This window comes from Microcaecilia unicolor, chromosome 1 (assembly GCF_901765095.1).
Source record: "Microcaecilia unicolor chromosome 1, aMicUni1.1, whole genome shotgun sequence".
NCBI lineage: Eukaryota > Metazoa > Chordata > Amphibia > Gymnophiona > Siphonopidae > Microcaecilia > Microcaecilia unicolor.
In genome coordinates, this window is record NC_044031.1 from 542,729,569 (window position 1) to 542,872,051 (window position 142,483).

The window sequence follows — 142,483 nt, forward strand, 5'->3', positions numbered from 1 at the left end:
AGCATCAGTATATGTACACACCATTTCTTTTTTAAGGCAACATCATCCCTTCCCATGGACAACTTTTGTAATTCCCGGTGAATTGCAGCTATTGAGAGATCATCCTCTGAAAATTTGCCAAAATCATTCAGACGATCTCCCAAATAATATTCCAAATCTCCAGGATGTAAGGACCTTATATAGTGACATAATCTATTGGAAAAGGTGGAGTACAAATATTGAACTAAAATAAAAAAAATAAATAATTGGTAATAAGTAACACAGTCTCCTGGAAACAGAGAGTATTGAGTCTGGAAGTCTGTCCAAGTTAGCATGGATATGATGACAACAGTTTTTATGTATACTTGATTTTTGTTATTAATGTTAGATGCTTTTATTGTAAATGTTTTATTGTACCCCGCCTAGAATAGTAGATAGTGTGAGATATACATTTTTTAAAATCCTTTCATCTCCAGAAACTTGCTCATTAGAGCAAACATACACATTTCTCTTAGTAGAATCCGGGGGGTCTCTGCATGGGAGAGCAATTGAGGTGGCTGATCCTGGCTGAAATCTGCAGACGAGTCAAGATGCAAAGTTGTGCCTGCTAACTATTTATGAGGTGAGGAGGCTTCAACATATCCCTGGAGTTTTATTTTAATGGCTATAGTACTTTGGACTTCTGTCCCAAATGACATCTACCATGAACTTAAAAATGAGGTGTTTCCAAAGACTAAGATGTGGCAGCTTCATCGAGATGGTGGAGGTGGTAAGTGTGAGGTGTGTTTTTTCCTGAGGTGTTGGGGTATGTTCCTTGGGAGATGGAAGAGTTCCAAATGGTGGGGGGGGGGGGGGGGGGGGGGGGGTCAGGAAATTGAATAATTTACAGAATTAATTCAAAGATAGGCTATGGGGTTTTCCTTTGCTAGAGTTTTATTTCTGACAATGTTCATTTTTCTATGTGTTGTATAGAGTTCGGGAGTTTTATGGTACATGTCTGTTAATCTGATCGTGAGCCCTTGTGCCTTGGCCGAGGCTTAGGAAGGACCTTGGCCAAGGCCTAGGGTAGACCAAACTGGCGCTAAGAAATACCACGGGCCACAAAGCCCCGCACACTAAGGACAATCAACAAGCACCACCAGAAAAGGGTGGTAGACCACTCAGGCAGGCCACAAGGCCGATCCGGAACCCACTCTTACAGAGTCCAAGCGTACAGGTTTCACGGCTGAACTGGAGCCGAATCATACATTAGGGAAGGGAAAAGAACAACGAGGGGTCCCCAAAGGGACTGAAGCTCAAGCAGCACACACAGTGCCAGCCAGTGACACAAAGGAAAGGGCAACAGACAAAACTGGCGGATACAGCCTACAACCAGGGAGAAACGAGGCAGAAGACAGAGCCAGCTGCACTGTAGAGAGGCAATCAAGGACACGCTGGTTACAGCCAGCACACACACACACACACACACCCCACAAACAAAAAGGAGAGCAAGCGAACCTTCTCAAAATACACACTATGCCACAAGCACAGAAAGAGTAAGAGAACCAGAGCTCAGCTGACCGGAATTAATGCTAGAGTGTCGACAGTAGGGAGAGGTAAGTTTAAATAAGGTCTGACTTCTGATTCAGATGTCAGCTCAATCCCTAACAGGCCAATCAGAAACGAGTCCCAGTCATTCCCCTGCCTGTCTCAGTAGAATCATAACAATGTCTTAATTCTGTTGGCATTATATAGTGCAGAGAAAAAAGTTTGTGAACTTTAATATAATAAAAAGAATTACACGTTCTTGCCAGGATACCCTTGTTTAATTGAAATCCATTTTTTTCTTATACACGAAAAAGGATATAAATGTCCCCATTTCTCAATCCCAAGTTTCCTTAGCACAATTAGTTGGTTCATTAGAATCAGGTGTTCAAATAATTGGGCAACAGGTAAACTACCCTGTGGAGTAAATATGCATATATTATCCTATACAGTATACTGGTTGAAAAGGCTTGGGTTTGAGCTTTACAACAAAAGCTAATGAGTAATCAGGAGAGAAACAATACAGCTCCCATTGGAGGAGGAGAGGCAATTGTCCACCAGCAGCCAGCCCAGAAAAATCCCTAGGGATTCAACTGGCTCCAAAGCCCCCTTCCCTTTCCCCTCTCTCTCAATAATCCTTGATGGCCCATGTTGTCCCCTCTCCCATACATAACCCATATAGTCAAGTGGAAGGAGCAAAGCCCATGGCACTCACTTCTGCCTCTGGTGTCTTGGAAAATGGTGGTACCAGAGCCCATGTAGTATGTCAAAATGTATTGCTAAGGTTCAGCCTATGAAATTAGGGAGTGTTATGTTATTTAGCAGGCAGTCAGAGGCATAGCTAGATGGCCTGCAAGGGGAGCAGTTGCTTCCCCGAATAGATTTTGAATGAAATGGCAACTATGCAAATTGGGCTTGCAGTCTCACACTGGTACCTATTTTATAAAAGGGTCTGCTCCCCCTGACATCAAAACCTGGCTACCCTTCTGCAGGTAGTCCCAGGGCCAGCCCTACCACTATGTGGACTAGGCCTACACCTGGGGCTGCACCATTTGGGAAGAGGCAGCACAGCAGGAGAGCATCTCCCCCCACCACTGCTTTCCTACCTCTTTCTGGATCCAGGCCAAAGGTGCAATAAGACTCACCAGTGTGGGGGCCATAAAAACAGGCTCATGCTTAAATGCTGCAATGTCCAGTCCTCCTTCCCCCTCAACTCTGTCGGGGGGGGGGGGGGGACATGGCAGTGCTTCAGCATGTGCACTTGCAGTGATTTGAATTACAACTTCAGCTAGAGAGACTAAGAACAGGTAGAGAAGTGATAGTTTGAGCAGGGAAGGCGGGGGGAGGGGAGGGAGAGGAAGGGGGAGAGTGGCCATCTGGTGTGGAGCATAGGAAGGGGAAATGGGATGCTGGCCACCTGGGACCAGAGCAAGGAGGAGAAGCGAGGATGCTGGACTATGGGGATAAGGGGTGATGCTAGATTATAGGGAAGTAGAGGCTTGAGCCATGACTGAAGGTCCCTAAGGATTAGGCATCAGATACCTTTGGAACTGCCTTGGGCTAGGTGCGTGACTTTGGAGGCCGGCTGTTTAGAGCAGTGAAGGGGGTAAATCCAGGGCAGGCTGCCTACTCTATGCAATCTTCGAAAAGAAACTGCGCGGCTTAGTGAATTTAGAGCTTGCAACACTGCAGCCACCCACCTGAGGCAGTACCCTGCAAGTCCTTCGTGAGCGTTATGTGTTTTTTCAGCACACAGAGCTTTTTCTCCAAGGAAGTTTAATAGACAGGAGATGAAGTGAAGTCAGAACACTGAAACCAATTAGGTCAGTCTAAGTTTTCCCTTCCCAGAGCAGCTGTCATCCCCATTCACTCAAAACAAAGCAAGCAAACCTATGAGCTGCTGCAACCACCTAGTCGTTCTTTATTGTTGGTAGCATTTTTATTTAATCTCACATTTTCAAACATGCCAGCTTGTGCAGCATACTACTGTGCACAGAGAAAGTATAATAACAGAATAACTTTTCATAGGTAGAGTAGTAATTTGCTATAAATCTTAATCAGTGGTCAGTCAGTTGGAGGGGCTGGTTACAGGGACACACTAGCACGTGTTATATTTGTGCAGAGATTTTTTTTCTTCTGGTAATGGGCCACTAAAACAGACATCATGTTTTGAGAATCAGGTGCTCAACATTTAAGTGTTTCTATCTATTTATTTACTTATGACACTCATATCCCACTCTTAAAATGGTTGAAACCAGGGAGTATTTGAAAACCTTTTTTTTCCTGTGCCTAGATCAAAAGAGAAAGATGGTTTGTGGGAACCTGCTCCTTCTAAGAATACAGTGATATATTATAAAAATGCACTTAATATTGTTTATTACAATTATTTACTACTGGTTGATATACAGCAGAAGTTAACCAAGCGGGGTATAATCGAATGGGGCCGCCCATCTATAAGGGTGGCCATCTATAATGACGGCCCTGTAAAGCGGCATACCCGACCGTATTATCGAAACAAGATGGCCGGCCATCTTTCGTTTCGATAATACGGTCGGGGTCGGCCAAATCTCAACATTTGGGCCGCCCTTAGAGATAGCTGACATTGGTTTTCGCCGATAATGGAAACTAATGGCAGCCATCTGAAACATGGCCAAATCAAAGCCATTTGGTCGTGGGAGGAGCCAGCATTTGTAGTGCACTGGTCCCCCTCACATGCCAGGACACCAACCGGGCACCCTAGGGGGTACTGCAGTGGACTTCACAAATTGATCCCAGGTGCATAGCTCCCCAACACCCACTCCCCACAACTGTACACCACTACCATAGCCCTTAGGGATGAAGAAGGCACCTAGATGTGGGTACAGTGGGTTTTGGGAGGGTTTTGGAGGGCTTGCATTTACCACCACAAGTGTAACAGGTGGGGGGGGATGGTACCACAAGAGTGGAGGAGTGGCCTAGTGGTTAGAGCACTGGTTTTGCAATCCAGAGGTGGCCAGTTCAAATCCCACTGCTGCTCCTTGTGATCTTGGGCAAGTCCATTGGCTCAGGTACAAATTTAGATTGTGAGTCTTCCTGGGACAAAGAAATATCCAGTGTACCTGAATGTAACTCACCTTGAGCTACTACTGAAAAAGGTGTGAGCAAAATATAAATAAATAAACACTGGCTAAGGAAGCTTTAACATTCATGATTGTTGCAATAAATGATACATATAAGCTTTCAGTAGGGTATTTCCTGATAACCTGCCTCGGTGGAATGGAGAGGGCAAATTTGATGAACAAACGTTTGCAGAAGGTGCATACCACAGGTGTATCTGTTGTGTCTTTAACCTTTGATGGGGCTGCTTCAAACCTTGCTATGGCAAAATGCCTAGGAGCTTGTTTAGATGTAGAAAGTCCTGATCATAAGCCATATTTTAAGCACCCTGTAACACATGAGAATGTTTTTATATATTTGGATCCTTGTCATTTGCTCAAGCTTATTAGGAATACACTAGAAGAGAAGAAGTCATTGGTTGATGGGGAGGGGGGATTAGTACAGTGGGAATACATTGAAAAGCTTCACAAATTGCAAGAACATGCACTTAGGTAATAAATTGAGAGCTTGGCATGTGTTGTGGTCAAAAAATAAAATGAATGTCAGATTAGCAGCACAACTTCTCAGTGAATCTGTTGCTTCTTCTCTTGAGTTTTGCAATAATGAGAAGCTATTGGATTTTGTTGCCTGTGAAGCAACTGTTAAATTTATTCATATGTTTAATTGCCTTTTTGATGAACTGATATCTCGAAATATGAACTGTCGAGGTTCAAAGGCTCCATTGCAATATGCAAACACAGCTGAAAGTAAGTCAATTTTGCACACTGCATGGTCTTATATAGTCCAGACACGACAAGTCTATGCTAGATTCAGTTAGGAAAACTGGATTCCAGGGGTTTATAGTTTGCATTGACAGTTTTGCTGATGCTCTATGACTTCCTGATTGGTAAACCTGCATCATAAGTGCCGACTCCGTGGGTGCTGTGGATGGAGAGGAAGGGGAGAGGAGGTGGGAGGGGGAAATGCATCGCCTCAAAGGCGAAACCAAAGTGTGGTTAAACAATTTGGTATAAACTGTGTTGTTTATGACTTGACTTGTTATGAAATGCTTTGACTCCTACTGATCCGAACATCTGTTGTGTTATTTTGGCATGTGGAAATACTCAGGTGGGCTTATAGGGAGGGAGGGAGGGGAGTATGGGAGGGGAAGGGTTCTTTGGGTATGTTCTCTGTAAAAGTTTTTATTGTGCCATGTTGGATGGTTTACTGTTTCTTCTTGTTTTGTATGAAGCTTATCAACCAACATGTTTTGCTTTTAATAAAGATGATTAAAACATGAAAAATAAGTTTTGAATGTTAATGAATTCTATTATTCTATCTCACTGTATTTCCAGTTTTGGCACAGTATGAGCCATCACAAGAACAAAATATAAGAAAACCAATGGGCTGCATTAGGGGCTTAAAGCCCAATTAGTTATGTTTCAACAAATGAGAAATCTGTTTGACAGAAAATATTTTTATTATTTTGACTTATAAACCACTTGTCCCTGAAACATTCTCAAACAACAGAATAATCCATTTGTGTATCTAAAAGGTAAACTTCTACAAAACAGATGAAGATGTGATTCCATGTGCCACAATGAAAGCAGAGTTTAATTCTACTTCCATTTAATTTCAAGATATTCCATCATCTTTATAATACCAGGCTTCCCAAGGCAGATTACAACATTTAGGATGAACCCATCAGGAAACAGGATATCCTCACTGAAATTTGGCCATCTGTATTGTATACAGTATATTTATTTAGTTTTTAGTGTAGAAAAATGAGCACAAAATACAAAGTTTAAAATTGCTGTTTCTACCAGCTATAATAATTTTTTAAGCTGTTTTAGTGATATTCAATTGTTATTTCATGATATTTATATCTACATATGGGAAGCTTTCAAATAAATTATAAAGCTGTCCAATAAATAAAAACAACTTTTGTTCTCCACCTTTTAAGGCACTGCCTATCCAACTGAAACAGCTTTTACACTTGTTACAGATGGACCAACAATAAAAAAAACCCACCAAACAATGTGGATGCAGCAGCTCATAGGTTTGCTTGCTTTCTTTTGAGTGAACGGGGATGACGGCTGCGCTAGGAAGAGAAAACAGACGGCCCTAATTGGCTTCCTTGCTCACAGTGGACTCACTTCCACTCCTGTCTATTAAACCTCCTTGTCTCTCTTCTATTTTTCGCCTACCGGCGCCACCAGCCTTTGCTCTTCCCTAATCCCTTCCCCCAGGGCGGCGGGCGGAGCTGGTGACAGGAAGGAGGAGGAGAGTGAACTCACTTCCTGCTTCATTATTACCAGTGGGACATGGAAAGATCGAGCTCCGCTGGAGGATAGAGGGGACAAAACACGAGCAAGCCCAGCCAGGGGGAAGGGACAGGATGGACGAACAGCAGCAGCAAGGTGAGGGGAGGCAGATCTCCATCCAGCCCCAGGATTGCCACCTATTCCTCCCGGTCAATGGCTAGTAAGATATGCAAGCTATATATATATATATATATATACCTGCACGAGCACTGTAGGTTAAAGTGGAAGAAGCACTGTAGTAATACTTCTGGCTGAAGCGATCTTGGTTCATGTGAGGCGCATATAATATGGACCCAATGACACAGATGAGAAAGAGTTTAATGTACTAAACTACTACTACTACTAAAGGAGTTTGGAGGCATTCTGGTAGTTCCTAGAACAGCTTTGGCCTGTTTTTAGATTAAAGCATAATTTCTGGATGTAGGCGAATGTTTAGCCTTGCAACTCACGCCATTGACTTTTCGGGTCGCTGGGCCCCGCCCCTTTCATGAGATGCTGGAAATATTTTGCTCACACCTTTTTCAGTAGTAGCTCAAGGTGAGTTACATTCAGGTACACTGGATATTTCTCTGTCCCAGGAGGGCTCGCAGTCAAAGTTTGTACCTGAGGCAATGGAGGGTTAACGTAACAATCTCGATAAACTTATCCCTCTCAAGTCAAAACAGTTTTGTACACAATTCATAATTGATCATTATACCTTAAAAATTAAATATCCACATAGAAGACAATTTGCAAAGCTATTTATGTGGGTAAAGGGGTTATCTGAAAACTACCCACTTTGCCTGTGACTAAAAGGGAGGTGGCTGCCTTCTCTGCCTAATGGCTAAGCTGGCCCTGGCATTATGATTAAGACTTGCCATCACTCTGAGATTGTGAACCTCTGTGATATAGAGGGTCATTTTCACAGCACTGATGTAACGCTACAAGCTGCCTCACTATGTAACTTTGTAAGTCTCTGTGCTTTGAAAATGAGTTCAGAAGAATCCGCAATGCAACGGAGAACTCGAACGCCCCACGGGAAAACACAAGTGCAGGTGAAAGTGGGATGTTTGATCACGGAAATGCTTAAGCATTTTAAAGATCACTGTCTCCAGGATTTGTTTTTCCGTGGTCAAACATCCCACTTTTACCTGCACTTTGAAAATGAGTACCATGATGGATTAACACTTTGCTGCCTCACATTGCAGACTTGAAACAGTTTGGACCCGGCAAAACTTTTAACTTTATGAAGAGGAATAGAAAGAAGCTCTGTTTAGTCTTTTGAGGCTAGAGCAGTTCCAGGCCCTAAAAAAAACTCTGGTACTATTGATGAGCAGGACACATAAAGAGGAAGCTGTCAGTAAGTCTGAAAATCTGCTGATGAGACTTATCGTTATTAGTAGCAAGCAGAAGCTGAGAAAATATCACAGAGGAGGTGGTTTCAGTGGGTTTAGCTGGGGCTGCTACACAGTGAACTATCAGGTTAGAGTGTAGCGTACCTGACAATGTGGCTCAGCTTTTGCCTCCTTTTTCTTACTGTAGCTGTGCTCTTTAACATTCTCTTACAGGGGCCTGCTTTCTTTTCCTATGAGGAGTCTCTTTTTTTCAAAAGGACATATCTGCATAATTTCTCCTTTGACTAGAACTGTGTTTGCTGAGTTCTGAATGAACTCCAGTTTCAGTTGAAGTACATGCCTGGAAATTTGAGTAAAAAAAAAAAGTTGCAAACCACAGGAGAATGGTCTATCCAGTCTCTTGTACTGACTGCCACATATATGGATTTTCAGCTTTTTCGTAAAAGATGTAAAACATTTTTGTTCACTTGAGGTTATTTTTAGCTTGAATTTACCTTGTAATTTTAATATTTTACTGATGTAATTGTACTGTACATATAATAACATAAGAATAGCTATACTGGGTCAGACCAATGGTCCATCTAGCCCAGTATCCTGTTTCCAACAATGACCAATCCAGGTCACAAGTACCTGGTGGAAACCCAAATAGTAGCAACATTCCATGCTACCAATCCGAGGGCCAGCAGTGGCTTTCCCATGTCTGTCTCAATAGCAGACTCTGGACTTTTCCTCCAGGAACTTGTCCAAACCTTTTGTAAACCCAAACATGCTAACCTCTATTACATCCGCTGGCAAAGAGTTCCAGAGCTCAACTGTTCGTTGAGTGAATAATATTTGCTCCTATTTGTTATAAGTGTTTCCATGTAACTTCGAGCGTTCCCTAGACTTTGTACTTATTCACTTCTACTCAAATCATATCTCCCCTCAGCAGTCTCTTTTCTAAGCTGAAGAGCGCTGACCTCTTTATCCTTTCCTCATATGAGAGGAGTTCCACCCTCTTTACAATTTTAGTCACTCTTCTTTGAACCTGTCTTAATTCTGCTATTAGAGACCTGCATGGGAATGGGGTTTGTGGGAATCCTGTGGGATTCCGGCGGGACAGAAACAGTTCTCTGAGGATCCCGTGGGGACGGAAGCAGTTCCAGCGGAGTTCCCGTGGGAATGAAAGCAATTCTTACAGGGTTCCCATAGAAGTTTATTCTGCACTTGCGCCAGCCTCTCACCTACCAAGTTCTTTGAGTGCTGTCTCCTCCTCCTTGCTTTGACAACACAGATGTGGAAAGTCTCCATTAAGGAGGTGGTAGAGACACAAATTCTGATAAAAAGGCGTGGGATGAACACAGAGGATCTCTAATTAGAAAATAGAAGTTATAAAAAAAACCTAACCTTAAATGGCTGCATGCGTGTGGATGTGTCAAGTGACGCTTAGATGGCGACTCCGGCTGTGATGAACTAGGGCCGCTACCAGGCAGACTTGTATGGTCTGTGTCTCATATATGACAATCTGGTTTAGGATGGGCTGGAAAGGGCTTAGACAGCAACTTTAGTGGCTGGAACATGAGGACAGTGCTGGACAGACTTTTACGGTTTGTGTCCCGCAAATGAGAAGATGAATGGGCTTTGATGGCAACTCCAGCAGTTGGAACATAAGGATAGGGCCAGGCGGACTTCTGTGTCCCAGAAATGCCATAGAAAGACAATAATCAAGTATATAATATCACATTCATTGTTGATTTAATCATGAATTGATGAGTGCGACTATTAGGCAGACTGGATGAACCGTTCTGGTTTTTATCTGCTGTCATGTACTATGTTACTGTTAATCCTCTCTGCTTCCGGGCTGATGTGCAGACCTCAGCTCTGACATAGTCACGAGCATCAGATGTCACCTGACCTACTGATGCGTGTATGTGGCGACCTCTTAACACACAGTGCCAGTGAATTAGAGAAGTCTTGCATGTGTGCACCAGAGTGTTCCAAGTTCTGTTCCTTCCTTCTCTGTAGTGCTGTGGCTCGAACCCAGAGAGAGACTGAGAAAGCTGATCGGATTTTTTTTCTAATGTACCATTAAATTCTTGCGGGGATAGGTGGGGATGGGTAGGGACAGGTAAGATTTTTGCAGGGCTTTTTTTGAGGGGGTACTTGGGGGTACTGAGTACCGGCACCTTTTCCGTTGTCTGCTAAAATTGACCCATTGAACCCAAGTTTTAATGAAAGAGCTCAGGCTCTACACACCAATTCTGTCTTGTCATAGATTCTATGACTGGTTGCAGGTGGCCTGGCTATTATGGGGTGGGTCCCTCCATGATTACCCCACTCCTGAAGGGTGGCCTAGCATTTGAGTACCGGCACCTTTTTTGCTAGAAAAACAACACTGGATTTTTGTCTCTGTGTAACTCTCTATCTACTGTATCTTTTTTTTGAGATACGGCGACCAAAACTAAACGTAGTACTCGAGGTGAGGTCACACCATGGAGTGATACAGAGGCATTTTATTATTCTTAGTCTTATTTGCCATCCCTTTCCTAATAATTCCTAGCATCCAGTTTGCTTTTTTGGCTGCCACTGCACACTGGGCAGATGATTTCGGTGTCTACAACAACACCTAAATCTTTTTCTTGGATGTTGACCCCCCAAACTGGACCCTAGCATTAGGTAACTGATTTGGATTCTTCCCAATGTGCATCACTTTGCATTTGTCCACATTAAATTTCATCTGCCATTTGGATGCCCAGTCTTACAATTTCCTAAGCAGTCTGCACGTGTTTTAACAACCTTGAATAGTTTGTGTCATCTGCAAATTTAATCACCTTGCTCATCGTTCTGATTTCCAGGTCATTTATAAATATGTTCCGGTCCCAGTACAGAACCCTGCGGTACTCCACTATTCACCCGCCTCCATTGAGAGAAATGGCCATTTAACCCTGTCCTCTGTTTTCTGTCCAATAACCAATTCCTAATCCACAACAGAACATTGTCTCCTATCCCATGACTTTTTAATTTTCTCAGGAGTCTCTCATGAGGAACTTTGTCAGATCTTTCTGAAAATCTAGATACACTACATCAACTGGCTCACCTTTATCCACATGTTTATTCACGTCTTCAAAGAAGAAAACAGAGCTCTTTGCATTGGGCACACACATATAACCTCTCACCAACTGGGAGATAATCGTATGTGTGACACTCAGTGCAAGAGTTGATAGCACCTCTCTCGCTGCTGTCTGTGTCTTAGCATTATTGCATTGTTTAGTAATTTAAAACTTGCTAAGGTAGTAAGGATATTAGACTAATATAAAAGAGTCTTTAGATTATATGGTATTTTGTGTGATTTATTTAGTGTGTACTTCTTAGAAAGTAGTGAAATGTAATTAAACCCTGTAAGAGGACTCCTCCTTTGTTATCCTAATTAGAATAACTGACTATAAATTAAGACTATAAATGAAAAGTTGTGCTAGGAGTGGGAAGGAGGACTGAACTGGTTGTAAATGTTTTTTTCCCTGTTTGTAAACTGCCCTGGACCCCTTTGGGAGAATATAGTGGTATATAAGTAATATATTGATATTGGTATAGATCTTGATCTGTCTGTGGGAGTGAGATAATGTGTTTGCTCAATGCAAAGAGCTCTTAGTATTCATAAAACAAGTATGGTGTCTGGAAGCTTGAGTGGCAGCCCTGGAGAACTGAGACCAAAAGAGAAGTTTATACACAGTAATTAGGGGGGGGGGGGGAAGGGTACCCACACATTTTGAAGCTCACTTTCAAAGCACATAGACTTACAAAGGTTACTATGTAACTTCGTAAGGCTAAATGCTTTGAAAATATGCCTCTATGTAACTTTGTAAGTCTATGTGCTTTGAAAATGAGCACCTTTTACCTCATAACATGAATTACTATTCACCTATTGAAGTCAAATTTTCAGTAAACGTGCAGAAATGAATTCAAAACAAGGTAATAACAATACACCTTAATATTATTGTCATACTTTGTAAAATACAAAACTCAAAAATTGGAGCAAAACATATCAGTTAAGCATACATTTATCAAAACCCTTTTATTTTTTATTTATTGGCATTTATTAACTGCCTTTTTTAACAGATTCACTCACCAAGGCGGTGTATAGCAGGTCCAATTTAACATAAAGCTTACAATTTTGTTAACAACAATAGTAAAATGATCAAATGTAAACAGAAATACAATAAGGGGGGTCTTTTGCGTTTTTAGTTCACGGTAGAAATTGGGTGGCGATAAACGCCGAGACACCCATTATATTCCTATGGGTGTCTCGGCGTTTGCAACCAGCTGATTTCTACCACGAGCTAAAAACGCTACCACGGCTTAATAAAAGACCCCCTAAATGAGGTAAACTTGGAAATACGTCGGTGCAATACAAATAATACCATAATAGCACGGAAGAATATTTAAATAACATAGATATAATACAATGTCAGCATAATACCAATGAAACACCTAATAAGCAATGCAATAGAACATTCAAATAGCATAGATATGATTCTAATGGTTTTCTATGTAGCTGAGGGGCCAAGTGCAGATATATTGATGGAGACAAGATGAGTAGTACAGAGTCGTATAATTTATTGGGTATACTTACAGCCCCTATCACACACAAGATACACTTTACTGGGAGGTTGCATGTGGGGTCTGTGGTATGTTTATATATTTGTGACAGTGTATAGGGGGTTGCGTTTGTATGTACCAGGTAGCATGTGTCTAATTGTTGGTGTATAGTAACAAACACAGAGCTATTCCTGTAAAGTTAATCATAAGGTTAATTTCTGTCAGAGAACTTGTTGAAAGTGTCCTCCCCAAGCAGACGCATAAGTGCAAAAATGTGAACGCCACTGTCTTACTGCAGTGTCAGTCATTTGACGGCCACAGTCTTTTATTGCAGGGTTGGTCATGTGTTGTTCGAGTTCTTCTGGTGCAGTCACTATCTTTCCAATGTTCTGTTGTATCAGTTTGATCAATCTTCTTCAGAAGCCCCTCCTCCCCCCTGCCCAATTTCCATTTCTTTGTCAGAAGTTCAGCAGTAAGTCATTTCGCACCATAATGTTTGTCACAAAATCTTGAAACAACTCTTATCTTTGGGGAAAGAACCTTTTTCACAGTTGGTGTAGACAATGACATTGCACGGTAGGAAAGTAAGCAGTGAGTTCCGGCAGTCAATTATGCAAAGTGTTGTTTGATGTTTATCTTGGTATGATTTACCCAAAATTGCTTAAACAACTAAGGAGTCCTTTTACTAAGCAGCGGCAAAACCTTAGTGTGCCCTTACATGGATTTTTTACACAAACTAGACCACTTTTACTGCAGCTGTAAAATGGCTGTTTTTTTTTCCTGTTTTTTGTATTAATGGCCATACGCTAAAATTGCAAGTTCTATATAACAAAATACATTCCTCAGGAATTTCTTAAAGACTCGGTAACACTTGTATAAGATGGAGGGGAAGCCTCAAAAAGCTCTGAGTTCAAATACCTTCAGAGCTAAAAGCTCTTCATTGGCAAAAAATCACTCCACCAAAGTTTCAGAATATTCAAGTGCAATCAGAATTATTGTGAACTTCTAAATGTTTAACTTTTTAGATAAAGTGCGCTTATCTAGCCTCCAGTGGCAATCTCAAATAGTCCCCAAACAGGTGATGGCCAGCGTTTCGCACTGCTGTCTCAAGGTCAGGGCATTCTTTAAATTGCACTACAAAACTTAGCTGGCATATTCATATTAGAAAAGTAAACTATTCCTATAACAGAAATATGATAAATATCAGTAGAATACAAATCCATATACCATAATAGGCTACGTGAAAGAACATTCATCTAACATAAATATGATACCATGACAGCACAAAAAATAATAATAATAAACTGTGTTTCATATACCATCCTTACCAATAGCTCCAGACAGTTTAGAATAAGAAGAGATAAGTTAACATAATTCAGAAAGTCAAGATATGATTTGGCTACAACAATCAAGTGTACTGAACTGTAGTACTTGATAAACAACCAAGTTGAATAATTTTATGAAATTTTCGTATAAGCCTGCTCATCTAATTCTTGTAGCGGTGCTGTAATTCTGGATCTTTTATACTTCTGGTTTTCATTTAAGAACTGTTATTGCATGCTCAGCAAATGTTACTGTTGGGGATTATCATGTCTCTGATTTTTGAAGTGTTAGCACATCTTCTGGTGTTTCTTTGAGCATATTTGGAGTGGAGGAGTGGCCTAGTGGTTAGAGCACAAGTCGGCACATCCAGAGGTGGTTGGTTCAAATCCCACTGCTGCTCCTTGTGATCTTGGGCAAGTCACTTAACCCTCCATTGCCTCAGGTACAAAACTTAGATTGTGAAACCTCCAGGGACAGGGAAATATCTAGTGTACCTGAATGTAACTCACCTTGAGCTACTACTGAAAAAGGTGTGAGCAAAAGCCAAATGTCCTAATTTTTATTTTCCATTCCTTTCCTGACATTATAATGCCTTTGTATCGTTCCATTTCAAAAAAGATATAGTGGAATTAGAAAAGGTACAGAGAAGGTTGACAAAAATGATAAAGGGGATGGGTCGACTTCCCTATGAGGAAAGGCTGAAGCAGCTAGGGCTCTTCAGCTTGGAGAAAAGATAGCTGAGAGGAGATATGATAGAGATCTATAAAATGTTGAGTGGAACGGTATATGTAAATCTCTTATTTGCTCATTCTAAAAATACTATGACTAGGGGGCACACAAGCTAAAAACTTTTAAATTTAAATCAAATTGTACAAAATGTTTGACTTTATTGGTTTTATTTGACGTGGTACATCATCAATAAAAAACGTTGAAATATAAATTTAAATCAAATTGGAGAAAATATTTCGTCACTCAGCGTGTAATTAAACTCTGGAATTTGTTGCCAGAGAATGTGGTATAAGCAGTTAGCTTAGTGGGGTTTAAAAAAAGGTTTAAATATCTTCCTAAAAGAACCGTCCATAAGCCATTATTAAAATGGACTTGGGGAAAATCCACTGATTATTTCTAGGATAAGCAGCATAAAATGTATTGTACTGTTTTGGGATCTTGCCAGGTACTTATTACCTGGATTGTCTACTGTTGGAAACAGGGTACTAGGCTTGATGGACCTTCGGTCTGTCCCGGTATGGCAACACTTAACGCTCTTATCCTGAGAGAAGAAATTCAATGTGACAAGGGGCATGGAGGTAGTGAGATGGCAGGGGAAGGTTTGCTTTTGGAGGAGAGGTGGTGTTGGATAAGTAAAGAAACTGCTGTGTGTGGGGGAGGGGAGGAGGGGTGGTCAGATGGGAAGAAGTTTTTGGTGAACAGTAGGTCAGGAGAGTGTATTGTATGTAGGAAGTGGACCATGGATGAAATACTAAGAAGGTTGAGAGGCAAAAGAGTTGTCACCTTGATTGTTGATGTCTTGTGGGGTAAGCATGAGTGCAGAGACCAGAAGGGTTAAAGCCTGAAAGCCAAACAGATGTGAAGGCCGCCTAGTCCAGTAAGAACTCTCATGTTGATATTATTTTATCATCTGAGGCTCCAGTAAAGACAATGCTTAAGAATTCTCCCTGAGGAATTACTGGATGCTCTCTTATGTACTGATAACTATATATTTCTTTTTTTTTTTTCTTCTTTTCTTGTTTTCTTTTTTTATAACTTTTTAAATACATGAAGGTGCCACAGGGGAACTCAGAGAAAGAAAGAAGAAAGACTGCAAAGAGAATGAGGAGCCACTCACAGAGGAGAAATCCAAAACAGCTCTGAGTGCAGAAAGATCTTCAAAGTGTATGTTTCTATGTGTGTAAGCTAAGAGCACTGCGGGTACTTTTTACTTTATGAAGCGCTGTCTGCCCATGTGTGATGTGATCTAAATTGTGTAATAGCTTTGGTAAACAATAGCATTCTTCTCATAAGTTTTACACACATACATATATATTTTCCTACAAAAAAAAGCATGATGGTGGCAGCGTTATGTTATGGAGATGTTTTGCAACACAGGGCTAGGGAGGCTTGTGAAGACCAAGGGAAAGATGATGATGATGCAAAGCTTTTAGGCAGATCCTAGAGGAAAATCTGTTCCAGTCTGCCATAGACCTGGGACTGGGGAGAAAATTCACCTTTCAGTAAACAATGATCCTAAGCACAAAGGAAAAGCAACAATGGAGTGGCTCAGCAAGAAGTGTGTGTGTATTTTTTATAGGCTGCTGTCTGAAAGTTACAATTTAAAATGCATTAAATTAGAAAGTAGTTTCACTTATTTAAATATTTTTATTCTGCTTTATGTAATACTAGTAGAGGAGTGTGGTAGCCGTGTTAGTCCACTCTTAAGGTTATCAATAGAAATCAAACAAAATAAAACATGGAAAAGAAAATAAGATGATACCTTTTTTATTGGACATAACTTAATACATTTCTTGATTAGCTTTCGAAGGTTGCCCTTCTTCCTCAGATCGGAAATAAGCAAATGTGCTAGCTGATCATGTATATAAGTGAAGGCATTCAAGCATTACTATGACAGTCTGACAGGGTGGGAGGAGGGGGGTGGGTAGGAAGTATGCATGGGGACATCAAAGCATATCATTGATATTCTAACAGGGTGGGTGTGGATAGGTGAGGGGAGGGTGATCAACAGAGACATACAGCTTTATGGTTTATAATGGGCTAGGAACCCCAGATCCTTGTTAAGTCCTTTCTGTTGGGTGTTAAAATATTCAATCATTCTGACTTCAAAGGTCTTACGTTCTTGTATGGTTTTAAAGTTACCTTTGAGGATTCTCACTGTGAAGTCACTGGTGCAGTGTCCTGGTCCTGTAAAATGTTCCCCAACAGGCGTGGGAACCCTGCTGGCACCAGTATTGTTCATATGATGTCTATGTAAATTGAATCTTGTCTTAAGCATCTGGCCTGTTTCTCCAATATAGCATCCTTCATTACATTTTTTACACTGAATGATATATACCACATTGGAAGATGAGCAAGTGAAAGATCCCTTTATACTAGTAAAAGAGGCCCGTTTCTGTGTGAAAGGAAATGGGTGCTAGCAAGGGCTCCCTCCCCCACCCCGGGAGTTCCCTGCACCCCTGTCTTTGGAGTTCCACGCCCCCTTCCCCTCTGAGTTCCATGCCGTCTACCTGCCTCCCTCCCTCCTGTCCTCCGTGTTCCAGGCACCCCTCCCATTCGAGTATCAGGACCCCACCTCCCGTTGGAGTTACAGGCCCCCACCTCCCGTTGGAGCTACAGGACCGCCCCTTCCCCCTCTCTTGTCCCATGCCGTCTGAGTTCCACGCCCCCCTCCCCTCTGATTTCCACCACCCAGTGCCTCCCTCCCTCTCTCTCTGTGGCCTCCGAGTGCAAGCAGGACGTGTGCTGCTGCCCCTGCCCTTCGTAAGTGCCGACTGTTCTGTAAAACATTTTACCTCCTGCTCGGCCGGCAACAGTGAAGTCCAGCACACACGGACGCCGCTTCAGACTGCCTTTGCTCTCGCTTCTGTTTCAGCTGTGCCTCTGGTCCCGCCCTTCCGCAAACAGGAAATGAGGGTGGGACCAGAGGCACATTCTTGTACCTGCTCTTTTATTTGGCATCACTTTATTTCAGTTATCTGCTAAGGGCTTAATTTATCAAGGAGTTTTATCATAAGTACAGCATAGGAGAAGAGTCTAAATTAGAGGCCTATGTGAAGAATCTCTGAAGAAGCACTTGCTGAGTTTCTTGTTTAAGGTATCAGGTGAGTTCCCGCCGGACAGATTCTCTCCCTCCACCCACCTCCTGAACCGAGACAATTCCCACTTAAGGGGGACAATTCTCACCAAGGACTTTTCCCTCCAGTCATTTCCTACCCTCCCTAGCCTTTAATAAAAATTTTTTTTTAAACAACCATAACTTCTTTCTTTTATCAGGTCCAATAAGTCCTGGTAATTTGTTATAAATTGTAATCAATGTCATTTTGAGAGGTTGATTTAGGTTGAAACCTAGTTTGGGGGGGTGTGGGGGCGCCCCCATGAACTGCAGTATGTATGAATTAATTACATTACATTTAGATCCCAGATTAAACATGAATTAGGTTGAAACCTAGTTTGAGGGATGTGGAGGACATTCTCTGACTCCCCCCCACCATGAACTGCATGTCTGGAAGAGGAAAGGGATATGTAAAAGATAATGTGGGGGGGGGTGAGGAGGTACTGTTCCCCCCCCCCCCCCCCCCCCCCCCCCCCCACCACCACCACCACCAAATGATCTGGAAGAGGAAAGGGATGGCGATTACTTGTCCTAATGTGTTTTGTATTTGGGGGGGTTATAGGTGGGAATTGTCCTCCCTGGTGTGGGAATTGTCCAGATGGGAATTGGTGAGTGGGAGCTGTCCAGGTGGGAGCTGACCTAGAACCCTTGTTTAATACTTTGGTTACATGTTAATCTGCTTGAATATGTAGAAACTAGTAAAAAAGGCCCGTTTCTCACACAAATGAAACGGGCGCTAGCAAGGTTCCAGCTTGCCCCCCTCCCTCTCCTCTGAGTTCCAGTCTCCCCTCCCTCCCTCCCTCTCCTCTGAGTTCCAGACTCCCCCTCTCCCTCCCGCCCTGCACTGCCCACCCTCTTCTCCCAGTCCTTTGCCTGCTCCTTGCCTTCCTGCGTGCCGCCCAGAATTTAAAAGTTCTTACCTCTGGGTCTGGCGGCAGCAGTGAAAGGCGAGCAGGCACAGCGCTTCAGCCTGCCTTCCCTTCTCCCTCAGCTCTGCCTGTGGTCCCGCCCTTGTGGAAACAGAAAATGAGGGTGGGACCATTAGGTTACTCCTCCACTCTACTCCACTTAAATTGTAGTAACAACATAATAATAAAATGATCAAATATTAGTGTAAAACAGTTATACTAGTGAAAGGCTACCATCTGTAACAAACTGCCAATTACAACAGGCAGGGCACTATCATGATCACGACCTCGGGGAGGGGGGGGCCTTAGCAAACTGTCACAGATTCAGGGAAAACGTGAGCTCTTGGGCCACTGCTGATGAGCAGCAGCAGCAGGCGACCTGACCAGGACTGGACTGAGCAGGCAGGACTGATACAGACTAGAAGTGCAATAAGCACAGAGGAACCGGGAACGCAGGAACTGAGCTTGTCTAGGCAAGGTCAGAGTACATAGGAGCAGAGCTTGGCTAGGCAGGAACAGGGTACACGAGCAGAGCTTGGCTAGGCAGGAACAGGGTACACGAGCAGAGCTTGGCTAGACAGGAACAGGGTACACAGGAGCAGAGCCAAGTAAAGCTAGAAGAAAGGCACTCAAACGGGCCGCAAGGCCAAACTAGAACCCGTGTACACCAGAGCCCACTCTTATGGGCCACAACGCTGAACTGGAACCCAAGCACAACAGCAGAAGGCAAAAGAGAAGGCATGTGCACACAGGTAGAAGCAGACTAGACAGAACACTAGGCTGGACCACACGGCCACTCAAAGGAAAAAGGGAGGCCACACAGAGAAGCAACTCAAGGTTGGGCGACACGGGACAACAACAGAAGTGTCGATCAGGCACACAGGCAGCAAGCAAAAACCAAGACAGAAGTGCTAACCCTATCACACAGGCAAACAAATAAGAACCAAGGCAGAAGTGCCCACACAGGCTAGGAAACAAGGCAGAAGTGCTACACAAGCACACTGACAAACCTGGAGACCTTTGGCTAAGCAAAAGCCCTTAATGAGTGTCCTCACCTTCCTTATGAAGGCCTTCACTGATGATGTCATGACTACAGGAAAGAGGTTTGAAACACACTGAACACCAGAGTGAGGCTTAAAACACAAGTGGTAGCAGAGGCAACAATGCAGGGAAAAAACAGACTGGAGCCATCTCTGAAGCTAACCACCGGAAGTCAAGGTGAGTCTGAAAATGGGGTCACAACCACAGTTGTGCCAGGCACTCATTGACGTAGTGGAATACATTCTGAAAGTTAGTGGACTAGGCATTAAAGAGTGTGTAGGGAATTCAGCTGATGGTTTTGCCAACATACAAGACCAGCAGAATGGGTTTAGACTATCTGAGCAAAGACTTGCTTAGACAGGTGCATATTTACTGCTATTGTGGGAACTCTGGTGTCATCCTAGCCTGTAACACTCTTTGGACTTTTGTATTCCTCTGTCGTGTTTCTGAAAGACTCTTAGAAGAGCATGGATACTTAGCATGAACAGTCAGCTAGTTATGGCCTGATTATGCCTCTCATTGGTGACTTATTCATGTTTCTCCTCTGCTCCAAAAATTTCATTTGCTCCCAATAGAACGAGTTGTGTTCAACCTTCTCACACTTGTTTTTAAGGAATATAGAACTGGTTACCCAGATTACCTTTCTGTTTTCACAAGACCATATTCACCGCCATGTCATTCTCCGCTATTTAAATGATCATCAATTGGTGTTTCCCCATCCAAAACACACGCAATTTGAAAGTACTCAATACCATGTATTTTTCTTTGTGGTACCAGCTCAATGGAATTCGCTTTCTTTAAGCCTTAAGTCCAAAACATCTTTCAAGAACTTTAAAAAAATCTTCTGAAAGCAGGCTGTTTGAACAGGCTTTTCAACAATAAACAGAAGAGACTCCTGGACTATCATTAGCACTGGCTAGTTTGTTTGTTTTTCCTTTTCCTGTTCCTTCACCTCTTCCCTGTTGGTTTTTTTTTTTTTTTTTGCATGTTACTTTTCTCTGCTCGCTCCTATATCATTTAACAACCTGTTGTTTAACCTCGCTGAGTGCTTGCTACTATTTGAGTTATGCTACCTTTCCTGTAGTTCTTTTCCTACAGTTTTTCACTTTGTTTTTTTTTAGTTTTTGTACACTGCCCAGATCTGTTAGCTTGGTCAGTATAGAAAGTGTGAATAAACTATAAACTAAATAGTGGGTCAAAGATGTAGCTTTAAGATAGGACCTCTCTGAATTGTTAAAGCTGTCTTCCAGTTGTAGTTACTGTCATGCAGCCCTGATTCTCCTGTAAGCCTTTTGCAAACTGGAGTCAACACTTTCAGCCCATGTTTGCCTTAAAATATTCAGATCTCCTACAGCGCTTTCTACATAACAGCTCAGGGAAGGGACAGTATTGACAAAAGGCGATGATAGGATAAATATAACCATTTTGAGAAGCCTTCTACCTGATAAGGGAGAGATAGCTAATGTACTCTCAGAATCATTTTCGTGATTCAGAGTGTTTGATCCTCTTAAATTCAAAAGTGCTTGGGTTCTTGTGTATACATAAAATTGGTCCTGTAAACTGGGAGGTGGTGGAAATGAAAACGGTAACGGAATTCAAACATGCGTGGGATAAGCATAAAGGAATCCTGTGCCGAAGGAATGGATCCTCAGGAGCTTAGTCAAGATCGGGAGGCGGGGCTGGTGGTTGGGAGGCGGGGATAGTGCTGGGCAGACTTATACGGTCTGTGCCGGAGCCGGTGGTGGGAAGCAGGACTGGTGGTTGGGAGGCGGGGATAGTGCTGGGCAGACTTGTACTGTCTGTGCCGGAGCCGGTGGTTGGGAGGCAGGGCTGGTGGTGGGGAGGCGGGGATAGTGCTGGGCAGACTTATACGGTCTGTGCCGGAGCCGGTGGTGGGAAGCAGGACTGGTGGTTGGGAGGCGGGGATAGTGCTGGGCAGACTTGTACGGTCTGTGCCAGAGCCGGTGGTTGGGAGGCAGGGCTGGTGGTGGGGAGGTGAGGATAGTGCTGGGCAGACTTATACGGTCTGTGCCTGTGCCAGAGCCGGTGGTTGGGAGGTGGGGCTGGTGATTGGGAGGCGGGGATAGTGCGGGGCAGACTTATACGGTCTGTGCCCTGAAGAGCACAGGTGCAAATCAAAGTAGGGTATACACAAAAAGCAGCAAATATGAGTTATCTTGTTGGGCAGACTGGATGGACCGTGCAGGTCTTTTTCTGCCGTTATCTACTATGTTACTATGTGACTGCAAAAGGTCCTGTATTTGAGTGAAAAATATTTTTTCATTTTTCTTCTCAGATGTAGCATGTCAGCGTTTTACCAAGCTATTCTGTGGCTGCTTTGCCGCCATCACCAGTGGCATGATGTACACTGTCTACCTCTCAACTTACCACGAACGCAAGTTCTGGTTTTCTACCAGACCGGTAAGATATTTGCTAAATAACTATTGAGAGAAAGAGGCCAGTGTTCAAAAGATGTAGGTCCTTAATTTTGTAGGAATGTTCTCTAAAATACAGTAACCCTTGCTGACGTTTACAAGTGTTAATTGCATGGTCTGTGTTATTTATTTATTTCCATATCATCAAGCTGATCAATCCATAGACTGGTAGGTTGTGTCCATCTACCAGCAGGTGGAGATAGAGAGCAAACTTTTGCCTCCCTATATGTGGTCATGTGCTGCCGGAAACTCCTCAGTATGTTCTCTATCTCAGCAGGTGGTGGTCACACACAGCAGCAGCTCTGGCTAGGCCTCCAAGCCTAATCCTTAGGTTTTGTTGAGGCCTGGGGTTGAGGGCTCTTTTGAGCAAGGGCAAACCTGGTGGTGCCAGGTCCCTCCTTTTCTCCCCCCTCCCGCTGGCTCCGTTTAAAAAAAAAAAAAAAAAAAAAATTTTTAAACGTCTTTAAAGGCGTTTAATTCGACGTTTCTTTAAACGTTCATTGCAGCTACTCACTGGGACACCAGTTCGTTACAGCTCGGAGTGGCAAGCAGGTAATTTTACCTTTTTATAGCGGGCAGGGGGTTCCCCGATTCTTCTCCTCGTGGCAATGGCGTCGGAGGGCGAGGGCGCAAAGGGTCGCTCCCCGGATCGCTGGAGCGCTTCTAGAGGGGATGCGGGGGTTTTACAACCTGATTCGCCCTTGATGGGTGACAGTTTAGTGACCGATGAATGTCCCGGTCGTTCCTCCGGCGTGGCGGTTTTTTCCCGCCATAAACGCCCATCCCCCGCTCCTCGCCTCCGCCATCTTGGCCGGCCACGCGGCTCGGACGGCTTCTTCGGGGCCGCCCTTGAGGTGGGAGACATTAATGCCATGAACGCCCTTAATTTGGGCGACGGCACAAAAGCGGCTAAAGTTAAGCGCCGTTCTTCCCGCGCGGCTCCTTCACGGAGTTTCGCGCCGGACGCCATTTTGGATGCGCAGCATGTCTCTCCCCCGCTATTGCGAGCGCCGGTTGAGAGTGCGTCTAGGGCTGTTGCCCAGGCTGCGGAAGTGCACAGTCTGGGGGGTTTCTCCCCCGAGTTTGTTTTGCTGCTGCATCAGGCTTTCCTCATGCAAAACGCTGCCCCTGCTCCCTCTTCGGATAAAGAGGTTGAGGTTCCCAGAGGTAAACGCCCTCGGGTTGATTTCCAGGCCTTGGAGGACTTTTGTCTCCTCCGATGTAGATGAGGGCAGCGTGTCTGAGGTCTTCCAACGATCCTTTGCGGATTCCTTGGAGGAGATAGATCCCCGCTCGGATGGAGCGGATGACCCCTCTGCAGCGCGGCTTTTTAGCCCAGAGGATTTGCCCAACCTGTTGTTACAGGCCATGGACACTTTGAAGATTTCCTCTCCGGAGGACGTCTCTCCCTCGGCCCCTGTTGGCTCTGCCATTATGCTGGGGACGAAGCGCCCGCCTAGAACCTTCCACGTGCATGATGCCATGCACACCTTAATTGCGGCTCAATGGGATGTCCCGGAAACGAGCCTTAAAGTGGCTAGGGCTATGTCCTGCCTCTATCCTTTGGCTGTGAGTGAACGTGAGGCCTATCTGTGGCCTACCGTGGATTCTTTAATCACTGCGGTGACTAAGAAAACGGCGTTGCCGGTGGAAGGTGGCACGGCCCTAAAGGACGCCCAAGACAGAAGATTGGAGGCGGCCTTAAGGTCGTCCTTTGAGGCAGCTGCTTTAAGTTTGCAGGCCTCAGTTTGCGGCTCCTATGTGGCCAGGGCGTGCCGGACTATGGTGCAGCGGGCTTCCCCCTCGGATCATTCCTTGAGGGCTGATTGGCCGGCCCTGGAATCGGGCTTAGCCTATTTGGCAGACTTGCTGTATGATGTCTGGAGAGCCTCAGCTAAAGGCATGGCTCAGACAGTCTCTGCGCGGCGGTGGCTTTGGCTGAAACATTGGTCTGCTGACCACGCCTCTAAATCCCGCCTGGCTAGATTGCCTTTTAAAGGCAAGCTGCTCTTTGGGGTCGAGCTGGACAAAATCGTGACCGATCTCGGCACGTCTAAGGGCAAGAAATTACCAGAGGTCAGGGCTCGGGTTAGTACTCGTCCCGATACCTCCAGAGGACGGTTGCAGGAAGCCCATCGGTACCGCCCGGGCAAGTCGGGTTCCTCTGCCCCCTCTTCCTTCAAGAGGAATTTCTCCCCCAAGCAGCATTCCTTTCGCAGAGACGGCCGTCCCGGAGGTGCTCCCTCCGGTCCTCCCCCAGGGTCTCGTACCCAATGCCGGGGCCTTGGTCCACGCCCCAGTGCAGATTGGAGGACGGCTGTCCTCGTTTCTGGGCGAGTGGACCACTATAACTTCAGACGCGTGGGTGCTGGAAGTCATCAGAGACGGCTACAAGCTAGAGTTCTGCCAACCCTTAAGAGACGGGTTTGTACTCTCTCCCTGCAAGTCTCCGGTCAAGCTGTGGTAGTGCAGCAGACCTTGGACAACCTGATCCGCCTGGGTGCGGTCGTTCCGGTGCCAAAAAAATCAGATTGGCAAGGGACGTTACTCCATTTACTTTGTGTCCTCGACCTCAAAGGGGTCAATCGGGCCTGGAAAGTGAGGCACTTTCGCATGGAGACTCTCCGCTCTGTTATAGCGGCAGTGAAGGCAGGAGAGTTCTTGGCTTCCTTGGACATCAAGGAAGCGTACCAGCATATTCCCATCTGGCCTCCTCTCCAACGCTTTCTGCGTTTTACAGTCCTGAGACGACACTTCCAGTTCAGAGCCCTCCCTTTCGGGTTGGCTACTGCTCCGCGGACCTTTTCCAAAGTAATGGGGGTCATAGCGGCCTTCCTGCTAAAGGAAGGAGTACAAGTCCATCCTTATCTGGACGACTGGTTGATCCGAGCCCCCTCTTATGCAGAGTGCGGCAAAGCTATGGACCGGGTAGTTGCTCTTTTGAGCTCCCTGGGATGGATCATCAACTGGAAGAAGAGCCAGCTGCGCCCGACTCAGTCCCTGGTGTATCTGGGAGTTCGATTCGACACCCAAGTGGGCAGAGTGTTCCTGCTAGACAATCGGATTGTCAAGCTTCAGGCTCAGGTGGACTAGTTCCTAGTAGCCTCTCCTATTCGGGCTTGGGACTACGTGCAGCTGTTGGGCTCTATGACGGCCACGATGGAAGTAGTGCCCTGGGCCAGGGCTCATATGAGACCACTACAGCTATCTCTGCTGCTGCGCTGGACTCCGATGTCGGAGGATTATGCTGTGCGCCTTCCCGTGGACCCAGCAGTGCGCAAGGCGCTGAGCTGGTGGACGCAGACAGACAAGTTGTCTGCAGGATTGCCTCTGGTGACCCCGGAGTGGATTGTAGTCACGACAGACGCCTCTTTGATGGGCTGGGGAGCCCACTGCTTGGGAAGGACAGCGCAGGGGCTCTAGTCTCCTGCAGAGGCAAGTGGTCTATCAACCTCCTGGAACTCAGAGCCATTCGGTTGGTGTTATTGGAGTTCATCCCGGTACTGGTGTTGAAGCCTGTACGGGTCCTGTCGGACAATGCCACGGCTGTGGCCTATATCAACCGCCAGGGAGGTACCAAGAGCGCCCCTCTAGCCAGGAGGCTATGAGTCTTTGCCAGTGGGCGGAAGCGAACCTGGAGCAGCTTTCAGCGGCCCACATTGCCGGAGTCATGAATGTCAAGGCGGACTTTCTCAGTCGCCATACCTTGGAGCCCGGAGAGTGGCAACTATCTGCTCAGGCGTTCTTGGACATCACGAAGCGCTGGGGCCAGCCGAGCCTAGATCTGATGGCGTCATCGGCCAATGGCCAAGTGCCGCGCTTTTTCAGCAGAGGACGGGACCCTCGATCCCTGGGAGTAGATGCTCTTCTCCAACAGTGGCCGACACAAGAGCTCCTCTATGTGTTCCCGCCCTGGCCCATGTTGGGCAGGGTGCTAGACCGGGTGGCAAAGCATCCCGGCAGGGTAATCCTGGTGGGTCCGGATTGGCCCAGACGTCCCTGGTATGCGGACTTGTTCAGGCTCTCAGTCGACGATCCTCTGCGGCTGTCAGTGGAGCAGGGCCTGTTACATCAGGGTCCCGTGGTGATGGAGTATCCCTCTCCCTTTGGTCTTACGGCCTGGCTATTGAGCGGCAGCGTCTGAGGAAGAAGGGCTTCTCAGACAAGGTCATCGCCACTATGCTGAGAGCGAGGAAGCGCTCTACTTCTACTGCTTACGCCAGGGTTTGGCGTATCTTTGCAGCATGGTGTGAAGCAGGCTCACTTTCTCCCTTCACTGCTCCAATTTCTTCAGTGTTGGCGTTCCTGCAAGAAGGTCTGGAGAAAGGCCTGTCGCTCAGTTCCCTTAAAGTCCAGGTAGTGGCTCTGGCTTGCTTCAGGGGCCGCCTGAAGGGTGCTTCCCTGGCTTCGCAGCCAGATGTGGTGCGCTTTCTCAAGGGAGTTAATCACCTGCGCCCTCCTCTGCACTCAGTGGTGCCTGCGTGGAATCTCAACCTGGTGCTAAGAGCATTGCAGAAGCCGCCTTTGGAACCCTTGTCGAGGGCATCTCTGAAAGACCTGACGTTGAAAGCAGTCTTTTTGGTGGCTATCACTTCAGCCAGAAGAGTTTCCGAGCTCCAGGCGCTCTCATGTCGAGAGCCTTTTCTGCAGTTCACTGAGGCAGGAGTGACTATTCGCACAGTGCCTGCCTTCCTGCCCAAGATTGGTTCTCGCTTCCATGTGTATCAGCAGCTCTGTCTCCCTTCCTTTCGTAGGGAGGACTACCCAGAGGAGTACTCCGCTCTTGAATATCTGGATGTGAGACGAGTCATCATCAGATACTTGGAAGTGACCAATGATTTCCGGAAATCGGATCATCTGTTTGTCCTGTTTGCAGGTCCTCGTAAGGGTCTGCAGGCTGCTAAGCCTACAGTGGCAAGATGGGTCAAGGAAGCCATTGCAGCGGCTTATGTGGCCGCGGGGAAGGTGCCGCCTATCCAGCTGAAGGCTCACTCCACGAGAGCTCAGGCGGCCTCGATGGCAGAGGCCGGATCCGTCTCCTTGGTAGAGATATGCAAGGCGGCAACGTGGGCTTCGGCTCATACATTCTCCAAGCATTACCGTTTGACTGTGGCTGCACGGGCGGAGGCCCGGTTTGGAGCTTCAGTGTTGAGGTCAGGGATTTCTTTGTCCCGCCCTGGGTGAGTACTGCTTCGGTACATCCCACCAGTCTATGGATTGATCAGCTTGATGATATGGAAGGTAAAATTATGTATAATCATACCTGATAATTTTCTTTCCATTAATCATAGCTGATCAATCCATAGCCCCTCCCAGATATCTGTACTGTTTATATTCTGGTTGAATTTTAGGTTCAAGTTTAGCCTTCAGTTACTTCAGGAGGACTTCGTGTTCAAGTTCTTCTTTCACTTGGATTCTTCAAGAGTTGAGACGAGTTTGTGTTACAGTGAGCTGCTGCATTCCTCTCCCCTCCGTTTTACGGGGCTGGATTGAGACATAAATTCTGCCGGCACTCCCTCCCGCTTCGTGCGGCTGTAGGGCAGCTTTGTACCCCTCCCGCTTCGGCGGTGTTAGGGTCAGTCAGCTCCTCCCGCGGTTGCGGTTGCAGGATAAGCCAGATCCCCCCGCATCGGCGGGTGTGGTGTCCCTCCCCCGCTCCGCGGGGATGAGCTGGACGGATTCCCCTCCCCCACTTGTGTGGGGATGAGCTGGGTTAATTCCCCTCCCCCGTTTCGGCGGTGGTGAGCTGGGCAGAGTGTCCCTTCGTGGGTGTAATTCTCTAAGTGCTGAGTCCTGCGGATGGAGCTTTGATATCGACATACTGAGGAGTTTCCGGCAGCACATGACCACATATAGGGAGGCAAAAGTTTGCTCTCTATCTCCACCTGCTGGTAGATGGACACAACCCACCAGTCTATGGATTGATCAGCTATGATTAATGGAAAGAAAATTATCAGGTATGATTATACATAATTTTACCTTTAATAGGGCTGATTCACCAACCTGCACATGTTAACTCCTGTTAAAGTTAGAGTAGGTTATTGCACTCAATTACACTAAGTGTCTGCCTTTTTTCTACCCTTTGGGTAGGTTGGGGGAATGAAGTTAGGTGCTCGGCACTGATTCCATTGCAAGGCTTCTAAATTAAGCCCTTAAACATAGGAGAGTAAAAAGTGGGCTTATATTAACTAGGTATCTAATTTCATACTCACTTTTCCCCTATCTGATTCTATGGGGAAATATGGCGCCTTAAAAATTGGTGTTGTAAAGCCACGCGGTTAGCATGATTCTATAAACTATGCCTAAAATTAGCCATAGTTTATAGAATACGCTTGCGTGCTGCTGTTCCTAAAACATATCCATTTAGGCCACCTAAAACCAGGCCTAAATACCACTGCCTAGATTAGGCGCAGATCGTGTGTATTCTATAATAGTGCACATAAGTTTTTTGAAATGTCCACAACCTGCCCATTCCACACCCTTGTCCATGATCCCTTTTCAACTGTGCACATTAGAATTTACGCACACTGCGTTATAGAGTATGCCTAGAAAGTTGTGTGGTAAATTCTAATTAAAGCCAACTAGTACCGTTAATTGCTTGTTAACATCTAGCTATTGACGCTGACTGGCTTGTTAATTAAGTTGTACGAGCAATTTGTGTGGCTAAATTAATGTGCACAACCTGAGGTGCCATATGTTGAATTTGGGGGAAGTGCTTTGGAGATGTCTAGGCCAGTGCAGTGATACGTACATACCTCATGGCTTGAACTGTGCTTGTTCCTGTCTTGGCTGTGCACTGCATGTTTTAGTATAATCTTGTCTGCCGGTTTCAGGCCATGAGACATTTTCATCAGTAAAAAGTAAAGTATGATAAAGATAGAGAACCTGTTGATCCTCAGTCTGTGCACAAATTGCTGTGTAATTTTGTTTAATTCTGGGGGGAAACTGGTATGTAACAAAATAACTAGTTTATTGTTCATGAAATGTTCAGAGCTCTGCTACTGAGGCACGTGCATTGTATTCTAGAAATAGCATCGTGGACTTATCTTCCTCTCTTTGAATTGTTTAATTTTTTTTTCTTGTTTGTGAGCAACTGCTTTAGCCTTGTTGGTGTCTTTGGTTGTGCACGAACTCCCTTTGGGTGGGGGCAGGATTCCTACCTTCAAAGAAATTCTCCACCAGGATAAATATGTTACACTCGCTAGCGGGAGGGTCACTGGACAAAATTGGGCCAATAGAGAAGGGTTGCTTATAGTGTCCCCTCTCAGGAGGCAGGGTATGCAGATTAATGGGTGAGGTTTTTTTTTTAGAGTCTGAGGATAGTTGGATGTGGCTTGTTTTGTTTTTATATATATTTATCTTGTGTATCTGCTTCATAACTTTCTATTAAAATGAAAAGGTGAAACGTAAGTTTTAAATTAAGTTGCTACAGGCCAGAAGGATGTCCAGCTGAGTTATAATAAAGGTCATTAGGGATCCCATCCCGTTCTGGCAGCTTCAAAAGAGCTCTTTAGACCTGTTTGTGAAATGACAGCAAATTCTCCCTCCCCCTTTTTACAATAATGCGTTTCCTTTTCTGACCACCCTCCCCAATCTTGCCTTTTAAGATCTAGCTTTCAGCTTTCTAACACGACCCATCCTTCCTCTACCCTCCCTCACCCCGCCCCCAATAAGAAGACTTAACACCACTCTGAACAGTACTGGACAATGCATTTCATTCTTCAGAATCTTCATTAAGGGAATGAGGAGGTAGGTGCAGTACAGTGCATTAGGCTTTGTGTATAATTTTATTTATTTATTTAGATTTTGCTCACACCTTTTTCAGTAGTAGGTCAAGGTGAGTTACATTCAGGTACTGTGGATATTTCTCTGTCCCAGGAAGGCTCACAATCTGTTTGTACCTGAGGCAATGGAGGGTTAAGTGACTTGCCTAAGATCACAAGGAGCAGCAGTGGGATTTGAACCAGCCACCTCTGGATTGCAAGACCCGTGCTCTAACCACTAGGCCACTCCTCCACTCCACATAAGTTAGCTTGGCTTTAGTGTACAATTTTGTGAGTGCCCTACATAAAAATGGGTTCCCTTTTCATCCTAACAAGACCAGTCTGGAATGCATGGGTTGTGTCACCAGTCAGCAGATGCTTATGTACCTGAAGTATAATCCCCCTAGTTCTATTTTACCACCTAAATGTAGACCTCATTTGCATGCTAAGATTATTTATTTATTTATTGCATTTGTATCCCACATTTTCCAGCCTATTTGCAGCCTCAATGTGGCTTACATTGATCCGTCATGGCAATTGCCACTCCAGAAAAAAGATACAGGTGGTATTACATAAAGAACATAAGTGATAAAGTAGAATTAAGCAAACAGGTATAGAGAGATCAAATTTGGAATAATAGATACAATGGTATAGAATATTAGCACTTATTCGCTTAGCAGTATTCTACAAGCTTAGTGTGCAACTGCAAGGGGCGTACATATGGGCGGGATATGGGCAAGTTCCACACTTAAGGGCGTAACTTATAGTATTTTATAAAAGTGCAATATTTATGCCTGTCCTTTTCATACCAACTTATGCTGTATTCTATAACGGAACAAAGATGAAAGAAGAGTCATCAGGCTAAAGCCTAGTTGATTCAGTTTCTGCAGTCTCTGGATTAGATAGTCGGTTACAACAATAGCAAGTTGGAACCAGCACAATCCATAGAGTATCTAGGAGCCCAATTCAACATACATTTGGGAAGAGTGTTCTTGCCAACTCAAAGAATTCTAATGCTTCAATCTCAGATTCAAACTATTGTGAGTCGGAAGGCTGCTAGAGCGTGGGATTACATACAGGGTCTGTGGCTGCAACTCTAGTTCTGGTACTGTGAGCTTGAGCAGATATGTGGCCTTTTCAGTCCCCTCTTTCATTCGAGGTGGTCAGTTCAGCATTAGTCTTACAACATCCGGCTGCCCTGGTTGCCAAAATCAAGATCCAGTTTTTGCTGGTGGATGTCCTCTTTTAAAAATTGTCAAAAGGATCTCCCTTGGAAATGCCCTATTGGATAGTCCTGACAACAGATGCCAGGCTTCTGTGCTGGAGGCTTCACTTTGGATCAGGTTGCTTGGAGACTCAAGCTATTCATAGGGCCTCTGTTGCCTTCCAGCATCTGTTACAGGGCAAGACATTGGGGTCTTTACAGACAATTCCACGACCATAGCTTAGGTCAATTGTCAGGAAGGAATGAAGAGTTCACTAGTAGCATAGGAGGCCCCTGTACTCTTTCATTGGACACAGACCTATCAACAGACATTGTTCGCAATGTATATAGCAGGAACCAAGAATATTCAAGCAGACTTCCTCAGCAGGTACACATTGGACCCGGGAGAATGAGAATTGTCTATCAAAGCATTCACAATGGTGCTGGGGACAACCAACAATGGACTTGATGGCGTCTGGACAGAATGCTAAAGTGCCATGTTTCCTCAATTGCAGGAGAAAGCCAAAAGTGGTATGGTTGAATGCCCTTCTTCAGATCTAGTCTTCATAGGAACTTTGGTATATTTTTCCTCTTTTGCCTTGTGTAGGTTATTGTTGAAAATGCTGTGAATCATCCTGGAGTAGTGATTCTAGTAACGCTAAATTGGTCCAGGTATCCATGGTATGCCAATTTGGTTCATCTACATATGCAAGAAAGTCTGATGCCCCTGCAGAGCAGGGGACTTTATGTCAAAGCTTGATAACAGTGGGCGACCTGTCTCTTTTGTCGTAGGGCCTGGCCTTTGTGAGGTCGTGTCTCGGGTGGAACGATTATGCAAGCATGATAATTACCACTCTTCTGCAGGTCAGAAAGTGCTTGGCTTCAGCAGCTTATGCTAGTCTGGAAAATTTTCAAAATTTGCTGTCATCAAAGAGGGATTCTTCAGATTTTACTACTACTACTAATTAGCATTTCTATAGCGCTACAAGGGTTACGCAGCGCTGTACCAGTTAAAACATGGGGAAGGACAGTCCCTGCTCAAGAGAGCTTACAATCTAAAAATTTTAAGCAACACTGTCCCAAATTTTCTCTTTCTTGCAAGATGGTCTTCAAAAGGAAATAGCTTTAGCTTCCCTAAAGATTCAGGTAGCAGCATTAGCCACTTGGAGGGGGTTTTTATCCTGGTGTGCTTAAATTTCTTGAGAGTTTTCCGTTTATGGCTGGCATTCATTGAATAGTCACTTTGTAGAATCTGGTCCTTCAAGAGTTAACATCTACACCTTTCCAGCTATTGAAAAAGGTTCTTGATTTAGATCTTACCATAAAGACAGTTCTGCAAGAAGGCTTTCTGAGTTATAAGCACTTTCTTGTCTGGAGCCTTTTTATGTTTTTTTCAGAAGCAAGCTTTTACATTAGAACAGTTCCTTTTCTTCCAAAAGTTGTTTCAGTTTTTTATGCTAAATTAGAGTTTCCAGCTTTTCGATGTGAAGATTGGGAAGAAGTTTAATGTATTGAGGTTTTTGGATGTTTGTAGAGTTTTTTTGCTTCAGTATCTAGAAGTAACAAATAAATTTCAAAAGTCGGACCACCTTTTTATGCTGTTGAGCAGGCCTACAAAATGTGAGGCTGATACAAAAACAATAATTTCAAGATGGCTAAAAGAGGCAATCAGTTTGGTTTATTTGCTTAAAGATCAAGAACCACCTCTCTGTCTTAAGACTCATTCAACCAGAGACATGTCTGCTTCATAGGTGGAAACTTGTGCCATGGTTTTACTGGAGGTACATAATGTCAGGCGTACCTCATTACTTTCTTTGACTGAGTAACCAGACTGTTGGATTGACGGAGACTGCTAGATGTGGTGTACTTAAATTTTAGCAGAGCTTTTGACACAGTTCTGCATAGATGACTTAAAATGAGTGCCCTCAGTATGGGCCCTAAAGTGACTGACTGGGTTAAAAATTGGTTGAGAGGAAAGTGACAAAGTGTAGTGCTAAATGGAGTTCATGCTACGTAAAGGGACGTTAGCAATGGTGTGCCCAATGGCTCTGTTCTTGTTCTTTTTAACATTTCTGTAAGTAATATTGCAGAAGGTCTTTCTGGTAAGGTTTGCTCTTTATGAATGATAATTTGTAATAGTGTAAACACCCCTGATGGTGTGGATTACCTGAGGAGGGATCTGGTGAAGCTTGAAGAAGGTTCAGAATTTGTCAGCAAATACTTAATGCTAAATAATGTAAGGTCATGCATTTGGCTGCAAAAACCTGAGGGAGCAGTACAGTATAGGGGAGTGCAGTACTGTGCACAAAGAACAGTGGGACGGGGTGATTGTATCTGATGATCTTAAGGTAGAAAAGATGATGACAAAAGCCATAAGGATGCTTGGGCTCATAGGGAGAGGAATGGCCAGCAGGAAAAATGAGGTGTGCCTCTGTGTAAGTTTCTAGTGAGACCTCATTGAGAGTATTGTGTACTGTTCTAGAGACTGCACCTTCAAAAGGATATAAACAAGATGGAGTCGGTCCAGAGGACAGCCACAAAAATAGTCAGTGCCCTTTGTCATAAAGCATATGGAGACAGACTTAGAGATCTCAATATGTATACTTTGGAAGAAAGTTGGGAGAGGGGAGATATGATAGAAACATTTAAATACCTCTTTGGCGTAAATGCACAGGAGGCAAATGTCTTTCAATTGAAAGGGGGCATGGGATGAAGGTGAAAGGGAATAGGCTCAGGGGTAATCTTAAGGAAATACTTCTTTGTGGAAAGGGTGGTAGATCAAGGGGACAGTCTCCCAGTGGAGGTAGTGGTGGCAAAGACTGTATCAGAATTCAAGAAAGCTGGGGCAAGTGCATAGGATCTCTAAGGGAGAGGAAGGGATAGTAGATGTTGTGGCCTATCCAGTCTGCCCATCCATATCTGTCGTCATTTTTTATGTTTGTGTTTTTGTTTCCTAAGAGATTTTGTAAAATCCTTACTTGATCATCCTTCCATTTGTTTACGAAGTTTTGCAGATTGGATATTCATGCTAAATAGAATTGGATTGGATTTATTAATTTGATATATGGCTACATACTGCTCTGACTAATTATTTTACAACAAAATAATTATACATCATACAGTGTGTATAAACTATACAAAGAACTATATCAATAATTTTTTTTCAGGAATCAACTAAAATATTGCTGAAACAGTAAGGTCTTCAAAGCTTTTCAAAAGCCATAATATCAAGACCATTCAGAAAAACACTGCAACCATGAATTCCATAAGGATGGTCCGGTATAAGAAAATGTTCGCTTCTGAGTTGACGTTAACCTGACAATGTCCAAATCAGGCATACTGCCCTTGGTGTAGCAGTACTGTCAGCAGGGGTGTCTTCATCTTATTTAATGTGAAGATTGCTTTGCAACATCCTGTATATTCTGGACTGGTCTGGTTAAGAGGAAAAAGAAGGAAAATTTTGGCCTTATGTGCTAGTTTTCTTTTGAGTCCAACCAGACCAGTATAGAGACTCGCCCTCTGGCTTGATCTACATCTTCTTTCTATTTTTTTTCCCCTCATGTGAGCATTTGTTTCGGTTTTTCTTTGAGGAGGGACCAGAACCTCTGAAGAGTTTCAAATTTTTTTTTTTTTTTTTTACTTTGTGTGCTTGGTAGTATTCAATGTTTGTTCTAGAGATATTTGTGGGCTGTGCCTGTGTGGAACTTTTTTCACAACACAGAACTTGCAGCTTTTCTATCTTTCTCCATCTGCTGAGTGACAGACACAAACCATGCATTCTGGACTGGTGTGGTTGGACTCGAGGAAAGAAAATTAGCAGGTAAGACCAAATTTTTCCTTTGCAAATGAGCAAACCCTGCGCAAAGCCTTGTGTGAACATTCACTCAAGAGCATGTGATGAGGCTATTGGCTATTCAGTGCAGATACAGAGAAGTGCAACTCTGACAGCAATTCTGGGGCTTTAATGCGATATCTGAGGAGGCATAAAAGATCATTAGCTTGATCATTTGTGGCCATCATTACTGGGGACTTCATACCTGTTCCTTCTCTTTACTACATGCATATAAGATCTGCAACTTTTTTCTGAGTTCCATAAAGAGCACGGGCTAAAAAGAAAAAAAAAATAGAGCTGAGGGAAAGGTGTGCTGGATCAAAGAGCAAAGTACGGACTGTTGAAAGTTGCATACAGGTACAGGTCTGTACATTAACAAAAAATTGTATTGGCACCTAGAGTTGCATGAGCATACATCTATACGTGTGCTGGGTGCTATTCTACATATAAATATTGGTATTGCAGAACTTTTGTGCCCAATGTGTACAGATTTGTGTGCACATAGCTCCAGATGCCAAAAGTCTTATTGTGCTCGGACCTGTGTGCAGGTGGAGCTCCTGCTAGCGCAGGCTCGTATTCGCATACATCCAGTGTGCTGTCCCATGTTAGTGCATATTTTTTTACACTCGGCCTATTTGTATACTATTTAGTTACTGCATTGAGGAGCAAAATTTTTGTGTTAGCACATAGCTGTAATATAACCTGACTACTTCAGTCCCTTAATGGAAGACACGGAGCCTAAACAACTACGGCCACAAATTCCAAGACTAACTAACTTTACCTAAATCCGGCACAAAAATGAATCCACAGAATGAGGGAGAGAACAGTTGGGTAGGCCATAAATAAGTATGAAAGCAGAATTGCCCTTGCTGGTTGTGGAAGTAAGAATTTTTGTTTTTGTTTTAGGAGCTTGAACGTGAAATCACATTCCAAGGTGATGGTGCCATTTATTATTCCTTCTTCAAAGAGCTGCTGAGAGCCCCTTCATTTGAGCAAGGTATGGCAAGGTGTATCTTATTATTTTTATGTTTTTGCATTTTAATTGTTACTTTATGATATGGATGTTAATTTTTGTGAACTGTGTATTTATAATTATCTTTGTGTTTTTATGTCAGACCCCTGAGGCAGGCACTTGTGCGCTGAAACACGGCCCGTGTCGGGTCTTTTTCACAATAAAGGACTGCCATTGTCTCTTTCTTGAAGGCCCAGTGTTGCTTTTTCTTGTTTATATTGTATACTTATATGCTGTATTACCCTCTCTTTTGTGATTACGAATAAGGTGTATCTACCACACATCATTAAAGTACTGCTGTTGGAAAAGTTGGCTGACATTCTCTCTACTCTGCCTTGCAAGAATTAAATGTTGAGGGCTATTGGTTTTCTCCCAGCTGGCTCTGGCTACTTTCTGTATTGCAAGGCACTTTTGACTCCTCATTTCTCTCATTCTCATTAACCGAGAAACTTTATGAGAGCTGGATCAGTTTTTGCAGACGAGACACTTTAATTTCAGTTCTCAACAGGCTCTTCTAGATCTGGAAGTGTCTTTTTCAGTCTGTATGGGTTAATGGGACAAGGTGCAAGAGGGTGCTGATGAAAGCACTGTTGTAATGTGGACACCATGTCAGATGCTGTGGAAGTTCTAGATACAACCACTTCTTGGCCACAGAATCTTTCTAAAGTGAAATGGCGTTTAGTTTGTGTGAGAATGTGTACCAGGAGGTGAGAAGAGGGATATACCATCTTATAGAGGTGTACACAGAATGGTAGAAATTCTTTCAAGCATGGCTATTTGGTTACCTGCTGTTAAGTTAGTGGCCAGATCAGGTTTAATGGATGCCACTGGATAGCTTACCAGTGGATTTCTTCCACCTTGGTCTTTATAATTTTTGAAAGTTGGTGTTCAGAGTGAGCTGTTCTTCTGGACTGGGTGTCTGTGCCTCAAATGGTGGGTTTTCTGCAGGATAGTCTTGCAAAGGGTCTCAGCCTGGGTTCCTTGAAGGTCTTGGTTAGAATGAAACAGTATCCAAACATTCCATTGATTTGGAAATAATAATAAAAGGAAACAAAAGTGTAATAATATACCTAACCATTAGTTGGTCTCTAAGCTAACAGCCTCGCCCTCCCCTTTCCTTTTAGATAAGGAAGTACTGATACTGCATTCAGTGCTGTTTAATTGTAACGAGCCATTTAGCATCTCCTACTTACATGGCCTTATAGTTCGGGGGGAGGGGTCATCTAGCCTTTCACCCTCCTGTGGCTCAGTTGTCCATCCTCCCTTCCCTTTGGCTCAGACCACTTTTATAAACTGTGTCCATACATTAAGCTCTGTGTCAAGTCATGCCTGGACATTTTAGATAAGGTGCCATCATAAATATGTTAGGTTGTCATGTCCCAGGCTTCTCAGGCCACTGGGGTTATGTCCTGAAATTTCTTCCTGAACCATCGTGGTTTGCTTCCTGGCCTTTTTTTCCCCCTTTCCGGCACATCATATCTTTGTCTTGCATCACTACACTGTAATTCTCAGAATTTTGGCTTCTGTGTGTGTGTGTTTTCCCTCTTCTCCTGCTCTGAGTAAACAAGCAGGTTGGTAATCTCATCTAAGTAAGTTAACCCTTTTCACTTTTACCTCCACTATTCTTATTATACCAATTAATTGAAATTCACATTTAATCCATTAAGGGCTGGGGGTAATAGAGACAGACTGGAGAAGGAGAGAGTCTGTACTAGGGCAAGAGTGTGGGAAGGAGTGCAGAGTAGAGGTGGTGGTTGAGAGGAGTTGAACTTGGCAGGGCAGAATGTACTTGCTCTGGACGTTTGTTCTGGAAAGCTTATGGTTTAGTAAATTGGTTTGTCTATAAGGTGCCACCAGTCTCTATTCATTGTTTGCCATTCCATACTAACTTGGCTACCCCTCTGGAATTTTTCCTATATTGAGAGAGAGCATTTTTTTTTTGTGGTATTTGGAGAATACTTAGGCATTTGGAGAACTTACCTTTTAAAGAACCTGCGATTTTAATGTTTTCCTTGTGTCAGGTGCACTGTGCCCAGGGCTTGTGCAGATTCTTGCTCGACAATCTTAAAATGCCACTTGTTACTATAGCTCACCTTTATTCTAGCTATAAATGTTCAGCCAGAGTGCTGGAAGGCATTTAGATGTGGTGACTCCGGTTAATACTATGAATGTTACACAACATTAGAAAGTTGTCTGCAAATGGTGATTTCTCTCTCTCTCTTCAGATATGGAAGAGATTTGGTACTTTATTTCAGGTTGAAAGACACAAGGGATAAAGATGTTTCCAAATATATCTAATGAAATTGTATCAGCAACAGGTTTCAGCTGGGACAAATGTCTTTTCTTGTAAATATATTGTAATACATTAAAGGAATACATTTTTTTAAAAACAGATCAATGAAACAAATTTCTAATAGGTAAATGTACTGACTTTTCTCTTGAGCCTTTAGGCAAATATGTGTTTATACCTTTAGTATGCATTGTAATTGGGCAGTTTGATAGCTGAGAGTTTCAAATACTGAATACTGTAATGTCATCTGTCATATATTCTTTCTCTGAGGGTCTCCTCCAGTTGTGGAATGTATGCAGATTACTTTTTCCTTCATTCATTTGTTCACCTATTTAGACTTATCACACAATGTGTTTACCTTCTTGGACTTTGTATTCTTGTTAAATGTTCCTTGCGAGGGCCCGATGTTCAACGCAAACTGAGCTTGCAACATTTCATTTAGATTGGTTTTAACCAGTCTAAATGAAACGTTATTGTGCGGCCAGTGCATAGAGGGTTTTGGCCACTGCTTTACCATGCATGGAAGCGGTGACCGAAAGGCCTGTGCTATTGAGCTCACTTGTGTTAAAACGGGCTTATTAGCAATTCTGTGCAATATACAGGAAACCCCTGCTCTTGCAGCTAAAAACTAACGACATCTCCGGAGCTGTCATCGGGGTCCCATGCTAACTTTCCTGTCAGTACCTGAGTGCTGCTTTGGCTCAGGCACTGTCTCTTCATGTCCTATGAACAGCGCTGCCTACGTCTAGTGACGCTATAGAAAAGATAAGTACTAGTAGTAGGCACTGACAGGAAAGTCTGCTGCCACAGCCCCTTGCAACCTCCCCCCCCCCAACCTTGAAAAAACCCCGGTGGTCCAGTGGACCCCTCCAAAGAAAAAATACCCTTATGGACCAGTGGGCCCACTTACACCCCCCCCCCCCCCGTAAATTTAACACTGGTCCTGATGGTCTAGTGTAATCCCATCCCCCTTCACATACCTTGCATCGTTGGAGGCAGGAGGAAGGCCTACTCTCTCTTGGCCCGCCTCCTGCAAAGTGGCACTGTGCCACCCCTGCCTGGTGCTTCCTGGGATGCACTGGAAAAGGCTAAGTACCATATAAGGAAAAAACTCCTCCTTATATGGTGCTTTGGCCTCTCCCAGTTCACCCCAGAATGCACAGGATGGGGTGGGATGCTGCCATTTTGCAGCAGGCAGGCCCAGAGGCAGAAAGGAGTAGGTCTCCCTCTGGCCTCCGACAACACAAGGTATGTGGAGGTGGAGATGGGATTACAGTAGACCACTAGGGCCAGTGTTAAATTGGAGGGGGGGTTCGGCCTGCTGGACCACCAGGGTATTTATTTTGTTTTTTTTGGTGGGAGGGGAGGTCGGGGAGGTCCAGTCATTACTGGGCATACACACAGCTGTTGTGGGCATGTACCAGGAACGTTTGGAGCCCTTTACTGACCATGCCCAAAATTAACATTGTACATATAATTTGCATGCTTTAATGCTGAGCACTGGTCAGTAATTCCAACTTGCTATGAGCTGGTGTTTTTCTGGTCTTGTTCCCTACAGCGGTAGAGTTTTGTGCATCGAGCCCTCAGTTTACAACAAACTAGGCAGTGAGCATTTATCAGTTTTGGTCCTACAGTAAATTATGGAACTCTTTGCTATTGCATATTGTGTTGGAAACCAATTATTTGAGATTCCAGAATCTCGTTAAGTCCTGGCTTTTTGACCAATGAAGGCTGAGGTCACAAAGGGTTTAATTGCATTCCTGATTTTAAAAATTAGTGTGATTGGTATTTATTTAATGTGAATTTGTTGACTTTGCAGTAGAATCTGGATTTTATTTTCTTGATTTTTATTGTGCCAGACCTAAAGTTGTGTGTTTTGTTTTTGTGGGTTTTATTTTTAAGTTAGGACATGTGGCATTCTGACACTACTTTACTTTTTTATTTTACAACAGGCTCTGCCAAACAGAGTCTCTTGTAAAATAGGAGCAGTGGTGCACATCCAAGCCCCTCCACGTCCAGAGGGAGCAGCGATTTCTTTTCCTCATGTGTAGCTTTGGGGGAAAAAATGTAGATACCCCCTTTTCTAAAATAACTGCTCCCTCCAGAAACTAAGATCACTGCTCCCTCAGGAAACTCTCCCCTGCAGCATCAGGACACCCCCCACCCTGTGGGACTCCACCTAATCCCTACGTGGTAGGCAAGCACCACCATGTGGTACCCATCCTCTCCCAAGAGCAGAAGGGCTGAAGATGCTACCCCTCATCAAGCTCAACACCCCCAACTCCCTATGCTTTCTTGGGGAGGGGTAGTATTGTCACTAGGAGTACCTCAATATTACCCTTTATGGTCTCGATGGCCATTTTGAGGGCTGGCATTGTCCAGGTGGGAGCAAGTAGGCATTGCTTCCATCCTACAAGACCCCAGAAGGTGATAGATGTTGGGGCTGCAGGATGGCCTCTTCAGTCTTCCTGCCTTTGAGGAGGGACTTTTGGCTTAGGGGGGACCACATGGTGAATGTTAGGGGGATCAAGTGGTTTGTGTGGGCATTGCTGCTGCAGGAAGGATGCTGTGGGACTGGGGGATCAGCTGTTAGGGGGTGCTTTTGTCTGTTTCCCTCTCGTGAATGTCAAAGGGGTGCTTAGGAGCCCAAACATTCGTATTTACAGCTGCCCCTTACAGCAGGTACTTAGATGTACCTCAGGACAGGTGTAAATATATAAAGCATGGCTGTATTGTAGGCCTGCTCAGGATTCCACCCCCCCCCCCCCCCCCCACAACCTACCCTTGCTGCCTTGATATCTAGACACTGAAACCATCCCCATGTGTGAACAGCCCCTGATTTACAATGTCTTTTCAACCTCTAGGCCTCTCTAGATGTTTGAATACTGCCATTTACATGTGGGGATGCTTCTAAAACACAGCCTTGAGGTATTTTGAGTGTTTTTCAATAAAAAAGATAATTTAAAAAAGGGCTTCTGAGGATAATTGTTTCTGTCCATAGGTTTGTTTGAGCTAACTTACAACAACAAAACTGTGTCGATGAAAACTCTCAATGCTGTACGACAAATGAGTCTGTACCCTGAATTAATGGCCAGTGCTTTATATCGGATATCTGCCAGTCACGTATGTATTCCTATACCATCTCATGTCTGTGTCCTGTATGGGTCCCTTCATAATCTCTACATACTTCCCTTTCTTGTTGTCCTCCTTTCCATCTTTGTTGTGCTTAAACATCTTGGATATGATTCTCACCATTAATTTCCACTGTGTTCCCTCTTGACGCTCTACTAATTTTTGTTCTTTTTAAAGTATTTGCATTTTTTTGCCCTCTTCACTCAATGGCATTTCAATGTTCTCCCATTTTCTTAGTCATTTTTAAATGAACATGACGTAAGCTTCCCTTGAACCATGTTCTAAGAGATATTCCTTTCTTTTGAAAGTCCGGGCATGGGCAGTCGGTGACTAGCTTCTGTCAATTCAGTTTCCGTTTTACTGAAACCTTCTGATTAAACTTTTGGGCTGACTTCTCTTCATGCCACTGAATTATCCTAACAGTCCTTGACCTCTGTGCTGCCTTTGTGGTGATTTGAGTACCAGATTCTCTCCATGGTGGCTTCTGTAAGCATTGGGGCCTCTGCCCACATCTCTCTTTCACATTGGACCTTTAGAGTCCTGATAGATAAATATCTCCTCCCTTTCTATATCTCCTCCATTTGTGGTTGTCTCCCGGGATTCTGTCTTTGGGCCATGATGGGACAGTTTTGAAAACTCTGCAGGCAGGTGTAAAGTTCATAGGTACTTTTTACATATTGATTTTGCAAAGGTTTTCAAAAGGAAATTTAGCAAATCCGAAGTCCTATTAGAAAATGGATTTGAGTACACTTTGTGGGTCATTTTCCAACTAGCTCGTTAAGGGGTTAAGTAGCACAAATACTTCTGGAAATCTCATGTCTGCACAGTGTTTTCCTCCCCAAACTAAACATATCCACAAAACACTTTTTTCAAACCAGACTAAAAGTGTGCATACCAGATGGGGCTCATTTACCTAGGTATATACCTGTAAATATTGCCCAGTGCATTCATTCTGTTGTTGTTCCTCTCTGTGCTGTCACAGTGCATTTGTGTTTTAATTGTAGGAAGTTATGGAGCCGATGCATTTCTACATTAGCATGGTTTTCGGATTGCAAGGCATTTATGTGACGGCGTTGTTTGTTACCAGCTGGATCATGAGTGGGACCTGGTTAGCAGGAATGCTGGCAGCAGCGTGGTTTATAATTAACAGGTAAGAAAATGCTAAACAAGTAACCCTTTCATTGGTTGTGTAATGCATCATTTTGCATTTCCTTTCATACAAAATGCTAAAATAATGAAAAAACAAAGCGATTTTACATGCACTCCAAGCTTTTGGAAAATTATTTTGAGAGGGTCTCATAAAAATTCAGATCCCACCACTCCCAAATTGGAACTAGCGCTCAAATCTTTTCCTCTGCTTTTTTAAAAATGAGGTAAGTGTGCAGGTTCCAAAATCTGCTAATTCAGATTGGTTGCTTGTTCTTAAAAATGCTTGAAGATCAGCATGTTTTGATGTTTTTATTCCCTTTAGCTTGATGGTTGTAGATATAGCAGAATTAGAAAAGGCTCAAAGAAGAGCGAGTAAAATGATAAAGGAGAGGAAACTCCTTTCATATGAGGAAAGGCTAAAGAGGTTAGGGCTCTTCAACTTGGAAAAGAGATGACTGGAGAGGGATATGATTGAGGTCTATAAAATCCTGAGTGGTGTAGAATGGGTAGAAGTAAATCAATTTTTTACTGGTTCAAAAGGTACAAAGACTAGGGGACGCTCAATGAAATTACATGGAAATACTTTTAAAACAAATAGGAGGAAATGTTTTTTTCATTCGAAGAATAGGAAACGCTGGACCTTCTTGCAGAGGATGTGGTAACAGTGTTTAGCAAATCTGGATTTTAAAAAGGTTTGGACAAGTTCCTGGAGGAAAAGTCCATAGTATGTTATTGACATGGGGGAAGCCACTGCTTGACCTGGAATTGGTAGCATGAATCTCGCTACTATTTGGGTTTCTGACAGTTACTTGTGACTTGGATTGGCCACTGTTGGAATCAGGATACTGGACTAGATGGACCATTGGTCTGACCCAGTATGGCTTATGTTCTTTTCTCCTTTTTCATCCATCTTAAGCTAGGACTGGGAACCCGGCTTCATGGTGGCATTTTATAAGTGAGAAGTTCATTGTAGGCGGATGGTGGTGCGTGCCTATTCTGTAACGGTGTCTGGTCACCCAGTTGATGTTACAGAATACTAGCATAACCCAATACTGGCGCATTTTATGTTTAAACATCCACAGTTACAACAGCCTGTTGTTCATAACTATCTGCGGATTTTCCCTCTATATCAACGCCTCTCGAACTTTTTATGCCGTGACCCCATAATCACAGCCACAGAAAGCACACAACTTCCTAGAGGCATGAGCTGATGGTGTCTCCTGAAGATTGCCACCTGAGGCCCCCTAGTCCTCTATTGAATGATTTACACTGGTTAAGATGGGAATCTCTGATTCGATTTAAGATTATATGTCAAATTTGTAAGTGCATTCATGATACGAACTCTGTATGGTAGGATATCTAATCTTATTTCCAGGATCAAGAGACTATTTGAGGAGTTAAAAGAATTTGACTCTTGATATTCCATCTGTGAAGAAGTTGTTGAAAGCTCTTTGGAAACGCTTTTTTCATTTCAGGGTCCGAGAATTTGGAATAGTTTGCCTGTGTCTATGCGATTAATACCTGCGTATAGTCTTTTTCATAAATCTTTTCTGTTTTCATTGTAATGTTTATGTATTGAATAGGAATATTGAATATTTATTTGTATGTTATATCTGAATGAGATATTCTTCTTGTTGTGAACCTCTTTGAAATTTTGTTAAAAGCGGTATACAAGATGCGGAATAGAATAATAGACCCTCCCTCCCACTGTTTCTAGTCTGGTCTTTGCAACAGCTTAAGTCCTGAACCAGGAACCACATGCAGCAGGTGCCTGGGGTCTAAATGTGATCATCAGGTGTCGCTCTTAACAATGACCACAAGTTGATTTCTGTTCTGTAACCCCTTCCTTTCCCCTCTTCCTCCATATCGACTCCAGCTGATCCAGGAACTGCATCGGTGACTTTCTGCATAGCAATGCACACTGCTGCTGGTGAACCACTGGGTCAGCTCTTCATTCATCTTCAGTGATGCCCTTTCACCATAATTTTCCAAAAAAGTTTGGGTTAATGCAGAAGTTGATTAAAAAATATATATTTTTTATTTATACTAGTTACTGCATTATATTGTGCAAATGCCCTTTTTCATTTTTATTTCCATTTAGTTCCTTGTTTCTGTTGGTTTCATGCTAAAATAAAGACCTTACTTACCTATGGCCTCTGTTCCATTGCTCTCTTGTCATGGCTAATGCCATATTAATATTGGATGAGTAAAGTGTGAAAGGAACAGTCAGCTGGAAAAAAAATCATTCTGTTTGAATTCTGGCAGCGATTTGTCATATACGCAAATACAATCAGTTTTTGATGAAAAAAACTTATCATGCCTTGATTATATTATGGAGTATAGCTTGTCGCTAGTAATCATTTCCCTAATTCTATATATATGGCACTAAAAATTATGTGTGTAAATTTGGGTTTGTGCCCAATTTGTGTGCACAATTTAATTGACAAATGAAACAATCAGCACTGATAATTGGGTGCTAATCAATTTTGCGCTAATTTAAATTTGCACGTGCATCTTTAGGCACTGGGATCCATGGGTAGGTTTAGCCATAGATCTGAAAAGGGGGTGTAAGCCAGTGGCGTAGCCACATGGGGCCAACGACCCTCTCAACCCCCCCTCCCGCCGCCAAGCCTTCCCCGCCATCGCCTACCTTTGCTGGCGGGGGACCCCAACCCCCGCCAGCTGAGGTTCTCCTCTTCCGGCGCAAGGCTTCGTTCTGTTTCTGTGAGTCTGACGTCCTGCACGTAGAACATTGTACATGCAGGACGTCAGACTCGCAGAAACAGAACGAAGCCTTGCGCCGGAAGAAGAGGAGCTCGGCTGGCGGGGGTTGGGGTCCCCCGCCATCAAAGGTAGGCGATGGCGGGGAAGGCTTGGCGGCGGGAGGGGGGGTTGAGAGGGTCGTTGGCGGGGGGGGGTCAAAGTTGTTGGTGGCGGTGGCAGCGGGGGGGGTCGGCTGTGCCATGGGGGGCTAAAATGTGCCCCCTCACCTCGGGCTCTGGACACCCCTCCTGCCAAAGTCTGGCTACGCCCCTGGCAGGAGCATGGGTGGATCGGGGGTGTTCTTGGAATTTACGCACAGTTTTATAGAATAAAGGAGATCAGCACCTAATCTAGGCACAAGAATTTATACCAGGTTTTACTTGGTGTAAATTGGACATGGATCTCACCACCAAACACTATTTTATAAATGATGCCCAACTCTGAGTGTCATTTATAGAAGAGAGTTTATCGCTAATTTTTATCAGTGTGAATAATTAAGCTCTGGAACTCGTTGCCAGAGGATGTGGTAACAGCAGTTAGTGTATCTGGATTTATAAAAGGTTTGGACAAGTTCCTGGAGGAAGAGTGTATAGTTTGTTGTTGAGATGGACATGGGGGAAGCCACTGCTTTTCCTGGGATTGGTAGCATAGAATGTTGCTCTTTGAGTTTCTGCCAGGTACTGGGCTAGATGGACTATTGGCCTGATCCAGTATAGTTATTTGTATGTTCTTATGTAATTTTCAGTGCCATATACAGAATTCATTCTTATATGGTTCTTATAAAGGTGTATAAATAACTTAAGTGATTTATTGCATTGTCTTTTTCTTCTGCACTTTTGTTTCAGGACAGATACCACAAGAATGGATTATTCCATTCCTCTAAGAGAAAATTGGGCCTTGCCATATTTTGCTGTTCAAGTTGCAGCACTTACAGGTTATTTAAAAAACATTGCAAATTCATCAGCAGAGGTAACATTAATTCCAGTGTTTACAGTACTAATCAGTTGTAACAAGTCATATGTTATGCATTGTGTTTCTGTTTCTTAGTGGTTAGATGACAACAAGAGGGGCCTTTTGATTGAATGCATGTTTCAGGAAACTCCATTTGTTTTATTTCCCAAATCGAGTGTGTCTCGCTAAATGGGAGTGTTCGGGCCTGAACCACCAAAGTGCACATCCATTGCAAAACGTTCAGAGGGAAGCACTCTGTGGCTGTGAAGGTGGAGGCGGCTATATGTGTAGTGTGATGATGCATGTACAGACCACCAGGAGACCAAATATTACTTAGATTTATTGATCTTCATCCAGACATGAGGAGGAATAATTTTATAAGGCATGTTTTATATGCAAGAAGTGACTGTTATGAAATTGTGTGGATTTATATGTGTGAACAAGAGTACTTTTACATGAACCATTAGTAGGTGTTGCTGGAGGCATAGTTTGGGCAGAGTTGCAAGGTAGAAGCATCCTTTGTAAAACATGCACACAGCACATACAGAAAGTTGTAATAACCTCGAAGCAGGTATAACTTTGTGTTTGAGCTTTTGTCCCCTATTTATTTCCGGGAACTGATTTGTTAAGACATAATATACAGGTTTATGTTGCCTTTACAAAGTAATCTTAAAATGAATAAATTTTTTCTATAGGTGCCCATTAATTAAATTACCCTCATGGTTAGTAACTGGCAATTATATCTCTCACTTTTTCATAAATTGATTTTCCCTTCCTTGGACTTGGAATATGCCCCTAATTTTATCCACTCAGGATGCATTATTTTCTTTCTTATTCCATTTCCTCCTTTTCTATAGGCATTTCTTGTTGTTGACGCACTAGAATTTACTGCAGTTTAATCTTATCGTGTCCTTTTCTCACAGATCACGTTCCACACTATTTCTCACGTTGTTTGCTTTCAGAGCTTTCTGTGTTTTCAGTAAACTTCCAAGGCCATTGCCCCTGATAAAGGTTCATTTACAGACACAACTTTTCTCTGAGGGGCTGATGCTCAAGAGCTACCACTGGCGCTTGAGGCGATTTAGTGCTGGACTAGTGCCAGCGTTGGGATGTTCAGAGGGCACCAGTGCTGGAGACAACATGCTTGCCAAAGATTACTACAAATTTAGATATAAATGTAGGCAAGCCTATGTTACAGGTCATTAGGTATTACCTCCCAATGCCCAGAAAACCAGCGTACAACAAACCCCTGTCCTAACGCTGAAAACTTACCGCCAGCCGGAACTGGCGTTTGGGTGTTTGACGAGAGTGTGTCTAGTCTTTCATGGCTGTGGGCTTTCTTTTCTGTCTTGCAAGCTAATAATCAGCTAGTTTTGCAGCAGTAAGGAGCATGCTGTGGTGCCCTTTCATATTCCTCTTGTGTAACTCGGAAGGAAGCAGCTGGTCGAAAAGAAAGGATCTGGCAAAGTTTACTTTTAAATGAAGTAGATCGGTCGTGGGGTGAGTCCAGAAACAAAGGAAAAACACAGGGTATCTCTTCAGGGCGGGCTCCCTGCTCCCCAGTTTGATTGGGCTTACTGCACAGCTCCTGTGCACATGTGCAAGGCATGGTCCTCCCCCTTACACAGCGCACATATGGTTTGCATAGTATTAGAGCTGTACATTGGGGCGCTGTTTGGGGGCTGTTTTACAGCACAGGAGCTCTGAAAATCAGCCCCTGAGCAAGTAGAAAATTGGGAATGCCAGCTGTGCTTAGAAAACCTATTTTCCCCTAAAGAAGAATATTGCTTAAGCAGGCCTTATTCTTTGTGACTGACCTGGAACTTTAACGATGTGAAAGGTGACAATTCTCCCAGGACAAGCAGGATGTGTCAGCCACGTGTAGGTGATCTTGTATAGATTAGAACTGGGGTAGAATTAAATATAATGTAATTCATTACAAAGGTATTTATTTATGACATTTGTGTCCCACATTATCCAAAGCAAGTTCAGGTTCAATGTGGCTCACAGTAAAGTAGCAATATCAAAAACTTCAATGAAGAAAAAGATCACTAAAAATAGTTTGCACTCAAAATATAAGCACAGTGATCAAAACAACTTGCTAGCATGTTCAGGAAATAAAACACAACATTATAAATCCTTTAGGGCGGAGGTAAAAGAGCCTCAGTTAATGCCGAAACCGGGACAATGTTCCATCCACTGCGAACTAACTTAGATCGTCTGAGTTCAATCATCGGCTGACCCCAAAAAACCCTCCAAACCCCAATTATTTAGTTGTAATTCTTCTTTTATTATCTGTCTCTCTTTATTGTTACTTTTGATTTTTTTTTTTTTTGTCTTGTTCAGTTTTTCACGTATCAACCTGAGCAAAACTAGCAGGTGCAGTTAACATCTGCCTTTGTACCCACGGAGAGCAGTGTCACTGAGTATGAGACTGATCCAGGACTTCCCCTGAAGAAGCGGGTTCCCAGTTGCGATGGTCCGAAAATAAGATAAGTCTTAAGTCTCTCTTATGCTCACTTCATACAATTAAAATGATGGGTACAGAGGCAGATGTTAACTGCACCTGCTAGTTTTGCTCAGGTTGGTACGTGAAAAAGTGAACAAGATAAAAATATAAAAAAAATAAAGAACAACTAAATAATTGGGATTTGGAGTTTTTTTTCTGGGTGAGCCGATGATCGAACTCAAACGATCCAAGTTAGTTCGCAGTGCATGGAACATTGTCCTGGTTTTGGCATTAACTGAGGCTCTTTTTCCTCTGCCCTAAAGAATTTATAATGTTGTGTTTTATTTCCTAAACACGCTAGCAGTTTGGTTTTGATCACTGTGCTTATATTCACAGTAAAGTAGAACATTTGACAACATGTCCAAGTTATTAGATATACAGACAAAATTTGTGAGAGTATAATGTAATTAACAGGAATGATAAATAGTATAGGGCGTTGGGCCAAGATAGGAGTGGGTTTTTGGTTTTTTTTTCCGGTAGAGTGGAAATTGCCAGATATTCACATGTTTACTTCAAGCAAGCAAAACAAGCTGTTTTTCAGAGAACTTCTGAGAACACAGACATTTGTTCAGTAGTAAGATAAGGCTGTTCCCAAAGAAATTGACAAAACAGAAAGGCTGTAAGTAAGCCACTATGGGCTGAGAAGAACCATTTGATTTAGAATGGTCAATAGCAATTTAGACTGGTGTCCTGAAGAGTATGGGGCATGACAGCCTAATATTTTTTGTTACATTTGTATCCCACATTTTCCCACCTATTTGCAGGCTCAATGTGGCTTACATAGTACTGTAAAGGCATTCGCCAATTCTGGTATGAACAAATACAAAGTGATGTGGTAGAATAAGGTTCATGTGTGACAAACGCGTTAGGGAATCGTAGTGAGGAAGAGTTATTTTATGTCCATTATGAACTTTGGTTTTGTTGTGTTGCAGGGTTCAGGCATTTAAGTTGGGTCGGTAGGGTATGCCTTTTTGAACAGGTTAGTTTTTAGTGATTTCCAGAAGTTTAGGTGCTCATACATTGTTTTCACGGCTGTTGGTAATGCGTTCCATAGTTGTGTGCTTATGTAGGAAAAGCTGGATGCATAAGTTGATTTGTATTTGAGTCCTTTGCAGCTAGGGTAGTAGAGATTTAGGTATGTTTGTGTTGACCCTGTTGTGTTCCTGGTTGGTAGGTCTATGAGGTCTGTCATGATAATTTTATGAACTAGGATGTAGATTTTGAAAGCAATGCGTTCTTTGATTGGGAGCCTGTGCAGTTTTTCTCGGAAGGGTTTGGTGCTTTCAAATCGCGTTTTTCCAAATATAAGTCTGACTACCGTGTTTTGAGCGGTCTGAAGTTTCTTTGATTTGTTCTTTGCATCCCGCATAAATTCCATTGCGGTAATCTGCGTGACTTAGTACCATTGATTGTATCAGGTTGCGAAATGTTTCCTTCAGGAAGAATGGTTTCACGCATTTGAGCTTCCACATTGAGTGGAACATTTTCTTTGTTGTAGATTTCACTTGGTTCTCCAGTGAGAGGTTACTGTCAATTGTAACGCCGAGAATTTTCAGGCTGTCTGTAATTGGAAGGGTGCAACCTGGGATGTTTGTTTGTGGGTTTGTACGTATTGTATTGGGATGAGATGATGAGACAGTGTGTTTTTTCTGTGTTGAGTTTTAGTTGGAATGCATTTGCCCATGAGTCCGTGATGTACAAGCTGAGCTTGATTTCGTTGGTGATTTTTGCCAGATCATGTTTGTAAGGGATGTATATTGTGAAAGGGTTAAGGCCTTGGTTGGATAGGGACTTGGCTAGTGGGGTCATCATTAGGTTGAAAAGGGTCTGTGATAGTGGTGATCCTTGAGGTACTCCGCAGTCTACTTTCCACGGTGATGATATGTTTGAACTTGATTTCACTTGATATGTTTTGGTGGTTAGGAAGCCCTTGATCCATTAAAGTATGTTTCTGCCAATCTCAAAGTAATCTAGGAGTTGATGACATGACAAATCCTGGAACCATGCCTCTTTCAGTCCAGAAACATGCATGACTTTGGGAATCACTATCTTATGCATTTAGCAACCTTTTTTCCGTGGTGGAACCCCCCTAAAATATTTTCATACACAAAAGAACCCCCACTCCTCCCCCCCCCCCCCCCAAACACAAGAAGCCCCCTCTCCCAGAATCACACATAAGCTCCCTTCCCACCCTCCTCCGGGTCTACCATATTGTTGGTGGTCTAGGGGAAACAAGATTGATACTCAGTCACTCCTGTCCATGCTGGCTCTGCTGACAAAATGGCTGCCAGGACCCCCTGCCAGCATGGGCAGGAGCAGCTGAGGATCCTGCCTGCCTTAACTAGCTAGAACTTACACTGATGGGGAACCCCAGAGTTTCACGGAACCCAGTTTGGGAATCACTGAAATAGGGCCTAATTTAGTAAAAATTGGATAAAAGAACTGTTGCAGCGAAGAGAAGAGTTGCTGGTGCAAGCAAACTCCAAGGTTGACAGAGACCACGTGAGCATAAAATACACAGATGCTTGGCAGTGTGCTAAGTCATGATAGCAAGAAGCACAGAAAATTGAATCAATTGAAGTAGCTGGCATTTCTTCAGTCCAGAGTAGGAGGGTGAGCTTAGGTAGAGGGGAAATTAGTTCTTACCTGGTCAAAGATCTTTTTACAGACTGAGAAAATGCTGTGGATATAAGCAGGGAAAAGCTGTGCTCTGTAAAGCTATTTGTGATTTGTGTATACATAATTCTGAATAATTGCTGTGAACATTAAGTTGCTAATATCTTGTGAGAATAAATAAAGTGCATTTTGTTGCAAATGTAAATGTGTGATTTGTAGATTTGAAGTGCTCACATAGACACACCGTTATTCCTTGAAAAAAGGGGACATGGGGTACGAAACTTGTTCTGTGGGAAACCTTCCACTCCCCCTCCCTTATTTCCCATAACTTGATCATCTGATGCCTCCTTTGACCAGGCTCACTCTCCCATAGCTCAGAAAAGACCTTTTTAAACGTCCCTTTCAATATACACTTGCAGCTCCTCACAAGTCCTATCCCACTTTCTTCCTCAAGTTTGTTTCCATCCACTCTTCCTATAGGATTGGTTTTCTACTCTCCTTGTTTTCAGTGTGTTATTGCAGTGACCATCTTCCTCTTATTTTCCTCTAAGGCTTTAAAGAACTATAGAAATGGACAAGCTTGGCTTCAAGAAGTACTCCACCTGTGGTTAAAAAAAAAAAAAAAAGAGTACATTGGACAGAGCTCTGTGCCCATTGCCTCAGGCCAACACACCTCACTGAGATCTGCCCTCACTGCTCCCGCATGTCCCTGTAGGTGAGAATGCATTGGCGGCATGCCCTTAAGCATTTCCTTGCTGCCTAGCTGAGGACCATGGATATCTCCCTGTCTGCTGACTCCCCTGATAGCTTCAGTCCTCCATAGCCTTGATCCCAGCCTGGCCAATGCTTGTATGGTTCTGCTTAGACATTTGCCCTGCCCTGCCCTGCCCCCAAGGCACTGAACCTGATGGAAAGACAAGGTGTCCAATGATGGCACAGTCCTCCACTTAGCCCCCTGGAGCTAGGGAATGCTTTCATGAGGCTCCCTCTACATCAGCGCAAACATAATTACTTTGGACATACCCATTGGCACCAGGGACTCCCTTCTGCTCAGCACAGCACCAGACAGGAGAAATAATGGGTCTGTCTCCCCACATGCTAACTGCATGGGAGTTTGGGCAAAATTGTGCTTCTCTCACCATAGGCACAGAAGCTACAAGTAGAAGAGATATTCAAATAAAGAACAGGAGGTGCAGCAGGACTGCACATCATTCCTCCTCTTCCAGATTACGCTACGTCAGTGCTTTGCCAAACCAGCTCTATCGAGACACTGGGACAGAGCATTCCCTGCCTGCTCCAACCCCCACAGACCTTGGTGTGGATGTAGACATCAAGTCAGCAGCTCATGGACTTCATTAAGTTAGTCAATCAAAACCTTGCTCCTCTAGTTCTTAACACCCCTTCGGAGCCCTGAAAGGAAAAGTGGGACTCATCTGGCCCCTTCACTGCTTCATACCACCACACTACCACCTCTTACTGTTGCCCCAGGATCACGTGAGGAAGGTGAGTTTGGTAAATCCAGCACTGTCTTGGGTCACAGCTGCTCAGACCTCTCGCTAAATCTGCCCTCACCAGACTCCCCAGGCATCCCCTCTGATACCCTGCCTCCATCTTCACTTCCTGCCTCACCACTAGGGGACCTAACCTATCTAGAGTTTCTCCAGAAGCTCTCACCCAGGATACAGCCGACCTGTGCAATTAAGTTCTTGGCAACTTGAAATACTTAGACACCCCTAAGCCCATGGTGGTGATTCCAGTGCATAGGGTTCTTCTTGATTGCAGGAACAATATATGACAAACACTGTCCTAAGGTGTGCCTGTCTGAGTAGCTGAATGTTAATTACTAGGTCCATTCAGTACCCTGATTTAGCAAAACTCAACTCCCACACCAATCCATTATTTTCAGATATATCATAAAGAGGTCTAGGAGCTCTTGTTTCTCACTCCAACACATCTAGGAAGGATCAGAACATGACTGGTGAAAAGGTCTTTCAAGAAGCTATGTTAAGCTCCTGCATTGCTGCTCACCAGTTCCAACTCATTTCTCCCCCATGATTCTCTTCTAGAGGAGTTCTCTCCTTTCTGTACCCAGACACCAAGAATCTCCTTTCTCCCCTTACATAACCTGGATGATCCTGGAAAACATGAACAGAAATAGAAGAAAAATCAATCTCTGTACAAAAAAACAGGAGCGATGACCAGGAAAGTCAACGGTGTACAGCTGGTTTTTATTAAATGTCTTCCAACATGACTCAACATGGGCATGTTTCGGCTGTGAGGCCTGCATCAGGAGTCTGTCAGCTATATAACAAACAACACATGACAAACATCTATAACTAATTGAATCAATTAAAAATTAAAAACTTGAGCCTTCAGCACCTTTGAGATCTCTTCTTGCACCTCTGGAGTGTCCTCTGGCTCAGGTCAACTGGACCCCATGAAGTTATCCACAAACACCTCACTGATCCCCCTTTCTCTAGAGAAAAATCTCTTCAGAGATGAGGTCAAGGAAATAGTCAGTGACATCAAGGATCTCTGTACCATGCTCCATACCCTCTCCTCCGATGGCCTGGACTGGATGCTGTCATCCAGGAGACAGCAGGGCTCCCATCTCTGGAAGATTACACCTCAATTCATGGTACCAACCTTATATCCAAGATGTCTGCCCCTTCACTAGTGACCCCAGCATTATCACAGCACCTAGGAGCAGAGGGCTTGCATGAGGAAATAGAGGAAACAAAAGCAATCCACTGCCCTCACCATGAAGCTCATGTCTAGTTTTTGACTACCTGATTGGGAAGCCCCTACTGGTCAGAAGCAGAATTGGGCACATTGCAAACCTGGTAGAACACAAGGAAAATAGCACCAAAAAAGATGAAGACAATTTGAAGTTTGTTACATTTTTTTGGTGCCGTTTTTGTGTTTGCATGCTCAATCACCACTGACAATTGGGTGCTCGCCTCCTCAGTTTCGCAGCTGCAAGCAGTGCTTAATATGACTTCACTTCCAATGTGTAGTATGCACTGGAAAAGAAAACCAAATAAGTGCTACATGGAGCTGTAATGCACACAGCTTCTAATAAATCAAGGCAGACTGCTAGTGTGCGTGCAGTAGTATCTTCTACCCTTATGCTTCCTGCTGCCTTCCTGCCACACACAACTGCTGGGGCTTGTGTGGCCACTTCTAAACTCCAGGGGGGGTGGGGGAGAGAGGGGAGATGCTGCGCTGTAAGCTGAGGAGGGGAGAGGGTAAATGCACAGCTTCTGAGGTTAATTTACGGTACTTATAAGTGTGGAGTGTGTTTGTGTGGGGGTTCTTTTTAAAGTTGGGCCAATATTCATATACAGAAAGTTCTGCATTGAACAGAGTATTTTGTAAAATACAAGGGAAAATTGAAACTGGATGCCCAGGTTGGGATGTTCCACATTCAGCCACTCTGCTAAACGGGGCATCACTTATGACTGGTTCCAAAAAAGTAAACCGTTTAGAAAAGATTGACTATAGACTGTTCTACTATTACTGTTGGTCATATATACCAATAAACCATGTCTTCTAGAAACAGGAAAGATCTGACAACAGATGGACATGTCAGCACACCATTAGTTGCTGTTATATTTCCTTTAAGCATTGCTGCCTGTGATGATTGCAGAAAAGTAGCTGAGATGGCTGGATCATTATTCTGACACAATTTTGCCATTTTATGTTCCCACCCATCATCTCAAATCATTTAAAGAAGGAATAGCTTGTTACTGAACCATTGATTTTCTGTACTGGTGTGATATATGTAAGATTTTTAGGTCATTTCCACTGTGCTTTCTCTCTAGAGGCTGTGCTTCTTCTTAGTGACTGCTTCAACGTACACTTTTATGGTAATATGGGAATACAGTCACTATCTACTCTTTCTCCAGTCTCTGTCTCTCCTCATGATGGATTACCTGCTCCTCGTTCAAAAAGACAAGGTATTGTGGAGACATACAAACTTCACATTTATAGTTGTATGTTACTCTGTATTTGTAGTGGCTAAAAATAGAAGTCACGCTTCTTTTATTTAGATCTGAACATGCTTACCACTTGGGTCTTAACTTTGACATGTCCTACTCCTGTGGTTGCAGGCGCAGAGTAATTTCTGGGTATTTGTGCTGTCATCATGTGAGAGTGATCTAGTTACTCTGATGGTTGCAGTTTCTTCATTGTTGGAGTGATAAAGTAGGAAGCATCAGTTTGTAAACATTTTAATTTTATTTTTATTGCAATTTCACAAAACATGCCAAAGAACAGTCACTTGTACAGAAACATGGAAATAAGATTTCTTTAAAAGAAATAAGACAAGACTAAAGACATTGAAATTATTAATTTCAAGTTCATGACAATGTAAGAAAATGACAATGTAAGAAAAAAACAAAAGAAAATTGCAAGAAATTTCGATAATCAGTATCTAATAATGCAAAATAAACTGGTTAACATAATAGGCACACACCAATAGCTACTACTGTACTGAGGATTAATTGTCTGTTCTAACTGGCGAATTAGAGTCCATCTTCTTATTACCCAGGAATGCAGACAGCTAGGAAGGTTTAAAAAAATATACATATTTAACATCCAATACATTTACAAGGATATTTCAAAAAGAAAAGGGCACCCATTTGAAGGACTACAGTTCTAAACAACAAGAAACTTTCTTCTCAGAGTCTCATTTTAGTCAAATCTGGAAGACTCTGAGAAGAAAGTTTCTTGTTGTTTAGAACTGTAGTCCTTCAAATGTTTCCAACTTTCTGACCTGAAGGCCCGAAAAGGGTACCTTTTTTTTTTTTTCTTTAAAGAAAACTCATAGAAGCCATTTCTGATTCGATGCCAAAAACACAACTAAAAGTTGTTTAACCTCCGAGACTGTTATCTTAAGTCTCCAGAATATCAAAAATGTTCAAAGCGTCCATCTCTAAATCTGGAGCTGTATTTGCAGTTTTCAAACATTTAACATGCTTAGCTTATGTTTGTAATTTATAAAGAAATTAAAAAGAAAATATTGGATGTTGAAGATGTTCATAAGATACCTATTAATAGTAAGAGCAAAACTGTCACTTATAACAGCCATGTTGTTTGAGAAATAAGAATATAACATAAGAGTTGCCATACTGGGCCAGACCAAAGGTCCATCAAGCCCAGTATCCTGTTTCACCTATAATCCAATCCAAGTCACGAGTACCTGGTAGGATCCCAAAAAGTACATAGGGGCCCTTTTACAAAGCAGCGGTAAGCCCAACGCAGGCTTATTGCATGCTAAAACTGAACTATCGCTAGGGCAACATGGCTGTCAGTGGTAGTTCCAGGTTGAGCGCGTGCCATTTCCAGCACTCCCTGGAATTTTATTTTTGTCTAATTCGGTTTTAATAATGATCTATGGACTTTTCCTTTAGAAAGCCATCCAAACCCTTTTTTTTAAAACCCTTCTAAGCTAACCGTCTTTAACACATTCTTTGGCAATGAATTCCAGAATTTAATTACACTGAGTGAAGAAAAATGTTCTCTGATTTTGTTTTAAATTTACTAGCTTCATTGAATGCCCCCTAGTCCTAGTATTTTGGGAAAGAGTAAACAGACACTTCACATCTACCCTTTCCACTCCACTCATTATTTTATAGGCCTCTATCATATCTCCCCTCCTCCAATTTGAAGAGCCCTAGCCGCTTTAGCCTTTCCTCATAGGGAAGTTGTCCCATCCCCTTTATCATTTTTGTTGCCCTTCTCTGCACCTTTTCTAATTCCACTATATCTTTTTTGAGATGCGGTGACCAGAATTGAACGCAATGTTCGAAGTGCGGTCACACCATGGAGCCGATACAAAGGTATCATAACGTCATCATTTTTGTTTTCCATTCCTTTCCTAACAATCCCTAACATTCTACCAGATGCACTAAACTTAACGAGCCAGCAACGTGGTGTTTAAACTGGTTCTAGCCAGTTTAGCTTGCAAGTAGTAAACCGGGACATGCACAAAAGGGTTCTCCGAGCCATTTTCCTGTCACGGTAGCAGCTAACGAAATCAGAATGCAAATGAGCTAATTACTATTATTATGTGAATCGATGCGATGCACTATCGTTTCCGACCCTATGCACCGTGGAAAACCTAACGGGAGGTCTGCACCTCTCGTTGGGGCTGCTGTGAGTGGGACCCATGCAGAGGAGGATGCCCATCGCAAAAATCGGAAGAGAAAAAACGTCCAAGTGCTCGTCAGGGACGTCCTTTCAAGTGCTAAAACTTGGACGTCCTTCACTCAAAAAAAAAAAAAAAGGACATCCCTGACGAACACTTTGGATGTTTTTTTTCTAAAGATTTTGTGATGGGCGGCCTTTTTGGACGTGTTTTTCTTACGTGTCCGAAATGACCACCACCGGAGAGAATCGGGGATCGGGACGTGCGAGGACGTCCATATCAAAACTATTTGGACCTCCCTTTCAGCTAAACGCGCTATGATTGGCTGAGAGAGACCTGGAGGGGCATAATCTTGTAACTTTTCACAATCCTCTCGCGATTTAACAACTGTGAATAACTTTGTGCCGTCAGCAAATTTAATTACCTCACTAGTTACTCCTATCTCTAGGTCATTTATAAATATGTTAAAAAGCAGCGGTCCCATCAAAGACCCCTGGGGAACCCTACTAACTACCCTTCTCCATTGAGAATACTGACCATTTAAACCTACTCTCTGTTTTCTATCTTTTAACCAGTTTTTAATCCACAATAGATAACTACCTCCTATTCCATGACTCTCCAATTTCCTCTGGAGTCCTTCATGAATTACTTTGTCAAACGCCTTCTGAAAATCCAGATGCACAATATCAACCGGCTCACCTTTATCCACATGTTTGTTTACCCTTTCAAAGAAATGTAATAGATTGGTAAGGCATAATTTCCCTTCATTAAATCCATGTTGGCTTTGTCTCATTAATCCATGCTTTTGAATATGCTCTGTAATTTTGTTCTTTTTAATAGTCTGTACCATTTTGCCCGGCAACGGATCGGCATTACATTGGCCACCCTCCAATCTTCAGGTACCACACTTAATTTTAAAGGTAAATTGCATATTACTAACAATAGTTCCGCAAGTTCATTTTTCAGTTCTATCAGTACTGTGGGATGAATGCCATCCAGTCTAGGAGATTTGCTACTTTTCAGTTTATCAAATTGCCCCATTACATCCTCCAGGTTTATAGAGATTTTATTCAGTTTCTCCGACTCGTCAGCTTGGAATACCATTTCTGGCACCGGTATCTCTCCCAAATCTTCCTCGGTGAAGACCGAAGCAAAGAATTCATTTAATCTCTCCACTATGGCTTTATCTTCCCTGATTGCCCCTTTTACTCGTCAGTCATCTAGTAGTCCAACCAATTCTTTTGCTCTCTTCCTGCTTTTAATATACTGTACCTAAAAAAAAAAAAAAAAAATTTTTACTATGTGTTTTTGCCTCCAATGCAATCTTTTTTTCAAAGTCCCTCTTTGCCTTCCTTATCAGCGCTTTGCATTTGACTTATCATTCCTTATGCTGTTTCTTATTATTTTCAGTCGGTTCCTTCCATTTTTTGAAGGATTTTCTTTTATCTGTAATAGCTTCCTTCACCTCACTTTTTATTCATTCAGGCTGTCGTTTGGTCTTCCTTTCTCCTTTTTTAATATGCGGAATATATTTGGCCTGGGCCTCCAGGATGGTGTTTTGAACAGCATCCACGCCTGATGTAAATGTTTGACCCTAGCAGCTGCTCCTCTAAGTTTTTTGGTTTTTTTTTCTATCGTTCTTCTCATTTTATCATAGTCTCCTTTTTGAAAGTTAAATGGTAACGTATTGGATTTCCTGCATATACTTACTCCAAAGCTAATATCAAATCTGATCATATTATGATCACTGTTATCAAGCGGCCCCAGCACTATTACCTCCCACACCAGATCATGCTCTCCACTAAGGACTAGGTCTAGACCCTAGTTCAGTGGGTGGAGGTAAGTGCTCCCTGCCGCATGGTCATGTGGTAAGAGTTGTCTTATTGCGTGGCCAATTGGGGGGTGGGGTGGGGCTTTTTTTTTTTTTTTTTTTTTTTTATTATTATTATTATATAACACTGTAGTGAAAAGGGCTCTGGCGCGCGTGAAAAATGGCTCCTGCGGATCCCTTTTTCCAGCAGCTTAGTAAAGGACCCCATAGCTTCCATGTTACTTATCCTCAAGGATCAGCAGTGGCTTTCCCCGGGTCTACCTTAATGGTTTTTGGATTTTTCTTCCAGAATTTGTCCAATCCCGTTTTCAAAAGACAGCTGTTCTAATTGCTTTTATCTCATCCTCTGACAGTGAATTCCAGAGCATAACTACGTGCTGAGTGAAAAAGTATTTTGGAGATTGGAGTGTGAGCAATGTAACCCTGACTTAAAAATGGCTCAGGGGGGTGAGTGGAAAATTAGACGTGTGAGCCTGATGTCAGTGCTAGGCAGAGTGATAGAAGCTATTTTAAACACAAAACCCCTTGATATTCTTTTGATATTTAAACACCATGATTAATGTTGAATTCAAATGACAAAATCCAGCATGTAAATGTATGTTCAGTATTCAGCAGCCACTGCAAGTTATCTGGGTACAGCTGAGATTCAGCGCAGGTACCGAATATGAGCTGTACATGGATAAAATTTTGGCCCTGCCTCAGCCCCTGGATTGCCCTTGCACTACTGAGATAGTGCTGTGGTGGTCAGATTATTTCCAGCAACATTGTCCAAATAATATCACTAAAGATCTGGGTATGGCCCTAGTGAGCTGCATTGCTCTGGGTAGAATCCACTCCTACCTATTTATTTATTTAGATTTTGCTCACACCTTTTTCAATAGTAGCTCAAGGTGAGTTACATTCAGGTACTCTGGATATATCTCTGTCCCATGAGGGCTCACAATCTAAGTTTGTACCTGAGGCAATGGAGGGTTAAGTGACTTGCCCAAGATCATGACGAGCAGCAGCAGGATTTGAACCGGCCACCTCTGGATTGTAGGACCGGTGCTCTAACCACTAGGCCACTCCTAAATAAGCGACACTGAATATCAGGCCCAAATTACTGACCTTTATAGATACACGTAGTTTAATGAAAATGAGTCAGCATGAGTTCGTTCATTCATTCATTCGAGTATTTATATAGTGAAGGTGACCCTTGTTTTACCAGTTTTAGATTTTTTGAAGGTGTAAAATATATGTGGATAAAGGTAATTCAATTGAGATAGTATATTTGATTTTCACAAATCATTAGGGAAAGTACCTCATAAGAGATTAATGAAATACCTTCCAGGATTCCTCACCTACCAGAAATATCAACCAAATAATGAACGTGATCCAAGAGGAGAGTAAGGATTCTAATACTGATATTGTAATCCACCTGGGGACAAATGACCTGGCCAAAAATACAAGTTTAGAGTGCAGAGAGTATTCCAGAAGCTTGGAAGGGACTGAAGTTTTTGGTTCAGAGTGCAGCTTTTTCTGAAGTAATTCCTACTGGGAAATTTTAACTTGCCTGATGTAGATTAGAGTATCCTGTCAGCAGAATCAGAAAGATGTAGATCGTGGATGCCTGCCAAAGTGCCTTACTCGACAAATGGTGACAGAACCCATGAGGGAAGGGAAGGGACAATTCTGGATCTAGTGCTCACAAATGGAGGAAGTGTTTCCAAAAATAAAACATGATTGGTAGAGAGGTTCTAACAGCAAAGTTGCATTATATTACTCATTGAATAACTATGTGTACCATATCAGCATGAATTTGGTTTGTTATCCCTTCACTAAAGGACCTTAATTTGTAGAAAGGTTTGCATAAATGAAAGTATGAGTAACAAATAGTGAGTACTCTTAACATTTATACCTGTGACTTGGAATAGTTAAACTTTAATGCCAAGAAGTGCAGAGTGATGCACTAGGGGTGCAGAAATCCAAAAGAGATGTACCAGATAGGAGGACTGAGATTTGTAAGCTCAGCTCAGGCGAGGGACCTTGGGGTGATGCTGTCCGAGGATCTCAAGGTGGCAAAACAGTGTGACAAGGCAGTGACCGTGGCAAGAAGGATGCTAGGCTGCGTAGAGAGAGGTATAACTAGCAGAAGACAGGAGATGTTGATGCTCCTGTACAAGTCATTGGTGAGTCCCCACTTGGAGTATTGTCTTCAGTTTTAGAGGCCATATTTTGCTAAGGATGTAAAATGACTTGAGGCAGTTCAGAGAAAGTGATGAAAATGGTATGGGTTTTGCAGAGCAAGACACATGAAGAGAGACTTGATGACCTGAACATATATATACCCTGGAAGAAAGGAGAAACTGGGGTGATATGATACAGATGGTTCAAATGTTTGAAATCTATTAAGCGACAAACATACCTTTTCCAGAGACGGGAAGGTGGTAGAACTAGAGGACATAAATTGAGGTTAAAGGGGGAGGAACTCAGGAATAATGTCAGGAAGTATTTTTCACTGAGAGGGTGGTAGATACTTGGAATGCCCTTCTATGGGAGATGGTGGAGATCAAAACAGTAACAGAATTCAAAAACGTGTGGGATAAACACAAAGGAATCTTGTATAGAAGGAATGAATCCAAAGAAGCTTAGCGGAGATTAGGTGGCAACACTGGGATTTGGGAAGCAAAACCGGTGCTGGGCAAACTTCAGTGGTCAGTCTCTAATCGTGGCTAGACAAGTTCAGCTTCAGAATTTGGAGAAGAAGGCCAGCGCTGGGCAGACTTCTGTGGTCTGATTGTGGCTGAATAGATTTGAATGGACTAGAATGGAGCTTTTCAGGGCTTAAATGACAACTTTAGATGTTTTAGAACAAAGTCTGTGCCCTGAAAATGGCAGGGAGAAATCCAAGATCGGATGTTCATATAGAGTATCATGTCGTACCTTAATGTAATGGGTTTGTCTTGTTGGTCAGATTGAATGGATCTTACAGTTGTTTATCTGCCGTCATCTATTATGTTACTATATGTAAATTACAATGACATGGGAAAGTAGAGAATGTCCTATTATGGATAGGAAACTGGCTAAAAGACAGGAAATGGAGTAAGGAAAGTGGTTAATTTTCCAAATAGAAAAGGTTCAATAGTGGACTGCCCAAGAGTGTGTACTGGGACCTCTGCTGTTTTAACATTTTCATAAGTGATCTGGAGAAAGGAGCAATGAGTGAGATGATCAGATTTGCAGATAACAGTTATTAAAAGCCATTAAAATAGCACAGGGCTGTGAAGGATTACAGAAGGATCTTGTGAGACTGAGACTAGGCATCTAAATGGAAGATAAAATTTAATGTGGACAAATGCAAAGTGATTCAAGTAGGGAAAAATAATTCCAACTACAGATATAAAATGCTGGGTTCTGAACTTAGGAGTCACCACAAAGAAAAAGATCTTGGAGTCATTGTGGATAGTACTTTGAAATGTTCAGCCCAGTGTGCCATAGCTGCTTAAAAAAATGAAATAGAAGGTTAGGGATTATTTGAAATGGACTGAGAACAAAATTAAATTAAGAATCTCTCTCTCTCTCTCTCTCTCTCTCTCTCTCTCTCTCTCTCTCTCTCTCTCTCTCTCTCTCTCTCTCTCTCTCTCTCTCTCTCTCAGAGAAGGGTGACAAAATGATAAGGGGATAGATTACCTCCTTTTTGAAGAGAAGCTAAACAGGTTAGGGCAGAGACTGTCTCTTCATGTTCAAGTGTACAGTGCTGCGTACATCTAGTAGTACTATAGATATGGTAAGTAGTAGTAGTCTTCAGCTTGGAGAAAAGAGATATATGATCAGGATCGAATAATTCAAGAAGGAACAGCTATTTAACCTCTTAAACAACACAAAACCATTAGGACACTCCATGAAACAACCAGCAGATGGAAAACAAGTCATAGCAAGGACTTTTTTTTCACTCCATGCACTATATTAAGCTGTGGGTCTTGCCAGAGGATTTAGTCAAGACAACTAATAAAGTGGGGCTTAAAAGAGGTTTGGAATTATTAGCCAGGTAGACTTGGAAGAGCCATTGGAGCCAGCATTGTGGGTGCTTGAGCGAGCACCCACAGTTGAGCAAAATCCTCTACTGTATCCAGGAAGGGATCATTTCTGTTGGGTTTAGCACCCCCAATCATTTTGAAAAGTTGGCTCCTATGAGAAGAGCCGTCACTTATCCCTGGAATGAGCTATGAGAAATAGATCTACTTTTGGCGATCTGAGTAATTTTGAGCCTTTCTGGTCACTATTGGAGACAGATGCTGGGCTCTGTAGGGGTATGTCCCTGTGTCTCCCTTGCTGGTCTTGGCCTATACAAGCCTATGACATCTTGTTACTAGAAAATGGCTGCTGCAAACCTCTGACCTGCATATCTCTGTGTCAGAGTCCACTTCAGTTTGTGGAAAATCACTGACAGGCTTGCTGAAGCCAAGGACACTCTGTGCTCCAATTATTCCCCTTCTATCTCGGAGATGATGAGAAGGGAGGCAGGCATGGCACCAGAAGTTACCATTTCCAAGGTCACAAAGAAAAAACAAGAACTCTTCTTGCCCATGCACGGGATGGTACAAGAGGATAATTGGTATCACCTGACCGAGAGGCGCTGGAAGAGTTGGGGAGTTAGTTAGTCGGAATCCTTGGAAGAAGGTGGAGGTGGAAAGAAGACCAGTGACCTAAGAAGGTCCACCAACTGATGAACTGTGTATCTGGAAGAGTACCGTGTGGTTCAGCTACCTACAAGGTGTGACCTGTGCCTTTGCTGACTGCTGCAGAGTGCCTGTCGTGGCTCTGACGAAGACTCGCTGATATCTCAGCTTGAGTCTGGGAAGGAACCTGTGCTACTCCTGAGAGGCGTCCCCAGAGGTCAGCCTGCCTGGTGAGAGACAGTGATCTATCTCCTATTAGTCTGGGTTAGCGAGTGGCGATTACCTGAGCATAAGGCTGGTGTTAGTCATAACCTTGGTCGGGAAAGAAGCTGCTAATTACCATACTACCTCGTAACATAGTTATTGCATTCTAATCAGTTGTGCAAGTTTACCTAGCAACCAGTAAGAAATGTGTGTAGTGTGAGAATATAGTTGTAAGAATTACTGCCAGTATTTTTGTTCAGCCAAAGCTTTGCCAAATCTCTATTTTGTATATCGTTTTTTATATTATCCCTACCTAATAAAGCTAATATATATCTCAGCCTGATTTCTCAGCTCTCTCTCTGACCGAAATAGTGGCATGTAGGGCCATAGCCAAGGTTTTCCCCCTTCCCCTAGACAGAGAACAGAGTATTTTGCTTGCGGATAGTTCTGTTGGGAAACCATGTTTCAGGTAATTTATTATCTGGGAAATCTGCCTACAGCTCAATGGACCTGGGTCCTGACTTAACTACCTTCACTTCTGTTCATACTGCATTGGTGGAATGAACTCGTCTTTTTTTTTTTTGGGGGGGGGGGGGGGTTAAATCTCCTTCTTTACAAATTTTTGAAGAAAATCACTTGAGTGGGTCTCATCCTATAGATGGGAGCCCAATAAACTTATTGCACAGTTGTGCCCCAGTAGAAAACCAGAGATCAACTGTAAATATGCTGAACGTTCAGCTGGAGTTTATCTACTGTTAATTAAACGTGATACAAATGGCTGTACTCCTGTCTCCAGATGACTATCTAGCAGCCCATTTTGGACTAAGGGGCCACCTATTACATATGCCTCTCTGCTTTCTCTTCCCCCCCCCCCCCCCCCCCCTTCCCATTAAACATTTTACCTTTGCTGGAAGGGATTCCCACAAACCACCAGCTGAAGAGCTCTGTGGTCTGAACCTCCCCCAGTGCAAGGAAGTCATCAGCTTATTTTCTAGCTGCCAGCGATGGCACTCCTCGCAAATGCCAAGTTACTTTTAAAAGCTTATTTTCTGCATTTGAGAAGGTACCAGTCTGCTAGTCATTCTTTTATTGGCAAGGCTTACTTCGATAGAAACGAGCAGTTCTGCTCACATCTCTGTTGTTAACTCTTGTTAGTTTTGTGCTAGTGCATGTCATGCACTTGTTCATAACTAAAATGATGACCAAACCCTTTTTGTAGATTACACTGTGAATTTTTCTTCCCCAGGTGCACGAGGTCCAGAAGATCTATTTGTTGTCTCTGCTGTTGGGATACCTGGTGCAATTTGAGAATTCGGCTCTGTTGTTGTCTCCATTGCTAAGCCTCGTGGCAGGCTCTATACTTGCTAACTGTATACAGGTAATCATTCCAGTTTCCCAGTTCCTTACTGGCTTTTTAGGTTTTATTTATTGCATCTTCTACATTCTTTTTGACTTGTTTCCACAGATGAACATGAAAAGGGGAACATTTATTGCAAAGGTGATGGACTTCGTATATTATTATTTGGTGTTCACAATAGCAGTGACGCTGCATTTTGTAATAAAGGTGAGCTGCTTTAAGTATAATAATAATAACTGACAAATGACAACTGATGCCCTAAATTCCTTTGGGAAGACTAAAAAAAGACAACTACGGAAAGGGGGTAATGGCATTTTTGCTATAGTGTTTACTGGTGAAAAGTCATCTTGAGGAAAATAACTCTGTGATTCCACAAAATCCAAACATAGCCACACTGAGGTGTGCATACCCCAGATGTGGGTAAAGTAATTGTCCATATAAAAATGAATAGGGCCCCAGGACCAGCTGTATTTCAGCCACTGAAAGGAACAAGTGAGGGTGGGCAACATACTTCAGAATTGTCATGCAGTTCCCTGCTCACCTTTAAATTAAAACAAAAAACAGGTAGATATAGTTCAGGAAAGACACTGAAAACCATTATTAAAGTAGAGGTGGTAAAACAGAAAGGAAATGAAAAATAAAAGTCTGAACCAGCCTCCTTCTCATATTTGCTGTCATCGAATAACACTCATACCCTTCTGAAAGAGGCATTGTTTTTGTTCAAAGTTGTAAGAAGGGACTATGTTGATTTTTATTAGTCTTTCATAAGGTAATCCATAAATGGCAAGTACTAGATGCAAATGTGCATGGGAGAAACCATTTCTGAATGTGTAAAGAATAGATAAGGAGAGATGGCTAGAGGCACATTTTCAAAGTGCAATTAGGTGGCAAGAGGGGGCTCCAGTCTTTCAGTGTCTTGGGGGAAGCTGTACACTGTTAGATAGATAATACCACATGGTATCTGAGTGTAAATGCACTGCTCTTATAGATCTCTTAGAGGAAAGTGAGATCCATTATGAACAAGTGAAGGGTGAAGTACTCAGGGCATCAGAATAGACGGGCAACATTTTATAACTAGAGCAAGATTTGCTAAAATTATATTATAAAATAAACTAATATATTAACTAATGTAAGTAAGGTAAATTATTCAGTATACTATTTCATAAACTGGGAGTGAATGAGCAAATCAAGGCAGAAGCAGCCAAAGGTGGGCATCTGTTGGCGAACATTAAGAAGGTAATTTTATAATGGGGTATTTGTGTTAAGAGGCCAGCTAGGGGCTTTTATGTTTTTATGCATTTACGTAGGCATGGATGTGAACATCTGCTCGAGACAGGTGTAAGCATTTGTGTGTAAAGTGCCCAAGTTCTCACTGCATGTAGTAGATTAGTGTATTTCATGTACTTAAAAACTCCATCTGTGTTCTGCCCAGACCATTTCCCCCGGCAATACCTACGTTAAAAATTCATGTATTTATGCCATTGCTTGTACTTTGTTGCCTGGCACTATTTTGTGAGAGAAACAGTTGTTCAAATAATCTATAATTGAGTGTCTAAATTAACAGCCAAAGCACAACTCCCACAAAATCCAAGACTTTGAAAATGGACAAAATAGTTTTCAACTTTAACTGAAACTCTCTCACCTAAAATTACTAATCGAAAACATGGATCTCAGAAGTGCGAGTCATAATTAATAATCTTTTTTTGCCATACAGGCTTCAGCTTATCACTGATAGCCAAGTGGCAAGAAAAGACTTCTAAGCCATTATTGATCCATCCCCATGCTCTAGTTCAAATAGTACCCAATCGTGTGATTATGTGGAGGGGCATTTTTGATATGGCAGAAATAAACATTTATAGGAAAACATCTAAAAGCGCAAGTCCATAATGGAAGAAAGAACTAAATGTTTTCTGATATTCAAAAAAATACAGAAAAAAAAAACGTTTAGAAAGAGGATGTATTGCAAACATCATAGACGTTCAGAGATAAACACTTCTGCCAGTCAAAAATACACGATTCAAAATGTGCAACGGTGGTACTGGTTCCTGCATTGAGAAAATGTCCACAGCAATGGCAGGAAGTTCCCTCCATGTGCAAAATACGCATATATACCTCTGCACTTGGAAGAATATTCCTCAGTGTGCATAACTATGACACTGCGCAGGGAGCCCAGTTTTTCCATGCAGGAGTCAGATCTTCTGGTCCTCCTGTGCCAGAGAAATCTTCAAGCACCACCTCCACTTGCCTCCACACATTGTCTCCATGAGGGCATGGATATCCTAAGTAGCAGCTTGGAAAGGTGAGTGTGAAGCATTCCCCCCCCAGGATCACAGCACCACTCATGGACAAGCACCATACATAGGGTCACATACAGTGAGGTCCCTTTGTTGTTGCAATACATGTTGTTGATGTTTTATAAGAAAGAATAGCAAAACATAGCTGAAATCAGAATGTACAGAATATCCAATGACAAGTAATTATGGGGCCCCCTCAACTAACCATTCAGTGCAAAAATGAGGGGCTGCACAAATCAGGACACCCACCCACCTCCTTTAGCATCCTACACACACCTACATACTGATGGGAATGTTGGCAGCTCACTAAAGTACATTGAGCCACCCAAAGGCACACCTGCTTTATCCCACTGCCCATCCCCACCTCCCAGCAACAGTGCACATGCTCCACAGAACTGCCACCATGCCATCCTCAGCTCACACAGCACCTGTGCCTGTATAATGCAAAACCACCCCCTCCGCCCCCTTCCCCCCCAAAAATCTTGCTGTAGTCATCTGTTGCAGGCTATGCGAGGAACATTGCACAACATGTTGTAAAAAATAATAATGTATGTGACGCCAAGAATGCCCATTACCTGAACCCTGTCTCCACCAACTTGTGTTTTGCAGACGCATTGGTATCCACCATTTGAGTTGCTCCAACTCCGGCACAGGTGCATCCGGAGAGAAGACCCTGCCCTAATCTGGTGCATGAGGGAGCTCCTCAGGGCCCAACATAAGTACCACAAACATAGCAACCCATAACAGCTCTGTCCCTGATCAAAACCTGAATATGTAGTTACCGTCATTACAGTGTGCCCACAACCCCTCATATCTACCAGAATGTGTTGCAGCCAATCCCCAAGTTATGAGATGACATGGAAAGGGAGGAGAAGAAGCTCTGTGGACAACATCCTCCAGAGACCAATACAAAAGTGCCCAGTGTGTCAGCACATTTGCAGCAGCTGTGGCAGGGGAAATAAAACAGTAACCCCCAAACACCCACAGTGGGAATCAAACCCACGTTCCCTGCATTCAGCACACACAGCCTTAACCCCTAAGCCAAACATGTATCTGACAAAGGAGTGTTCAAGGATAATAGTACACTGACTAGAGAATGACACGGGGACAAAGTTTGTTCCCTTGGGTTCTGTCTCTGTCCCCACAGGTTCTGTCTCCGTCTCTGCCCCATCCCCGCAGGCCCTACCCCCGCCCTGTGGGCTCTGTCCTAATCTACAGAAGCCTCGACACTTATGATTTTATATTTTTAATCTTTTTATTAAAAAAAGTATAAAAAGGAACAATATGCTGTGCAACTGTTGTGCATAAATTACAAATAGAAAACAATAATAACAATGAGCAACTATAATAACCCTCCTTCCCACCACCACTCTCTACCCTTCCAACTAGAAAATGACATGAGGACAATGTTTGTCCCCATCCCCGCGGTTACTGCGGTTTCCCGTCCCTGTGTCATTCTCTAACACTGACTTCAGAGGGCCATCACAGCATCAGTCGTCCTCCCCCCCCCCCCCCCCCCCCAAATGGACTGTCATGCCCCATAACCCACACTCATTGGATATACCACCTCCAAAGTTCTGTATGCTGCCTGTGAGATATCCCTCATGGCTCAAGCTGGGGGCCTTTGAAATCTCCACATTATAGTGGATCCCCCAGCCCCTGTTTATGGAATTTCCTACTTGTGTACACTTCCCCTCCCTCCAGGCACCCGCAAAGCATGGGCATGAGTCATAGTGATGTGCAGCCACTGCCATCAGTTAGAGCCCTAAAACAGCATGAGTACCCCACAGATAGATGCTCCCAAACTTGGGTTTCCCACTTTAATGCCTGAAAACTGCTTTTCTCCTGGAGGTTCCAGCAGATGTGGCCAGAAGGATAGGTCCCTTGGCATCTCTCAGCCAGCTGTTGGACACATAGGCATTGGGTGCACACACCCACATCCTTGACAAAAATGGTAACAATGGCCCCATCCATGCAACAGTGCAGTACTATACCACCTTCCAGTCAGTGCCTGCTCACCCAGGGCCCTCCAACAGGGCCAGAACCCATCCTGTATGCCCAAAGCCAGACAAGGGGCAAAAAGCTCTGATATTGTTGCCTCCATGGTTCCCTGTTATGTCATCACGTTGGTGCCACATCTCAGACATATCCTCCAGGTAACAACTGCCCCCCCTAGATGGGGGAGGGGGAAAAAGGGATGACACCGGGGAGAAAATTGTCCAAATGGCCCTCAGTGTACTCACTTGGAGCAGCCTCTCTCCCCCCCAAATATCAAGTGCTCTACGAGAGAGCTCTACTACCAGAGAGGGATCTAGTGAGCCCTACAGCAGAAGGCAGCCCAGTAGGACTCAAACCTCACCCCCCCCCCCCCCAATGATGCCAGACCACACCTCAAATCATCATGCTGTGCCTCTAATAGGCAAAAAATTAGGTGATAGCAAATGTCTTGGGACCTGCCACAGGCTGTGATAACAGTAGGCAGGTTATGCAGTTAGCCCATAGTCACCTGTTAGGAGGTCACCTGAGGGAAGAGAAGACCTGGGAGTGAATACTGGCCCAGTTTTTCTGGCCAGGGATATTCAAGCAAGTTGAGCTCTTTTGTTAGTGCTGCCCAACCTGCCAGCTGAGTAGTCCTGCGAGAGTTCCACCTGCCTCTCTCATACCCATGCCCCTTGTCAACACCCAGTTTAAAAGAGTAGCCATGGACTTCAGGGGACCCCCTAGAACACAACACGCGTGGCAACAAATATATCCTTGCTATTTTGGACTATGCCACTCGCTACCTAGAGGCCATTGCCCTGTGTAATATGAAAATTACCAAGGTGACTAATTCACTGTGAGAAGTCTTTTCCTGAATGGAGATCCCTGCTGAAATACTGACCTGCCAAGGCACCACCTTTATGTCTAGAATCATAAAGCAAGCATGTGCCTGTTGAAAGTAAAGACCTTGTGGATATCCTTTTATCGTCCACAGACAGATGGTCTAGTGGAATGCTTCAACAAAACTCTCAAGTAGATGCTTGATTAGATTGTAAGCTCTGTCTAGCAGGGACTGTCTCTTACATGTTCAGTATACAACGCTGTGTATGTCTGGTAGTGCTATAGAAATGATAAATAGTAGTAGTAGTAGTAAAAACTAGGACTCTCTACTCCCATATGTACTATTTACCATCTGAGAGGTAAAGTTGTACAGGATTCTCTCCATTTGAGCTGCTATATGGGAGAAGACGTAGAGGAATCCTGGATGTGGTTCTGGAAGCTTGGGAAGAGGAACTCAACCCAGGAAGGAACCTGGCTTGAATACAGAAGAGCCTGAAGAAAGCTGGTGAGGCAGCCAAGCTCTGCTTGGAGAAGGTTCAAGCTGGTCAAGCTTAAGCTTACAATCAGAAAACAGTACAGAGAACCTTCCAGCCAAGGGATAGTCCTCTTACCTTCCTCAGAGAATAAACTATTATGCAAGTGGTAAGGTTCTTATGAAGCTGTGGAAAAGTCAGGATCTGTCAATTATAGCCCATCCAGACAAGAGGTACAAGGTGAAAATCTTCCACATTAATTTGTTGAAGAAATGGTCCCCGTGACTGCAGAACTGGTCTAAAGAGACAACTTTGTGCCAGAGGTCCCGACGGAGGCCAAGCCCATGCAAGTTCCATTTGGCAATGAGCTCACCATCTTGCAGAAAGCCAACCTAGAGCAGTTGTTACGCCAGAATCATAACGTGTTCTCCAGACTGCCAGGTTGGACCCAACTTGCAATTCATGACATGACATTCTCAGTGAGCTGGGAGTGGTAGTCCAGCAACTCACCTATTGGGTTTCAGAAGCACGGCAGCAGGCCTTTTCAAAGAAGGTCACTGGAACTGGGTGTCATCGAGAAGCCGACCAGTACTTGGCCAGCTCCCATTATGCTGGTGCCAATGCTGGACGAGAGTATCTGGTTTTGTATTGATTTCAGGAAGGTGAACGCCGTCTCCAAACTAGAGGCCTATTCAATGCTGAGGGTAAATGAACTCATCAAGTGACTGGGAGGAGCCAAATTCATCTGACCTTGGACCTGATCAAGGGATATTGGCATGTACCCCTCAACTCAGCTGCCAAGGAGAAGACAGCCTTTTCCATGCCCCAGGGTTTGTTCCAGGTCAGGGTGTTGCCATTTGGCCTTCATGGGGCTCCAGCTACCTTTTCAGCACCTTGTGGACTGCCTACTTAAACCACATGGAGACTTACACGTCTGCTTACTTAGATAACATTTGGGCTCATTTTCAAAACAGAAAAACATCTAAAAAGTGGCATAAACAGCATTTGGACGTTTTTCTCACAAAAACATCCAAATCAGTATTTTCGAAACCTATTTTTAGACGTTTTTCTATGAAGTCTGTCAGAAGTATGTCCAAATCTCAAGGGGGCTTGTCAGGGGCGTGTTCAGGGCGGGACTTGGGCGTTCTTAAGACTTAGATGTTTTTCAGCTATAATGGAACAAAACAAAAATGTCCAGGACTAAAACGAAGACGTTTTGAGCTAGACCTGTTTTTTTAACGAATAAGGCACAAAAAGGTGCTCTAAATAACCAGATGACCACTGGAGGGAATCAGGGGTGACCTCCCCTTATTCCTCCAGTGGTCACTAACCCTCTCTAACCCCCCCCCCCCCCCCAAAAAAAAAAATGTGATGAAAAACATTATTTGCCAGCCTCAATACCAACCTCAGATGTTATACTCCAGTCCATTAGAATAGCATGCAGGTCCCTCGAGTAGTCTAGTAGTAGTGCAGTGCACTGCAGACAGGTGGATCCAGGCTCTTACCTCTCCCTACCTGTTAAACTTGTGAAGGAAATTGTGAACTCTCCAAAACTCACCAGAAACCCACTGTACTCACATATAAGTGCCCTTTCACCCTTATGGGCTATGGTAGTGGTGTACAGTTTGGGGTAGTGGGTTTTGGGGGCTCAGCAGACAAGGTAAGGGAGCAATGGTGAGATATGTACCTGGAAGCTTTTTATGAAGTCCACTGCAGTGCCCCCTAAGGTGCCTTATTGCTGTTGGGATGTCAGGGGGACCAGTCAACTAAAAATGGTGGCACCTCCTACATCCCAATGGATTGATTATGTGCGTTTTGCACTTGGACAGTTTTTTTCCGAAAATGGACCCCGCCCCCCCCCCCCCAAAAAAAAAAAAAAAACCCCCATCCAAATCACAAAACAGTATTAAAAAAAAAAAGATGACGTTTTTTTCTTTTTTGAAAATGACTTTCCTATTTAGATTTTGGACGTTTTTTTGCAAAACGTCCAAAGTCGGACTTAGATGTCATATCGAATATGCCTCTCATTGTCATCTACAGTAAGGATTAGAGAACCCTTCTCATCCAAGTAGAAGAAGTATTGGATAGTCTATGGACTTCTGGGCTAACAGCGAATCCTAAAAAATGCATCTTGGGAGGACAAGAAACCCAGTATTTGGGGTAGGGAAAGGACAAGCGAGACCCCAAATCTGGAAGGTAGAAGCATTCACTCAGGCTCTAGTACCCCAGATGAAGAAACAGGTACAATCCTTCCTTGGCCTTTGTTATTACTGCCGGTTTATTCCAGAGTTCACTGAGAAAGCAGAACTGCTAACTTGCCTCCTACAGAAGAAGGCTCCAGAAAGATACACTGGACCTTGCTTTTCAAACCCCTGAAGAGGGATATTTGCTCAGATCCAGTGCGGGTCAGCCCAGACTTCAACCGGCCGTTCATCATGCAAACTGATCATCAGAGGTTGGCCTAGGGGGCCGTTCTGGATCAGGAATTGGAGAGAGAAGAGCACCAGGTGGCATACATTAGCCCTAAGCTGCTCCCAAGAGAGAAGAATTATGCGGTGATTGAAGAGGGTCTAACTGTTAAGTGGGCCTGGAAACGTTCCAATATTGTTTATTGGGGTGACATTTCCTGCTGGTTACTAACCATCAACCCCTTCAGCGGATGGCTTGACATAAAGACTCAAATGTGTGTATCATGCACTGGTTCCTTAGCTGTGTTTCGCTCAAAGGGGCTGCATCAGGGGTTATAAAACAATAACAAAGTTACATATATGAAAATATAAATACAGAATAAAAGCTAGAAAACATGACATATAGAGACTAACATACATATATGTTACATATATGTTACATATATATATACATGTATATAAAAATGTAATTAGTAATAAATATATAGGACATAGCCAATAGATAATAAAATTCATATATCATTAAAACAAAAACATAAATGGTCATAATATACATGTATAATATAGTAGATTACTGCATAGGTACGTGTCCTATTTCTAATCTTCATCACCAAAAGACTTAAAGGGTGTATACACTAGTTTCCACTATATACAGTTAGAGAACAAAAAATGATAAATAGAAAAAGGCTGTTGAGCGACCACATATATACTACTACTACTAAAAAATGTATCAAAGAATGAATTAAATAAGCAGGTAACTCACGATGGCCAAATGACTGTGGCAACATACCAGGTAAAAACAGCACAGTATCTTTCTCAAAAGTTAAATCTGTGAACCAAAAACCAAACCACAACAGTTAAATTGTTTGGAATATCTACGTCTACCATCTATCACCAGAAGGTGGCAACCTAAGCCTAATATATAACTGATGTGAGAAACAAAGCTGAAGCATAGTAAAGAAATAACCCACTGCTCTCCAGAAGATGGCAACATTTTACCACACACTTCAGTATCCCTGGAAGAAACATGTTGAGAGGAGCCAGAGTTACTTATGCTCATACACAGGTCAAAGTTCATCCAAAATGTTGGCTCCAAAATAATAATTTTAAAAGACTATTTACAACCCAAAAGGTTTTTTTAACAAAATCATACACTACAGACTTACAGGTCCGAATCTCAAAAATACAGAACCTCAAAAGTATAAAATAATTTATGATTTATAGTAGTAGTAGTAATTTTGTAGGTGCTACTAATGAAAAAATGCAAATACGATAACGCCATAAGAGCCCATAGGATTGCTGTATAGTTTTTTTTTATGTGTATATAAACATTCAGCACAGCATTTGGTACCTTTCAGAACAAGGCAAGTTCAAATGAATATAAAAGTCACGAAAGAAAAATAAATAATATCGCTGCAGTTGATGTCAGAAAAACATCACCAAAAGCTGTAATGAATATGCAGTTGCTCATGTCTTAAACATAAACATCAAGTAGATGCACTAAATATTAAGATAAAAGTGAAATGTGAATGAAATGCTAAACTAATGTAAAATACAACCATATAAAAATAAGAAAAGATTGCTAACACTGGAAGAATATAAAAAAAGAGATTATAAAAAAAAGGTCACTAACACTAGCAACCAGTCCAACTGAAATAATAGATCAACAAATGATATTGATGACAGAATGTGAGTGAAATATAATAAAAATTCAAAATGAATCAAAGAAAATGTATATAAGAAAAAATATATATTATTAAGTTTTAGTTTTTTATTTGTTTTGTTATATGATTTGAGAATTTTTATTTTTTGATGATTAGATGGCGGATGAATAGCTATTTCTTTGATTGAGATTGACTGGATATTTTTTTTCTTGTAGTTATTCAGTGTTTCAATTGGCCAACATCAGTGATCCTTTTCGTATTTTTATTATATTTCACTTGCATCCTGTCATCAATATCATTTGTTGATCTATTATTTCAGTCGGCCTAGTCACTAGTGTTAGTAACCTCTTCATATAATCTGGTGGGACGATAAGAACTCTATAATAAATCAAATCCAAAGTAACTTCAGATGAAAATCATTTGGATGAAAATATACATCTCAGGGGTGCACAACCTTTTTGGCCAGGGATATATTGCATTTTCTTCAGTCTACTCCAGGGCCACAAATACCATAGGTTATTAATAAATATTAAATTTATATGACTTGAGTAAATATTTTTTTAAAACTGTGTTAACACATTGAAAAAATGGCATTTCTGCTTTCAAATTTTACTAAACATTATAATTCAGGCCTCTTGTTAAATCTAGGAGCTAGTCCAAAACTTCAGGAGCCAGCCGCTGAGACCTTCCCTCCCAACTCTCCTCTCCCCATGCCACCTCAACATATCATGACCAGTTATTTTCTGTCATTACCCTCACCCAGGGTCTTTCTCTCATACCCTCTCCCCAGCTTTCACCTACTGTTTCTCTCTCTCTCTTTCTCTCTCTCTCTCTCTCTCTCTCTCTCTCTCTCTCTCTCTCTCTCTTCCTGTCCAGCCTTTCTCTTTCATATCCCCCCTTGCCTTCACCCAGTCTTGCTCTTTGTTTCATACCCCCTCCCACAGCCTTCACCCAGTACCCAGTCTCTCTCTTTCCTTCATACCCTCCTCCCCTGCCCCATGAGCATCAACCAGAATATAGCAATATATCTCTATCTCTTGAAGACATTGTACCAGAGATTGAAAAGAAACAGTTGGAGTCCATCAATATGTGTCACATCTGGAGGAAAAGTACCATATAACCTTTTCTCCTGCCTGACTTCTCCCTCCCTTGTGTCCTGAGTTCTTTTCCTGCCCCTCCTCTTTCCCCATGCTGTCTACTACTTCCCCCAGCCCTCTCTTCCTCCTCCTGACCTGATCTCTGTTCAGTGATTTAGCCAGCATCATCAGCAGGCACAGCAGTCAGTGAGAGGGCAGGCACAGGACCATTTAAAGCCTTGGAGGAGTGCAGGCCCAACAGTCATAGCAGTTTTCCTTCAGGTTAGGTCACAGCTGAAGATAGACTGTTGGGATGTTGGGTGCTGAGGAGATGCAGGTAGTGGCTGGGACAAGATTTGGCAGAGACGGTGGCTACAATAGAGGCAGGTGATGAGCCACATTGTCATGTGGAGGCTGGCAGTTGCGGTAGTGTTTGGGGGGGAGGGAGGAGGGCTGGTGGTGGTTCATGGTTTGACAACACCACAATGTCAAATGCTTTTGGTGCAAGCAAGCAGTTGTTCAAGTGTGATTATATATAATCCTGTTCTGGGACCTTAATCTTATCACTGTTTGGGGTTAGGAAGGATCATTTTCAGAGCTGAATTCAAATGCAAATTATTCTGGATTCTTTTTTTTTGTTTGCATCAAAAAAATTTGAAAAGCACGGTTTTTTTCTGTCTGCCTTCTGACACAGCAGCTGTCTGGCCCATGGTGCTGACCCACAGTGAGACACATGGAGGCTGATTGGAGATTTGTAGTTTTATTTATTTAGGGCTGATTGTTCAGGCGGTGAGCATTTTGCTGACTGCTAACAGCATTATTCCTGGATATTCAATGCTGGGCCATGCCTGGACTTTGGCATTGAATATACAGTTTTTGCGGAGCCGGCTAAGGCATAGCTGGTTAAGTCAATATTCAGCACTTAAGCGGGTATGGAACCTGCATAAAGATAGGATTGTGTGTGTTATGTGGTCCTATTTATGCAGTTAACCTGGCTGGTTAAGTGCTGACTCTGCCCCAGAACGCCCCCAAAATATTTGATTTTCACTTAGGCACTAACCACTAATTTTCAGCGGTGATAACTGTCTAAGTGCTGCTGAAAATTAGCGGGTAGCCCTGAGCAAGTGATTTAACCAGTCAGCGGCCATTTCTGGCTGGTTAAATCACTTTGAATATCGACCCCCTTATTATTTTTATTTTGAGTGGACCTTAACTGATTCTGTTGATTGTTATATCAATGTGTATATTTGTCTATGGCTTTTTTTTTCCAGACACTGGTTGCTGACAAAGAAAATGGGCACATTTTGCAATTTCTTGAAGCAAAATTTGGATTAAGCATGACTAAGTAAGTTTAAATTTGTACCTCTCAATATTTAAAATATCTCATTCTTAAACTGTGTAAAAACATTATTTTAATTTTCCTAGAAGATACAGTATTGTTTTTTATTTATTTTGCATCAGTGTATTAATGCCTCTAAGCATGTGCTCAAAAATAACTTCAGTGGGGTATGCTTGAAGTGAGTAGAATAAATCATGGGTTCCAGTAAATTATTGACAGATATTTCCATCTGATTTGTGAGATGAAATACAAGCAAGAAGCTCTAATGTTTTTATAAATTGTTTGTAATGTAATTGAGCCTCATACTGTGTGGAGAGTTGCAGTGTACTGTTATTAAATGCATATCTTGTCTGATTCCAGCCTGGCACCATCTGAGCCTTTCCACCACCGTCTGTCAGTTTTCTCACTATCCCCAACACCACCTGCATCTCTTTTCTCATCTGGACATGGCTTTAGTCACTTGGAGCTCCTTTTACAAAGCCGCACTAGTGATTCCGGCATGGCAAATGCAATAAAGCCCATAGGAATTGAATGATCTTCATTGCATTTGCTGCTCCAGAATCGCTAGCTCAATTTTGTAAAAGGAGCCCTTGATTTATAAACCATGTTTCAAACCTGCGTGGGATAAACATAAAGGAATCCTGTTCCAAGGGAATGGATCCTCAGAAGCTTAGCCGAGATTGGGTGGCAGAGCTGGTGGTGGGAGGCGGGGCTGGTGGTTGGGAGGCGGGGATAGTGCTGGGAAGACTTATATGGTCTGTGCCCTGAAAATGACAGATACAAATCAAGGTAAGGTATACACAAAAAGTAGCACATATGAGTTTATCTTGTTGGGCAGACTGGATGGACCATGCAGGTCTTTTTTTGCCATCATAGTAACATGTTACTATGAAAGAAGCTGGGATCTCATTTCATATAAATGCGGATGATATTTTACTTCTGTTTTATACTGAAAATCCAATGACAGAAAAGGACAGGAACTACAATGACGATAGGAAAGATAACAACAAGATAGGGTAAAAACTAGGAGAAAGAGAAGTACAATAAAATTATGTGTCAAAGGCAGACGAGAACAGATTTGTTTTTAGACCTGCTTTGAATTTGGGATAGGACAATTCCAGTTGTAGATCCTTGGGGAGGAAATTCCAAAAGGAAGGTGCCTAGTTTTAAAAAAGCTGAGGGTCAAGTGGACTCGAGATGTGCCACGGAGAGGGAAGGGAGGCAAAGGCAACAATCATCAAGTGACCGAAAAGTGTGGACTGGAGTATAGAGTATAATGTGAGATCAAAGGTATAGAGGGGAACCAGATTGGGCAGTCTTGTGAACCAGAGTAAGGATCTTGAATTTTATTCTGTAAATGACCGATAACCAGTGATGTTGCTTTAATAGTGATGTAACATGATCAAGAGGGTCAGGACATGCTAGAGATGCAGCTGGTTCAGGAACCAACAAGGAGGAGGAACAATTCTAGATCTAGTCCTTAGCCGAGTGCATGATCTGGTATAGGAGGTATTGATGCTGCGGCCACTTGTTTAGTGATCATAACGTGATCAGATTTGATATAACCTCTGGAGTGGCTCTTCTCCAGCCCAGACCTGTAAAACCTAAAACCCTGGCAGTCCAGTGGACCACCAGACCCCTCACCCCTCAAACACACAAACCTCCCCCCACCACAAATACATAGAACTCTAGTGGTCCAGTGGGACCTTTGCCAGACCTGACCCCCCCCTTGAAAGCTAGCCCTAGTGGTCTAGCATTGTCCCCCCCTCCCCAAACCCCCTCGTACTTTCAAACAGAAAGTACCGTTGTCAAAAATGGGCGCCGTCTCAAAATGGTGGCATCCTGCCAGTGTATTCTGGGATATGCTGAGCAGGGCTTCCCTACCATATGAGTTAAGCCCCGCCCAATGCATCCCAGGATGGGCAGGGTGCTGTCATTTTGAGGCAGGGCCCCAGGAGGAGGGAGGGAATGTTAGTCTCTTCTTCTGTTTGAAGTTACAAGGGAGTTTGGAGGTGGAACAATGCTAGACCACCATGGCTAGCTTTTGGGGAAGGGGGGGTCAGGTCAGGTCTGACAAGGGTCCCACTGGACCATCAGGGTTCTATGTATTTGTGGGGGGGGGGGGTCAAGGGGTCCTCTGGACCTTCAGGCCCTTGTGTTTGGGGTCTCCCCAATGCCCTGGCAAACCCTAATGCCAGCTCTGAACTGGCGTAGGATTTGCTGCAGGAGGAGCGCCCTTGTTTAGTGCGCTGCCAGCTGAGCATTAGGGAGGAATGTGGGAGACCCTCTTAATGCATTCATTTGAATGCAATTTGTGTTCAGAGCTGGTGAGCTTGTTATTTCATATGCTCGCCAACTCGGAACAGTGGCAGATGCAGGTGCTAGTCTGGCACTAATGTCCTCAAGCGCCCGCATTTGCTTCTGAGCATCAGCACAACAGTGCAAAAGACTGGATAGTCCCCATCTTGCTGCTGGATTGTTGCCTGCATCTTATTATTGATGATTTCTTAAGTTGCTAATGGATTGGTAATATGTAAACTAAAGTCCTCTAAGACTGCTAGTTCGGTAATGCTAATATTTAGTCTTTGCCAATATTTAATCTTTATTATTATTATTTTAATATTAGTAGGTTCCTCTCTATGGATCTAAGTAGACTGTATTTCTAAGAGCCAATTACTGGCTGATAGAGATGCCCTAACTAAATTTGTAGCCTCCTAATTGGTTCAAGGGCCTATAAATCAGAGATGGACAGGATGCCAGGGGTGGACAGGAGGGAATTAAAGTCTAAACTGAGGCTTCCTGTGCCTATTAACTGCGCTTTATACTGATACTGTGGTAACTGTAAAGTAGCCCCCTTAAATGCTAGCCTATGGAACTGTAACAGAGACTTTAAGGAATAGTTTTTCTTAGCATACAAACTCCTTTGCTAAGTGAGCAGAGTAACTTTATAAGTTCCTGAGGTTACCTATTTAATTCTAAGTCTACTTTCCCCAATTTCCCAGCAAATTCTTACCAGTGAAGATCTCTCCCTATCTGGAAGTCCTCTCACAGCACCCCTTCTGGACTCTGTAATTGGCATTGCTTTTAAATACCAGCCGTGGGTTTTAAGATTTATACCGAGAGATTCTGGAATTCGTTGCCAGAGAATGTAGTAAAAGCAGTTAGCTTATCAGGGTTTAAAAAAGGTTTGGATGGCTTCCTCAAGGAAAAGTCCATAGACCATTATTAAAATAGACTTGGCGAAAATTCACTGCTTATTTCTAGAATAAGTAGCATAAAATGTATTGTACTGTTTTGGGATCTTGCCAGGTACTTGTGACCTGGATTGGCCACTGTTGGAAACAGGATGCAGGGCTTGATGGACCTTCGGTCTGTTCCAGTATGGCAGTACTTATGTACTTATTCAACACTGGCCAAAATGTAGATACCAGCGTTGAATATCCAGGTGTAGACTGATGGCCAGAAGCTTTTCAGGTACCACATGTATTCAGAACCATTACCTGGAAAACTTCTAGCTCTGTCCTGGTGCTTATCTGAATGGTTCTAGGGCAGTCAGGAATGATTTTAAGCAGAATTTTCCAGATAATGCTGCTAAACATCCTGGTACGGCCCCATGAATGGCACTTATCTGTGTTGGAGTGGTTCCTACCCAGATAAGTGCTGCTGAATATCAGGCCAAATGCCTTTACTTTCACCTGCTGGGAAGCAAAGGCAGACTTGAGACAGGACTAGGTTGCTGGATGCAATAACGCATGATGGTTTGCATTTTCAAAACTATGCACATTGGTTTTCTTTGAGAAAATGCTCCCAGAAACAGCAGGTGCACATTCTCTTGGAGGGCTACTTTCTCCTGGAAAATGTTCAAAAAGAGAAGTCTTTCTCTTTTTAGAATTGGTACAGAGTTTTGAAAATTGGCCTGATTTAAAATCCAAGGAGAGAGCAAAAGTAGGTGCGAGAGTTCTGATGAATGCACAAAGGGATATATTTGTACAGGATTGAATCTTGGAGCATCTTCTCAACTGCTGTTCACCTGCATGTCGTTGGCACTGCTTCTCATGCTTTTCAGTTTTGTGCTAATGGAACACCTTTGTTTGACTTTACCATGGACTCCATGCTACAGATTAGTTTTGCCCAAACATGCAGTGTATGAAAGACATTACAAATCAGACTATCTAAGCATGGGACTGTGTCTGACCTACTAGTTTGTGATCACTGCTGCCATGAGAGTTGCTGAAAAATCTCTGCTGGTCTCATTTTCTCCTGTGCAACAATGCAATATGAATTTATGAAAAAAAGTCTTTTTTTTTTTTTTTTTAACATCACAAGTCATTCTTTTGTTTCTTTTTATTATTGGTGTGCAGTAATTTTACCACAAGCTGGCTACTGTGCCAGGAATCTCTGCAAAGCCCCTCTGCGGACACCCTCTTGCGACTGACACAGTCCTCGCTGCTGCCTTTCTATGGCTTGGTGTTCACTGTCTGCTGTTTCTCCATGAGCCAAATGATTTTTAGGAGAATCTGGTAAGTAATAGTGTAGCTGTCAATAAGTAAGGCTTTCTCAGTCCCAATCCTGCTCAGCTGCAGCAAACTTAGAGACTGCATCCTTCTATATCTTGACTGACCTTTTAGCCTTGACCTCATCACCTGTGGTGCATGTTTCAGGCATGCTTGAATGCTGTCTTGGTTTCTGCTAGAGGACTCTTCCAAGCATCTTTCCCCCTTTCTAGTAAAATGGTATAGCCTCATTCTGAGCCTCTAACTACTTATTAAGGATACAAAATATTAAACATTTAAATGGTAAACAGAATCTTACTGTTCAGAAATTTAAACATTTCTTATTTGCTGGCATGAGCAAGGTTCCTATTCTAGTGCAAGTTCAATGTATTTGATATACTTCCAATCTAGTGAAAATCTAAGGGGTTAACAAGTCCAAATTAAAGGAAATGGGGTGGGGGGAGCATAAAACATAAGTATAGACAATAAAAGCTACATTTAAGAGACTGACACAGAAGGGGATAAGGGCTAGGAAAGTTTACAATTCATAACAAGGGAAAATTGAGAGGGGAGACCAGGAGGATGATAGTCAGTCCAGTTCAGTGCTGTTCTTGTGCTTCTACAGACACCAACGTGATCTGCTGTAGAGAAATGGATAAGCTAGATTAGGAGGACTAGCCTTGGGAAGTAGGGGGAAAGCCTGAGAAAAGTAGTATGTTTGTTTTTAAGAAGGGTCTAAATTTTTCAAATGATTGCTTGAGCTGGAGGTAAGGGGGAGGCTGTTCCATAACGAAGAGGCAACTACACTAAAACAGTAGGTCCTTTTGGTGTTAAAGTAAGCATGATGGAAAGAAGGAACAACTAAGGAGACACTGTTGTCAAGAGCAGAAAGTCCGGACAAATATGAAGGAAGACTGGAGAACTCTTTGATGACATAGAACCAGAGACTTGTGAGGGAATCTATATGCTATTGAAAGCCGGTGGTCAGCAATAAAGGGAAGAGTGATATGATCATAATTTTTTCTGTCTGTGGACGAGTTTAATAGCTGTATTTTGTATTTATTTTCATTTATGCATTTTGATGTTTCCTTTTCCCACTGTGCTACACAGATTTCCATGGTAAAGGGTCATGGATTTGTTATGCTGCCTTTCTGGGGTACAAGGACAGTTTACATATATTTTATGCCTAGCACCAACATCAGGCTCACCAGTCTATAATTTTCCTGATCACCTCTGGAATCCTTTTTAAAAATTGACGTTACATTGGCCATCCTCCAATCTTCCAGTGCCATGCTTGATTTTAAAGATAAATTATATATATATTACTAACAATAGCTCTGCAAGTTCATTTTTCAATTCTGTCAGTTCTCTGGGATGTATACCATTCGGTCCAGGAGATTTGCCACTCTTCAGTTTGCCCCAGTACATATTCCAGGTTTACAGAGATTTGTTTCAGTTTCTCTGACTCATCAACATTAAATACCATTCTTAAATTTGCACTCTGGTATCTCTGATCATAGGGGCGGTATTGCCCCACACTTGTTCCAGTGCTGTTTTTAGAGCACTGTATGGAACAGCGCAGAGCTTCTGATCATCTTCCCATGGGTGCCTGAACTGGCCCCTTTGATAACAGATTAGGGTTGAGTGCCTAAATTTAGTTGCTTAAAAAGTGAGTGGCTCAAAGGGTGGAGTTAGGATGGGAAATAGTTTGATGTTTAGCACTGTTTTCAATCTTGAGTAGTTTAATATAGGCTCCTAAATCTAGGCAAATTAGTGGAGGGAAAAAAGCTGAATGAAGGGAGATCACTTGAAAGCCTCACTCTTTTATTAGAACCTAAGATACCACAATGGGTCAAAAGCTTTCCATCCATTGGGCATTACCAAAAAACAACAAAATTGGAGGGAGCTCTATGTGACCATGACATGGATTTGATTATATTTGATATCCTACTTTTTACAAATGCATCAAAAGATCTAATAATTTGCACCTCCAGCATTCTGAAGCTGACTCCGTGGCAGTGAAGCCATGTAGTGTTCCTGGGTTCGTAATCGCACTCACTCTCACTGCCCCGCCCTCGGAGGGAAGGGAAGGCTGCATACTCATTCACTCTCTCACACAGCGCCTGCCGCACCACTCCCAGCAACGCTGACCCCCCCTCCAAGCCCTCCGCCACCCCCTCCCAGTTCGGCAGTCCCTTCCCAGTTCAGCAGCCCAGCAACGCTGACCCCGCTCCAAGCCCCCCGCCACCCCCTCTCAGTTCGGCAGTCCCCTCCGAGTTCATCAGCCCAGCAACGCTGACCTTGACTTACCCAGTCGGGGTTACGGCAGCCGGCAGCAGCGGTAAATTATTTATTTAATTTTGGATCTCATAATTTGTGTACTTGATTGATCTTTTTCTTTCTTTTGGCTTTTTCTATATTGTAAGGCTGGTGGTATTTGTTTTAACATTATTTGTATCTCTGTATGATCATTTTTCTATACAAGTGTTGATTGCTTGGTTAATATGTGAAAAATTCTGTAAATATAAAATTATATTACAGAAGATAGAGATTTTGTGGGTTCGGAGTGATGATATGGCAGGTGTGATCATGTGTCTAGTTGAAGGGAGAAAGTGTTGGGTAGGATTCAAGTTTCATAAGAACATAAGAATAGGCTTACTGAGTCAGACCAATGGTCCATCTAGCCCAGTATTCTGCTTCCAACAGTGGCTGATCCTGGTCACAAATACCTGGCAGAAACCCAGTTAGTAGCACCATTCCATGTTACCAGTCCGAGGCAAGCAGTGGCTTCCCCCATGTCAATCTCAATAACGAACTATGGACTTTTCCTCCAAGAACTTGTCCAAACCTTTTCTGAACCCAGATATGCTGTTACCACATCCTCTGTGAGTGTGGCTAGGGTGGGATTTTATGTAATCTAATTGAGAGAGATTTTTGTTTCAGAATTGAATTTGTGAAGGTTATCTTTGCAGCCATTATATCATATTGAGATCATTTTAACATATTATATTTGAGGTTACTGGAGAGCAGTAAAGGCCAGCAGCAGTAAGATGATTGATTAATACAAGGCCTAAAAACTATATTTCCTCTAGTCTGTGGATATTGTACTGGTTACCAATTGGCCAGTGGTTTGTTTGTTTTTTTAATTTTATTTGCTTTTAAAGCTCAGCTTCCTTAGCATACACATCAGACCAGTCTGAAACATGTGGATTGTGTCAGTAGAGTAGCAGAGACAGAAACAAAATAGTTCTGTGTGATTCGCCCCATAAGGAAACAGTGCAGGAACAGACATGTAAAGGGGACATTTTCGATATGATGTTCAAATCCGATTTTGGACATTTTGCAAAAAATGTCCAAAAATCCTGTTCCAAACATGGTCATTTTCAAACCAGAAAAACGTATTTATCTTTTTGGTTTGAAAATTGTCCTGTTTTAGATATTTTTGTGCTCAGTACATCTTTCTTTTTCAAACAGAAAACGTCCAATGGAAAAACGCTCAAAAACAAGCCATTGGGATGTCTGGTGGCCAACAGTGGGGACAGCCTAGGGGGCACTGTAGTGAACTTCACATAAAAGTTCACATCATAGCACAACCCTCTTATTTTGTATGGTGAGCACTACAATGCACTATAAATGCACTCAGTCTGCTGCCCCTCACTATCTTTCTACCCTCATCTCCCCTTACGTTCCCGCCCGTAACCTTCGTTCACAGGATAAATCCCTTCTCTCAGTACCCTTCTCCACCACCGCCAACTCCAGGCTCCGCTCATTCTGCTTCTCCTCACCCTATGCTTGGAACAACCTTCCTGAGCCCTTACGCCAAGCCCCCTCCCTGCCCGTCTTCAAGTCTTTGCTTAAAGCCCACCTCTTCAATGCTGCGTTCGGCACCTAACCCTTACCGTTCAGTGAATCCAGACTGCCCCAATTTGACTGCCCCTATCGGACCGACCGTTCACTTGTCTATTAGATTGTAAGCTCTTTGAGCAAGGACTGTCTCTCTTTGTTAAATTGTACAGCGCTGCGTAACCCTAGTAGCGCTCTAGAAATGTTAAGTAGTAGTAGCACTCCAAAAATAGCAAAAAATGTACTGTACCCAACTGTACACCAAAACAATAACCCTTATGCCCGCAGGTGTCACCTATATGTGGGTTCAGTAGGTATTTTGTGGTGCTTACACTTCCACCACGTGTGTACTAGTTAGAGTGGGATATGGTCCTGGGTCCCCTTTTCTACAGTGTATTGCACCAACCACTAGGGACCAGCTTGCTGCTGTTAAGAGGAATGACCATTATATCTGCAGCAGCCATAGAACCTGGTATGTACTGTCACTTTCATATCTTAAGGGGGTGAGAGGGTTCAGTGACCACTGGGGAATTAAGGAGGAGGGGTCATGCCTTTATCCCTCCAGTGGTCATCTGGTCAGTTTAGGCAGCTTTTTGGCACTTTAGTTGTTATTGAAACAGATCTAGCCAAAAAGTCCTATTTTTTTGCCCTGGAAGATTTTACAGTGTTCCATTATTGCAGAAAAACATCCAAATCATAAGCGTGCCCTAGCCCGCCCAAAACACACCTCCAACACATCCCCTTGAGGTTTAGACAAACTGCATAGAAACTCATAAGTACATAAGTATTGCCACACTGGGACAGACCAAAGGTCCATCAAGCCCAGCATCCTGTTTCCAACAGTGGCCAATCTAGGTCACAAATACCTGGCAAGATCCCGAAAAAGTTCAATACACTTTATGCTGCTTATCCCAGAAATATGAGTTTTGAAAATAGCTATTTGCACATTTTTTATTAAAAAAAAATCCATCTGCCTCTTTGTGCTATTTTTTAAAAATGTTTTTCTGTTCTGAAAATGAGCCCCTCTGTGTTTTCTTTGTCACCATCAGATGGTGATGGTTCACTGTGCAGGATCTGGGCTGAATAGTCTGGTTAAGCTCCTGATCCAGTTGTCACTGCTTAAGTTGAGCTAAGTTTATTGATACCATTTATCAAAACATTTAAGAGGAGAAAATAGCTTTGGAAATACTTGGAAGGATCCAAGCTCCTTCCCTCTCACTTCCCCCTTTCCCTAGGAGGGGTTGAAATGCTTTACAGGATGGCCAGAAGCTTATCTGAGGCCCCATTTTACAAGCCTACACGTGAACTGGTGTAAAACTCTGATGGGAATGTTTTCCCATACCTGTATAGATTTTAGTCCTGCTCAAATCCCATCCAAACCATGACCCTTGAAATCTCCACATGGTGTGGCTCTGTATTATGGTTCCTGTAGTCTTCCTAGTTTCTTTCTGGGTGCTGTGCCATAGACCAGAGTTGATTTGTGGGTTTTCCCTCACTTTTGCACAACCAGCAGTCTTCTGTATTTGGCTCAACCTTATGTAATTCTATTGTTTTGTTTTTCTTTTTTTTTTAATCACCATCTCTGAAGAAATATTTAAAAAAATATTTTCATTATTAGCCAGATAAGTACTATACATCTTAAGAAAACATTTGCAAACTTCCCTCGCATACATGAGCAAGTCCTCCTCCATATATTATCACACAGCAACCGAGTTCTTTTTACATAATCTGCCATGTCCCCTATGGTTATAATTTATTTTTCTGTTCCATCCGTGAGCTGTACCTGTTCTGTTCTCTTTCTTAGGTTATCTCAGGCAGCATTTCAGCTGCAGTATTTAAACACTCTTGACATATTAAACCAGTAAATTTATTACAATTGTTTTGTTTTATTTGCAGTAAGCTTACTGGTGTAAGAAATATTTTCTGATGTTTCTCCTGAGTTTACCCTTCAGGAGCCTCATACTGTGTTCACTTATTCTTGAACACTCTTTCATAGGAGAGGTTCTGTCCACCAAGGTAACATTTCCCCATTCTGGAAGAAATATTATTTTTTAAATAACAGCAGATTGTGAGTTATTTTATAAAGGAACAGTAGTGGGTTCCCCAGTAATATGTTTAGTAAGTTTTCTGAGAAATGCTTGCATAAAGTAATGTGGTGGTTGTGGTAGACCTCTTGGATAGGTTGAAAATAAAGGCAAAACAAGCTGTGAGTAATCCAGTAAAAACCATAGCGTCCATGATTTGTTGGCCTTTACATTTTTACAGAAGAAGCTTGAAAATGTTGGGAGTTTTTTGTTTGTTTTGGGGTTTTTTTTTAAAGTTTGATTGGATTCAAAAGGCCTCCACTGAAATGAACTTTATGAATGTCAGTCAGTAATGTGCCTTTGATGGGCTTTATGAGCTTTGCCTGCTTGTGCACTAATTCTCAGCTCTTTTTTCCTCCAACTAACTGCAGTGGGGAGCCCTTAAAGGAGAAACTTACTCTGAAGGATGGGCAGATTGGAGCAAGGCCGGAGGTCATCTATCATATAATCCATTCAGCTCTCTTGGGTTCTTTTACAATGGTATTTGAAGGGTAAGTCAAAATATATATGTTCTCTTTGTCATGGCAAAACTTCTGTGACTAGATCTGTATACACTTACACTGCTTTTTAACATATTTATAAATGATCTAGAGATGGTAATTAAATATACGGACGACACAAAGTTATAAAAAGTTGTTAAATCGCAAGAGGATTATGAAAAATTACAAGAGGACCTTGCAAGACTGGGAGACTGGACATCTAAATGGCTGATGATGTTTAATGCAAGCAAGTACAAAGTGATGCATGTGGGAAACAGGAACCCGAACTATAGCTACGTAATGCAAGGATCCACATTAGGAGTCACCGACCAGGAAAGGGATCTAGGCATCATCGTTGATGATACTTTGAAACCCTCTGCTCAGTATGCGGCAGCAGCTAAGAAAACAAATAGAATGTTAGGTATAATTAGGAAAGGAATGGAAAACAAAAATGAGGACGTTATAATGCCTTTGTATCGCTGCATGGTGTGACCACACCTTGAATATTGTGTTCAATTCTGGTCACCGCATCTCAAAAAAGACATAGTGGAATTAGAAAAGGTACAGAGAAGGGTGATGAAAATGATGAAGGGGATGGGATGACTTCCCTATAAGGAAAGGCTAAAGCTGCTAGGACTCTTCAGCATGGAGAAAAGACATCTGAGGGGAGATATGATAGAGGTCTATAAAATAATGAGTGGAGTGCAATGGGTAGATGCGAATCACTTGTTTACTCTTTTCAGAACTACTAGGACTAGGGGGCACGCAATGAAGCTTCAAAGTAGTAAATTTAAAACAAATCTGAGAAAATATTTCTTCACTCAATATGTAATTAAACTCTGGATTTCATTACCAGAGAATGCGGTAAAGCAGTTAGCATAGCGGGGTTTAATAAAGGTTTGGATAGCTTCCTAAAAGAACAGTCCATAAGTCATTATTAAAATGGACTTGGGGAAAATCCACTGCTTATTTCTATTTCTAGGATAAGCAGCATAAAATGTATTGTACTGTTTTGGGATCTTGTCAGGTACTTGTAACCTGGATTGGTCATTGTTGGAAACAGGATGCTGGTCTTGATGGACCTTCGGTCTGTCCCAGTATGGCAATATTTATGTACTTATGTACACTCTTTTTTTTTTTTTTTTTTTTTTTTTAGTCCTTGGGGACAGTTTTCAAACAGAGTTACATGTTGGCCACCCTAATACTATCCATATAGTAAAGTGGCGCAGCGAGGGTGGTCTCCCACCCCCTCCCAAATGATCTAGATAGGTGCCATATTAGCTATTGTTGAGATGCTAACCATTTAGTTTAGGCCAGCATACTGCCTGAAAGCTATCAAAGCAGTGTATATTTAGGTGCAATAGGTATGTTTCTGTCCCTGGAGGGAAATCTGAGTTTGTACCTGAGGCAATGGAGAGTTAAGTGACTTGGCCAAGTTCATAAGGAATTGCAGTGGGGTTTGAACCGGGCTCTCCTGGTTCTCAGCTCATTGCTTGAACCATTAGGCTGTTCCTCTACAATTATACCTAAAGTGGTGCTTAATACATGTATTAATTTAAGTGCTGATATTTAAATGAAAACGATGACTTCTACTGCTGAAAATTACCCCTTGTAGTGCAAATGTGGGAACAATGACACAGCATGGTGGTGTAATATGGCTGTAAAGCATCCAGAAGTACATGACAATGGAGAGAGTATAACCACAAAAAAAAAAAGTAGACATCAGTGTTACATAAATAATTGCAAGTCACAACTCAGCATTCAGTGTGGGGGACTGGTGTAAGACTTGAGGAGCTATAATGCATTATAAAATCTTTTTAAAAATTCCATATATGACCTAATTTCCCAGGTCTTACCTAACAGTAAATGACACCTATTCGATGAGAATTACCTGCCTGGATTACTCACACCGGTGTAGCTACAGGACTGCGTTGGTGGGCACAGGCTCACCCATTCTTGACTCAGGCCCACCTTCTCTGGGGCCCAAAACAGTTCAGTGGCGACCGCCTCGCTCCCCTCTCTCCCTCTCCTCTGCCCCCGGTTCTGGTAGTTGCCTCCCACCTGCTGTCTGACAACCCCCTCCCCTCCGTTCTACCTCAGCACATCCATTGCCTGTGCAAGCCCCACAGGCTTTCCTTTTCCACAACCTGCCTTTGCTAACGTCACTTTGTGTTTCCTGTCTGGTGGAACGCAGCAGAGCAAAGCCTACGAGGCCCACGCAGGCAGTGGATATGCACCACTGAAGCCGCAGGCAAAGTCACTGAGATAGATCAGGGAAGGAGGTTCAGAGGAGGGTGTTGCCAGGCAGAGGGCAAATGCTGGATCGAGGGATAGAAGAGAGGAGGAATTTTGGAAGGCCCACCCATCTTTACTCTGGCCTCATCCAAAATTCCAGATCAGGCTACGCCCCTGGTTGACGCCATTTTTCTTTTGCTTCTAGCTATGAACAATCATAAAATGAGTAGCCAGTAGCAATTTCAAGATCAGTGGCTTATATCTAGAAGGATATTTGTGTTAATCTAGTATCCTAACAAACTTGAGAGGTGTGATCTGCATCAGGTGATTAATCATCCTTCAGACCTCGCCTTCTACCCTCCCCCAGAAACAGGAGACCTCACAACATTCTTACCATAGATTATTAGAATGTATGTCTCTTTACATAGCTCCATGAAGCTGAAATGTAAAACTTTTAAGGCAAATTGGAGAAGGTCACGTGGTGCGATGCAGGAGTAAAGTCACGTTTGAGCGGAGCTCCTGCCAGTCCCCCTTACCTTACGCCTTTATCGAACCCAAAAGTGGATTAAACGAGCTCCCGTTTTTGCAGAACGATAGATCGGAGATTGCGCTGTGTGCCATCTTGAAGGTCTGATCAGGAAAGCAAAGGATGGCGGCAAAAACGCAAAGGAAGGAGAAGGAGAAAAGCAAACCTGCGGAACCCAAGATGGCGGCTGGGCAGCAATCGCCAAACTCAAGTGTTTGTTCGGCTTGCACTGCAGCAATCACTGCGGCGGTGGGGGTAGCCCTTGACAAAAAATTACAGGTTCTGTTTGATCGGGCAGAATCGGCCCATGAACGCCTTGATGGTTTCCATCTAGATTTGGATCATATGCAACAGCGTATTAGTGATATTGAAGACCGCATGGTAGAATCGGAGCAGCCGACGAAGGCCTTGCAGAAACAGATAATGGAGCTGGAAAATAAACTGGATGACTTGGAAAATAGATCTAGACGCAATAACCTGCGCCTAATTGGTCTGTCTGGGCAGATTAAAGAATTGGAGCTGGGGGGCTTTTTGGAGAGCTGGCTCCCGAGCTTCTTGAAACTCAACAACTTATCTGGCCAGCTGTGGATTGAGAGGGCGCATCCTACATTATGGCCATAAGCAGGCGATTCTGCAGGCCTTGCGATCCGGAGGGGAACTTTGTTATGAAGGGGCAGAGAATCCTTTGTTTTCAGGATTATTCAGCACGTGTGGCAGCCGAGCAGAAGGAGTTCGCGCCTGTTTGTGCGGTGCTACACAAGAGAAAAATCAGGTTCGTCCTGATATATCCAGCGAAATTGAGAATCCATTATGATGGATCAGAGAAGTAATTTGAAGCAGTGGCTGCAGCTAAGGAGTTTGTTAAAGGATTGCCACAGGAGGCTGCAGACTGATTTGCAAATGCTTGTTGGGACGACTCTACTAAGGTTTGAGGAAATACTCCTGGACACAAGAGCTGATATGTGACTGCAAGAATCTAGAGTGACATTTGGTGTTGGGGCTATGGGGATCATAAGCTTACTTGAGGGAAGGATGCCAGCATATGAGTAAATGCATAGTGGGGGTTCCTGTAGGATTGGAACGGAAAGTACCTTAAAGGGGGTAAAATTTATTAACTGTTGCTTTCTGCTTATCCAAAATGAGCTGTTTGCAGTGTATTATTATGGGGATTTGGGGCACCAACACGTGATGAGTTCTCCTAGGGAACTTGAGGGTTTGGGATTTGGAGGGGAGGCGGTGGGGGGAGGGGGTTGGGGGGAGGTTCTGCTCTAGTAAGTTGCGTGCAGAGAGGAGGGGAAGAAGTTTGGGGGGGGGGGTTTCTTCACTGGGGAACATAGTGGTAATTAGATGGGCCCTATATTTCTTCCTTTTCGGGATTGGTAGTAACTTTGGTGGAGCAGAAGAGGGGTGGGGTGGGGTGGGGGGTTTGGGGGTTGGGCAAGAGATAGGGTTTTGGGTTTTGTTTTTGTTTTTTTTCCTCCTCAAGAGGTTCAGGTGGAGATCTGCTGGTACTGTGGAAGCATTAATCGTGAATCCCATTTACCTTAATCTTCAATGTGTGAAATAGTTTTCAGAAGGTGAGAGGGAGGGCCATCAGAGTACAGGCCTTTCATCCTTTCCTGAGGGGATGTTTGATAGATCTATTACATCTGTTTATATTTAGACGATATAGATTATTTGTTTAACTAGAGTTGGGGGGAAGGGTGAGTAGGGGGGAATCTATATGGAAAGCTTGAAGACAAAATATTATGTTTGTTGCAGTTGAATCCTGTTTGCTGGTTACCATTACTGTATGGTGCGGTTCTTTTGACGGTTTGTTTCATTATGTCTTCAATAAAAATTGTTGAACACTAAGGCAAATTGGAGAAAACATTTTTTCATTCAACACATTTAGTTCTGGAATTTGTTGCCAGAGCATGTGTTAGAAGCAGCTATTATAGCTGGATTTAAAAAGGGTTTAGGTTAGTCCTTGGAGGAAAAGGTTGTAAACCATTATTAACCATTTGGACTTGGGAAAACCACAGCTTACCCATGGTTATGTATCCTTTAGGATATAACAAAAGAGAGGGAACGAAGTACAAACTAAAGTCCAAACAAAAAAACAGCACCACGGGCCTTTAAAAATGGAACACAGTTCTTTAATGAATGAGCCTTGACAAAAGGACCCGACACGGGCCGTGTTTCAGTGACTAGCACCTGCGTCAGGGGTCACAGTGATGACGTGGAAAACTTGGGGAATAACTCGAATATATTCCTCTACAATGTATTATTCCTTACCCCACGTCTCATATAGTAAAAGCTACAAAGCAACAAGGCACTTTCACTTTCTGTATCCAAACGGATGAAAAAAACCAAAAATACTAGGACTAGGGGGCATGTGATGAAACTACAGTGTAGTAAATTTAAAACAAATCGGAGAAAATGTTTCTTCACCCAACGCATAATTAAACTCTGGAATTTGTTGCCGGAGAACGTGGTGAAGGCAGTTAGCTTGGCAGAGTTTAAAAAGGGGGGGGTTAGATGTTTTCGTAAAGGACAAGTCCATAAACCACACTAAATGGACTTGGGAAAAATCCACAATTCCAGGAATAACATGTATAGAATGTTTGTATGTTTGGGAAGCTTGCCAGGTGCCCTTGGCCTGGATTGGCCGCTGTCGTGGACAAGATGCTGGGCTCGATGGACCCTTGGTCTTTTCCCAGTGTGGCATTACTTATGTACTTATGATGTAGACAGAAGAGGACTGTGGGGTTTTTTTCTTCTTCTGCTTTGCTGTGGACTTACACACATTGTAGAATCTGTATCAGTGGCGGCAGCAGCCGTGTCTAATTCTGCTGGCATTTAAGACTTCATTGAAAAAGAGGAGTCACTGACTTTGATCCCAGCAGCCTCTAATTTTACACGCTTAATTACTTTATAGAATTTGAGCCTAGTAAAGGTTCAGTTGCCGATCTGCAGAGGAGGAGCTATGGCTACAATCTGTAGAAGCTAGAGTCCAACTTTCATTTCCCTGTGTCTTCAAGGATTTTAAAATGATCCACGTCCTGACTTCTGTTACAAATTCCAGGATCCAGGAACAATGATCCCTGGCTGTTTTAAAATGTCATGGACCTGTTGTAACAAGAGCTTTTCCTATATGGTAGGTGAAACCTTTAATAAATGAAGGCATTGGCATCTTCTGATAAGTATTGGATGCTCATCAGCCAGGCCACAACTGTGAAAGGGTGGGATGATGTGGCTGAGCAGAACTCAGGATCTCATGTTTCCGTTTTCTCACCCATCCTTAGTGTGAAGTATCTCTGGACACCGTACGTCTGCATGCTTGCTGCTTTTGGTGTGTGTTCTCCCGAGCTTTGGGTGACTCTCTTCAAGTGGATTAGATTGAAATCAGTTCAGCCTGTATTACTGGTGAGTGTTTCTTGCTAGAATATCATCTTAAAATGTAGATGGATGGGGGTTTGCCATCATTTGCCTTCCTCCACAACTGACCTTTCAGCTATATATGTAGGTATTTATAGGACCTGCATTAATGACCATCAGGGATTGTACCTGATGGAACAGCTCCTGCATATTCCTCTGTAGCCCAGCTAATACAGTAGAGGGCTACAGACCATTGCTCCATTTGAAACCCAGTTCATATGCACTCCGAATCCCACCTATAGGTGTTGCTCCCATATGATGACAAGAACTCCCATAGAAGCTCCACAGCTTCACCAGCCAAGGCTGAAACCAGAAACTTGACCTCCATTGAGGGCTATCCAACACAGACCAGTGTCCTTATTTTTACTATTTCCTTTACTTTTGCTGGTAGGTTGTTTTTTTACCAGAAGGAGCAGGAGGCCTTGGGCAGTGTGAACTCCAGGGCATTATGAAGCAGAGTTCTACATGGTACCTAGAAAGTATCCAGTATATGCTGTGAAGTGGAATTAAAAAAAAAAAAAATCTGAGAACGAGCCAAAGCTTCAACATTTGTAAACCATATCATAGACGTTTACACAAAATTTATTGAATACTGAAACTGATGTCTGATTTCTTCCTGTTTATGTTTCAAATGAACTTTTATTGGCTTGATTTTACTGTAGGCTGTCATTCTGAGCACCGCAGTGCCCACTGTCATAGGTTTCAGCTTGTGGAGAGAGGTAAGTGTGAACTAGCCAGATATGGCACGTGGAGGGGCATAATCGAAAGGGACGCCCAAGTTTTGCTGAGGACGTCCTCGCAAAACGTCCCAGTGGAGGAGGGGCAGGGAAACCCGTATTATTGCAACAAGATGGACGTCCATCTTCCGTTTCGATAATACGATCGAGGATGCCCAAATCTTGACATTTAGGTCGTCCTTAGAGATGGTCATCCCTAGACTTGATCGTTTCTGATTTTCACCAATAATGGAAACTAAGGATGCCCATCTCAGAAACGACCAAATACAAGCCCTTTGGTCGTGGGAGGAGCCAGCATTCGTAGTGCACTGGTCCCCCTGACATGCCAGGACACCAACCGGGCACCCTAGGGGGCACTGCAGTGGACTCCAGAAATTGCTCCCAGGAACATAGCTCCCTTACCTTGTGTGCTGAGCCCACCAAACCCCCCCCCCCCCCCCCCACCAAAAAAAAAAAAACCCACTACCCACCACTGTACACCACTACCATAGCCCTTACGGGTGAAGGGGGACACCTAAATGTGGGTAGAGTGGGTTTTTGGTGGGTTTTGGAGGGCTCACATTTACCACCATAAGTGTAACAGGTAGGGGGGGTGGGCCTGTGTCCGCCTGCCTGAAGTGCACTGAACCCACTAAAACTGCTCCAGGGACCTGCATACTGCTGTGATGGACCTGAATATGACATTAGAGGCTGGCACAAAAGATTTTTTTTTTTGAGGGTGGGAGGGGTTAGTGACCACTGGGGGAGTAAGGGGAGGTGATCCCCAATTCCCTCTAGTGGTCATCTGGTCAGTTCGGGCACCTTTTTGTCCTTGGTCGTAAGAAAAACAGGACCAGGTAAAGTCATCCAGGTGCTCGTCAAAGGACGCCCTTTTTTTTCCCATAATGGGTCGAGGACGCCCATGTGTTAGGCACGCCGAAGTCCCACCTTCACTATGCCTCCGACATGCCCCCGTGAACTTTGGTCATCCCCGCGACGGAAAGCAGTTGGGGACGCCCAAAATCAGCTTTCAATTATGCCGATTTGGGCGACCCTGTGAGAAGGATGCCCATCTTCCGATTTGTGTCGAAAGATGGGCGTCCTTCTCTTTCGAAAATAAGCCCTGATAGTTTCCTTTTATCCTTTCCTAATATTAATGCCTGTCATCCAAATGAACAATGCCTTGTAAAAATGTTCACACTTTTGTATGTTTTTCATAATCTGCTGACAAAAACTCCAGTTTAAAATGCATTAAAATAGGAATTTGTTTGACTGACCTACATAACACACCCTACACATGGAAAAAGGAATTAAAAAAGAAATAATAATTAAGAACTAGAAAGTCTTGATTTGTATAAATTTTCACACCTTTTGTTATAACAAATCCATATTAGCTCCATTTCTAAAAATTACTTTAAGGCCCACAGTGTTCAGTCATAATAGTAACTGATTCCTGGATGAAGAATCAAGCTCTTTCTATTGTATGAAGTGAATTTGAAGCAAAGGTCTAACGCAGAGCTGCTGAAAGAATTCCAAAGATAGTTATTCCAAGGCACAAGTTGGAGAAAGGCTAGAAGAAATTTTCAAAATATTTGATTATCCCTTAAATCCATGACTATAAAGTGGAAACTGTTTGTTTGGATTCACTAAGACACTGCTTCAATTAAGCTATCCCTCCAAAGTCAGTAACTGGGGTTTAAGGAAACAGCTGAAGAAGGCTACTGTGAGGTCTAAGGTTACAAAACCAGGGTGGAAGGGATGAAAAGTTCCAAAAGACACAGGCAACCTAAGTTTCTTAGGGAACACTATGTTGTGTTTAACATGAGTTTCATTTTTTCTTTAAGTGATATTGCAGCATCCACTCGCTCATAACTTGCATACAATTATAGTTTACTAATGGGGGGGGGAGTAATTTTACAATAGCTTTTTTACATGTATATGCAAGCATATACAGTGGTGGAAATAAGTATTTGATCCCTTGCTGATTTTGTAAGTTTGCCCACTGACAAAGACATGAGCAGCCCATAATTGAAGGGTAGGTTATTGGTAACAGTGAGAGATAGCACATCACAAATTAAATCCGGAAAATCACATTGTGGAAAGTATATAAATTTATTTGCATTCTGCAGAGGGAAATAAGTATTTGATCCCCCACCAACCAGTAAGAGATCTGGCCCCTACAGACCAGGTAGATGCTCCAAATCAACTCGTTACCTGCATGACAGACAGCTGTCGGCAGTGGTCACCTGTATGAAAGACACCTGTCCACAGACTCAGTGAATCAGTCAGACTCTAACCTCTACAAAATGGCCAAGAGCAAGGAGCTGTCTAAGGATGTCAGGGACAAGATCATACACCTGCACAAGGCTGGAATGGGCTACAAAACCATCAGTAAGACGCTGGGCGAGAAGGAGACAACTGTTGGTGCCATAGTAAGAAAATGGAAGAAGTACAAAATGACTGTCAATCGACAAAGATCTGGGGCTCCACGCAAAATCTCACCTCGTGGGGTATCCTTGATCATGAGGAAGGTTAGAAATCAGCCTACAACTACAAGGGGGGAACTTGTCAATGATCTCAAGGCAGCTGGGACCACTGTCACCACGAAAACCATTGGTAACACATTACGACATAACGGATTGCAATCCTGCAGTGCCCGCAAGGTCCCCCTGCTCCGGAAGGCACATGTGACGGCCCGTCTGAAGTTTGCCAGTGAACACCTGGATGATGCCGAGAGTGATTGGGAGAAGGTGCTGTGGTCAGATGAGACAAAAATTGAGCTCTTTGGCATGAACTCAACTCGCCGTGTTTGGAGGAAGAGAAATGCTGCCTATGACCCAAAGAACACCGTCCCCACTGTCAAGCATGGAGGTGGAAATGTTATGTTTTGGGGGTGTTTCTCTGCTAAGGGCACAGGACTACTTCACCGCATCAATGGGAGAATGGATGGGGCCATGTACCGTACAATTCTGAGTGACAACCTCCTTCCCTCCGCCAGGGCCTTAAAAATGGGTCGTGGCTGGGTCTTCCAGCACGACAATAACCCAAAACATACAGCCAAGGCAACAAAGGAGTGGCTCAAGAAGAAGCACATTAGGGTCATGGAGTGGCCTAGCCAGTCACCAGACCTTAATCCCATTGAAAACGTATGGAGGGAGCTGAAGCTGCGAGTTGCCAAGCGACAGCCCAGAACTCTTAATGATTTAGAGATGATCTGCAAAGAGGAGTGGACCAAAATTCCTCCTGACATGTGTGCAAACCTCATCATCAACTACAGAAGACGTCTGACCGCTGTGCTTGCCAACAAGGGTTTTGCCACCAAGTATTAGGTCTTGTTTGCCAGAGGGATTAAATACTTATTTCCCTCTGCAGAATGCAAATAAATTCATATACTTTCCACAATGTGATTTTCCGGATTTAATTTGTGATGTGCTATCTCTCACTGTTACCAATAACCTACCCTTCAATTATGGGCTGCTCATGTCTTTGTCAGTGGGCAAACTTACAAAATCAGCAAGGGATCAAATACTTATTTCCACCACTGTATGTGCAAAATGCCGCTTAAATAATTATACACTGTGTAAATGTACATGCAGTAACGAGAACATATACTTTTACATGGCTGGGGGTTTAGGTATGTTTGGGGTGGATTTATGTGTATACTTTATAAAATATTTGGCATTCATACAAACATTTACACCTGCTCCTGAGCTGGCATAAGTGTCCACAGCTTTAAAAAAAATCAATGATATCCACAGCTTTTGATGGGCCATTTCATAAAGAGAAATAGGTGCCTAAGCAGGTGCCTGTGTCTCTTTATGAAATATGGGCTACCACTGAGACAGATTATTTTACTGTCGACCCCAGTTATTAGTAACTAGGTCTTGTTGAGTAAAATGGGACCTCTGCCAAAATAGCACAAGTTAATGTTAAAATAACACATCTTTATTGATAACTATGCCCCTAAGCATCTTAAAAAAAAAAAAAAATTAATCCACACCTGAACTGCAAAAAGCTTTCTTCATGATATGGAAAGTATATGTGCAAGCAATTACACCTACTATTACTATTACAATTACTATGGAATGGGCTCCCAAAAGCTGTGAAAACAATCCACAACCACTTGAACTTCAGGAAATCACTAACAACCTACCTCTTCAAATAGGCCTACCCCAACGACCCCACGTAATCCTCTTCACCTACCAACACAGCACGACTATGATCGAACAGGACATCACGCAATCTTCATCCATTCCGACCCTCCACTTACACCTCATACGATCACTATACAACTTTGTATTTGTTATCCACCGACTGGGCAAACGCCTTTGACGGTACTATGTAAGCCACATTGATCCTGCAAATAGGTGGGAAAATGTGGGGTACAAATGCACCAAACAAATAAAATAAAGCATGTATTGTGGCTTTAAATGGTTTTCAGTAAAGAGTGGAATAGCTTCACTGTACACACTAGAGGAAATGTCAGGACTACTTCAGTTATAGATAGAGATTATTGGATACTGAGGGTAGGAGGGTGGGAAGAGATGCTATTTTATTGTGACAGTATAGGGCATGGGTCATAAGATTTCAAATCTAGAAGTCAGATTTGTATGATTAATTGGGAGGGAGTTGGGGTGGAAAGGATTAAAGCTTATTTAGTTATACTATGTAAGATCTGTTGTATTCGTATTGGATTGTATCTGTTTCAATAAAAAGAACTTATATATATATATATTACATATACCACATTTTCCCACTGATCGCAGGCTCAAAAGTGGCTTACAAAGTCTTTAGTGCAAGCTACAGTACAAGAAAAACAATTATACAAATTGAGAATAAGATATAAAATAACAATTAAACATCAAAAGGCAAGTGATAATAAACAGGTAATTATTGTCCTTGGATCAGAATTTATAGTAATAGTTAATTCAAGTTAGGCTAAACCTGGAGAATATGCCTTCTTAATACTGATTTCAATAATTTTCGGAAATTTAGGTAGTTCTGGGTAGATTTTACTTGTTTGGGTAGAGCATTCCATAATTGGGTGCCTATATATGTAAAGTTGGTGGCGTAAATTGATTTGTACTTAAGGCCATTACAGTCTGGGTAGTGTAAGCTCAGATATGATCTTGAGGTACTGAATCTATTTCTGGGTGGTAAGTCAATTAATTCGAGCATATATTATGATTTCTAGCATTTTCCAAGAATGATGATGGAGCTGTCAGAGCTGAGAGAATTCTATGACCTAGATACCATAGAACTCATGAGGTGGATAAAGTGAGTAACAGCTTCCTTCTCATTTAATATCGCTCTGTTTATGTTGAATTTCACCATAGGGAATTTAAAATATGAACTAATTCTTCTTTTATTGCTGTCTTATCTAATGCAAGTCACGCTGACTAACCCTAGGATTAATTTTTTCCTGTTCTATAAATGGTGTTGAGGAGTAACTAGTGAAATGATTAATCTCTATATCATCTCCCCTAAAAGGAGGAATTGTTATTTTTAAAGACATCATTAAACAAAGATACCTGAATTCAGATTCTTGCTCTGTGCATTGTGGTACGGGGAGTGTCAGTTTGGATACTCTTGTCTATTCGGATTACTCCTATCTGCTGTGACTTTTCTGACCTCTGCTGGACACAAGACTTGGAGTTCAGCCTCAGACTAGCAAGTAGAGAATGACACGGGGAACTGCAGTAACCGCGGGGACGGGGACAGATCCCACGAGAATGGGGACAGGGGACAAACTTTGTCCCCATGTCATTTTCTACTTTGAAGCCTGTTAATGAACTGGTCTGTTATTTATGTTTAAGTGATGTCTACAAAGATATTTTGATTTTAAGGGAAAAACAAGCAAACGTACTGGCCACAACTAGCAAAATTTGCATGGGAGATCCTGTACATCCTGCTACCAGCACATCTAAGAAGACAACTTCTATTCCAGGAAGGACTGTGGAAGACAGGAGAGCTAGATTGAAGCCTGAGATTGTTGATGATTTCTTATTTATCCACAGATTTAAAAAACATAACAGTGCTTTATAGGGCATATTTTCCCCCTCTAGGGCATATAGAACGGGTTGTATTTTATACCCCTGGACGTTTTAACAGTGTGAATTAGGATTCCTTGGTGTAGTAGAAATCACCTATTGTTGGGGTTGGTAGAGGGTGGTGGTGGGAAGGAGGGTTATTATAGCTGCTCATTGTTATTATTGTTCTCTATTTGTAATTTATACACAACAATTGTACAGCATATTGTTCCTTTTTATATTTTAATAAAAAAAAATGTAAATATAAAATCATAAGTGTTTGAGGCTTCTGCAGATGAGGACAGAGCCCACGGGGACGGAACGGGGATGGAGACGGGGCCTGCGGGGATGGGGTGGGGACAGAGACAGAATGGACGGGGCGGGGACGGAGACAAACTTTGTCCCGGTGTCATTCTCTACTAGCAAGGTTCTTAGAGCTGTCCAGACAGAGATGAATGATGAACAGAGAAAGGACAGTAAATTCCGAAAAGACTCCCTGTGATCCCTTAATATATCTCTTGATCTATCCTGATGTGCACACAGAAAATTGAGACTGGAAAACTACCTTAAGCAATATTCTTGGTGCTGTGCTTTTTGAGGTATCACCGGATGATTTAGCAAAGGTAGCTTTCCAGCTACAAGATTACACAACTGAAAATATATCCACAATTGACACAGATGCGTTGACTTCTGAGGCAGGCATTTGCCGAACTTTATATCTGGTCGTTGGCAATAAAAGATTTTATCTACTCAGCTTTTGGTGTCTCACCTGGATTGGTTGCCCCATGTTCCTTCCCATCTTGGACAGCAGGGATAGAACTAGACAGGACAAGGCAGACACGACTAAGCAGGACAACAGAACAAGAACTGGATCTGAACAAGGCAGGGCAAGAACTGGATCTGGACATGACAACTCACTACACAAGGCAAGGCAAAACAGACATGACAGGACTGGAGCTGTGCAGTAAGAGAGAAAGCAGGGTGGAACTTGGCAGGAATTCTGAGACAAGGCAGTGCTGGAGCTTGACAGGCACTTGCCAGAAACTCAGAGACAAGGCAGCGCTGGAGCTTGGCAGGAACTCGGAGACAAGGCAGGACTGGAGCTTCATGGCGAGGCCAGGCAGGAACTAGAGTCAAGGCAGGCACAGCTGGAACAGGAACAACGCAGGAACGGCAGGAAGACCTTGCAAGGCAGAAATACCTCACAAACAAGGCCCAAGAGGACCCGGTTCGAAGGCGCCTGAAGGACGAGGAAGACTCCCTTAAATCCCTCCCGAACTAGAAGTGCAGGCTGAGGCAGACATCCCGGGGTCCCTGCTGTGGGTCCACAAAAGCACACCCTTCACACGTACACCAAAGGAGCCCAGTGTCAGCCATCGCTCTGCCGGAAACGGAGCAGCAAGCCATGGGACTGCTGAAGATGCCCGGGAAGCGACCTCCACCAGAGAGGGCGAGTTAGGGTGCCGGGGGCGTGGCCCAAGGCCATGACAGATTCTTGGCAGGATCATCATCTGTGTTTAGTCAGGTGATAAGAGTCGCAGTAGTGCTCTGGTAATTCCTTTTGTGTTTTTAACATCACCCTTAAACAGCAGCTTGTATAGTGTGGAACACCTCCCTTATAAAAAAAAAAAAAAGCTAAACAGGTCAGGGCTTTTCAGCTTGGAGAAAACATGACTAAGAAGGGATATGAAAGAAGTTATAAAACTATGAACAATAAGGAACAGTTATTTAATCTTGTCAAACACTAAAACAAGAAAGCAAGCAGTGTGATTGAAAATCGTAAAAGGTTTTGGGGATTTTTTTTTTTTTGTTCGGACAGCACATAATTAATCTGTGTAAACTGTTGCCTGAGGATGTGTTCAAGGCATCTAACATAGCAACATATAATGGCATAATAAATAACGGCAGATAAAGATGCATATGGTCCATCTATTCTGCTCAACAAAATGGCCAGAGTTGTGCCTGATGCTGCCTGCAGGTTACACTGATTGTTACATTTGTACCCCCTCCCTATGCCCTGTTTAAAGTGTAAAAGTCATTTAATTGTGCTTTGATTCCATCCTCTTTCTGTGTGGAGATCCTGTGTGTTTATTCCACACGTTTTTGAATTTAGTCAGTTTTTGTTCCACCACCTCCCCCCTCTCATGTAAAGGATTTCTTGATGTTACTCCTAAGTCTACCACTGTGCAAAGTCAATTCATGTCATCTAATTTTCTATCATATCTCATGGATTCAAATGAATCCATATCTCAAGGATTCAAAAGAAGTTTGGACAAGTTCTGGAGGAAAAGCCCATAAAAATGATTAGCCAGGTAGACTTGGGAGAGCCATCGCTTCTCCCTAGATATTGGGAAGTAGATCCCCTTTCTGGGATCTGCCAGATACTTAAGAATCAGTATGTCAAGCTCCAGTTCTAGCCATCTTCAAATCTAGGCTAACTTCCAAAATTGCCCTAGAATATCTGTGCCCTGAAAAAGACAGGTACAAATTCAAGATATGAGTTTATCTTGGGCAGACTAGATGGACCAAGCAGGTCTTTTTCTGCCGTCATCTATGTAAAAGCCCACCTTTTGGGGGCTTCTTTTAACTCCTAACTCCTATTCACTTGTTCAGTACCCATGTCTGTTTTATCAATCCCACCTTAAGTAATTCCCTTATTGCAATCCCACCTTAAGTAATTCCCTTATCCCTTATTTGTCCTGTAGGCCTCTCCGAGTACTCCTAAAGCTCCTAACCATACTACAAGTTTTTCTGTGCAAATTTCTCAACTGACTCCCCAGCTGACAGCCTCACATGTGTTGTTGCTTTGTAGGCGAGAGGCTCCTTTGGCTGCTGTCTTTGCAGGAAGTCCACAGCTGATGGGAGCCATAAAACTGTGTACTGGCTCGAAGGTTACCAGTCTACCTCTGTATACCAACGAAGACTTCATGAAGAGAAATGAAAATGTAAGAGAACAACATTCTGTCCCACCGCTGTGTTGTCCAGTATGTGGTGCGTGAACTGCAGTTAAGTCACTGAGCAAGTCGGGGGGAAATACTGAAAATAGTGTGGCTTAAGAGTCCTGCAAAGCCAGCTCACCTGTTTATTAGTTGGTTGTGTCCACTTCTGAGCTGTTCTAAGCTTTGTGTCATCTTTTTATTCTTAATTTACATTGTTAGATTAGCTGTACGTTGCCTGGGGCTTTTCTGTTTAAATGATTTATAAATTGAATAATAAGTTGAAAGAGGAAGAGCAAAGTCCCAGACATTGTGGCATCCTTTGCGTTATCTTAGTAACAAATAAACCACGCAATGAGAAAACAGGGACAATGCCTGCACCCCTTCCTCACTCCAAGTAAGGTTGCTGCCTGAACCACGGTCAGCACATTGCTGTTAACAAGAATAATACTTTAAACAAAAGAATTTGCATCATCTACAAATCTGATGGGCCAATGTTCAAAATCTAATGCCAGCGCTAGAGCCGATTAGCGCTGGCATTATGGTGCACAGTATGTTTAGAGGGGAGGAACATTGGTGCTGGAGACGATGTTCATGCTCAAGATGGCCGCAATTAGTATTAAAATGTAATCAGATGCAAATGAGGTCATCAGCTATTCCCTCCCATGCTCAGAGAAACAGTGCACAAAAACCCACTACCCTAATACTGGAAACAATGCCAGGTGGGTTATTTGAAGAGAGGATTTCTCAAAGAAGGATAGTCCTTTCTGAAACCCAGAAAATCTAAAACATTCTGTGCACAAAAATGTCATCATCCCCTTTGAAGATAAACTGGTTGTTGTGTCAGGTTAAAAAAAATATGTCCATGAAATCCCATTGAAGAATGTCTCTGTAAATCAAGTCCATTTGATCTTACAAGCCATTGCATATGTCTGTTTCTGTACACGGGCTCCCTACTTCCCAGTTTGACTGGGCATGTACACAAGAGCTGTTCTTACGGTACAACTCTTGTGCACATGCGCCAGTCACTGTAACTGACTCAGGGAAGGTGAATACTTGGACCGTAGCTGGGCACCGACTACAGCACGCGAGTCACTCTGGCTAGGCATAGTAGTAGGCAAGGCTTGGCTGAATAAAAGGCAGGTAGGACTTGGCTGATAGGATTAGGCAGGACAAGGCAAACAAGGCTAAGCAAGACAAGGCAGACATGGTGAGGTGAGACCAGACTGACAAGGCTAGAACTGAATCCAGACAAGGCAAAGCAGGGCTAGAACCTGGACCCAGACAGGGCAAGGCGTAAGAACTGGGTCCAGACAAGGCAAGGCGTAAGAACTGGGTCCAGGCAAGGCGTAAGAACTGGGTCCAGACAAGGCAAGGCGCAAGAACTGGGTCAAGGCAAAAGGCAAGAATTGGGTCCAGACAGGGCAAGGCAAAAGGCAAGAACTGGGTCCAGACAGGGCAAGTCAAGAGAAACCGGGCAGGAACTGGATCCAGACAGGACAAAGCAGGACAGTGCAAGACCAGAACTAGAAAACAAGGCAAGGCACAACTGGAAGTTGAAGGCAAGGCATGGCTGGGCAGGAACTTAAAGGCAAGGCTAGAAGACAGGGCATGGCTGGGTTGGAGCCTGGAGACGCAGGCAAGGCAAAGCTGAAACTTTGATACACAGCAAGGCAGGAACCTGAAGACACAGTCAAGGCAAGGCTGGACTTGCAGACAAGACCAGAAGACCTTTTGCAAAGGCATTGATAGGGAGGCAGGGACTTCCTTAAAAAAAAAAAAAACAACAGGAAGTGATGTCTTTGGAAGGCTTCCTGGGCTCCCCAATGCAGGCCCTTTAAAACTGGGCCCGATGCGCGTGCCCTAGGAAACCAACATCAGCCCAGTGCACAGCTTGAGAAGGAAAGTGGGTGCAGCCCCCCAAGGACTATCGCAGGACCTGCTTACCCAAAGAAAAATGGTGAGTCAGGGGAGGCACGGCATAGCCGTGACAGTACGCCCTCCTCAAGGGGCCTCCTCCCCTCGGTCTAGGATGGAGTGTCACAGGAGACCGAAGATAAAACCTTCTTAGGAGCAGAGGAACAGACTTCCAAAAATTTGTCCTTGGAACCATTGACCCTTCTAAAATCAGATGTGTCCTGGACCACGTACCCTGGTCCGGTTCTTCGGGCCTGGTACATGACATAGAAATTTGAAGAGATTTCTTAGGTAGACTCCCAGCCATACCTGAATCTTGGAAGTAGAAAGCGAACAAGTCTCACTCTGGGAAAACCTACCTCCTCAGAAGGAGAATCACAGCATCCTTGCTTTCCCAACACGGAGGACTCATGGCCTTTGCAATCTGTCAGGGACTCGGGGGAAGTGAGCCCTTGGACTGTAGCTAGGCACAGCACTAGGCAAAGTACTAAGAAAGGCTTGGCTGACAGAACTAGGCTGGCAGGACAAGGCAAATAGGGCTAGAACTGGACCCAGACAAGGCAAGGCAAACACTAGGTCTAAACTGGACAAGGTAAGAGGTAGGAGACAAGGCACGACTGGACTGGAACTTGGAGACATGGCAAGGCAGGAACCTGAAGACACATGAGGAGATCAGGCGACCTTTTATGAAGGGGACTTCCTTAAAAAAAAAAAAAGGAAAACCCCTAACTGGCTTCCTGCTGCAGGCCCTTTAAAACTAAGCCTGAAGCACGTGCACATACCCTAAGAGACCTGTGTCGGCTGGTGTGCAGCTTGAAAAGGAAGGCGGGTTACACCCTGAGAAGCATCGCGGGACCTGCTCACCCAAAGAAAAACAGTGAGTCGGGGGAGGTACAGTGGAGCTGTGACAGGGACGTTCCTCCCTCTTAACCACCCAATGCTCAAGCATATAATTTGCATGGTATTAGTGTTGAGCGTTGGGAAGATATTTTGCAGCGCTGTTCCTGTGGTATTTCCTGGTGCTGCTCCCTACAGTGTGAGAGTTCTGTGCATCAGCCCATGAGTGAGGCACAACAAAACATTCACAGTTTAAAAAAAAAAAAAAACGCCAAAGCAAATAAATACAAGTAAAGATACCTAAAATATGGTACTGCTTCCTAATCAGCTATTCTTCAGGTGAGGAATAGTCTGATACACATGAAACAATCCAAAAACTTATAGAATCCAATTCTGCTTCCAACAAATGAGCTCAATCTCATTATCAATTTTAACATAGCCCTGCAAACGTGGAGGGGCATAATCGAACGTCGCCGGTGAAATAGATTACCGGCGATCTATTTTGGCGGCAGCGCAACAGCTGGCTGGAACCGTATTATCGAAAAAGATGGCCGGCCATCTTTTTTTTTTTCGATAATACGGTTTAACCAGGCCAAATGCCAGAGTTCGCCGGGTTTGAGATGGCCGGTTTTGTTTTTCAGCGATAATGGAAAAAAATGCCGGAGATCTCAAACCCGGCAAAATCCAAGGCATTTGGTCATGGGAGGAGCCAGGAGTCCCCCTGACAAGCCAGGACACCAACCGGGCACCCAAGGGGGCACTTCTAAAAATGTTTAAAAATACACAAATAGCTCCCAGGTGCATAGCTGGGTGCTGAGCCCCCCAAATCACTACTACTACTACTACTACTTAACATTTCTATAGTGCTGCTAGGGTTACGCAGCGCTGTACAATTTAACATAAAAGGACAGGCCCTGCTCAAAGAGCTTACAATCTAAAGGACAAGTGAATAGACGATACGATGGGGGCAGTCAATTTGGGGCAGTCCAGATATCCTGAAGGTAAGAGTTAGGTGCCGAAGGCAGCATTGAAGAGGTGGGTTTTAAGCAGAGACTTGAAGATGGGCAGGGAGGGGGATTGACGTAGGGGCTCAGGAAGGTTGTTCCAGGCATCCCCCCAAACCCACTCCCCACAACTCTACACCATTACCATAGCCCTTATAGGTGAAGGGGGGCACCTACATGTGGGTATAGTGGGTTTTGGGGGGGTTTGGAGGGCTCAACACTTAGCACCACAAGTGTAACAGGTCGGGGGAAATGGACCTGGGTCTGCCTGCCTGAAGTGCACTGCACCCATTAAAAACTGCTCCAGGGACTTGCATACTGCTGTCAGGGCTGGGTATGACATTTGAGGCTGGCATGCAGGCTGGTAAAAAAAGATTTTTATTTTTTTAGTGTGGGAGGGGGTTGGTGACCACTGGGGGATGACGGGGAGGTCATCCCCCATTCCCTCCGGTGGTCATCTGGTCAGTTGGGGCACCTTTTTCAGGCTTGGTCGTGAAAATAAAAGGGCCAAGTAAACCCGGCGAAATACTGAATAACGCTGCTTTTTTTTTTCCATTATCCGCGAAAGCCGGCCATCTAGTAGCCACGCCCATGTCCCGCCTTCGCTATGCCGCCAGCATGCCCCCTTGAACTTTCACCGGCGCGGTGATGGGAAAGCGGTGATGGTGTCCAAAAAGCCACTTTCAATTATACCGATTTCACCGCTTTTGAGAGATTGCCGGCCATCTCCCGATTTATGTCGGAAGATGGCCGGCGATCACTTTCGAAAATAAGCCTGATAGTAGAAAAGTTGAGAATAAAAAAAAAAAATAGCCGTTCTGTTATAATCATTTCCTTTGGTACGTAACCCTGGAGGTTTGTAGTTGGCACATCATTTTTCATCTCGGTAGTACCTCTGTGTAGTCATTGAGTTAGTAAATTATACTCATAAATAGAGTCCCAACTAAAGAGTGGATATCTTGTGGCGTAGAGGTATGGCATCGGCACATGAAGCTTCATGCTTTCCAGTTTGAATGGTTCCGGTGTAACTAACTAATCAAAAGCATTCTTAAGTACATACAGACCCCTGTATGGGTACCAGTGAGTTTTCAAAAGACAAGTATGAGCACACTTGTATTTTGAAAATTATTCTTGGGAGTTCATGTCCTTACATTTACACATGCTGTTTACCATGCACAAATGTCCTGGGTTAATTTACACATCTGTGTACATTTATAAAGTTTGTAAATCAAAACAGAAGCGATTCCCCTGTCCCAGATTTACCTCTACTCAGATCTGGTGGTAAATTTACACATGTACATATTAGATGCACAATGTTATAAGCTGCTATTTACATGCATAAAACACTTCTTTACATCTAGAATTGATTTTACAATTGTTCTGTCCATCCTACAGTATAACTCATGCCTCTTCCACCTCTGCACATAGGTGAACAGAGAGGCTAGGAGTCAGAGCTTTGCTCGGTGTTATTGGGACAGTGCTTCTGGTGAATATAGAATGCTCAGCAGAGAAAGTTACCAAATGTACTGCATTCTCTGTTCCAGCTTTATCAGATCTACAGTCTGAGATCTGCTGAGGATATTTACAAGATACTGACATCGTACAAAGCCAGTTACGTAATTATTGAAGATTCCATTTGCAACGAGGTGGGGACGGAGAAAGGCTGCCGGGTGAAAGATTTACTGGATGTCGCTAATGGGCATGTAAGTGATCTGAGTGAATATTTCACTTCCTGTCATGCACAGTAATGCATTATACAGGAGAAAAACTGCAGCATTGCTCCTTGCTTTTTGATAGTTACAGCAATAGCATTTCCTTCATTTGAAGAGGATCTTCAAATTATTTTTCAAGCACAGTCACTGTGTGTACTCCTCTAGGGAGCAAAACACAGTAATCCAAGCACAGTCACTCTCCAGGGATAAAACGCAGGTCTAATTTCAAAAGGGATGGATAAGCATGTAAAATGTGTACTTTTTTTTTAATGCTGGCCACTTAAAAAAAAATTATATATATGTATTCAGTGTAGCTAAACATATGGTCAGTGGCACATTTTCTGCTTACTGCTTGTCATTATCTGTATAGTAGTACATGATAGCGTGAGGATCCTTCACAAACACCCAGACCACAGTTAAAAAATTAACAACACCTTTTTGAAATTGTATGGTTCAAAAAGAAAAATATACAGAAACCTGCCACAGTGTAAACAGGGTTTGCCAGGTAAATGCTTTACTACTTCATGGCTACACCTCTGATCTTTCAATGTATATTTTGTTGGATTACTCTGGAGGTCTGCTTCTTCCTACTCTGGGTCTCTCAGGCTTTTATTTCCCCTGGCTGTGAGGGAGTGTGCTTAAGGGGAACTGGTATCTTCCTATACACTCTGTCACATAGCAATATACAGCTGTTCTATGAGTAGCTTATGCATTTCACTCTAGGACTGCTGTTCAGCATAAACTCCACCCCACCTATGTATGGATAATGGCAGAGCGGTTAGATTTCCAGCCCATCACTATCTGTATTCAAACTGACGAGAGATGGAAAATGGATTTATACAGATAAAAGCCACTGGTTCCATATAAATCACTTTGTGGCCTTTTTACTAAGCTGCACTCAAAAGTTGCTGGTGCTATTTGTAGCACATGGGTTTTCTGTGCGCTGCAGTCACGTGCTAATTTCCCAATTAGTGAGTGACCATTACAATGGGAGCCCTTACCACCACCTATTTACTAGGTGGTAAGGGCTCTGGCGCTACTCCTGTGCTAATCGGGCAGCTTGTGGCTACCCGATTAGTGCTGGCTGCGCCTACTCTCCACTCATAGCCACGCCTCCTGTGCCAAAAAATTATTTTTTTAGTGCAGTATTAGCGCATACTGATCAGCACACTACCGCAGAATGCCTTAACTTGTCCCATGGCAGTGCTCTTTGGTGCACGGTAGGCACCCATTAGTGCCTACCACAAATTAGTAAAAGGGCCCCTTTAAAAATTGACTTCAGTGAATCTGTATTAAGAATAACCTGTGTGAATATCCTTTGGCTAAATGAATAAAATATACACGTATTAATGCCAGTTGCTGGAGAATGATTGAGGCGCTCTCACTTGGCAACTATGTTGGCCTCACACAAGAGGTGGATTATTTTGAACCTTATTTCTGAACTTTTAAATCTGGTTAGCAGCATAATTTTCCACCGCTTATTCAGGAGGTAACTCTAGCAATCCATTTCTGCATATAAAGCCCAGGCCTTGGAAGGGGATTTATAAAATTACACAGTTGCATATGAGTACAACTTAGGCAGATGAAAAAGTGTGCCTACTTATTCCATAATCTGTGTATAAGCATTCCTGGGATGCAAGATTTTGGTAGAGCAGAGGTGGAGTTGCAGTGTACATACATATTTTATAACTTACCCAAGATCACATAGAGAGTAAATGCACACAGTGGAACTGTTTTGCATCAGCATTTATACACTGAGGCTGGTTCTGGGACCCTGTTTTATAGTGGCAAATAAGCGTCCATGTTACCTGATAAAATGAGGGAAATGGTTAAAAAGAAAGGTTAGGACATTAAATTGATCATGGATGTTTAAAAATACCATCTTGGAAGCCCAGACCAGATGCATTCCACATATTTACAAAGATGAAAAAATGATAGCCAGCATGGTTAAAAGGTGAAATGAAAGAGGCTATTAGATCCAAAATAACGTCCTTCAAAGAATTGAAAAAGGACCCAAATGAGGAAAATAAGATGCAACATAAGCACTGACGAGTTATATGCAAAGCATTGATAGGGAAGGCTAAAAGAGAATGTGAAGAGAAACTTGCAGCAGAAGCAAAAACTCACAGTAACAGCTTTTTCAGGTACATCAGAAGCAGAAAGCCGAGGGAATCCATGGCACTGTTAGGCCTTGTAGGAGCAAAAGGGGCACTCAGGGGAGGATAAGCCATAGCAGAAAGAATTATTTGCTTAGTCTTTACAGAAAATGTAAGAGATCTACCTGTACCAGAAATGGTGCTCAAGGATGATGATGCGGAAGAACTGAAAGTAATCTCTTTGAATTTGAAAGATGTACTGAGCCAAATCAACAAATTAGAGTAATAAGTCACCTGGACCAGATGGCTTGCATCCAAGAGTACTGAAATAACTCAAACATGAAATTGCTGACCTGCTGTTAGTACTCTGTAACCTGTCATTAAAATCGCGTAGTAAATGAAGATTAGAAGGTGGCCAATGTGACACCGATTTTTAAAAAGGGTTCCAGGAGTGATGTGGGAAATTGCAGACCAGTAAGCCTGACATCAGTGCCGGGTAAAATAGTGGAAACTATAATAAAGAATAAAGTTATAGAACACATAGATAAAAATGGATTAATGGGACAGAGTCAGCATGGATTCATCCAAGGACATCTTGCCTCACCAATTTACTTCATTTCTTTGAAGACATGAATAAACATGTCGATAAAAGTGAGCCAGTTGCTGTAGAGTATCTAGGTTTTCTGGAAAGTTCCTCATGAGAGACTCCTGAGAAAATTAAAGAATCATGGGATAGAAGACAATGTTCTGTTGTGGATTAGGAATTGGTTATTGGACAGAAAACAGAGGATAAGGTTAAATGGCCATTTCTCTCAGTGGAAAAGGATGAATAGTGGAATACCACAGGAATCTGTACTGGGACAGGTGCTATTTAACATATTTATTAATGATCTGGAAATTGAAACAACGAGTGAGGTGATTAAATTTGCAGATCAGACAAAACTATTCAAGATTGTTAATACATACAGACTGTGAAAAATTGCAGGAAGGAAATTGGAAGACTGGGCATCCACATGGCAGATGAAATTTAATGTGGACAAATGCAGTGTGATGTACATTGGGAAGAATAACCTAAATCATAGTTACTTGATGCTAGGGTCCAGCTGCTGGTCAGCAACCGAGAAAAAGATCTAGGTGTCGTTGTAGGCAATACGCTGAAATCTTTGGCCACTGTGCAGTAGTAACCAAAAAAGCAAACAGGATGTTAGGCGTTATTAGGAAAGGGATGGTAAATAAGACCAAGAACACTATCGTGCTTCTGTATCACTTCAAGGGGCAATTTCACCTTGAGTATCTTCAGTTCTGGTCGCTATATCTCAAAAAAAGATATAGCGGAATTAGAAAATGTTCAAAGAAGAGCGACTAAAATGATAGGGGTTGGAACTCCTCTCATATGAGGAAAGGCTAAAGAGATTAGGGCTCTTCAGCTTGGAAAAGAGATGACTGAGGGGAGATATGATTGAGGTCTACAAAATCCTGACTGGTGTAGAACGAGTAGAAGTGAATCAATTTTTTACTTTTTCAAAAAGTACAAAGACTAGGGGACAAGTTTCATGGAAATACTTTTAAAACAAATAGGAGGAATTTGTTTTTCACTCAACGAATTGTTAAGCTCTGGAACTCGTTATAGCAGTTAGTGTATCTAGGGTTTAAAAAAGGTTTGGACAAGTTCCGGGAGGGAAAGTCCATAGTCTGCTATTGAGACAGACATGGGGAAGCCTCTGCTTGCCCTGGGATTGGTAGCATGGAATGTTGCTACTATTTGGCTTTCTGCCAGGTACTTGTGACCTGGATTGGCCACTGTTGGAAACAGGATACTGGGCTAGATGGACCATTGGTCTGACCCAGTATGTTCTATCAGTACAAAATCTCATTCGTACAAAAAGTGAGTGGTTTTGTTTTTTATCGAAAATGATGGAACCTAGCACAGTAGAGTTGAGTTTACGGGGATGGGGTCAAACTTTGTCCCCCGTGTCATTCTCTAATGTTCACCTCCTTCTGGGACCTACTATATTATCCCTTGGCAGCCATACTCCTCCTGGCCGTGACTAACAGAAGACTTGAATTTAGATCTTCTGCACTTCAGTGCTGCACCTTAAGCACAAAACTAGTTCCAGGATTTGAATTGTAGCATCTGATTCTATGCATACCAATCTGGAAGTTTCTTTGTTTATTTGGAGTCAAAATGAAAACTTCCCAGTTTTCTTTAAAGATAAATACAAGAAGAAACAAATCTGGTTGGGCCAGCCTGGTAGCTCAGTGGCAGTGCTGGGGCTTTTCACTGCTAGGTGAAGGGACCTGAGTTTTTTTATTCTTAGCTCAGGTTTTCCACTTTTTAGTCTAGAGGAGATTGGAGATTTTGTGGGGAGAACAGGATTTATGCTCCTAACCTTTTGGAATTATGCTCATAAATTGACCTCTGAAAATTTATTAGGGTTAAATGCTTAATTTTTATACTTAAGATTTCACAAAATTTTTAAGTTTAGGAGCATAAATAGAGGGTGGCAATGGGGCAGATTTAGGGGGGTGGGAGTTGGGAGCTCAGCAGTAAGTTCATTACCCTAGGCCAGTGTTTCCCAAGTCCGTTCCTGGAGTGCCCCTTGCCAGTCAGGTTTTCAGGATATCCACAATGAATGTTCATGAAAGAGATTTGCATATAATGGAGGCAGTATATGCAAATCAAGTTCATGCATATTCATTGTGGATATTATGAAAACCTGGCTGGCAAAGTGTACTCCAGGACTGGACTTAGGGAAACACTGCTCTAGGCAAATGAATGGCAGGCTTAAATTTATAAGAGTAACTTTAAGCTCCTAAATTAAAATCCGTTTTCAGCTGGAAATGTGTACTCTTAAGTTTGGCTGAAAATAGGTTACACATTTAGGAACATAATTTAGGAGAATAAATTTAGGAGCTCAGCTTTTCTTTGAATATCGGGCCCAGCATTCACAGCCGCACAGAGTAGGGGAGTCCCAGTCATTGCCTTACAGTGACACCTGGTGGCTGTAGTATAGGACCTGTGACTGCGGGGTGTGGAAGAAGTCCTGCTTCATGACTTCCAGCCAAGGACTGTCAGTACCAGTAAGACAGGAAAAATCCCTGGGTGGAGTGACTGAAAGCTCATGGTGCAGAATACCAGCCCTGGTTTTTACTGAGCTGGGCAACTTGGTTATTTCCCCTTTTACTAAATTTGAGAGAGTAGAAAATGCAGGGGTACACAGTGAGCTGTGTAGGGTTGATCCACAATGATCAGTGAATGTCTCATCTCCCGTACCTGCCTCTTTACTCTTTCCTGCCAGTTTGAGAGCCATTTTATAACAGATTTAGGTTTGGAGGTTCAGAATGTGCCATCTTATAAGGATACATATGAGCCTTTATAAAATACATATATTTTATGAGTTAACATTTTATACCGGTTTCAGAGCGAGTGTAAATGTCTGCAGTTTAAATCTAGTCATGATTTCTGCTGGTTTACCCCTAGTATTTTATACATTGCAACTCCACCCTAGAACACACCTTCCCCGTGAGTTGTGTTAAAGTACGCACCTTTTTGGCACCATGTGTAATCCATGAGGTAATTTTACAAAAGCCCTTTTATGTGCAGAAAGCTTTTATACATTTACCCCTTTTAAGGATATTCTTAGGTTTGGGAGGGGGAATTCTCATCATCCTGCTTTTGCACACACTGTGAACTGACTTTGTTTCACATGGAGTCCATCACTCCCTTGACCCAGGTGGCCATTGCTGAAGTTAAAGCCCTGGCATCTGTTTTCTTCACTCGTTGACCCTAGTCATATAGAAGATGCCAGCAGATACCACTTGGTTCACCCAGTTTTCTGTGCTACTGCAAACACTCGCTCGGATCCCCTCCCCCCACCCCACCCCGAGGTCCCTCTGTGTCTGCCCAATGCATGCTCCAATCCTGCCATTTTGGGTACCGCCTTCACTGGAAGCTACTGAAGTGGCCCCAGCCTCTCTGTGAAGGAGCAGTGGTAGTGCAGCCAATTCAAGGCAGATATTATGCAGTTGGTCCTAAAATTTTGGTGGTCTGTATTTAGCAGCATTTACTCAGAAATCAGTACCTGTTATCCAGATAGTGCTGCTGAATATCCTTACAGACCACTTTGGCACTATCCAGGTAGAGTCAGAGTGGAGTGACTAATTATTCAGGTAGCAGCAATATTAAGTGGTGCTCTCCAGGTAACCCTCTACATAACTTAGGATAACAAAAACTGCTGGCACTGACTACCCTATCCAGATGTTCAGTGCCACCAACTATCCAAATACCAGCACTGAATTTCCATATTCTTTTAGCTGCAGTAGCTGGAGTTAAAAAGGAGGGGGGGGGGGGGAAAGGCCAACTGCCAAGGGTGAATATTGGCCCATTTGTACCTATGTTCTGAAAATCTCAACTCACAAGAATCTGAGAACTGGAAAATGAAGCAAGAAATTTGATTAATACTTTTCTTTTTGATTTCTGAAGCTGGCTGCTTAGGTTCCACTTTGGTCTATTTGTTTCTCAGAAACATGTACAAACATAATTTGTATATGTGCAGCCCCAATTACTTGTATGAGAAGAAAGAGGCCCATGATATGATGCTGGTAGGCAGTGAATCCCAAACCTGTCCCAGGGGAACCCCAGCCCATCAGGTTTCAGAATATCCTCAATGAATATTCATGAGGTTGATTTGGCTACACTGCCTCCTTGGTATGCAAATATTGTTTATAGATATCCATTTGGTGGGGTTCCCCCAGGACAGGTTTGGGAACCCCTGTTGTAGGGGAATGAAAAAGTATCGTCAGGACATTTCATCATGAAAAGGTTGTGTGGTGCATGGGAGGCGATAGAGGCAAAATGAGCAGTGAAACTCAAGCCCGCCTGGGGGATCCGTGGAAGGAAATTTCCAAAGCCTTTTACCTATGTAGATCAGCTGTTCAAGGCTTTCCCACTGTGGTATATGGACGGAAGTATTTCCGTAAGGCATGGATTTTTATTCACTTTTGGGGAGGTATCACCATGGGGGAAGGGATTGCAGTATTTGTATTTTCCCAAATTATGCATGTTCGAGAAAACATATCCACACAAAAAGGAACAGCAAGTTTGTGCAGGTGCCCACTTTTTGAAAGACAGCTTTTGAAGTGAAAATATGTGTGACTTGCCGCTATGTGGGCAGTACGAAAATTGCCTCCTTATTGGTGGGAGCATAAGGTTGGCTTTGGCACAAGAGTAGTACCAAACTGGGTCAATGCTAATGCAGTAGATGGGAGCATGGGTTTTATAATCTTAATAACCCATCATTTTTCTGTTTCTGTGAATTGATATGTGGACTGTTATATCATTGCAGCTCACATTTAGTCCATCCCAGAAGTCTGTAAGAGGTTTTGAGAATAATACATAACTAGTTGTTTTACTACAAAAAAAAAGGTTTAGTAGTAACATTACATATTATTTTATCCTTTTCTATACTGTATCTTAAAGTTCTATTTTGTGGTCATTGTACATTGCATTAGCTTTAATAAAAAAAAAAAAAGCATAATTCTCATTTGCAGTCAGATTATTTTAACCTCAAAGAAGAAAATCAACATACACTGAAGGACTTTCTAGAAGAATGAAGTGTATTGAAGTGACTGTTTTGCTTTATCTAACTGTTTGGAAATATGTATTAATTGCTGTATGATTATTGTTTGTTTCCTATTGGTTTTATTCTGTGTATGTTCTTTTGTTACCCACTTTGGGTAAAGGCAGGATACAAATGAAAAATAAATGTGTTCTTTCCTCTCTTACAGATGGTTAATGAAGATGGTGACAGTTACTCCTCCTCAAAATATGGCCGATTTTGTCATGAGATCAAACTAAATTATTCTCCATATGTGAATTACTTCACTCTTGTATACTGGAATCGGTCCTACTTTGTGTATAAAATCAACACTGTGATATCCTTCCAGTACTGAGCAACCATTAAGCCTTTCTTTGCGTTGGTGAAGACCTACCAGCTGCTTGAGCTGTAAAGAGTAGCCTAGTGGTTAGTGCAGTGGACTTTGATCCCGGGGAACTGGGTTCGATTCCCACTGCAGGTCTTTGTGACTGTGGGCAAGTCACTTAACCCTCCATTGCCCCAGGTACAAAATAAGTACCTGTATATATGTAAACCGCTTTGAATGTAGTTGCAAAATACCACAGAAAGGCGGTATATCAAGTTCCATTTCCCTTTCCCTAAAGGGTGCCTTGTGAGGGCCACAAGAACAGAACTCTGTCACGCTGAAAATGCTGTATAGGTTTCAAGATGTTTTGTAACACTTTAACATACGGCCTAGCTAATGTGGAGGTTCCATTCTGTGTAACGGTGATGTAAGTGGTGACATCACTGTTCGGGTGTCCCTCCATTGACATGACACCTTGCTTTTCTTGTTACATGTTGTCTTGAGACGTATTTAGAATTCAAAACTACTGCTCTTGTAGTAGGTTTATAGTGGAGTGAGAGGTAAAAGGAAAGGCACTGATTTGAGCAGTGTATTAAAGAAAAAAAAAAACCTTGAAAGATTAGCTTTCCATCACAGTAAAGTGAGCATGGATAGCAGGAGCAATCACTTTAAGGTAGCTCAGTGCCATCACAGCAAGCCACTCACAGATGAAATTGAGTGAGGCAGCTATTTTCCAGCTTTGCTACTTTTCATGCTTTGAAGTAAGCACTTTTGTGCCAAAATGCTTTTTTTAAACATTTTAAACAGACTTTATTGATTAAAAAAGGGGTAAATTTACAAAATGTAGGTTAGATATAGTAAAATGGAGCCGTGTTGGAGTGACGTTTTTTGCCCTTCGATGCTTGGACTTGTTACTTCTTTTGTTGGTTTTATTTATGGCTGGAGCAGGTGGGTGATTGTCAACTGTTGGGAGCAACACTGACCAGCTTTTAAAGCGATGAGCTGCTTTGTCCATGCTCTCTGTAGTGTGGTGTAAGTTGTGGGCATTCGAGATATTTTACTGAGACTGCTACCTATTAATTTATATGTTAAGACATTCAAGGTGAGTGCATCGTGATCCTTTTTATTTGCAGTAGCAGCGGAGTGAGAGGGCAGCATTAACAATAGCTCATTCAGCATTTGCTACTATGAAAGTCAGAGCGGTGTGTGAAATCTAGAAAGCAGAAAACAATTTGTACTCGGGTCTGCTGTAAGATTGAAGCTGTACAGAATCAATTGAATTTGTGGCCTATTTTCCAAAAGCAGCTTTTATCCTGTCTAATAAGATGTTTGGCTTTCTGATTGTACTCTTAGTTTTATTTAACTTTGCTCAGTAAACAAAATATGCAAAGCTTACCACAACATGAAAGGGAAAAAGTTTCCCCGTAGTATTTTAGAATTGGTTGAATTTTTTTTTAATTGTATTTTCATTTTTTTTAAATCAATTTTAAGACTGGGTTTTCCCCATTATATATGTAGGGGAAAATGCTAAATACCTCTGTCCCATAAGTCTCAAAACAAGAGCATGATGAGGAGAAACCCTTTACAGAGCACAAAATGCTATCTTCATTGCTGTAGCAGTCACTGTAATATAAATTTGTGAAATAGAAATGGCATTGGTAAGCTGCATAGTTGCTGTCACCGTTAAGATTTTGGAGCCTGGAATCATGATTTTCTTGACTGGACACTTGCAGGCTTCCAACAGTTAAAGGTAACTAAAGAAAGGAGCTAACCTGAACCCCACAGACCATGTCAGAAGAGGGGGATGCATGTTCAGACCCTGCCAGTTATAAAGCATGTTTTATGTGTGGAAAATGGCCATTATAAACCTGTGCAGCTGTATGCACACACTGGGGTTTGTTTGGGGTCGCTGGAGCAGTGTTTCAATGTATGCACACCTTGTATAAAATATACTTGTACATTGTGCACATTTACATCTGCAGATCAAGTGTAAATTCAAGTAAATTAATTTGTTTGCTGTCGGGGCAAGTTCTCAGAGCCTGTTTTGTAAAGGCAAATAGGCACCTTTTGTTATCTTTATAAAATAAGCACTTTTTTGGACATTTCACATAGATGCCTTTTTTATACATTTGAGATTAATGATAAAGGTAATTATGAACATTGATTTTGTGTTTTCTGTCTTTATTTGATTCCTAAGTAGCCCACATTAAATGGGAAGCACTTAATTATTAAAACATAAAGAACCAAAAGAGAAGAGTAATAACTGTTATGAAATGTCATTAATAAGCTAGCTTTCTTGCCCAGTTGACTAAGGATTATGTGGATCCACACTTGTCCCCTGAAGAAACTTTTGAAGTTGTAGAGAGTCAAAGAAAATATTGAAATCTCTGATACCCAATGAGATACTTAACAGGGGAAACAGACAAGAAGAAACTCCTATAGCTACAACTTGAAATTTCAGTTGCAAAAAAGACCTCTCTCATCTGTCACTCTAGAGACAGCTGGAAAAATCTTTTTTTTTTTTTTAAATAAGTTCTAATAATCAACAATTTATACTCCTCTGATAGGTAACAATTAAGGTAGTTCTTGTAGTTACATCCTGCTGAGGTGTTTCCAAAAGTTCAGTTGAGCTATGAATATTGTTATGTTTGGTAGTGAGCCCTTGGACTTAGGCCGAGGCCTAAGACTGAGCCCAAGCTAGTACAGAGACTAAAAGGCGACGAGGCCCAGCACGCTTAGGGAGACAAGAGAGCACAACCAGGAAGGAAAGGTAGAACCCACAGAGTCCAAACGCATGGGCTGCAAGGCCGAACTGGAACCCAAACAATCAGAAAGAAAGAAGAAAATAACAGAACAAGATCTCCTAAGAAAATACTAGGCTGAGGGGTTAACCCGCAGCAGCCAGGCAGCACAAGCCATGAGCACGGCCACAAACAAAAGGTCAAAAGGGCCAGTACTCGCAGGCTCAAACAGTAACTGAAGGGGTAAAGGCCAACCCACACAAAGAGAAAGCACACACTGTGCCTGAAAGCACAAACAAACGGAAGAGCGAGCTTTCACAGACTCAAACAGCAGATTCATTAAGTTGAAGCTCACAGCTGAGGGAATTGACGCCAGAGCATCCAATACAAGCAGGGGTGGGATTAAATAGAGCTCGGCATCTGACTTTATCCACCCCAGATGCCGGCCCAATCCCCAACGTGGCCAATCAGGGCTGAGTCACTGTCACTGCCATGCTTGTCCCAGTAAAATCATGACAAATATCTGGAGAATAAATGTGATCAAAATCACCCTCTTCTCTAACTGTGGAAAAAATATTTTTAGGAACATAACAGCTTCAAGATTTTAAGGAGGAAATCACCAATACATCTTTCAAGTATTATTGTAGAAGCGTTAAGTTAAACACATTACAGGAAATTAAGAAATGCAGATTTCTAGATGTAACTAAGGTCGCTAATGCTTCAAGTTTATGGTGGATAATAAGCTGTCTTTAATTCCAGAGGATTCTATTGCCAATAAACTTTAGTGTGAGCCTCAACAGAACCCACACAAGTTTCAACAGAGGTTAGGGCGAAGAAAATGATAAAGGGGATGGGGCAACTTCCCTATGAGGAAAGGCTAAAGCGGCTAGGGCTCTTCAGCTTGGAGAAAAGACGGCTGAGGGGAGATATGATAAATGTCTATAAAATAATGAGTGGAGTGGAACAGGTAGACGTGAAGCTTATCCCAGAAATAGTAGATTTTCCCCAAGTTCAAATTTAATAATGGTCTATGGACTTTTCCTTTAGGAAGCTGTCCAGACCTTTTTTAAACTCTGCTAAGCTAACCGTCTTTACCACATTTTCTAGCAATGAATTCCAGAGTTAAATTACACGTTGAGTGAAGAAAACTTTTCTCCGATTCATTTTAAATTTACTACTTTACGTCTACCCGTTCCACTCATTATTTTATAGGGAAGTCGTCCCATCCCCTTTATCATTTTCGTCGCCCTTCTCTGCACCTTTTCTAATTCCACTATATCTTTTTTGAGATGCGGCGACCAGAATTGAACACAATATTCAAGGTGCGGTTGCACCATGGAGTGATACAAAGGCATTATAACATCATTTTGTTTTCCGTTCCTTTCCTAATAATACCTAACATTCTATTTGCTTTCTTAGCCACTGCAGCACACTGTGCAGAAGGTTTCAACATATCATCAACGACGACACTAGGGCCCTTTCTTGGACGGTGACTCCTAACGTGGAACCTTGCGTGACGTAGCTATAATTTGGGTTCCTCCTTCCCACATGCACCACTTTGCACTTGCTCACATTAAACGTCATCTGCCAGACGCCCATTCTCCCGGTCTCGTAAGGGCCTCTTGTAATTTTTCACAATCCTCCCTCAATTTAACTACTTTGAATAACTTTGTGTCATCAGGAAATTTAATTACCTCACTAGTTACTCCCATCTCTAGGTCATTTATAAATGTTAAAAAGCAGCGGTCCCAGCATAGACCCCTGGGGAACCTCACTAACTACCCTTCTCCATTGAAGAATACTGACCATTTAAAGCATAAAACCTTGTTCAAAACAGTATATTCGAAAAAAATATATATGTTCTTTAAGAAATGACCACCTTTCCTATTCGGATTTTGTACGACTTAATCATATCAAAAATGCCCCTCTTCGTGACAATCATAGCACTAGATTAGCACTAGAACTGTGGATGAGTCCAGACTCAATGAAGAGCTGGCATATCCCCAGTCTGCACTGGTTGCTGTACTCTCTGGGCCAGATGTTTATCCATTGGCCTCTTAACAGTGATCGTAGAGGAAGTGGTAGATCTAAATTTACCTTTCCTCTTGCCCATATCTTCTCAAACAAGCACCATTTTCCACTGCCTCTGGTTCCTTCAGGCTGGGATGTACCTCTTAGGCCATGCCCCTTCGGCTTGTGCCTGCACCATAATTCAGCTACTTTTGGAGATGTTCTAGTGCTCCTACCTCCACTCACCACAATGGCGCTGCTTACATGGAAGGGTTATAGCACAAACGTTTCCTATCAGTGTGTATATGTCAAGATGCCTGTTTATTACATTACTCTCTTTATGAACAGGCAAAGGGCTGAGATAAACCTCAGTGACAATTGACCTATGTATAAAATAGAATATGAGGGCATGTATGACAATAGTCTTGTCTAATGTGCCCTCCCGAAGGAGACACTTTGGAACAATGCAAGTGTTGGTACAAGCATAAGCAGTGAATCTGAGAGACTAAAATCATCTCTACCATACCCTAGCTTAGAGGTGAAGGTTATTCCTGTCATGGTATGCACTACATTGCCTATTGGGACATAATCCCCCCCCCTCAATCATCCTTTTCCAGTACTAACTTTTGCCTTCATTTTTTTCTCTGATAAGGATCCTCTGTGTGTTTTCCAGGCAGTCTTGAATTATGTGACTGTTTTTACCCTCTGCCTCAAAGTAGGAGGCTGTACCATAGAAACATGATGGCAGATAAAGGCCAAATGGCCCATTCAGTCTACCCATCCTCCATAACCACTAACTCTTCCTTTTCCTAAGGGATCCCATGTGCCTGTCCCACGCTTTCTTAAATTCTGACACAGTCCTGGTCTCCATGACCTCTACCGGGAGGCCATTCCACACTTCTACCACCCTTTCTGTGAACAAATACTTTCTTTGATTCCTCCTAAGCCTATTTCTTCTTAGCTTCATCGTATGCCTCCTTATCCCAGAGTTTTCCTTCATTTGAAAAAGGCTCACTTCTTGTACATTAATGCCCCTGAGATATTTAAATGTCTCTATCATATCTTCTCTCTCCCTCCTCTCTTCCAGCATATACATGTTGAGGTTCATAAGCCTGTCCCTATGTTTTATATCCATGACCGCTTACCAATTTTGTAGCCGCCCTCTGAATCGACTTTATCCTGTTTATATCCTTCTGCTTACCAATTTTGTAGCCACCCTCTGAATCGACTGTGTCCTATTTATATCCTTCCATAGGCGTGGTCTCCAGAATTGCACACAGTACTCTAAATGGGGCCTTATCAGAGAATTATACAAGGGCACTATCACCTCTTTGTTCCTGCTGGTTATCCCTCTTCTTATGCACCCAAGCATCCTTCTGGCTATCACCGTCGCTTTTTCTACCTGTTAGGAAACTTTAAGGTCATCAGACACAATCGCCCCCAAGTCCCACTCTTCCTTTGTACACAGAAGCACTTCACCCCCTATATTGTACCGTTCCCTCGTATTCTTGACCCTGGATTTTTTTTGCATTAAACCTTAGTTGCCAAAATTTAACCATTCCTCAAGCTTTGCTAGGTCCTTGCTCATGCCATTCACACCTTCCGGGGTGTCCACCCTGTTGCAGAGTTTGGCAAAGAGACAAACCTTACCAACAGCCCTTCTGCAATATCGCCTACAAAGATGTAAAAAAGAGCCGGCCCTAGGACCAATCCCTACGGTACTCCACTGGTAACATCCTTATCTTCAGAGCAAGCTCCATTTACCACTAACTTCTGTCTCCTTCCGTTCAACCAATTTTTAACTCAGTCAGTCTAGGTCCCATACCAAGGGTACTCGGTTTATGTATGAGTTGCCTGTGTGGAACCGTGTTGAAGGCTTTGCAGAAATCTAAGTACACCATATCTAGTGCCCCCTCCCACTTCCAACTGTTTGGTCACCCAGTCACAGAAATCAATCAGATTCGTCTGATACAACCTCCCTCTAGTGAAGCCATTCTGCCTCTGGTTCTGCATTCCATTCAGTTCGAGAAACCTCACAATCCTCCACTTTAAAAGCATTTCCATTAGTTTACCACTGAGGTCAGACTGATTGGTCTGTAATTCCCAACCTCCTCCTTACATCCACTGTTGTGCAAAGGGACCACATCCACCCTTCTCCAGTCCTTTTCTAAGGAAGCATTAAAGACATCCGTAGGAGCCACCAGAACTTCTCCAAGTTCCTTGAGCACCCTCGGATGTAACCCATCAGGCCCCATTGATGTGTCTACTTTTAGTTTAGCTAGCTCCTCACAAAGCACAGTCCTCTGAGAATGGGTCTTGGTCTACCATACATCCATCCCAATTTGTATTTGTTTTCTGCGGTCCTACCCCCAGATTGTTAAGAGAGACTAATTAAACGGACCCCAGAAATAAGAGAGAGCCGAGACTGAAGGTCTCTTAGACTGAAGGGGATCCCTGCCCCTAGTCATGGGGACTCTTGAAAGGGGAAGGGCCTTGACCCACCCACAGCTTTGAAGAGGGTATGGTGGAGAGACAAGATGCCAAGCATGGGACCCATTGTGGCACAACTTAAAGATTTTGATGGGAGTACTGCCACTTCACTTGATAGTAGGACTCTAATTTTGTTTTGATCCTAACCAGAAAGTCATTAGTAGTTGAGCAGATTATAAAGTTCCTCAAAAGGGAGCATCTATCATAATAACATGCTTGTGTTGTTGGAAGCAATGGTCTTACTTGTAGGGACCACTCCAGTGGAGAACGTGGCTAGATGAAACAAATGGATGAACTCCTTGTTGAGGATACACCCGTATTTGTGAAAATATGAGAACATCATTGATGTTTCTTTTCCAAAGGAGAATGCCAATGAAGGGATGCTGCACTGAGGAATTGGTCCTCAAATTATGCCACATAAAAATCAGCTAAATCAGGTGCCATACTGGCACCCATGGCACTGCTTTTTATTTGCTTGTAAATACTTCCATTGAAACAGAAGTAATTCCCCGTCAAAGCAATCATGGCTAATTGCATAATACACTTTCTTGGAATTCTCAAGTTAATAGTGCATTTCCTCCAAGGTTCCCTTATTAATTCTTTAGCTTCTTTTTGAGGAATGTTAGTGCTGAAGTGATGTGCTCTTGGTGGGCAATCAGGTGGTCTCTGAAGCCAATGCAGGGAGTAACTGACATGGACTATTTCAAAACCCCACCAGTCGACGGCTACAACAGGCCACCTTTCTTGGTAAAACTTCAGTCTCCCCCCACCCACCAAGTTATTCAGGAAGGTCACCTTTACAGCAACTATGCTCTGCTGGAACCAGTCAAAAGCTCACCCTCTGCTTTGACAGGGGAGCCACATGGACCTTAGGCAAATGCCGTTGATGAGAAGGAGCGTGCTGGGGCTAAGCCTTCTGAGGCTGATGAGATGGGGTGTATCTATGCCTCTGTGATTAATAAGTACTCCTCAATTTGCCAAAATCCTCCTAGAGGAGGAGGCAGGTGCAGAAGACACTCATCAGGAAAGAAAATTGATGGTATCAGTGTGCTTCTTGATGAGGTTAGCGACTTCCTCCACCTTCTCTCCAAAAAGATTATCCCCTCAGCATGTGGCATCTGCCAATCTGTGCTGGACTGCTGGGTCCAAGTCAGAGACACGCAGCCATGAAAGTCTGAGCATTGCTATACTCTCAGCAGAGATCCTAGAGGCCACATCAAAAGTGTCATAACCTTCTGCTGCTTGACCAGCTGGCGAACAGACACAGCCTGCTCCAGTGGGAGAGAGTCTGCTAAATCAGACATTTTGTACACCAAGGACCGCAAGTACAGGCTTATGTAGAGCTGGCATGATTGGATACGGGAGATGAGCATGGAGACCTGATACATCTGCCCAAAAGAGTCTAGGGTTCTAGCTTCTCTGCCAGGGGGTTCATAAGAACATAAGAGTGGCCATACTGGGTCAGACCAATGGTCCATCTAGCCCAGTATCCTATTTTCCAAACAGTGGCCAAGCCAGGTCACAAATACCTAGCAGAAAACCAAATCGTGGCAACACTCTCTACTACAAATCCCAGGGCAAGCAGTTGCATAGTCCCTAGAACTCCTGGCCCTTTTGAATGTGGATTCCACCACCAGGGAATGATAAGGCAACTAGGGCCTATCAAACCTAGGGGAAGATTGACTCCAGTACATGGTGTCAATCTTCTTGGGGAAGAGAGGGACCAACAGGAAGGGACTCCCATTCTTCACTTGAAAGTCCGGTAAGATCTTGTGAAGTGGGACCAGTTACAGCCTCTTTAGGAGGAGAGTCATAGTCCAGGACCTTAAACATCTTAGCCCTGGGCTCGTCCTCCACTTCCAAAGGAATTGGGATGGCAACCGCCATCTCCTTTGCAAAAGAATGAAAGGAATCGCTCTCAGGTGGAGATTTCCTACTTCCTGTGGAGGGGAGAGATCAGATGACACACCATAGGACTCCTCCTCTGAGAAGTACTGTGGATCCACTTCTGAGTCCCATGAGCGCTCTTTGTCAGTGTCGGCCAAGATTTCCTCATGGGAGGGCTGAGACCGAGCCCACCTTGATGTAAAGGTACCGTGACCCCGAGAGGGGCATCGAGGTGTCTGCTCCTGCCTTAACTCCGGCAAAGCTTCCTCCACCAACGTCAAGGGTGTGCCAACATGGGTGGCAGTCAAGGCCGAGTCCACAAGCAGCATCAGCATCAGAGATCTCGCCACAGGCTGATAGTCATGTAGTATTTCATATTTTTGTTTGTGTCATGCTTTGTCATTTTTACGTTATGTACTGTTTTAGGGACTCCTGAGGCAGGCCTGAGCAGGCGAAACACGACTCGTGTCGAGTCCACATTTTAAGAATTAAACTTATGCTGTGAACTTTGTAGAGTCCAGTAGAAGTTTTTTGCCATCATCTTTTCTGTCTCTTTCGCTGTGACGTTTTCCTTTGGACTGTAGCAAGAGGCATGGCTGGTGCAAGCACCCCAGATGCAGATGCACTCTGAAGAACCACGCAAAAAGCTCAGGGAGCAAGGTTCAGAGGTGCTCGTTGAGGGCTGACATCGGGAAAGGCTGGGGTGCCAGTGTAGAAACAGGCTGCTGAATCTATGAGGTTAAAGCAGGTGCCTCATGTGTAGAAGGGGAGTGGCCCTCCTGGCACAGACACTTCTCAGGGACCGGTGACATCCTCAGTGCCCCGGAGTTCCTGTCACCATGCGTCGAGGGGGATCCATGTTGATGCTTCTTCCGATGCCTGGCATCAATGCTCCCCGGTGCCGAAGAGGATGACATTGAGTCCTCTTGTTGCCTCGGAGTCTGGTCCGACGCTGATCGGTCCAAGGGAGCCTGCGTATGGCCGCTATCAAAGCAGGTGAAAACCCACTCGATGCACAGTCACTACCAGTATGCAGCCAAATGGACTGACTCATCCGATTCCGATGCAACACCCAATGTCAAGGCTTTGGACCTGGCTCCAAAAAGTTTTTTCTCTCTGAGTCTCTCTGGCCAACTATGTTCTCCTCTTTGTATGACGACAGAGAGTACAGTTTGCAGGGGTATGATCAGGCCCCAAACACTGTAGACACCAAGAATGAGTGTCCTTGCCAGAGATGGTCCTGTTGTACCGAGTGCAGTACTTAAATTCACTGGGAACCTTCGATGACATGAAAGGAAAAACAGCCATGGCCAGATCAATAAACTCAATGGTGCTAAGCAAAAGGAAGAGCACCAGAAAAGAGAAAAACCCGACCAGAGCTCAAGTCTAAATGTGGCCTACCGAGTGCAGTAAAAATGAAGAAAACTTAGAAAAAAAGGCAAAAATAATCTAAAAACATATACGGAGAAGGAGAAAAAAAGGAAGGTACAAAAAGACCGAACCAGTTGTGAGGAGTGGATAACAACACATCCTTTCCTCATTGCGGAAAAAAAGAGAACTGCTGGTCCCGCGCTCTCACGGTGGGCAGGACGGCACTTGCACATGACGATGGAGTGTGTCTCACGCTCAAAGACCTATTTTTAAGCTTATTACAAGCTCCGGACTGACAATGCGAATCCATGTTATCCATCTGTGAGAATTATAGGTCTGCATGTCGTCGGAGAATGGAATCTTAGCACCTAGATGCCATAATAGAATTGGCGCTAAGCGCAAGTCATTGGATGCCTAAATCTTGGTGCCAATTTATATAATTGCCACCATAACCTTTTCTTTTTGTAACTCTAAGATGACACATACCTCTTATTCAATAAAGATTTTCATTGGTTTCTTTCTGTAAGCTTCTGATTATGGTCTTCAGATCATTTAGCATTAATCTGAGAGCACATCAAAATCTCTATACGCCTGCATTACTCTGTCTCCCCCACCTCCATAAGAAGTAAGCTGAATTATTCAACCCTAATGTTTTCTGTTTTATTCTAGGGGCTTCTTGACTGAAACACCACTGTTGAATATGTCCCTTTGCAAACATGAAATTCCATTTCTTGCACGTGGCTTTCTGCATAGAAGTCACCTAAGTTGGATTGTTTAAAACAAATAATTCCAAAATGCAGTGTAAAATATCTTTCACATTTTCCTTTTTGACTAATCTGTAGAACCTGTACATTGGATGTGAAAACCTGTCATTAGAGGCTATTAGCTTTTTCTCCGAGGACAAGCAGGCTGCTTGTTCTCACGACTGGGTTGACGTCCGCGGCAGCCCCCACCAACCGGAAAAAGCTTCGCGGGACGGTCGGCACGCAGGGCACGCCCACCGCGCATGCGCGGCCGTCTTCCCGCCCGTGCGCGACCGCTCCCGCCAGTTACTTTTTTCCCGCGACTGAGAGAGTCGTGTTTTTGCAACTCTCTCGTTTCAGCCGCCGGAATTTTCGACCGCATTTACGCGGGTCGTCGCTCTTGGCCCTTTTGGCCTCTTCTTCTTTCAGTTTCGTTTGTTATCCAAAAAAAAAAAAAAAAAAAAAAAAGAATTTTGCGCGTGTGGAGCACGCGCTCCTCCTTTTTCCCTCGCTTTCTAGCGGGGACGCCTCGTTGCGGCCTAGTGGCCGCTCGGTCGGTTTCAATTTTCGTGGTGTGATTTTAGCCACCATTGCCGACTTTGACTTCGCCGACGCGATTTTTCCGTCGATGTCCTCGAAGGTCCCGAGTGGATTTAAAAAGTGTGGTCGCTGCGGCCGGCCGATCTCGCAGACCGACACCCACGCTTGGTGCCTCCAGTGCCTCGGGCCGGAGCACAATCTCAAGTCGTGTGCTTTGTGTCTCGGTCTCCGGAAACGGACTCAGGTTGCGAGGCAAGTTCTGCGGGACCGTCTTTTTGGAACTTGCGCCGGCCCCTCGACGTCGACCTCGACGGCATCGGTATCGAAGGCCGGTTCTTCGGTACCGGTATCGATGCCCGAGACATCGGCACCGATGGCAGCGACCCCAGGAGAACAGGTCCCGTCGGCCCGCCGGTCCGCCGGCGAGAGTGGGGTAGAGAGACCGCGTGGGCAGTCGGCCCCGGTCACTCCCTCAACTCGTGAGCCACGGGACCGAACCCTGTCGGACCCGGTACCTCGAGACCGAGGGGGATCGACCTCCTCCTCCTCCATGCCCTCCGGCACCGGTGACGTGCACCGGAAGAAGGACAAGAAGCGCCGTCACCGGGAGCCCTCGGTGCCTGAGGAGGTGTCGACGCCGAAGCGTCATCACAGAGAGGAGAGATCTCCGTCGGTGGTGGAGGTACCGACGCGTCGGGGTTCCGGCACCTCGGTGCCGTCTCCTGGCCCCCAGCAGCTTCTGGCACCGACACCCTTGCCGGCCCCACCGCCTTTCTCGGCAGCGGGCCTGGACGAGTGCCTCAGAGCCATCCTTCCGGGGCTCCTGGAAGGGCTGATGCGCCAGGCTGTGCCGGCGCCGGGGGTGCTTGCGCCCTCGGCGCCGATGACTGTGGCGCCGGCGAGCTCTAGCCCGGCGCCGGGGCAGTCGACACCGCCGCCGCTTGCGGTGCCGGTCTCGACAGCCACGCAGGTGGAGTCCCCGTCGACGTCGATGGAGGGAGCTCCGTCCCCGCCGGCGCGGGAGTCCACCGCTCGACGACACCGAGGCCTCGGTGCCTCGACGTCGAGCCGGGCCCGGTACCGGACTCAGCTACATGAGCTAATGTCCGATACCGAGGATGAGGACTCGTGGGGGGAAGAGGAGGACCCGAGATATTTCTCCTCAGAGGAGTCTACGGGCCTTCCCTCGGACCCCACGCCGTCACCGGAGAGGAAGCTCTCACCTCCTGAGAGTCTCTCCTTTGCCTCCTTTGTGCGGGATATGTCTATAAGCATTCCCTTTCCCGTGGTCTCTGTGGAAGAGCCGAGGGCCGAGATGCTCGAGGTCCTCGACTATCCATCACCACCTAGAGAGTCCTCCACGGTACCGCTGCACAATGTCCTGAAGGAGACGCTGCTCCGGAACTGGGTGCGACCATTAACTAATCCCACCATTCCCAAGAAAGCAGAGTCCCAGTACAGGATCCACTCTGACCCAGAGCTCATGCGGCCCCAGTTGCCCCATGACTCAGCGGTCGTGGATTCTGCTCTCAAGAGGGCACGGAGTTCGAGGGATACCGCCTCGGCGCCCCCGGGGCGGGAGTCTCGCACTCTGGACTCATTTGGGAGGAAGGCCTACCAGTCCTCCATGCTCGTGACCCGCATCCAATCGTACCTGCTCTATATGAGCATCCACATGCGGACCAATGTGCAACAGCTGGCGGACCTGGTCGATAAGCTCCCGCCGGAGCAGTCCAGGCCTTATCAGGAGGTGGTCAGGCAGCTGAAGGCGTGCAGAAAGTTCCTGTCCAGGGGGATTTTTGACACCTGTGACGTGGCATCTCGTGCTGCGGCCCAAGGTATAGTGATGCGCAGGCTCTCATGGCTGCGTGCCTCTGACCTGGACAACCGCACCCAGCAGAGACTGGCCGACGTCCCTTGCCGGGGGGATAACATTTTCGGTGAGAAGGTCGAGCAGATGGTGGACCAACTGCATCAGCGGGAAACCGCTCTCGACAAGCTCTCCCACCGGGCGCCTTCAGCACCCGCCCCCACGGGTGGGCGTTTTTTCCCGGGCACGGCAGGCTGCACCCTATTCTTTTGCAAAGCGTAGGTACAACCAGCCGGCCCGAAGGCCTCGTCAGGCACAGGGACAGCCCCAGCGCGCTCGTTCTCGTCAACAGCGTGCGCCTAAGCAGCCCCCTGCGCCTCCACAGCAAAAGCCGGGGACGGGCTTTTGACTGGATCCACGGGAACATAGCCGCCCTACAAGTGTCCGTACCGGACGATCTGCCGGTCGGAGGGAGGTTAAAATTTTTTCACCAAAGGTGGCCTCTCATAACCTCCGACCAGTGGGTTCTCCAAATAGTGCGGTGCGGATACGCCCTGAATTTGGCCTCCCTGCCTCCAAATTGTCCTCCAGGAGCTCAGTCTTTCAGCTCCCATCACAAGCAGGTACTTGCAGAGGAACTCTCCGCCCTTCTCTGCGCCAATGCGGTCGAGCCCGTACCACCCGGGCAGGAAGGGCAGGGATTCTATTCCAGGTACTTCCTTGTGGAAAAGAAAACAGGGGGGATGCGTCCCATCCTAGACCTGAGAGGCCTGAACAAATTCCTGGTCAAAGAAAAGTTCAGGATGCTTTCCTTGGGCACCCTTCTGCCAATGATTCAGAAAAACGATTGGCTATGTTCCCTGGATTTAAAGGACGCATACACTCACATCCCGATACTGCCAGCTCACAGACAGTATCTCAGATTCCGCCTGGGCGCACGGCACTTTCAGTATTGTGTGCTGCCCTTTGGGCTCGCCTCTGCCCCACGAGTGTTTACAAAGTGCCTCGTGGTGGTAGCGGCCTACCTACGCAAGCTGGGAGTGCACGTGTTCCCATATCTCGACGATTGGCTGGTCAAGAACACCTCGGAGGCAGGAGCCCTCCGGTCCATGCAGTGCACTATTCAACTTCTGGAGCTGCTGGGGTTTGTGATAAATTACCCAAAGTCCCATCTCCAGCCAACTCAGTCTCTGGAATTCATAGGAGCGCTGCTGAATTCCCAGACGGCTCAGGCCTACCTTCCCGAAGCGAGGGCCACCAATCTCTTGGCCCTGGCTTCGCAGACCAGAGCGTCTCAGCAGATCACAGCTCGGCAGATGTTGAGACTTCTGGGTCATATGGCCTCCACAGTTCATGTGACTCCCATGGCTCGTCTTCACATGAGATCTGCTCAATGGACCCTAGCTTCCCAGTGGTTCCAAGCCACCGGGAATCTAGAAGATGTCATCCGCCTCTCCACCAGTTGTCGCACTTCACTGCTCTGGTGGACCATCCGGACCAATTTGACCCTGGGACGTCCATTCCAAGTTCCGCAGCCCACGAAAGTGCTGACGACGGATGCATCTCGCCTGGGGTGGGGAGCCCATGTCGATGGGCTCCACACTCAGGGTCTGTGGTCCCTCCAGGAAAAGGATCTGCAGATCAACCTCCTGGAGCTCCGAGCGATCTGGAACGCACTGAAGGCTTTCAGAGATCGGCTGTCCTGTCAAATTATCCAAATTCGGACAGACAATCAGGTTGCAATGTATTACGTCAACAAGCAGGGGGGCACCGGATCTCGCCCCCTGTGCCAGGAGGCCGTCGGGATGTGGCGTTGGGCGTGTCGGTTCGGCATGCTCCTCCAAGCCACATACCTGGCAGGCGTAAACAACAGTCTGGCCGACAGACTGAGCAGAGTCATGCAACCGCACGAGTGGTCGCTCCATGCCAGAGTGGTACGCAAGATCTTCCGAGCGTGGGGCACCCCCTCGGTGGACCTTTTCGCCTCTCAGACCAACCACAAGCTGCCTCTGTTCTGTTCCAGACTTCAGGCACACGGCAGGCTAGCGTCGGATGCCTTTCTCCTCCATTGGGGGACCGGCCTCCTGTATGCTTATCCTCCCATACCTTTGGTGGGGAAGACCTTACTGAAGCTCAAGCAAGACCGCGGCACCATGATTCTGATAGCGCCCTTTTGGCCCCGTCAGATCTGGTTCCCTCTTCTTCTGGAGTTGTCCTCCGAAGAACCATGGAGATTGGAGTGTTTTCCGACTCTCATTTCGCAGAACGACGGAGCGTTGCTGCACCCCAACCTTCAGTCTCTGGCTCTCACGGCCTGGATGTTGAGGGCGTAGACTTCACTGCGTTGGGTCTGTCTGAGGGTGTCTCCCGGGTCTTGCTTGCCTCTAGGAAGGATTCCACTAAAAAGAGTTACTTTTTCAAGTGGAGGAGGTTTGTCGTGTGGTGTGAGAGCATGGCCCTAGAACCTCGTTCTTGCCCTGCACAGAACCTGCTTGAATACCTTCTGCACTTATCAGAGTCTGGCCTCAAGACCAACTCAGTAAGGAATCACCTTAGTGCGATTAGTGCTTACCATTATCGTGTGGAAGGTAAAGCCATCTCTGGAGAGCCTTTAGTCGTTCGATTCATGAGAGGCTTGCTTTTGTCAAAGCCCCCTATCAAGCCTCCTACTGTGTCATGGGATCTCAACGTCGTCCTCACCCAGCTGATGAAACCTCCTTTTGAGCCACTGAATACCTGCCATCTGAAGTACTTGACCTGGAAGGTCATTTTCCTGGTGGCAGTTACTTCCGCTCGTAGGGTCAGTGAGCTTCAAGCCCTAGTAGCTCATGCTCCATATACCAAATTTCATCACAACAGAGTAGTGCTCCGCACTCACCCAAAGTTCCTGCCGAAGGTGGTGTCGGAGTTCCATCTTAACCAGTCAATTGTCTTGCCAACATTCTTCCCCAGGCCGCATACCCGCCCTGCTGAACGTCAGTTGCACACATTGGACTGCAAGAGAGCATTGGCCTTCTACTTGGAGCGGACACAGCCCCACAGACAGTCCGCCCAATTGTTTATTTCTTTCGACCCTAACAGGCTAGGGGTCGCTGTCGGGAAACGCACCATCTCTAATTGGCTAGCAGATTGCATTTCCTTCACTTACGCCCAGGCTGGGCTGACTCTTGAGGGTCATGTCACGGCTCATAGTGTCAGAGCCATGGCAGCGTCGGTGGCCCACTTGAAGTCAGCCACTATTGAAGAGATCTGCAAGGCTGCGACGTGGTCATCTGTCCACACATTCACATCTCATTACTGCCTCCAGCAGGATACCCGACGCGACAGTCGGTTCGGGCAGTCGGTGCTGCAGAATCTGTTTGGGGTGTAAATCCAACTCCACCCTCCAGGACCCGAATTTATTCTGGTCAGGCTGCACTCTCAGTTAGTTGTTCTTCGTAGGTCAATTTCTGTTGTACCCTCGCCGTTGCGAGGTTCAATTGACCTGGGTTATTGTTTTGAGTGAGCCTGAGAGCTAGGGATACCCCAGTCGTGAGAACAAGCAGCCTGCTTGTCCTCGGAGAAAGGGTATGATACATACCTGTAGCAGTTGTTCTCCGAGGACAGCAGGCTGATTGTTCTCACCTTCCCTCCCTCCTCCCCTTTGGAGTTGTGTTTCATACTTTATTGCTTGTCATTCAACTGGCGGGAGCGGTCGCGCACGGGCGGGAAGACGGCCGCGCATGCGCGGTGGGCGTGCCCTGCGTGCCGACCGTCCCGCGAAGCTTTTTCCGGTTGGTGGGGGCTGCCGCGGACGTCAACCCAGTCGTGAGAACAATCAGCCTGCTGTCCTCGGAGAACAACTGCTACAGGTATGTATCATACCCTATTTTGGAATCTGCAATGAAAGTTTGTAGCTGTTTTTCATGGAACATGTAAAGCTTGTTTTTAATACTAAAGGGAAGTAAATTTATTTGGGATTGGAAAATGATTTGCTTGCCATTTGTCTGCCTTCCAATTTAGCTTCTTATTTGAAGAGATTTTGGATGGTTTATGATTTCTTCCACTATACAACTGCTACTTTCCAAAGCAACCACTTAATCCAGTCCTAGAGGCTGCATGACCAATCTAATGAAGAGCACACAGGCAAGCACTGTGCAGGCCTTTTGTTTCATCCAACAGCTGCAGTTCTGAGCTTGCACTAGAGAAGAGGGGATAGTAGATAGTATAGATGAGAAGAATTATGGTCTTTATCTACTGTCACTTTCTATGTTTCTAAGATTCCCTGCTGTCAATCTCCCTCCGTTTTTCAGGGAGTGTGTATGTCTGACTCTCCCTCCCTCCGTGGTCCAGGTGTCTGTCTGTCTCTCTCTTTCTCTCTCCCCCCTTGGTCCAGGGTGTATGTGTGTATGTCTCTCTCCCTCCCTCCATGGTCCATGTGTTGGACCATGCGCGAGCATGCTCAGTTTCATTAAAAAGAGCGTGCACAGCGACTGAAAACTGGACAGGGTGCCAGCCAATGTGAGACCAGCACAGGACAAATGCTTTAGCTGGCGGGGGTTGGGGACCCCCATCAGCCAAACTGGGGGCCCCAGAGCCAATTTGGGGGGGGGGGCAGGCCACCCCGTAGCTACGCCACTGGTGACTGATAATGCAGCTAATATGAAAGCAGCATTTTGAGATGAGGTCTTGATAGGTTGCACAGGTCATAATTTCAGTCTTGTACTCTCTCATGGACTCCAGCCATCAAAAACTGAAGCTGATCTGAATGACCTCCCCAGTGACCTAAGTAAGTTTATAACATTGTGCAAGGAGGTGATTACACTCACTAAGCAAACAAAAGTCAACTGTTCACTGAAGAAAATGTGTGTCAACTCAGTGGTCCTACTGACATTGAAACTGTGGGCAGAGAATATGGAGGAACTGTGTGCAATTGCCACTGAACCAGGTACAAATTGTGCTCAATTGATGACTCCTTGCTGGCAGCAGTGGTGTAGCTACGTGGGGTCTGAGGGGGCCTGGGCCCCCATAGATTTCAGCCTGGGCCCCCATAGATTTCAGCCTGGACCCCCCTCCCGGCAAACCCCCTGCCGCCTACTTTCGCTTTTGCTAGCGGGGAACCCCAATCCCCGCCAGCCGACGTCCTCTCCGTCCTGCTGCAGTCAAAAAAAGTCTTCTTCCTTCTGTTGCATGCTGACATCCTGCACGTTGTACGTGCAGGACGTCAGACTCGGAGAACAGACCGTTTATCTATAAAAATCAAGCATGGTACCAGAAGATTGGAGGACGGCCAATGTATTGCCAATTTTTAAAAAGGATTCCAGAAGTGATCCAGGAAATTATAGACCGGTGATCCTGACATCAGTGCTGGGCAAAATGGTAGAGACTGTTATGTTATAAAGAACAAAATTACTGAGCATAAGCATGGATTAATGAGACAAAGCTAACATGAATTTAGTGAAGGGAAATCTTGCCTCACCAATATGCTACATTTCTTTGAAAGGGTGAATAAACATGTGGATAAAAGGTGAGCCGGTCGATATTGTGTATCTGGATTCTCAAAAGACATTTGACAAAGTACCTCATGAAGAACTCCTGAGGAAATTAGAACGTCATGGGATAGGAGGCAGTGTTCTAATATGAATTAAGAATTGGTTAAAACAAAACAGAATAGGATTAACTGGTCAGTATTCTCAATGGAGATAGGTAGATAATGGGGTTCTGCAGAGGTCTGTGCTGGGACCACGGCTTTTTAACATATTTATAAATGATCTACAGATGGGAGTAACTAACGAGGTAATTACATTTCTCAATGCCACAAAGCTACTCAAAGTTGTTAAATCACAAGAGGATTGTAAAAAATTGCAAGATAACTTTACGAGACTGGGAGACCGGGCACCCAAATGGCAGATGACATTTAGGGCTCCTTTTACAAAGCCACGCTAGTGATTCTGACATAGAGAATTGATGAACCCCATAGGAATTTAATAGGCTTTGTCACATTTGTTGTGCCAGAATCACTAGTGCAGCTTCGTAAAAGGAGCCCTTAACGTGAGCAAGTACAAAGTGATGCAGGTAGGAAAGAGAAACCCAAACTATAGCTATGTGATTTATGGTTCCACACTAGGATTAGTAGTAGTAGGAGTCACCGCCCAGGAAAAACCCTGTGTAGTTGTTGTTGATATGTTTAAACCCTCTGCTCAGTGTATAGCAGCTGCTAAAAAAAAGAAAAATGGAATGTTAGGAATTATTAGGAAAGGAATGAAAAACAAAACAGAACATTATAATGCCTTTGTATTGCTGCATGGTGCGACTGTACCTCGAATACTATGGTAATTGCATCTCAAAAAACATATAGCGGAATTTAAAAAAAGGTATAGAGAAGAATGACAAAATTGATAAAGGGATAGGATGACTTCCCTATAAAGAAAAGCTAAAGAGGCTAGGGCTGTTCAGCTTGGAGAAGAGATGGCTTGGGAAATATGACAGAGGTCTATAAAATAATGAGTGGAGTGGAACAGGCAGATGAGAATCGCTTGTTTACTGTTTTCAAAAATACAAGGATTGGGGGCATGCAATGAAGCTACTAAGTAGTAAATCTAAAACAAATTGGAGACAATATTTCTTCACTCAACATGTAATTAAACTCTGGAATTCGTTGCCACAGAATGTGGTAAAAGCAGATCAGCAGGGTTTAAAAAAGGTTTGGATACATTTCTAAAGAAAAGTCCACAAGCCATTATTAAGGTGGACTTGGGAAAATTCACTGCTTATTTCTGGGACAAGCAGCATGAAATCTGTTTTACTTGGCCACTGTTGAAAAACAGGATACTAGACTTGATGGACTTTTAGTCTGAACCAGTATGACAACACTTATGTTGTTAACTCTTGGCAGCACAAAGTGCTATTGCTGGCAGCTGGAAACAAGCTGAAGCCCCAGCACTTCAGAGGTAGAGAGATCATTTGGACTTTATTAGTAGGATGGAAAGGTTCACTGAAGATATCAAAGCTACTGTACAGATGCTGAAGAGCGGTGTCAATTGGCTGTTATGAGGGGGGGGGGAGGGAAGGAGGAATTAGAAGGTGAATTAGTTTTGGGTCAAGGAAAGGGGGGGGTTAAAAGTGTTGGGAAGTTCAACTGTTGGGTGGGGAGCTCCTATGCTTTCACTTTTTGTTTTCTAGTTATCTGTTCATTGTTGCAATTTTATACTTCCTCTATGCAAACAAAAAAATATAATAAAGATTTATAACTACAAAAAAAAACAATTAACGACATCAACAACAAAGGGAGGGAGAAAATGGTCCTAATTTAAACACAAGTAGTTAGTGGTGGCTGTAAATCCAAGCAACCTTCAAGAGCTGCTTCTACTATTTGCGACAGCTATGCTGCCTCTCTCCTTACATCGAGAAGGTAAATCTTATCCCAGTTGTGCATGCCACGGTAACATCAAGACTGGATTACTGCAATGCACTATACAATGGTCTGACAACAACCAGCTTCAGTTGATTCAGAATGCAGCAGCAAGACTCATAGAAGGTTGCAAGCGACGTGACCATATCACACCATTTTTGCAAAAACTTCATTGGCTACCAGTACAATACAGGGCTAAATTTAAAACTCTATGTCTGATCTTCAAGGCCCTGAAAGGAAATGGCCCTGCATATCTGAAGAATAGGATGATCCTCCACACACTGCCAAGGACACTAAGGTCCTCCCAAGGACTTTCAGTAACTACACCCTCTCCAAAAGACATTACACGATGTGATACCCGCAAGCGAGCCTTCTCCGGAGTTGACACACACACACAAATATTTATCAATCTCTCTGACCACATGTGCAACTTTCTTCAAATCAATCACTTTACTTTCTAATTCTTCCTACTTTCTTACTCATCTATATGTTACAACTTTGCCTTACCCCTCACTACCAATTATAATGTTCTAGTACATGTTGTGTTGTCATTGCAAGTAGTATACCATACAACATAAACAAAATGTTACAGAAACCAAAAGAAACTAAAAATAAATAAACTACTATAAGAAATGAACTTCAAACCAAACATTTATGAAAATTTTTTTTTTAATGTGCTCAGTTTTTTTGGTGTTTCACCATGACACGAAGGCTCGAGATATGTGAAAGCACCTGTATCACCATCATAGCACACCCTACCTCCACACCACTATCTAATCAGAGAACATCAGGAACAATCTCTGCCTCTAATAAATGAAATCGCATAGACTTAGCTTTGTGTTAATTATAGCTGGTGCAGTATTCAGTAGGATGCCGGTGTACAACGGCTGCGTGAGTCTCAAGCCAGAGCAAAACGTTTTAACTTCAATGCATGCAAATAAATATTCATGTGTCCTGACATGGACCATGTTTCACCAATTAATTGGCGTCTTCAGGGGAACTGATGGATAAGCAACTATAGGGAGGAACCTCTCCTATCAGAGTGAATGCCATGCATTGAAGTTAAAAAGTTTTGCTCTGGCTTGAGACTCGTGCAGCCCTTGTACATTGGCATCCTACTGAATACTGCACCAGCTATAATTAACACAAAGCTAAGTCTATGCGATTTCATTTACTAGATGCAGAGATTGTTCCTGATGTTCTCTGATTAGATAGTGGTGTGGAGGTAGGGTGTGCTATGATGGTGATACAGGTGGTTTCACATATCTCGAGCCTTCGAGTCACGGTGAAACACCAAAAAAACTGAGCACATTAAAAAAAAAAATTTTCATAAACGTTTGGTTTGAAGTTGATTTCTTTTAGTAGTTTATTTATTTATTTTTAGTTTCTGTAACATTTTGTAGTGTACTAATTTGGAACCGAATTACTTCTTAAACCCAGGATTAGTTTTTTGTCTTTTTGAAATAGTTTTGTTGTTCGAATATTTTTTACTGCTCTAATTACCTACCTCTCATGTTTGATCTATTGTTACTGTACACCGCCTTGAGTGAATTCCTTCAAAAAGGCAGTAAATAAATCCTAATAAATAGACTTCTCCCCCTCCCCCCCTGCACAAACAATGTACAAAAGGGGTCTGTTAAAACTTATTTATTCTACAAGTATTTGTGGAAATAGGCTTTCATACCAGCCTTGATGTGTATGTAGGAGGATTCAAGACTTAGAATTCCAGAGCGCTTGCCAGAAAAATTGTTTTTCTTGATCTATCAGGGTCCATATTGCATCTAACCTAGAGACTACACAGACTATGAATAGTACAACCACAGAGTGGCAGTATAACACAAAATATAAGCTCTATATGTCAGAATAGAATTTTACAGACAGTAAGGAACTTTAAGAAATCCCACAGAAGTCATCTATATATATAAAACTCACCCTCAATGTTCTATTTTGACTGACGTCACTGAAGCCAGGTTCGTAAGTTCGAAGCTCTTAAGCCACGAAAATCACAGTCTCTGGGCCCCGCTCTCGTGTCAAACGTTAGAACGTTGAGGGCGGAGCACATTCTCACCTCCAACGTTCTACTGCACTGTAGCTCTGCTCCGCCCTCGCGTCAAAACGCGATGACGTCGAGGGCGGGGCAGACGTTACTCTATGGGTTCGTACTGCAGGGGCATTGACATCACACTAAAATCTTCTGTTTCTGTTGCGCCAGGTCAGTGGGGTGGGGGGGCCTTCGGAGAGGGGGGAGCGCCGGCAGCGATGACATGGGTGGGGGTGGAAGGGGGTGCACTGGCAACAGAGACATTGGGGGGAAGGGAACGGTGACGGACGCTGTGGGGCGTGGCAAAAGGGGCAGGGTGAGAGGACATTCGCAGGGAGGCTGCAGGGGGTAGGGACACAATATAATCGCTGACTGCTGCACAGGGGGGGGGGGGCCAGGAGACACACCAAAATTGCAGGGTGGCTGCAGGGGGCCAGGGGACACAGGAAAATCACTGGCTGGCTGGACGGGGGGGGGGAGGGGAGACAGCACAATTGCTGGGTGCCTGGAGGGGGGGCAGGGGACAGAGGACAATCGCTGGGTGGCTGCAGGGGGGGGCCAGGGGACACAGGACAATAGCAGGGTGGCTACAGGGAGGGCAGGGGAGATAGGATAATCACTGGGTGGCTGGAGGAGGGGCAGGAGACAGACAACAAATGCAGGGTGGCTGGAGGGGGGGCCAGGGAATATAGAAGACTCACTGGGTGCCTGGAGGGGGCGCAGGGGACACAGGAAACTCGCTGCGTGGCTGCAGGGGGGCAAGGGACAGAGAAGACTCGCAGGTTGGCTGGAGGGGGGGGCAAGGAAGAGAACGCCATCGGTGGGTGGCTGCAGGGGGGCAAGGGAAAAAGTATAATCGCTGGGTGGCTGGAGGGGGAGCAGGGGAGAGAGGAGAATCACACAGTGGCTGCAGGGGGGCCAGAGGAGACACACACACACCCAGCACTCTCGCTCTCTCTCACACACACACACACTCGCACATTCACTCTCACTGTCTCACACACAGTCAATCTCACACATACTCTCAAACATACACACTACAAGGAAAACCTTGCTAGCGCCCGTTTCATTTGTGCCAGAAACGGGCCTTTTTTTACTAGTAAGTACATAAGTATTGCCACACTGGGACAGACCAAAGGTCCATCAAGCCCAGCATCCTGTTTCCAACAGTGGCCAATCCAGTTCACAAATACCTGGCAAGATCCCAAAAAAGTTCAATACATTTCATGCTGCTTAGCCCAGAAATAAGCAGTGGATTTCCCCCAAGTCATTTTAATAATGGTCTATGGACTTTTCCTTTAGGAAGCCATCCAAACCTTTTCTAAACCTCACTAAGCTATCCGCCTTTACCAC

General features: G+C 43.7%; 1 protein-coding gene across 1 annotated transcript; it reads left to right on the plus strand.

Annotated features, from left to right (window-relative positions):
* The first annotated feature begins 6,835 nt into the window (after nucleotides 1–6,835).
* DPY19L4 (dpy-19 like 4) lies at nucleotides 6,836–120,271 on the plus strand. The gene is made up of 20 exons (XM_030216760.1): nucleotides 6,836–6,998; nucleotides 15,917–16,027; nucleotides 22,224–22,348; nucleotides 36,068–36,158; nucleotides 41,465–41,586; nucleotides 42,600–42,745; nucleotides 46,353–46,476; nucleotides 55,408–55,542; nucleotides 65,674–65,805; nucleotides 65,893–65,991; nucleotides 77,791–77,864; nucleotides 82,220–82,378; nucleotides 88,650–88,769; nucleotides 94,806–94,926; nucleotides 95,601–95,657; nucleotides 100,849–100,931; nucleotides 104,496–104,628; nucleotides 109,922–110,080; nucleotides 117,973–118,199; nucleotides 118,409–120,271. Exons 1-19 carry the CDS (start codon nucleotides 6,977–6,979, stop codon nucleotides 118,135–118,137), a joined length of 2,178 nt encoding a protein of 725 aa, XP_030072620.1. The 5' UTR covers nucleotides 6,836–6,976; the 3' UTR covers nucleotides 118,138–118,199; nucleotides 118,409–120,271.
* Nucleotides 120,272–142,483: the final 22,212 nt, after the last annotated feature.

Coding starts and splice junctions, on each gene's coding strand:
- DPY19L4 (XM_030216760.1), top strand. CDS start 6,977: ATGGACGAACAGCAGCAGCAAG. Junction 55,543..65,673: donor TCCTCGTTCAAAAAGACAAG/GTATTGTGGAGA, acceptor TTTCTTCCCCAG/GTGCACGAGGTCCAGAAGAT. Junction 82,379..88,649: donor ATGATTTTTAGGAGAATCTG/GTAAGTAATAGT, acceptor AACTAACTGCAG/TGGGGAGCCCTTAAAGGAGA.